The sequence below is a fragment of the Rana temporaria genome, chromosome 1 (genome assembly GCF_905171775.1).
Source record: "Rana temporaria chromosome 1, aRanTem1.1, whole genome shotgun sequence".
Classification (NCBI taxonomy): domain Eukaryota; kingdom Metazoa; phylum Chordata; class Amphibia; order Anura; family Ranidae; genus Rana; species Rana temporaria.
Genome location: NC_053489.1, coordinates 234,070,033 through 234,214,211, shown reverse-complemented (window position 1 = coordinate 234,214,211; position 144,179 = coordinate 234,070,033). Strand labels below are relative to the sequence as shown.

The following is a 144,179-nucleotide window of genomic DNA, read 5'->3' as shown; positions in this document are numbered from 1 at the left end:
CGCCATCGCAATTCACGGAGCTACTGCTCTGTGAATCGAGGGCAGCGCAAAATATTTGCGGGGGCGCAGGGCAAAATCGTTGCCCTGCTCCCCCGCAAATATCACGCAATTCTACTTGAATCTGGGCATTTGATCATAACCCCCTACTAGGCACAACTATTTGCAGATAGTTCAGCTAGATTAGTCCTATCTTTCAGAGCTCTGAAGAAGACTGCCTGGCTACTCCTGAACACTAGGTGGTCCATTGGATTCAAGTGGACTCTGCTTCACCTTTTTGATATTGTGTCAGAAAAGGGTCCCCTCTGCAGAGTCGCTACTGTGTCTCATGTACATAGTTTGCCTTGTATATCCAGTTAGCTAGAGACAGGGACCTGTCAGCTAGGATTGTAAATGTGTTGTATATACTAATATACAAAACTATTATATTTTCTATTTTTTTCTACTGATATTTATTTGCTGTGTAATTATAGTGTACATACCGTATACACTCCAGGTTATTTACACGTTATTTACCCCTAATATATAAAAATAACAAAGCCCTTTGGACTGGTTTAATGACTGCATGTGCCTGCTGAAAATGCATGTTGCCTGGCTGTGCAGACAAAGGGGAACCCAAATTCAGTGGCTCCCCTCACTTCCTGTTTTGCCTATGCAACAGGAAGTGAAGGGAAATCTCCCCAATGGGACAGAGATGGCAAAAAACAAAAAACAAACTGGGAGTTTAACTCTTCCTTACTCTATCTTAAATAGACAGAACATTTTGCCTTTAGTGACACATTAAGCCCTTGTGCGATTTTTGTCATGCAATCGCAAGAAAAGTTGCATCCCATTGCCAGCAATGGAACTGTTCAAATTGCCGTGACTCATTTGGCAGCGACTTTGAAAAGGTTCCTTACCACAGGATGGGGAGCCCCCCCCCTTCTTTAAGAGCCGCCGCGGGCTTGTTGCGCGCGGCGGCCTTCGGGCGCTCCCCGCGGATGCAGTTGGACGCTGGCGGTCCGCGGGGGGTACCTGAAGGGAGGTTAGCGATGGCTTTTATACATTATGTTCTGCTGTTGTGTAATTTATACATTGCGTGTACTGTGTGTACTATTGTGTTTATTTCTGTCGGCCCGCGCGGCCTTGTCCCTGTTGTACAAATAAACAATTTAAAAAAAAAAAAGGTTCCTGCACTCCTTTTTTTTTTTATTTCATTGCAACTTGCATAGATTTATGTTAAACCAAGTCGCAAGGAAATTGGAGGTGCAAATCGCACTGATCTGAGGCCTTGAAATCGTGCTGAAGTGGCGTGATTTCAAAGCCACACTGGTGTAAACCAGGGCTTATACAGTTTTAAATCCTGTATGACATGCATTAACCCATAGCAACTAGATATGTGACTGTTGTAAAGTACTGTAGAGTGTTATTTTTCCCCCAAAAAAACAGCATTTTTTCCATGGATGCAATGTGTCAATATAGAATTTTATGGTTTTTGTTGCATACATGCGTGCTGTAAGTTAGCAGTTGCAAAGGGTTTGATTAGGGAAATAAATGGGTTAATCAAACACTTTGAACAAAGGTGCTTCTTATTGGCTGGTTAGGGATTGGGATTTGTTGCACAGGTCTACTAGTTGGTTGGGTGTGGAGGCCCTGGGCTGTAGTAGTAGCAGCAGAAGCTACATGAGGTTAATAATATTCCTGAAGAGTTATTTTGTCAGGTTTGTAATTTGCTCAGCTGTAATGTCATAGATGGTTAAGTAGTTTGCTCTTATATACATGAAAATTAAAATGTGTTACAACTGTTGTAAAGAACATTTAGCATATATTTGTAACTGTTGGCTTTACATTGCCTTAGGCTGGGTTTAGTCTAAGTTTCTGTAACATGCTAGCTACAATGTTCTCTTTCATGTAGATGGTTAATTGTAGAAAGTAAGGATAATGGCATAGAACGCTAATGCTTAGAAAAATGTGTATGCACTTCTATCATTTGACTACAGATGAAAGCTAGTATACAAGTACATCAAACTGCAGACTTTCAAGTTTTGGTGTAACTTTTAGCCCTGTTCACATTGATGTGATTTGACATGTCAAATCACATGCCAAATAGGTGGCAGTGTCTGAATTGGTGCGATGCCGCACTGATTCCCAAAAGTAATTTCTGTTCTACTTTTTGCGATTGCAATTTCCATTAATATCTGTTCAGAAACTCACACAAATGTCCCCGATATTGAGACTGCCATGCGGGAATGCAATTGTGCGAGTTCAACTTCAGATTTCATTCCCACACTCAGTGTGAACCTAGGCTTAAAGGGCATTAAACAAGTTAACAATAAACACCAAGTCTGGTGCCTGAACAGGACATTTTTAAGACCTGGACAATACCATCCCCCCCCCTTTTTTTTTTTATTTTTTTTTTTTCCCTCTCTAGTTTGCCCAGAACCAGTGATGGCCCATCCTTAGGGGGTGCACGGGCGCTGCTAGTCACAATTTAAAAATTAATAAGAAACACAGGGGGAAAAAAAGTCCTTTTAAGGCCCCTTTCACACTGGGGCGGTGGGTGCATCAGCGGTAAAGCGCTGCTATTTTTAGTGACGCTTTACCATCAATTTCGTGGCGCTATTCGGCCACTAGTGGGGTGCTTTTTACCCCCCCTCCCCCCGCTAGTGGCTGAGAAAAGGGTTAAAACCACCACAAAGCGCCTCTGCAGCGGTAGTATAGCCGCAGTGCCTGTTAATTTCAATGGGCAGGAGCGGTATACACACCGCTCCAAAGATGCTGCTAGCAGTTCTTTTTTTTTACTGTCCTGCTCGTGCCCTGCTCCAGTGTGACAGCCCTTTGTCTTTCACACTGGAGAGACAGCAGCAGCTCTTTCAGGGCGTTATTATATCACCTGCAAAGTTTCTAAGTGTGTATGGGTGCTGGACACCGCTGTCTATGGGCAGCGTGACATCTATGCAATCACATGATTGCATGTGAGACGCTTCAGTTGCTTGCTTTTGGCGAGTCCTTGTGGTGCAGATCAATGTGCCCGAACGCTCCCACTCTACAATGCCTTCTGTCTGAATCTCGGCCAGGCGGGTAGGTTTTGTCTGGGGAAAAAAAAAGTTATTCTGTTTGCACAAATGAAATAATTTGATGGTGGCAAATAGAGCTTCACAATTCTGGCCAAAATGAGAATCGCGATTCTCAAAAAACGACACTTGCGAGACTGCGCAAAATATATATATAATTTTTTATTTAATTTTTTCTTGTTAATTTTTTCTTGTTAAGTTTAAATTTGATATAATTTTTTTTTTTTTTTTAAATTAACCATTTTGAAATGTAGCTCTGACTGTGGGTGGTGCAGCATGGTGACATAGGGAGGACTGTGATTACCCCCTCCACATGTCATGGGCTTTCTGTCTGGATATCGAGCAGTCAAGCAGTAAGTAGTAATATTCACATAATATATGCTCACATTTGTGTTGTAAATGCCCGGCATCGGATCAATGCTGATGCGCACTCACTGCAGTGTTTCCCGGGCGAGAAACATGGTACCGCCCAGGCATCCATCGGCGCATCACGCACTCTGCTGACGTCAGTTCTGATATCGGTGCCATTTGTGTTCCACGGTGGTTGCGCTGATTTGGTTAAATTAAGGTATGACTTTATTATATTTTTAATATATTAATTTAAATTACCAAGCATGACAATAACCCTACTATGTCTCCCAGTCCCTGTGTGTTGCTCCTGGCTGCACTGCATCACTGGGAACCCCTCCATAATGGTCCCAGCAGGTGTATATAGACCAGGGAACTCTGCACCGGGACGGTGGGGAAAAACAGCAAAAATGCATCAGTGTGAAAGCGGCCTAAATCTGGCTCTTTTTTTTTTTTTTTTTAATGAAACCTTTCTGTATAACAAAACCGCAATCCCTTTAAACCCTATGAGACTCTTCACACCACAGTGCTGTGGGTTCAGCGTGTTTTGAAAAGCCCTGCATTTTTGGTACGGTCTTTAAAACCACCCAAAGGAAAACATGGGTCTTGTTGATATTACTAGAAAAAGCATACAAAAAAAAAACACTAGTCGCCACTGATTGGAACTTATATAAAGTAAAAAATTATATATATGTATTTTTTTTTTCAGGCTGATGTAACTAAGCTAGCTAATGGATGTGAAGAGAAAAGGAAAAAAGCTATGGATAACGCAAATGCTTCTCCCTCTCCATCTCGTTGGTTTCGGGTTTTAAGAAGGTTAGTATCTGTGACTGGTAACTAAACACTTGGGCCTCGTTCACATGGGTGTACTGCAGCCTGCAAAGGCTGTGTTTACCCATATAAGGATATGTAGGTGCATGCCTGTTCAGCCAATCCTACTCAAGTGAATTGAGACACATTGGCTGCATGGACACGGTGTGCGTTCAGGGCCTTGCACCTACGTGTATGTCAAATTTAAAAGCAGTGCACCCCCAAGCAGAAAAACACTCCTAAGTGTGAATGGGGGGGGGCTTAGGACTAAGTCACATGAGCTTCAGCCTGTAAGGGCAGTGTGTACAGCAAGCTTCTGGTAGCTTTCATGAAGTCTCTAAAGCACCCTACAGTTCTTGTTTGGGAATGGTAACCACAGATCCTAATAGGATTGCTGACTGCCACTTTAACACTTTTCTGCCTGGCCCTTTAGCAGAATGATGGCTGGGCTCTACCCTTCTGCATGGACGTTGTATGACATCCTTGCGGCGCGATCTGTCACAGGCTGTGTCCATGGACACAGCCGATCACTGACCAGTGTCCCGTCTCTCTGCCGGTACCATGTGACCAATCACAGCAGGCAGGGGCAGACTGACAACTCATGGGGCCCCCGGGCAATAGATTATGGGGTGACACAGTATACATGCATACATTATAGACACACAATATACACACAGAATACACATACACACACACACTGAAAAAGTACTGGTGAGGTGGGGCAGCTATAATCTTGGGATTTAAAAAAACAAACAAACTGATTTTTACATCCCTGTTCCTGGTTTTACTGAGGCTGGCAACCCTGATGGGGGGGGGGGGGGGGCTAGTGGCATAGGGCCTTTGGGCAGTGCCTGAATGAATGGTCAGTCCGCCCCTGACAGCAGTTCACATGACTGTTGTACACAATGGATGGCTTCCTTTCATGCCATCCATTGTGTACAATTGTTGGCTGCAATTGGTCAGTGTGATCACATGGTACACACAGGGCCAATCAGACCATCTGTACCATGTGATTAGCTTTTGACTAATCACAACAAAACAAACTGAATGAATCGGTAAAATGCTTGCTTATAGCAATGTAATTCACTGCCATGAGCATTCCTAATTTGTAAAAAAGAAGAAATCTTGATCACTCGCCCAGAGTAGTACAATGTTGCAATGGTAGCTTTCTATTGGTCTGGTCAGCTTTGTTTAAAAAAATAAAATAAAAATTTGTACCATTGCATCAGTGTCCCTGATCATTGCCACACCAGGGATATGATGCACTGGTGACAGTATGTTAAAAAAAAAAAAAAAAAACCTTTTGTTTTTTATCAAAAAATTACAACTTCAAAACATGCCATGCCTCTTATTAAAATACCTTGGACATCTACTTTCTAAAAAGGATAATTTGGGGGTATTTGTATTGACCTGGCATTCTAGGCCCTCATTAAATGAGATGGTCCATCAGTACATCATGGCTGATCAATTTTCATATTTTATATATATATATATATAGCTCTATCTATATCTGTTTGTGGACTCTATGACTTTCCTATAGACTAATATACACTGATTTGGGTTATTTTCACTAAAGAAATATAGCATAATTAATTTTTGGCTTATATTTTATGAAGAATCAATCTGCAAAATGTTATAACCGAAACAAATAATTTTCTCTAGTCGTCTTCCAGGAAAGCCTCTTGAGACCTTGGGCTCCTCCCTCTGGGCCAGGAAACACACACCCATTTTCTTTAAAGCTGGTCCTCCAGGCCTCCCTCCTCAGTTATTTGTGTTTCCTGCCAGAAGGGAAGGAGCACACCTAAGGGACCTCATGAGACTCAGGACTGTCCTGAGTGAGCCTCTGGCTGGACTTTGTTTGTGGCCTGGGCACCCCTCTGTCCAGAGGGGAAGAGGAGGTAGCCAGCCCTATAGCTGTTGGCTGTTCAGAGGAGCAGGACTCCTGGTGACTGCAATTCCCCAGCCCGGTACCTGTCTCCCGCTCACAGGGCTGAGTGCATCCGAAGGGGCCATCTGCGGTGCAGCGTGGAGTGCTCAGGACATGTTACAGCGTTGAGAGACGCTAGCTGGCCACGCCGCTCCAACTTCCGTAACAGCGCTGAGGGGCGGGGACTTGCGTTCCAGCAGGCAGGAGGGGCGCTCGGACCGGAACAGCGTCATCATGGAGCGCCGTACGGACATAGTCCCGTCCATCCACGGCGCAGCAGGCATCCGGAGGGGTGCAAATCAAGCTCGGCGAGGCCGCGCAGCACCAGGGACCATGGAGGAAGCTGGGACAGCGATTGACTCCGGTTCAACCGGCTCCGGCATCTCCCAGGTAAGGGGGTGAGGGCAGGCCATGCCTTACACTGGGAGATCAGGACTCCCCTGCCTTTTGGGACCTTACTATTCCCTCCCTGGGTGGGGAACCTAAGGTGATGGGTCCAGGGCACTTCTTAGCTGACTTGGTACACAGAGGTGGAGTGGGTCAGGGGGTATTCTAATGGAGTCTTGTTTCTGATTGTTTGCTTTTAGGGGAAAAGCTCAGGATAAGACGCCAGTGCAAATACCCAAGAAGAAGTGTGCTGTTTGTGGGGCTAAGTTGGGCTCTAATGGAAGGAAGCCACTTTGCCCAGATTGTATCGCTGGTCTCGTCAAAGATGACTCTGCGGCGGAATGTCAAAAAGCCCTAGCATCTATTAAAAACGAGCTTGCATCTACCTTCCAATCATTTAGAGGCATGATGGACAGGGTACAGATGTCATCCCCCCTTTGCAGGGCAGCTAGTGCACCATCCTTATCTGAGCCCTCGGTGGTAGGGATAGAGCAGGAGGAGGAAGCAGGTTGGTCAGTGAGGGAAGGTCTCTCCAGATCCCAAACCTCTTCCCAGATGGACTCAGCATCCAGTTCAGAAATGGAGGAAGATTTCTCCAGGGGGTCAAGGTATAAGTTATCCCTCGATGATGTAGGCGACTTATTGAAAGCGATTTACGAGACATTGGAAATCCGCGAGGAGCCAGTCCAATTGTCCAAGCACGATCAAATGTATCAAGGGTGCAGTGCTCAAAAGGCCAGAGGATTTCCCGTGCACAAATCGCTGGTTGAAGCGATCCTGCTGGAGTGGGAACAACCCGTGAGGGGGCCCTTCTTTTCGGGTAGTCTCAAGAGGAGGTTTCCCTTTGAGGATGATGTTTCCCATCCATGGAACAAGGTTCCAAAATTAGACGCGCCTCTAGCCAAGGTGTCCAAGAAAACTGACCTGGCATTTGATGATCTGGCGTCACTAAAAGACCTCGTGGACAAGAGAGGCGAGGTACTGCTTAAAGAGCCTGGGATGCTTCGGCTATAGGGCTAAAACCAGCCCTCGCAGCCACTTGTGTGGCTAGAAATCTGGAGTGCTGGCTGGGGCAGTTGCAGTCTCACATCTCTGCTGGGACTTCAAGACAGCAGATTCTGAAGTCTTTTCCCTTACTGTTAAAAGCAGTCGGTTGTCCTGCAGGCGCCTCAGCAGAGTCAGTTAAGTTGGCGGTGAGGTGGGCTGCATTGGTTAATGCATCCAGAAGGGCTGTTTGGCTTAAGACATGGACTTGGATTCAGCATCCATGTTAAAGCTTTGCGGCCTACCCTTTTCGGGTGACCACCTGTTTGTGCCGGGCCTCCAGGAGGCACTAGAAAGGACCCAGGACAAAAAGAAATCCTTTCCAGAAAAGAAAAGAAAAAAACGAGAACAAACGTTTTTTTCGGGGTTTCAAGCAGAACCAAAATGAGAGAGATGCCCGCCCCAAAAAGCATTGGTCAGGCCAGAAAGGTCGCGGTAGAGGAGGTATTTTGTTCAATCCTCCTCGGACCACCCCCAAGCCACAGTGACGCCCTCGTCCCTGTGGGAGGAAGGCTGGGGGAATTCCTTCCACAGTGGAAAAGATCAACTTCAAGTCTGTTCGTTCAGGATATTATAAGGAACGGTCACAGATTGGAGTTCTCCCCCCCCCCCCCTGTTTCTGGTTACCCAGTTACCAAAAGACAGGGAAAAGGCGGAAGCCCTGGGTCTGTTACTAGGGGACTTATTAAACCAAAAAGTCCTGGCCCAAGTCCCCCAGGAGGAGGAAGGTCAGGGGGTGTATTCTCATGTATTTGTTGTGAAGAAACCCTCCGGGAAATTCAGGCTGATTCTGAACCTTCGCCCCCTCATAAGTACATAAGATACAAGAGGTTCAGGATGGAGTCAATCTTTTCTGTGACAAACCTCCTGTTCCCAGGCTGTTTTATGGCCACAGTGGACCTCAGGGACGCTTACCTGCATGTTCCCATACGTTTAGAATGCCAAAAATACCTGAGGCTAGCAGTACAGAGGTCCGAAGGTAATGCACTACCAGTTTTGAGCACTACCCTTCGGACTGTCCTCCTCTCCGAAGATCTTTACCAAGGTCCTGGCCCCCTTGAGGATCCAGGGCATTACAGTGATCCCCTACTTGGACGACCTCCTGTTCATTGCCTCCTCCAGTCCCCTCCTAGAGAAAGACCTGCAGGAGTCCCTGAGCTTCCTGCGGTCCCTAGTATGGTTAATCAACTAGGACAAGTCCCAGTTGTCTCCATCTCAAGAAGTCCTGTATCTAGGCTACAGAATCTCCTCAATGGAGATGAAGTCTTTCTTCCCAGGGAGAAGATTCAGAAAGTGGAACGAGCGGTAGCGCAACTTCAGACCAACCAGGTTGCTCTGGTCAGAAATGTGATGAGGGTGTTGGCCTGTTTTCCGGCAGTGCCATGGGCCAGGCTACATCAACGCCCTCTGCAAAAACTGATGCTGAGACATTGGGATGGCCAAAGAGAAAGTTTGGACCTTCCCATGCAGATTCTGGCCAGCACCAAAAGAACATTATGGTGGTGGCGATCCCTCCAAAACCTGGAAAAGGGTCTGTTGTGGGATTCTCCTTCGGCCCTAGTGGTAACCACAGATGCGAGCATACTAGGGTGGGGAGCCCACATGGATGGGAATTTGGCCCAAGGACTTTGGTCACCAGTAGAAGCTCAGAGATCCTCGAATCAGAGCGAGCTTTTGGCAGTCCTAAGGGCCATAGAAGCCTTCCAGTCTCTAATGGTGGGACAATACCTTCAGGTGAGGACAGACAATGCGACAACCGTCGCTTACTTAAACAAGCAGGGGGGCACAAGGAGCCCTGCCCTGCAAACCACAGCAGGCCAGATCCTGAGTTGGGCCGAGTCTAACCTAGCTTCTTTATCAGCGGTTCACCTGAAGGGCTCACTGAATACCCTAGCCGACTTTCTCAGTCGGCAGCCCATAAACCAAGACGAATGGAATGGACCTTTTTGCTTCAGAAGGGAACAAGAAGGCACCCAGATTCTTTTCTATCCACCGCAGGACCAAGCAGCGGGAATAGATGCCTTCGCCAACCAGTGGCATTGCAGTCTGGCGTATGCCTTTCCTCCGGTTAGGCTAATCGCCAAGGTCCTTAAGAGATTCTTCAGGGAGACCATGGACCTGATCATAATTACACCATTCTGACCCAAAAGGCCGTGGTTTGCCAGTCTGAAGAGGTTGGCCATCTGTGCGCCCTGGGCACTTCCGATCAGGGAAGATTTAATCTCCTTGGGTCCGATACTCCACCCACAGGTAGAAAGCTTGAAGCTGACGGCATGGTATCTGAGGAACAATTGCTGAAGGCTCACGGGTTCTCAGATAATGTTATCAGTACTCTTCTAGAATGCCGAAAGCCCGTAACTAGGACGATCTATACTAAAGTCTGGAAAAGATTCACTTCCTGGCTAGCAGAACAAGGGGTGGACGGTCGGGCATTCCAGTCGTGCTGGAATTTCTACAGGCAGGGGTTGACATGGGATTGTCTATCAGTACCCTTAAGGTGCAAACAGCAGCCCTGAGTATTTTTCTTGAGACCTCACTGCAGCAGAATCGGTTTGTAAGAAATTTCTTCAAAGACCTGGCAAGGTCCAAGCCTGTGAAGGTGAGAGCCTGCCCCTCCTGGGACTTATCTCTGGTGCTTGGAGCCCTTACCAAAAATCCTTTTGAACCCCTGGAGAAATCTTTACTGAGACACATAGTCCTAAAAAACGCTTTTCTAGTAGCAATCACATCAGCCATAAGGGTCAGCGATCTACAGGCACTATCGGTTCGAGAGCCTTTTTTAGTGATCCTGGAAGACAGAATCATCCTTAAAACGGATCCAAGTTTCCTGCCCAAGGTGGCCTCTGTGTTTCACAGGACCCAGGACATTGTCCTGCCAACTTTTCGTTCCTCCTCAGAAGGTCATGAAGAGGAATTATTTGCTTTATTTGATGTCAAAAGAAATCTTTTGTTCTATTTAGAAACTACTAAAGAGTTTAGGCGTTCAGACGCTCTTTTTTTGTTTAATTTTTCGGGTGCTCGTAAGGGCTATGCAGCGTCCAAGTCATCCATCGCTAGGCGGCTTAAAATGGAGATAGTTGAAGCTTATAAGTCAGGGGGTAAGGATCCGCCTTTGGTCAAAGCACACTCAACCCGGGCAGTCTCGGTATCCTGGGAGGAAAGAGCCGGAGCCTCCCCAGAGGAGATATGCAAAGCAGCAGCATGGTCTTCCTTTTCTACTTTTGCAAGACACTATCGTTTAGATCTACTGTCGGACAAAACAGGCCTTTGGTCGGAAGGTCCTCCAGACAGTAGTCCCACCCTAAACAAGTAAGTTCTTGCTTATCTCAAGAGGCTGTCCTGGAAGACTAGAGAAAACCCAGAGTTGGGCTTATCGGTAACTCTGTTTCTAGGAGTCTTCCAGAACAGCCAGAGTTTTTCCCACCCAGTGTCAATAGGTGAACTGGTATTGTAATGATGATCTAACCATGTGTTAGTATATTATGTCTTTCAGGTCCTTCTGGTAGTTCTTGAGTAAACTGAGGAGGGAGGCCTGGAGGACCAGCTTTAAAGAAAATGGGTGTGTGTTTCCTGGCCCAGAGGAAGGAGCCCAAGGTCTCAAGAGGCTGTCCTGGAAGACTCCTAGAAACCGAGTTACCGGTAAGCCTAACGCCGTTTTTTTTTTTTTTTTGCATGACTGAGCAATTGCCATTCAAATTGCAACAGCGCTGAAAATCGGCCTGGGCAGGAAGGTGTTGAAAGTGCCCAGTACTAAAGTGGTTAAGTTGATAAAATCCGCAGAGCTTACCCTTCTTTTAGATCTCTCTCTCTTCGACCCCCACCCCCTTAGATTTACAGCGACTGCAGAGTGGATTTGCCTTTAGTTAATCAGCCCCATAATGCGACTAGGCCCTGTTTCCCTTTTTTTTTTTTTTTTTTTTTTTTCCTTCCTGCATTCTATGCAGTAGGATAAAAATACCACCTGTATGCAGCTCCCCCTAAGTACATACCTGAGCCTGATCTCGATCCAGCAATGTGCACAAGAGAAGGCTTTTTTTGCTCCTCATTTGGCTCTGATACAGCAGCAGAAGCCATTGGCTGCCGCTTCTGTCAATCGGAGCCATGGGCGAGGGGTGGGGCCAAGCCCTGCTTTGCATGTCTCGGATGAGCACACGAGCGACTTGCTATGGGACCACTCAGTCGGGGGGGGGGGGGGGAGGAGGAGCCAGAGGCCCTGCACAGAGCAGGTAAGTATAACATGTTTATTTTAATTTAAAAAAAAATGAGCCTTTGATGTCACTTTATCATAACCAATAAACAAAGAATCGACATAATAAACAGGAGTGAAAATAATATGCCACCGAGACAAGCTGGTTGCTAACAGTTGTGGGGCTAATTATCTGGCGGGGCAGAGTTTTTTTCTACATGCACTTTGCTTAGTGAACAGCTTTTATTCTTTTAGTAAATCGGACTAAATGTATACATTATAGGACGGTATCTGGTGAAAGTCAAACAAGGAAATCCTCTACCTCCTCTTTATGTGAAGAAACTCTGAAAAAAACTAGAGAGGCATTTTCCTCCGGCAAAACCAAGACTTTCTCATTTAGAATTCAACAGCTACAAGCCATATTGCAAATGCTGGATCAACATGAAAAGGAGATTGTCACCGCACTGGAAAAAGATATGCATAAGGTCAGTTCACGATTCATAATGATACAGTATGATTTTTATTTACTGTACATTTGAACAGTTTAAAAAAATAAATAAATAAATAAACGGGGGGTGAGAAACTAAAGAAGCTGGATATCAATATATCCTATTTTTCTGCTAGAGAAAACTGTTCATATTACTCTTTAAATATCTGGATTTTTAAAAGCAACAAATGCACACTTTTTTTTTTTTTTTTTCCTTGATGCATTGAATGTATGGATTATTACAGGGACAGTTGCATGGCTGCTATGGGGCTTGGGGGAGGATCAGGATTCCTTCAGGGGCTTTTGAGGCAACCTAAACAAGGGAAAATGTATGTGTTTGTAATAACACAAATCCAGTATCATTAGGGATTGAGAAGTTGCTGTGGACACCAACCCTGTACCACCTGTGACATTTCCACTCAAGTGCTGCTGTTAAAACAGGACGAGACTTCATAATTGCTGTTGCTAGTTAAAGATCCCCTTCACGGACTGTCGTATGAAGAGTTTAAAGTGTTTGTGAGCCCTTGTTCACATTGATGCAGGATTGAAATCGTGCGAGTTCAGCTGAATTCGCACAATTTCATTCCCGCATGTCAGTCCGACGATTTCGGAGACATCTGTGCGGTTTCCTGCACAGATGTCTATTGAAATCGCCAAAAGTAGTACAGAAACTACTTTTGGAAATCAGTGCAGAGTCGCAACGATTCGGACAGTTCCATTGCGGGCAATGGCTGTCGCTTTGGCATGCGACTTGACATGCCAAATTTGCATCAATGTGGACCAGGGCTAAATCCCAAAGATAAAATCCTGCTTCCGTATGTTATACAGCACAGTGCTTGTGCTGTATAATTTGGACCGCTCTAACAGTAATACCTGCCTGGCTATAGCCTCCTCCCTGTAAACTGACCACGGTGTATCACGGCTGCTGAGCCCTGACACCGTGGTCAGTTTACATGCCCCCGTCATCCACAACCCTCTCCTGTCCCCCCCCCCCCCTTGTTGGCTCCGTGTCCACGTCACTCCCCACCTGCTGCTCAAATTATAGTTATTACGCCATCCTTTCTATGTATTACTGTAATGTGCCCTGTGTCTATGCCTTATAAAAATAATGCTGCTATATACCTGTTTCAGAGCGCTGATCGGCGGTCACATGATCCGCCTCCTCTCTTGCATGACGGCTGCAGCGGGCTGGGTCGGATCTCTCTTCCTCCCCTCCTGGCGGACATCAATAGGGGATTCTCAGCCCTGCCCACTGCAGCTGTCGGGCCAAGAGGAGAGAACTGGCAGATCACATGACTTCCGATCAGCGCTCTGAAACGGGTATATAGCTGCATTATTTTTATAAAGCATAGACACAGGGCACATTACATTAATGCATAGAGAGGTTTGTGTAATTTCAACCGTATTTAGTATGGTAAATTTATTACCCACATAGGTCTTCCTGTCCAGCACTGATCTTAAAGAGTAACTCCACTTCTGTTGAGGGGAAGGGGGTAATTCCCTTATGGGGTGATCCGTGTACATTGCAAGGATTTTAACAAACTTTGTTGCAGATCCCTACTTTTTTTTTTTGGAAGAAATGGCTGTTTGCTTTCTCTGTGCGAAGTGAGTGAAATTTTCATTATTGATCAGTAGGTGCATCTGCAGGGCTCCGCTGAAGAAAATGGCAGGGTCGAAATCCCTTTAGACATGATTAACCCTTTGGGAGTATCTTGCAAACTAAAAAGTTTGCTGCAGGGGATGTGAGGATACCCAAAATCTGATTTGTAACTCGGTGCAGACTTCTGGGCACAAGCAGAAAATGACAATTCTGGGGGGCGCTCTGTACACCACACAAGACTGCCTCCAGGTTGCCATATTGGATTGCATTTTACATAAAATTGCAGCGCTGCAGATTGTAAAGGAAAGTCAATTTTAATATATATTAAAACATGGCTTGTCGCAAAATAACAGATCTTTTGGATCTGTTAAGATCCTTCATCGCGTATGACAAACATTAAAGCTTAATTCCATGACATTGTATATCAAATCCCTCATAGACCGGAGATTGGCAACACCTGAATCATTTCAGCTTTAAACATAATATGGTCTAACATTAGCCCCATGACCTGTAGTTATGCCCTGGCAGCAGTACCAACATACCAGATTGAAATTTACTGACTCAACACCTGGCGGGAATTGGAACAGGGGAAGACCATGGAGGCTAATCCCCAGGACACTCCTGGCGATTCAGACACCAGCCAAGCACAGGTAGGCTGCAGGGCAGACCCTTTTTTTATGTGCTTTTCTTTGATGGTTGACAGGGCTGTAGGTAGGTGCTAGAATAGGATTTTTGCTAGGGAAACTGCCAGTGCAGGTACATTTAGGCAGGCCTATGCTTCAGGCTAGGCCTGCTTGTTTTGATCTGGGGGAAGGGAATGGTTAGTGTAGCAGTGGGTGTGACCACCTGTGCTCTGGAGCGCCTCCTCCTGCTTCCAGGGAGAATGATCTGGAAGAGGGGTAGGGCACAGGACTGGAGTGACAGGGAGCTCATGTGTGGAGCCCTGACCAATCCCCATTTGGAATTGGCAGGGGGCAGGCCTCCCATATAAGCTCAGTTCCCAGCCCACTGGGGAGGAGTTGATGGCCAGGAGACGTGGAGAATGAAGCATTCGGCAGCAGCAGGAGGCCATCCCCATCTGAGGGGGGGGGGGGGTGCCGATCGCAGAGGAGCATGGGAGAGCTGGGAGGGAGATGCATCCTTACGCGGTCATGGATGGAGTGTCCTAAACAGGGGCTGGAGAATCTGTCAGAACATGTGTCCAGTTAGTTATTCATGGACCCAGGGCAGGAAAAGGTCGGTGAGTGGATCACAATGGATTTCTGGATGAGCCATGCCAGGGGAGCTGGGTGCGAGGCCAGAGGAGAGACTGTGGGAAATGTGCCAAATTGATGCCGCCTCAGGGCGCAGGATTTGCAGTCTGGACTAGCTGGGAACGGTAGTCCACCAAGCTACATGTGCTACTAAATTAGAGAGGATGACGTGACAAGAAAGATAAGGATCTACAGTAAAGTTTGTGCAGGAGGAGAGAAGTCCTGGGAGCAACAGTCTGCAGGAGTTGCGCAGAGGAGAGAGTTTGCATGGAGATGTAGGGGAAGTGAATAGATATTACCTGTGCATCAGTACTTCAAAGCTCAACCAAATTTCAAGTTCTTTATTATGATGGCAAAGCAACATGTTCTATGGGCATCCCCTATCCCCCAACCAAGTTATATCGCCCAATAAACAAAAACAAAAAAAACGCAAATGACTGTTCATTGTCTCGGAGGTGATAGATGAAGGTCTGGCAGCAGGGTGATATGGTGAACCAAGCGCTACAGCAGGATAAATAGGGAGGATGAATATGCACCAAGGACAGAGATGGCAGGGGGTTTCAGCACTCTCACTATAAAGTTATACACTTTTTTTTTTTTTTTTTTTTTTTTTTTTTGATTGATCCTTCACTCGAGCAAGGCATTTGGTTTAGACTGTGAAATGCAAAATCTCATGTTTTTAACATTTACTAGTAGTTCTCTTCTTTTGAATTCACCATCCATGTTTTGTAGCCCAGGTTTGAAACTGTTTTATCAGAAATCACAACTGTACGAAATGAGGCCATATATGCTATAAAGAACTTAGAAAAATGGATGAAGCCAGAGCCGGTGCAAAAGAGTATGGTATGTGTTTTTTTTGGATGAGAAATTTAAAATCGTTCTGTAATTTGATTCAGGTGTGTAACTTTTTTTTTTCTTCTCCCAAACCAGACTTCCTTACTGGATAGCTGCTATATACAAAAGGAGCCAGTAGGCGTTGTCTTGATTATTGCTGGATGGAGTTTACCAGTGCAGCTTAGCCTTATACCTATGGTTGGTGCAGTGGCTGCAGGTAGATACAATGATGGAATGTGTAAATACTTTTTAGGCATTGGCCTTTCATGTAAAAAAAAAGATGAAATTGATTATCAAAATTGGTGACCCCATCCCCCGCATCAGCAATTCTGGGAAGGCAACCAAGACAGAGTTGCACAAGTTTCCAGCAGAATTGCCACTAGAGGAGACCATTTTCACCACAGATGGATACACTAAGGCCAGGTTCACACCTATGCAAATTGAGTGCGGCTTAAACCGCATCTAATTCGCAGGACATTTAAAAATACATTGTTTTCAATGAGGCTGGTTCACATATGTGCGATGCATCCGCACTGCGCATTGCCTCCAAACCGTGTGCGGTTTTTATGTCTTGCGGTGCGGCTCAGGTGCGAATTCAGTCCCATTATCTTCTATGGGTACGCAGCTGAATTCGCAGATGTGTTCATTTCTCTTCAGTATTTGTCTCATTCAGTTCAATACACTTCCCCCTCCCCCTCCCCTCTCCCAGGTCTCCAAATTCGCACCTGATCTGCAGCTAAAACGCAGTTGATCTGCAGAACACCTTATAGAGAAATTCGCAAAGGCAACGGAGCTCCAAAACGCAACGCACTAGTGTGATTCAGGCCTAAAAGTGGTTGTGGCAGCTTCTGAACACTGCAGGGCTACTTTAGAACAGCTGGCTGAGGAATTTGATTCAAGCTGTAATCTGTCTCATAACTCAAATCTGTCATGTAAATGCAAAAGGAGGCCCACATAGTATTTTACCAAGCCACATTTATTAAAATAAGAATGCACATACAGAATGCATGGTATCAAAGCTAGGTGTGCCACGTTTTGCATTTAAATCCCTTTTTTTGGGAGTGTATTGCCTCAGGAACTTGGAGAATCCTATTTCTGTGGGTCATGGTGTATTTTGCTACTGTAATCTCACTGTAAAATCAGAAAATCTGGTAAGGGGCTTTAACTGTTTGTGGTGGTGATATTTTCTACATGAGGAGAGAATACTGTGGAGGATTATAACATGGGCACTATTTATGCACTTTTAATTGCATATTTTTTTTTTTTTCCATTCATACACTTTTTATATGTTGACTTTTGCACTTTAAATGATGCACGCTTGATTTTAGTTCACATGAAATGGGTTTATCTTTTGTAGTTATTGTGTTTTGGACAGAGCACTTTAAAATGTTTGTAGTTGTACATCCTTGCCTGGATAGGTGGTGTGATGTGCCAGTCCTTTTTAATATAATTCATTTGTAAAGTAAGTGAATTGACTAACACTATTGAATCATATTATAAAAAAAAAAAAAAAATTATATATATATATATATATATATATATTAGCCTCTTTGGGGCAGTGTATACAGCTGTCCTAAACCGCCCCTGCCATTGAAATCAGCGGTGCTTCTTTGGCATTAAAAGCGTACCACTCTTGCCCACACAGCGCAGGTAAAACTAGTGACGATTTACAGTGGCCGTGCTACCAGTGTGAAAGGGGTCTTAATGTCTATTGCACCATAGCTCCCAACTGTCACATTTTTTTTTTTTTTTTTTTTTTTTTTTTTTATATATGTGTGTGTGTGTGTATATATGTGTGTGTATATATATGTATATATATGTATATATATGTATATATATATATATATATATATATATATATATATATATATATATATATATATATATATATATATATATATATATATATATATATATATATATATATATATATATATATATATATATATATATATATATATATATATATATATATATATATATATATATATATATATATATATATATATATATATATGTGTATATATGTATATATGTGTATATATGTATATATATGTATATATATATATATATATATATATATATATATATATATATATATATATATATATATATATATATATATAATTTTTTTTTTTTTTTTTTTTTTTTAATATCCTATGTAAAGTTTAAATTGTCCAGCTTTTTGACAGGATTACTTTAAAGCCTAGCTTCTAACAAGTCAGGTTTCCATTTTTCCTTCACGTCAGGTCCCTGTAAAAGCTGTACAAAAAGAGGGGTGTGGTTGTTCTGGAGACAGGAACATTGCAACCCCTGACAAAGGTTTTAACCTTTGCGCTGTCCAAAACGAAATAGGTTTTTGGTTGGGCTTTATGTAAAGTAGTACAACCTATATTTCAAATATAGATTAGCAAAATCGTGTCAGACTGCGGCTCAGCACTGTTATGTTTTAATAGTTTTGTGATCAAAAAGATTTGCTGGTAAATACCAAGCAGTAAAAAAAAAAAATGGACATGGGAAAGATTACAGCTGTGGAATAATTTTTTTTGAGGGGCTTCTCATTTCAATGTGTACCTAAAGTAGTTGCCGAATAACAAATTTCCAACATTTTTCTTTGTTTTGACAGGCAATTGTGTAATGATCAAACCTTCAGAAACTTGTTCTCATACGGCACACTTGCTGAACATGCTCCTTCCCAATTACATGGATAATGTGAGTGTGGAATTATATTGGTTATTGTATACAAAAATGGGTAAACTGCGCTAAAACCATCTAATAAATCAGCAGCAATTTAATATGTGCAACACAAACAATAATAAAAATAAGTTAAAATTTGAGCTAAATCTGTAAATTTTATATATGATTGGATTAATATGTGCAAATAACATGAAGTCTATAAATGTGTGTGTCATTATATTCTATTAAAGTGCAAAAGTGTCCACAGTAATGATGTGATGAAATGTAGCTTTTTGCTTCGGGCGTCCAGACGGATGGGCTCTTTGGTGTGTGTGTGTGTGTGTGTGTGTATGGCCGCCACACCAGACTTTAGGCAATTTGTTTTTATGCTGTGAGATTATGGATTTTTATACAATAAACCTCCAAAAAGGATTTTATGCTATACATGGCCTCTTGGTCTCTATTTATTTTGTGCCCCACTCCATACTTATCTGACGTGTGGCACCGGAAGTGCGACATAGACCCCAGATGGACGTTAAGCCACAGGCGTACATTTACACCCCCCCTCCCTGTAACAAGGGCTCAATAGGAGCTGGTAAGAGGTTCATACAGCTGACGGTGGATTCACATTGGTTTGGTGATGGAGGATGGATTATGACACCAATTGGACTATTTCATCACATCATTGCTTTGCATTCGCACTTTCAGATTAATTTGATTTTTATTTATGGGTTTTTGTTCACTTATCTGTGTGTGTGTGTGTGTATATATATGTATATATGTATATATATACACACACACACACACACACACACACACACACACACACACACACACACACACACACACACACACACGTTTTATGGACGTTTCACGTTATTTGCACATTTATCCAATCGTATGTAATTTTTATTTTCTTACTAATTTAGCACACTTGTTAGTTTTTTTTTATTTTTTTTTTATGGTTATTGTATATACTGATGTAGCACTACACCCCCCCCCCCCCCCCCAGGATCTGCTGGTAGTTTTGGTACTCTGCTCTTGCCCTGTGTGAAGCCTCAATCTCTTTGATACCACCAGTATACCTTTCTGTGAACCTCCACAGGCACACACTGTATTGACAGGTTAAGGTCCTAAAAGTATAATTGAATATATTGGCACTTGAACACTGTCGTCGATATAACTGACCTCTCAAGTCCTTTAGTAAAATGATTCAGACTCCAGCTTATGCTGTGACCCCCAAGAACATAAACGGTAGCTCTCCATGTTGAAAGAAATGCCACCAAGTGGCCGGCATGGAGTAATGCAGACCAAACTATGCCACTTGAGCTCTCAAACAAGCTAGGTTTAGGCCTGCAAGATCACTCTCGTTTTCGCTATGGTGCAGGAAAATCTCTGCAATGTGACCCAAATAGCGGAGAGGGGGGGAAAGGTATAACCCTCCCTTTATTCTATATCCAAAATGTTTTTTGTTTTTTTTGCCTTGCTCTACTTTAAGACTATTTTACAGTTACCGAAGGCAGCACAGCTATGGGCCAAGCTTTGTCTAGGGATTTTTTATTTTTTTTTGCATTTTGGTGGAAAAAAATGCATGTAAACGCATCTTAATGCTAGGCGCATTTTAGTGCTTGTTTTCTTTTGAATTTAATAGACAGAATAAATGTAATATTCTGGTCAATAAAATGAATAAATGCCCAAGCGCTTGATGCGCATAAATGCGTTTGCGTGTGCTGCCCACCTGCTGGGGGGGAAAAAATAGAACTAGAGGGTTTCAAAGCCCTTCAGTAGCTCCCACCTATCAGGAGATGAAGATGTAAGGGCATATGGAGAATGCCTGCCAATGGGTCACCCAGCCCCCACACCATTCTGCCCCTTTTATTCAGTGACCTTATAGGCTCTTCAGTGGCCCAAGTGGCAACCATAAAAAGCCCCTTACTAATTTCCGCTAATCTCCCCTCCTTACCAGCACCAAGCTGGTGGTTCTGTCAAGCCGAGACACAGGTTCTACCTTCAGTAGCAAAAATGTAATTGCCATTGCAGTATTTGCGTTGAGCCAATTGTTCCCGTGACTTTCTTGTTCAAATGTTTTATTGAAGAAGAAAAAAAAAGTATAGATGATACAAATACAAGATCACTAATGGACTAAAGACCAATAAGTTGTACAATGGTAGCCATATAAGGTGGCAGTTAACATCCAAAGAAGTCAAGAGTGAATGAACAACGGCATTGGAATACCGTAAAGTTACACAAGCAAAAAAGAGTACAAGAATGGAATATTCGGTCCATACATACATTTTTAAGGAGAAATGTACTAAGGATCAATAGAATACAATGTGGGGGGGAGGCTTCCGTCAAAGAAACAATGAGTAAATACTCAGTGTATTTAAAGCTTTGGGCTTTGAAGGGTTCAAAATGGGGTATGAGGAGGGGAGACCCATCAATCTAAGAATAGTGCAACAGTATGGATGAAAAGGTACAGTAGAGATGTCTATAGGTCATCGTGCATATGAGCAGCATCGGCACCAATTATCAAACGGCTACTGGAAAAAGAGGGAGTCAGGAAGAAGAGCAAAAAGGGGGGGGGGAGGATTGAGACACCCTTTCTCGGCCTGGAATGAGTTGCTAATCGCAGGAGAAATAAGGATTCGTCAAAGTTAGGTGGGAGATGATGGTTCACCAAAGGGGTCCAGGAGGCTTCAAAATTAGCTACTCTGTGTAATGTCAGCCTCTATTTTTGCTTGTGTGATCTTTGTGCTTGATTGTGAGGACATAGAATAGGGTTTTTTTCACGCCTTTGCCAAGACCTGTTTGGTTGCGGTTTGTATGTTCTAGTAAATCTTACTGCATTTTAAATACCATTGGTGTGCCCTAATGCCTTTCCCCATACAATGCTCTACCAGTGTATGGCAAACTTTATTTCGAATGTAAGCCCTAAAAGGCCACACAATGTAGATTCTCCTGTGGGTTGAGAACAGGTATATATGGCTTGTCTGGGATGCTGAGTTAGGACATTGGGGCTGGGGCCCACAAAGGATGCCATAATCCCAAGTGCATCTAGTCTTTCCTCCTCCCCTATGGCAATTTACTTTCTTCCCCTATGGTCCCTGTTATCCATGGAATAAAGTTTGAAAACACTTTACAGCATTCCTGTTAACTATTTTTCATATATTGTACAGCTGCATATCTGCAATCGGCTTGCCTGGTACCATGTTACTCCAGTACAAAGACTTATTGCAATTCTTTTTACAAAAATAAACATGTATAGATCTATAGTGGTTACCAGGTGGGTTGTGATTTCTTATTCAAATAAAATGGGCCTTCTGTACAGTATACGTAAGAACAGAAAGTTATTTCCCCACAGCCAACAATCTGATTTACGCTCCTATAGCAAGCCTGCAACTGATTGGTAGCTGAGGATTGCACCTCTCTACTTTTTAGTCAAAATGCGATGATCATCATGTCTTAAAATATGTTGATGTTGAATGTGCTATAACCTTTACTCATTTGCGGTATTTCAGAGCTGTTTCCAAGTGCTTTCTGCAGGACATGGGGATCTGCTGGAAATTCTAGAGAACAAGTTTGACCATATCTTCTTCATAGGTGTTGAACCACTTCTTCTTCTTTTTTTTTTTTTTTTTTTTTTTTTTACCCTTTATTACATTGTTGACTAAGGGCTTGCAGGAGAGTCAAACGCCCTCCATCCTGATACTACTTGATCATGACTGGTGCCAGGATGGTTTTTAGAGCTGAAATATACTATTTAGTTAGCATATTGACTCGCTAAGTATTAGTATCTTTAAAGTATAGATTTCATCTAGAAATGTTACTCTTTGAATCCTTGGCATTCTTTAAGATGATATAAGTGTTTTGCATTAGATCAGAGAATATGATCAATGGCTTTTTAAAGCATACATGATAAAACCCTGTCGTAGCCAAATAACAGCATGTACCTCAGAACAGACCCTATAGTTGACCCCTGATCCTCTGTGCAGAGATATATTAAAGAAGTAATGTCCCCTGTGTTCCAGGTGATCGTTTGACTGGCAGACAGGTGATGCAGGCAGCAGCCAAACACATTACACCTGTTTCTGTGATTCTTGGAGGAAAAAATCCCTGCTATGTGGACAAGTTATGTGATCTTACTTTGACTGCCCATAGGATTGCATGGGCTCGATTTATGAATGCTGGTCAGAATTCACTGGCTCCAGAATATGTTCTGTGTCATCCAGACTTAAGGGACCCTCTGATTCGGGAACTTGAATTGTGTGTCCATGAATTTTATGGCAAGAACCCACAAGAGTCTGAGCATTATGGGCGCATAGCAAGTGTTGAACACTACAAAGGAGTCAAAGATTTTTTGTCCTGTGGCAAAGTGGCATTTGGGGGTCAGACTGATGATCATGAACGCTTCATAGGTATGTAAAACAATTCTGACGCAACTCGTATGTATCTTTTTTGCATTGGTATTTGCATAAAACTTGAAATGCACAAAAATTGGGGTTAAGGGATATTTTCCTTGAGTAGGGATGGGCGACGATTTGGCCTGAGCATGAGTTCGGGCCGAACATTTGCCTGTTTGGTCTTTTGCCCCTGACGAACACCCTGCAATGCACTAAGAACTGCACAGTGCATTCTGAGCCCTGACTGGGCAAAGCTTTGCCCAATCGGGGTGCAGTGTAAGCTGGTTGTTCAAGAGCGGGGCCGGGAAGCGCCCCCCCCCCCCCCTTCGAGTCTGGTATGGTTTTTAAGGGGAACCTCACAATGTGAAGTCAGAAGTGGGTGATGTAGCCCCGCTCCCCAGAGCGGGTGTATGACGGTAGCATTATTATTTTTTTTCCCTGATTATTGGGCATCGTGTGATGTCAAACTGTTTTTCTTGTGGTTATTATTTTGAAACTCCCTATCCATTTACCAAAAAAATAGTATGATGTACCGATATCCATTCACATAGGGGGGCCCTTGTTAAAGGGGGGGCTTCCAGATTCCGATAAGCGCCCCCCGCAAACCTGACAACCATGTCCCATGGCTGTTGGGAAGGGGCCCTTGTCCCCATCAACATGGAGGACAAACAACTGCTCACCTCCCTTTTCCTGACCCGCTAGGCTGCATGGTCTAGTATATATTTTTTTTTTGGGGGGGGGGGGGGAGACCCTCCCATGCCTCACTGTATTTATAGATGTGGGATTTAAGGATGGGTCTTTTTAGATAAACGCTTGTTTTTAGCCCCTACAGTGCTGATAGACGTGAAAGAAACTGATGCCATTATGCAACAAGAAATTTTGGGGCCAGTGCTGCCAATCTTAACGGTGCAAACACTGGAAGAAGCTATACAGTTTGTGAACAGAAAAGACAGACCTTTAGCAGTTTATGTCTATTCTAATAGCCAAAAGGTAAGTGGGTGTTTGTTTGTTTCCCTTAACGAAAAGTTTAGCATAATTTCTTAAAAATGTAATCAAAGTGGTTTTTGATGACTTTCATTAGCTTCAAGCCAACCATGTCAGTCCCCAGATTAATGTTAAAAAAAAAAAAAAAACTTGCAATGGCATAATGTATAGAATGCATTGCATACTAGCACATTATGAAATGCTCACCTTGGAACAAAGCCTTCCAGCGATGTGAAGTCGTGGCTGAGGGGGCTGACATGTTCCCCCATCTGTATTCTGGGTTCATGAGCTTCGGCGCTGTGATTGGCCGGGGTCGCGATGATGTCGCTCCCACGCATGCTCACGTGAGCCCTCCGTTCTGGCACGAAGCAAGGTATGCCAGACCTTCAGCGCTTATGCGCAAGAGATGTCACTGGCTGCATGCAGGGCGAATATCTCCTAAATGGTGTATGTTTTAGGAGATATTCATTTTACCTACAGGTAAGCCTTATTATAGCAGGGTTTTCAACTGCTTCTGAGTGAGTGAGAAACTTATAGCGCAACACATGCGAACTGAATCGCCTCTAGGCGCTTGGTATCCTTTCCCTACTGTACTTTTGCCCTCAGAAAAGATGGGTTTTTTTTTTTCTTTTTCTGAAGGCCAGGTGATTCACCTCCAACAGGATGCTGGTTGGTAAAGCATTCCATAGAACTTTTCCTAGTCACTAACTGTATATTGCATAGCGAAATAAGCATTATAGCAGAAGGATTGCTGAACGTCAAGTTACACAGCTGCAAAGGGGTTTTGTAGTCGGATACAACTGTATCCAAAGAAATATGCCTCTACGATCCAAGTATGCCAAAACTTCTTCTTTCTATGATCTCTTCCCCCTCAACGCCTCTGCATCCCAAAATCCACACACCAAAACTGAAGGCATGCTAACCTCACTGAGCCCAGGTTCACATCTGCAGATGCAAAGAGAAAGGAAAAATTAATTAGCAGAGGTAGTCTCCCCTAAGGCCCCAAAATTGTATTGAATTTATTCGGATAAGCCCTAGCTTCCTAAATTTTAGCTTATACTTCGACATGGCTTCATCCATCAAACCTAGGAACATTTTGGTATTGGGAGGCAGCCTTGTACATTTTCGTTTTTAAGGATCCTAGCAATGTGCCTGTTTGTTGGTTGCCCTTTTTGTACCAATATTTAGCTTGCTTCTGAAATGATCAGTCTGTGTTTCTTGTTCTAAGGTCATTGCAGAAGTCCTGCAGAAGACATCTAGTGGAAGTTTCTGCTCAAATGACAACATGATTCAATGTCTGTACACAAGATTGCCATGCGGTGGGATAGGTTTGTATGTTAAGCACGGTTAAGACAAGATACTTGGTAGAACAGTATAGATTTTCTTCTGATGGAATAATGCATTGTTCTATAAAATGAGGGGTGGGAAGCATGGAGATTACACTTACAGTGCAACAATGAAATTTCAGTAAAAAAAGGTAAAATAAGAATTCTATTTATTCCTTTCGCCTGCTGACCTAATATATTTGTAGCTAGTTGGAATTTTTTTTTCAAAGGGCACAGTATTGGGCTGCATTCACAACTGAGCGTTTTTCAGCTCGTAAAATGCCAGAAAAACGCCCAACAAGAAATCTTTGTAAAATTTAGTGTTTACAAGTTCAACTGTTTTTTTTTTTTTTCTAGCAAAAAAATAAAATTACTTGGAACCCCCATGGTTGGAAGTGACTTTTTGCCGTTGCTTCTGCCCTGCAATGGTATGGAGATGGGTGGGCCATCGCCCCCCCCCCCAACCCCATACAACAGACGTGACAGGACCTGATCACCTCTGCCACTGCCGGCGGCTCCGGTAAGTGGGGGTGGGCCTCTCCCACTGCCGATGAGTGATCCTACGGTTACTCCGCTGCAGAGACCACTTTGATCTTAAAGCAGACTGCCCTCTGAAGAATAGGATACCGGGGCTATGGTAGATAGCTGCTACCACAACGATATCCCTCTTCAAAGTGCCGACGTATAAGTGGTTAAATAGCCCCTGTTCACATCTGAGCATTTTGTAGCCTTAAGCAAAACGCCTAAAGCCTTGAAGTACATGAGCTTCTTTTTGGGCAGATTACAGGTGTTTTTCTGCTTTCATTGGTGACCTTTTGACCTGTGCAAAATCGCAGTAACGCGCGACATTCTGCCTGAAAACAAAACTCTTAAGATGTCAATGCAGCCTTAACAAATATACAAATGCTGATTGCACAATGGAAACCTTTCAGAGCTGGAGACTTAAGAAAAATGACAGGCTTTTTAGAACATGTAGTATTTCACTGTGTTTGAATATTATTGCAGCAGTTTTTACAAAAAGTTTAGTTGCACTTTAAATGGCATATTTTTAAAGTATATCTAAACCCAAGAACAAAAAAACATAATCCATTGAATCTTGCTAGTCTGTATGTGCCTGCATTATTTTTCTGCAAGTACAAAAAAGCCTGTAGATCTTGCCAGTTATCCAGTGTCTTTACGACTTTGCACCAAACTGAAATCTCACTGTTCTCAGCCAGCCATCTTCTCTCTGTAAACTACAACATCTCCTGAAGCAATAGAGAGGAGAGGCTTTTCAAGTCTAAATCAGAAAAGCAATCTAGGGTGATAACACTGCTTCTTCATAGATGGTAAGTGTTGTCACCATGGGACAGGAAGTGTTAAGGTGCAGAATCACCAGGTGAAAAATAGGTGGGGGAGAAAGCTGTCTCTGCTAAAGGTACAGACCAACTTTGCCGCACTGAGGGGCCAATGGATGGGGCCACATATTGTAAAATCTTGGATTAGAACCTTCCCTCTGCCAGAACACTGAAGATGGGTCTTTCAGCATGAGGTTTGACCCAAAACATACCACCAAGGCAACAAAGTGGCCCAAGAAGAATCACATTAAAATCATTGAGTGGCCTCTATCCTATAGAAAATTTAGGGAGGGAGCTGAAACTTCAAGTTGCCATGCGATGGCCAAGAAACTTTAAAGCAGTAGTTCACCCTCCTTCACAGCATTAGACCATTACTTTCGGCATCGTAGCGCGAGCTACGGTATGCCGGTCTTAAATTTTTAATCCCCGTACTCACTGTGCTATCGATGATTGAAGATTCTGACTCCCGCAGGGAATGGGCGTGCCTATGGAGAGGGAGGATGATTGACGGCTGGCACGTCACGCTCCCCGAAGACAGCCGGAGTAGGTCTCGGCTATTCACGGCGCCTGCGCACAGGCTATGCGCAGGCGCCGTGAATAGCCAAGCCTATTTCGGCTATTTCCGGAGAAGCGTGACGTGCCAGGGCCGGCCGTCAATCACCTTCTCTCACCATAGGAACGCCCATTCCCCGGATTCTTCAATCATCGATAGCACAGTGAGTACGGGGATAAAAAATGTAAGACCGGCATACCGTAGCTCGCGCTACGATGCCGAATGTAATGGTCTAATAAAAAAAAACATTTTTTTTTTTTAACAGGGTGAACCCCCGCTTTAAGGATTTCAAAGATCTCTAAATGAGTGGACCAAAATCCCTCCTGAGATGTGTGCAAACCTGGTCACTAACCACAGTTTTACCTCTGTGCTTGCCAACAAGGGTTTCCCCATCAAGTACGAAGTACTTACTAAACAAACTACATTTTTATAAGATTTGTATAATTTTTTTATTTTTTCCAAGAATTTTGGGTCGATATGCTGTCTATCATTTAAAAATACACCTATGATAATTTATAGACCCTTAATTTCTTTGTAATTGGGCAAATTTCCAAAATCTGAAGGGGATCAAATAATTTCCCCATGGTATATTGGACTTGGTTTAGAGTAAGCCTGTTGCAGTGCATAGGAAAAAGCACAGATTCACGTTAACCAACCTCTCTGTAGATTTAGGGCTAACCTTAGATACATCTACTGCTTGTTTTCCTTTTCAGGCTTTGTGAATATTATATATTTTTTTTCAGGAAACGGAGTAGGAATCTACGGTGGCAAGTTCAGCTTTGATACCTTCTCTCACAGTCGTGCCTGCCTGCTGCGCAACACTGCGGTCGAGTGCGTTACTTATCTCCGATACCCTCCCTATGCTGAGAAACAGCTTCATCTCATGCAATGGGCCAGCTCACTTTCCAGAACGAACAGCTGGTGCAACATTTTGTAGAAACATTGCCAGTAAAGAATAAAATGAGCACCTTTCCACACACCTAGTTACTACATTCAGTGCCCTGTGCAGGCATGTGAATGTATGCATGATTTTTTTTTCTTTTTTTCATGTCCAGATGTCACATGCACATTTTTTCAGCAGTATTTAGGAAGACTCGTTTTAGGGACTCGGTGGGGCGGGGGGGAATGGGTATTATACATGGACAAAGTTCTTGGGGGAAATTGCAAATCTTAACAGAATGACAGAAATGTAAGGCACAGATATTTCTCTTTTTTTGGATTTGATCTTCTCACTTTCTCTTACTGTATGGCTTTACATGTACTGTCACTAGCATTTTTTTTAAAACCAAACATGTACTTGGCTTTTAAAAGGCGAGGACTGTTCTAGCACCTGAGATGCTTGCATAAAATATTTATATTTCTGTATGCGGTTCTAATATATATATATTTTTTCAATTAAAGTATTACGTTTTCATTAAACAGGTGTGCATGCATTTTATTATTCTTTCCTGATTTTGCATAGATAACATTTAGAGTTGGTTAAAAGCACATGGAGTACATTTTTTAAGAAAAATTACATTAGATGCAAATCGGGCTGCTAGTCGGGAAGTTCTATGCAGTTTTGTGTATTTGTGCCACCCACCCCAGCTTTTGAGTAGCAAACTGAGATTTATCACAGATGGGAGATTTTTACTTAAAATGAATGCACAAGTAAGAAATCCCATTCCAGCTGCCTGAGTTTTGTGGGTACTGAGGCTCTGCCTCTTTCCCTAAACCTGTACCTTCCTTGCCTAACCACACCAAGGCCTCAACATGCTTGATTCTAGACACCGTATACTTTCTAACTGCTCAGGGGCTGCTTTTCAGCTTGTCTGTTTATGCGCTAATGTCTGCAGAAAGGAGTCATGCTGTCCTCTGTTGCTAAAGTATCTTCTTTTGGAGTCCTCTTTTTACTGTTTTGGGTATACCTGGTCCTCTAATCTTTCAGTTGAGGTGCTTACTACAGTAATGCAGGACTTTATAGCCCATATGATTCAATTTTAATAGATTCTGGCCACAGAGGCCACAAGCACTCTCCCACATCCTCGGTACAGAATCTGCTACAATCAGCCAGAAAGACTGGTAGAGTTTCTGAAATCCTATGACTGAACCCTGAGGTGTTGCAGTCTATTGCTGTTATGCCCAAGGAGACCATTTTGGCTCTTACTGATGCAGTGTGTAATTCTCTGAAGCAACAGGAACCTTGGGTCATTATTATTTATTCAGGATTTATAACATGGGGGCAGACAGTACAGTTGCAATACAATTAAATACTGGAGGGATGAGAGGGCCCTGCTCGTTGGAGCTTACAATCAAGATCATTTTAAGACTTGTTGGATTTGTATCTGTTTTGGTGAGATTTTGTTAACAAATGGTCCGTTCCTTCTCTGGATTCAGCCATGCTTTGCCTTAACAGGATGACTGCCATACCAGTGGAGGATAATCCTGCCAACAAGGTCCCAAGCAAAAGAGCAGTTCAAAGACTTTTTCAAGAGCTCTATTCTAGATTGTGGGTCCAGCCCAGCGCATGATTTTCGCTGTAACTTTACTTTGTCAAACCACGTCTAAAAGGTTAAAGGAGAAGTCCAGCCTGAGCTTTTTAGGCTGGGCTTCTCCTAAGGGTCACAGGAGTGCAATTTGTTTTGCACTCTTGTGACCCGCTTTCAGTGGAGAGCGGTCTGTCACTGCCATCAGTCGGGGCAGCGCGTCATCACGACTTCTAAGTCGGGATCCGCCAGCTGCCCTAATGGCAGGCTCAGCGAGACGCTAAGGCAGCCTCTCCCGCCTCTCCATGGCTCAGTGCTCCCAATGAGCGTGGAGAAGCAGAGGAAGGACGCTGACAGTCAGCAGCTTTCCTCTCGGATCTGTGAGAACCAAGCCATCGGCAGTGTTCGGTGGCTCGGTGCAGAGAAGGCGGGGGACAGATGGAGCACTGGTCTGATGCCCCATCCATCGAGGTTAGTATGAATCAAAAATAAAAATTAAACCCATACATCTTTTAAAAATGTATATGATTTAATCATCATTCCTTGCCCCTTTTTAACATGGTGCACATGGCTGTAGTGTTACATTTCATCTGTGATGGTTTACTGGAAGCCTCGTTATAATCACAATAAAATAAACTAGGAGTATATAAACCTTTAGGTTGGAACTCACTACTTGACCATATATACATCTCCGTCTCACTGTATAGCTCTTGGTGCGGTAACTTGAAGCTAATGGCATAATTGAAACCAAAAAGTGGGAGCACCAGAGGGTACTAACCTAAAGAGTAGCTTCATATAAAGGACAAACTGCAGTGTATTAGATCTAGCCAACCCCCTAATGCCAAAGTCAGGCTTCAGATTAATACCAAATGCATTTGCATTATGTGCTGTATCAATTTCCTGGAATTATGTTGCAAAGATTATATAGCGACGACAAATATAGTTTTAATGCAATTAGGATGGTAGACACACAGTAGTCCTGAAGATGTATTGCATGGATACAAAATTAACGAATACAATTCAGGGTTTTGTGGATGGTATAGTAAGAGTAGACCTGATCAGCAGGAACCACCAGCTGGGGGCACATATCACCCTTTGTAAGGTTTCAAGTTTAAGCTAGTAACACTTGGGTATCTGCACAACTCTGGCAGTTTATCAGTTGTATCCACAGGCCATTGAAAATGACCACTTTGTCGGCTTATCATGCATTGGCAGCTAGCTATTAGTTTCTTTTATATAATCTTTATTTTTCAAAATAAGTTTTTGCAGAAGAAAAACAGACGTACATATAGTCGGCCAACATGGCCGGTAAATGAAATATAACAATCACATTGCATGGCAATACTGATCCTGTCTCGGGCATTCAAATAAAACACTGTGGCACACAATACCATTAGGGCATGCCCATACCTGGAAGCGCAACAGGGGGAATGGTAAGCATCATTTATAGTGCACATTATAAACCTATTCCACTAAGTCTAAGTAACACCCTCCACTTAGTCAAAAATGGACAAGACCGGCCTTCGAGAGTCAGACCCTCGTGCAATGTGGGAACAGGGAAAGGGGAACACAGAAAAGGATCTTACAGATCTTAAAGAAAGAGGTTGGGGGGGGGGGGGGGGGTGGGGTAGTACCTGGTACGTATGCATCGTAAAAAAAGACAAAACAAAAAGACATTGACACCGAGATGTCTCCATCATGGCTCTAACAATCCATTTCAGCCTCAGGACCAACGGGGGTCTTCCTCTCTCTAACACCGGGCCCCCCTACCAGAGGAAATCGCCCCCTGGGGGGGCCCAGGCAGCTCTTCAGGCCCCACATAATGTATCCACATCGCCCATATCAAGTAGAACTTATCATAGTTATCTTTGCACTGCGCCATCCACTTCTCAGCCTCCATGATTTTGTTCACCATAGACACCCACTCAGAGCGGGTCGGTATCCGAGGCGTCTTCCAGTGTACTGGAATCAGCCGTCTGGCCGCATTAAGCAGATGAGGCAGTGCAGACTTGCGATATTGGCTAACTGGAACAGTAGGGAAGTGGAGCAGGGACTCCAACGGAGAGTCTGGCAACTCCACATCTAAAATCAGCTTGATCTGAGCGTGGACTTCTTGCCAGAAGGGGCGCAGCCTGGGGCACTCCCACCAAATATGTAGGAAAGTGCCCCGTTGGCCACATCCCCGCCAGCACGCATCTGGAAGGGAAGGGTATATCTGGGTAAGTCTGGTCGGCACCCTATACCATCTGGTAAGCACCTTATAGCTATTTTCTTGCATCCTCGTGTCAACCGTGCTCGAGTGTGTGAGTCTATACATATGGTCCAGCTGGGGCTTAGTAAAGGTGTGTTGCAGGTCCCTCTCCCACTCCCGTATAAACCTTGGCTTCCCGTCCTCGCGCAGGGAATATATGAGGGCGTACAACACTGAAATGGCATGGGGGATAGCTTCCTGGGACATACAGAGACGTTCAAAGGGGGATGTCCGTGTGGGCGACCTGACCCCCTGGGGTAGGGTGGTGAAGAAATGACTGAGTTGCCGATAGCGCCACTCGTCCATTAGGAAGGGACCGTACTGCTCCCTCAGTGTAGCCAGGGACAGCAAGCCCTGATCTTGGACAAATCTCCCACACCTGGACTCCCCATCCGCCGTCCATGTCCGGAAAAAGGACGGGTGTTCCCCTGGAGTGAACCAGGGGAAGCCCCCCAGAGGTGCCAGCGGGGAGGTCGGCAAAGCAAGCCCCCCCCCGATTTATTCAGAGCTTCCCAGATCGCCAGGGCATGGACAGCAAAAGGAGAGACCAGCGCCGACAAACCCCTATGCTCCCCCGGTACCCACGGGGCGTGGGACAGATTGCGCCCCGCCAGGAACTTGTCTAAGGGCACCCACATTTTGTGTTGGACATTGTGATACCAGTCCAAGATGCGCTGTAGGGCTATCGCTTCGTAATATCTTCGCACCACCGGGACTCCCAACCCACCCGCGGACTTAGGACGTTGCAAAATGCGGAGAGCTAGCCGGGGGCATTTCCCGCTCCAGATGTACTGGATGAAAAGGCTGTTGAGGCTTGAGAAGAAGGCCCTGGGCAAGGCAATCGGAACCATCTGCAGGAAACTAGCTATTAGTTTCAATGGTGTACTAACCGCCCAAACCTACAGACGGATTTTCAGTAATCCAAGTGTGAAGGATGCTTCAGTTTAAATTCTCCCTGCTAAGTAATATTGTGTGTGGGTTAAGTGTAACAGGCTTTTGAAATGTTAATGACCCTTCCTCAGCCAGTACTATTTCAAAGGGTAATTGTGTTGTGTGAAGAAGCCCTGTGTTTACTGTTATTAGAAGGGGCTCATGGTAATTATTCTGATTGCTTCATTGTGGTAATTATCCCTTCTATGTGCGGGGCCAGGCCGTCTAGATAATGTATTCTGTACAACTAGTAATTACCTTCACTGATGTCATTATCTAAAGAAAATGTGTTTTCAGGAATGACTCCGAAAAGTCTGCCTATCATCTGTATGGAAGCCCCCCACTGTGTGTGAGAAGGGGGTGGAGATTTCATTGTTCCTTGATTGAGGATTTAGCTTGAAAACTGTATTTATAACAGCAGCAAGCTGCCATTAAAGTGTGTTGTTCCAGCAGTAAGCGTGACCCATGTGTGGCTTATTATGGCGATTCCAGGATGGAATGTTCTTTTATGGGGAGAAGGGAATCTTTGACGGGGATATCATTCTAATACCGTCACACCAAGTGTAAGTGGAGAAGATCAGCTCAGCAATCATGGAAAGCACTTGGCCTGTTCATAGCATTTGGAAGCACTGTGGCATATTGTAGAAAATTTAAGATTACTGCAATGATAGTCTGCAGCAATAGTCTTCACACCACATAGAAGCCTGGTAGCCCACTGGTTACATAGAACTGCCCAGAGGCTATCACCCATCCGGTGCTAGTTAATTCAGTCCAGAGCACGTTGCTTCATTCAAAGATCCTGTGTTGTCTGAGTTTTCCTTGAAGCCTCCCATCGAATGTAACGGTTTGTTCATATGTTTGGGGCACTTTGGCTAAAGTGCTGGACTGTGGAGCGCTTGTGTAGGAAACCTTTGATCTACTTAGCCTTTTGAGGTTCAAAATGTTTTGAACCAGCTATTAATAAAGGTCCCCAGGGTAAGAAGCCTGTTTATTTCTACTCCCCTCAACGTTTGGGGTTGAGACCTTCCAAACTTGGCTTCCTGTCCACAGACATATCCTTTCATTTTAGATCTGTAAAATCCTTTCTTTGCATGTAGATATGCCCCCACTGTCTGGAGGGAGGGGGTACTGGGATAACTTGCATTCCAGATGCCTGGGTACACAATATTTTTACTCCCAACTTGTTCAAGTACAGAGGGCATTTGCCCAATCTTGAACATCAAGACTTGGAAATTCTGGTTTATATTCACAAGATATTTAGAAAAGGTTCCTGTAACAGGATGGGGTGTGGGATTTTAGATGATGCAAAAATGGGTATATGTAACAAAAATATGGATAAGCCTGATCAAACCCCAAACAAATGGATCATACAAGCAAACAATTGATTAAATATAAAAGATTTATTACAAAAAATAGAAAATTAGAAAAGTTTAACATAAGTTAAAAATGTTCAGACATGAAATGGAAAAAGTACTAATAGTGCAGATGACTGCACGTAGTCTTCTTCAGACCCCACGTAGAGAGGTTCAACTAGTTTCGCCGGTAAGGCTTCGTCAGGAACCCGTGGAGGGTGATAGTCTATAATAATTAGATAACATATTACAATATAGTTGAGAGAATGAGTCAAAGTAGAATAGCATGAATCTATTACAAGATAAAATAATAATAATAAATATACAATCAGAGTAAGTATGCTATATTGTATACATAAAGGTTATGGTGGCCACATTGGGCTGCAATATATTGAGCATTGAAAACCATATGATGATTGTGGACTATGGAGCCGCTCCTACCTGATAGTAGTGGGATGAGGTCACAAAGAACAGCGATCGCAACAGAACCATAAACCGGATGCAAGCGCCCTCTATTGGTGGAAGGTGTCCCTATTAAAACAGGGATAGACCTGAGAGACAACGCAAGCCCATGAATAAACCTAATGGGAGGAAAGGAAGATAGACAATACCCATTGACACAGAGAGATAAAATACATAGATTTATCAATTAAATGTGTAGCGACAAAGTGCGCAAGAGATTGCTACATAAGCAGATAACACATATGGTTAGACAATAGCAAGTAACTTACTGCCAGAGTCTACTGAGTAATTCAGAAGCGGGGTAGATAAAAGTATAGGTGTCGGGTAGATGGATGTTATAATTGAGCCGTGGTTCCAAGACAGTATGTTGAATGGCCGATCAAATAAACAGAGACCCTTACTACATAGCAGAAAGGAGCCTAAAAAAAGGGGGGGTTTAATTAATTAAATCAATTAATTCAGAATAGGTAAATAATGAGTAAATGAATAAAGGTGAAAGCTGCCAAGAGTCTATGAAAGGAATATATATATAAATAAAAATTTGCTTAGTAGTATATCTTAAGGTTGAAGTATGATAGTATATTGAAACTTCAACAAGGTGCATGATATGCCACAAAGTAGCACTGCACTTGTATGAAGCGAAAAGAATATATAGAAAAGATTTTTGTTACACAAGTTATAAGAGAAAATTTATTAAATTGAATCAGGAATACCTAGTCAGTGTGGCCACATCATTTGCTTAAAGGCAAAAAAGCAAAAAGGGACCACAGCGCCAAGTGTATTAGAGGCTTCTCAAGTTTCAATAGGACAAGTGAATCTGGAGATTTAAGGAATACAAGTTACAAAGAGGAAATAATTAGAATATTGCAGAGAAAAGTCACTGCAAAAATTCACCAGGAAAATAAAGAGTGATTGGCCAAATAACGGCACCACCATGTTAGCACGGGTCCGCTCTGCGACCCACGCCATTGGCTACAGTGTGTTGGTCATTCATCTGACCGTGCCCACTGCTGTTCCCTGTTCGGCGCCGCCTCTCTGGGCGTTACAGGCTGCGTCTGTGCGATTGAGATGGGCGGCGCTAGCAGGGTGAATCCCAAGTAACGTCAGCCGCCCAATCCTGCCCACACTGATTAGGTGGACGGCCCACACACAGGTGGTGCCGTTACAGCCTAATAGAGGATACTACATAGGCAGCTCACACAGCTATCAGCTTCAGTGTGAGCTCGCTGTGTATGTGAAGACAGCATCTATATTGATCCATGTGTTCCCAGTCCTGCAAGGTATGCATTTGGCCAATCACTCTTTATTTTCCTGGTGAATTTTTGCAGTGACTTTTCTCTGCAATATTCTAATTATTTCCTCTTTGTAACTTGTATTCCTTAAATCTCCAGATTCACTTGTCCTATTGAAACTTGAGAAGCCTCTAATACACTTGGCGCTGTGGTCCCTTTTTGCTTTTTTGCCTTTAAGCAAATGATGTGGCCACACTGACTAGGTATTCCTGATTCAATTTAATACATTTTCTCTTATAACTTGTGTAACAAAAATCTTTTCTATATATTCTTTTCGCTTCATACAAGTGCAGTGCTACTTTGTGGCATATCATGCACCTTGTTGTTGAAGTTTCAATATACTATCATACTTCAACCTTAAGATATACTACTAAGCGAATTTTTATTTATATATATATTCCTTTCATAGACTCTTGGCAGCTTTCACCTTTATTCATTTACTCATTATTTACCTATTCTGAATTAATTGATTTAATTAATTAAACCCCCCCTTTTTTTAGGCTCCTTTCTGCTATGTAGTAAGGGTCTCTGTTTATTTGATCGGCCATTCAACATACCGTCTTGGAACCACGGCTCAATTATAACATCCATCTACCCGACACCTATACTTTTATCTACCCCGCTTCTGAATTACTCAGTAGACTCTGGCAGTAAGTTACTTGCTATTGTCTAACCATATGTGTTATTTGCTTATGTAGCAATCTCCTGCGCACTTTGTCGCTACACATTTAATTGATAAATCTATGTATTTTATCTCTCTGTGTCAATGGGTATTGTCTATCTTCCTTTCCTCCCATTAGGTTTATTCATGGGCTTGCGTTGTCTCTCAGGTCTATCCCTGTTTTAATAGGGACACCTTCCACCAATAGAGGGCGCTTGCATACGGTTTATGGTTCTGTTGCGATCGCTGTTCTTTGTGACCTCATCCCACTACTATCAGGTAGGAGCGGCTCCATAGTCCACAATCATCATATGGTTTTCAATGCTCAATATATTGCAGCCCAATGTGGCCACCATAACCTTTATGTATACAATATAGCATACTTACTCTGATTGTATATTTATTATTATTATTTTATCTTGTAATAGATTCATGCTATTCTACTTTGACTCATTCTCTCAACTATATTGTAATATGTTATCTAATTATTATAGACTATCACCCTCCACGGGTTCCTGACGAAGCCTTACCGGCGAAACTAGTTGAACCTCTACGTGGGGTCTGAAGAAGACTACGTGCAGTCATCTGCACTATTAGTACTTTTTCCATTTCATGTCTGAACATTTTTAACTTATGTTAAACTTTTCTAATTTTCTATTTTTTGTAATAAATCTTTTATATTTAATCAATTGTTTGCTTGTATGATCCATTTGTTTGGGGTTTGATCAGGCTTATCCATATTTTTGTTACATATACCCATTTTTGCATCATCTAAAATCCCACACCCCATCCTGTTACAGGAACCTTTTCTAAATCGCATCTCAAGTGGGATTATGATGCATATGGCTTTCTATTTTTAATTAATGTGTGCTCTATAATTCATTCTATATTCACAAGATATTTGTCATCACCTCCCCCTCAGTTTCTGGCTTCTGTGGACATTAAATATACCTTGTTTCGGGTTCTCATCTTTCATTATTTTGGGCAATGCCAATGAAGTGACATAAGCCAACCATCCAGGAGGAGCCAGAGGTCTCACTGCAGTAAGCTAATTTGAGGATTCTGTCCTGAGCAGAAATGCATGTTCCAACTTTTTAATCTAATTCCAGGCTTAAACAGTTGGCAGGCAGGTGGAGAATTTCAGAACTTGGCAGGTTTGTATCTAGAAGCAGGGATCTTCTGGTGAAAGCAGTGGATGCTCTGTGAGATCATTACACCTTGATCTATGCATTTCTTCCCCTGAAATCTTTATCTGCTCTGCAGGATTTATTTGAAGGAAATTCCAGTAAAGCCTCGTACACACGATAGGTTAACCAGAGGACAACGGTCTGAAGGACTGTTGTCCTAGGTTAACCTATGAAGTTGACTGATGGTCCGTCGTGCCTACACACCATCAGTTAAAAAAACGATCGTGTCAGAACGCGGTGACGTAAAACACAACGAAGTGCTGAAAAAAACGAGGCTCAATGCTTCCAAGCATGCGTCGACTTGATTCTGAGCATGCGTGGATTTTTAACCGATGGTTGTGCATACTAACGATCGGTTTTGACCTATCTGTTACCAATCCATCGGTTAAATTTTAAAGCAAGTTGTCTTTTTTTTTAACCGAAGGTTAAATAACCTATGGGGCCCACACACTATCGGTTTTGACCGATGAAACGGTCCTTCAGATCGTTGTCCTCTGGTTAACCTATCGTGTGTACGAGGCCTTATGCTCAAGATTGGACAAGGCGGATTTGGCACGCCAACCTGGTATGACTTCTAGCAGATATGTCGAGGGTCCTGCCAAGGAACCGATTTCATCCCCTGCTCTTCAGTCGCTGGCTTTAGCGCCATGGTTGTTTTTAAGCCTAGGTTCAAGGGACAGGGGCAGCTTTCCCGAGACCTATGATGCTCATGCTGTATTTTTTCTGTACCGACTGCATCAAAAAGACCTTAACTGAGGTGATGGGGAAAAATACAACGCATCAACAACACGCTTGCACATTCTAAATCCCGTACTTTGACCTCTCTAATTCTGAAATATTATGTTGTCCTTTTATGGTTCTGGATAATGCAGAATTAGTCATGGAGTACGCAACTTCTGTGCTTTCTATATTTGCAAAACTCAAAACATATCTTTAAAAACTTGCTTGCAGAAATTTTGATGTGAACTGGCCCTTACTGTTCTAACCAGGAAGCAGGAGGAAGTGGCTGCAAAGAAGCTAAAGGAGAATACCAACAGTACTGATGCCAAAAAATAACAAAATGCTTACAGTACCCAGTGCTGCAAACTAAATGTAATCCACTTACTGTAGGGTTTACGTCTACTTTAAAATTTCCCTTTTTATATTTGTTTTAAAATGTGTTTACAGCTGGAATACTGCCTAGGAAACCCTGAACAATGTAATTACCTGTTAAATGTAAAGGACAATGCAGCACACTATTTTAATTCTGAACTATGTATGCTACTACTTTTGACCAAGCATTTATAATTGCAATTTCTTAGTATTTAATCTTTCATTAAACGTATACAGAATAGTAAATAAATATACAAACAAAAATATACAGAACATGAAGAAAGGAAGACTTGGACACTTAATAAGAATATGGAACCTGTTAGGTACATCACTGTGTGCCCAAGCTAACAATACTACTGAAGTGCAGGCATTAGATACCTTTGATACTGAGCTCATGGATCCCAAGGGCACTGTAAACTGATTGCTTTGACCTCAACCCAACTTGGAGCCAAGGCTTCTTCTCACCATTCTATAACCCAATGATGAAGCTTAGGGGCCGATAGGGATTGTGTTATTTCAGCCGATAAGGCTTAGCCTCACTTCAGACAGTATTTGAGGCCCTTTTCTACAGAGCACAACCAGGTTCTATGGACTTTCATGATACAGAAATACAAGTATTAACCATGCAAATGTCTGCCCCTCAAGGTGCCTACACTTTGGAAGTATTGTTAGACTGGACACACTGATGTCCATTGATATTGAGCACTAAGTGCATGGCTGTTTGAAAAGTGTGATGAAACAGTATGGCTCTGGACATACTCCTATGATTCATTTGTGTTGCACCAAAATTAAGATAATCGGCAGAAACCAGACTGGATTCCAGTCATTTACAAGTACACCTATACAAAATTAAGTGATAGTACATAGCAGGCATCATTTTGGTATCTGCAAAATTATCACAAACCTTTTCCAAGTTGGGAGGGCTGGTCTGCAGTCCAGCAGCACTTATTCATCTCTGCACTGTTTAGGGCACACTATTCAGCATCACTTTTAGTTTAGAATTTTACTCTCATGCAGATTTAATATATCAATGAATATCAAACTTCCTTAGTTCTAAAGATGTTAAAGTGTAAGTAAACCCATTAATTTATCAGTTTAAAAAATAAAAATGTAATTCCTGACACATGCCAGAAATGTAAATGTCGCATTGGTTGTGCTCTCAACTAAACTGTCAAACCATCCAATGGCTGGTGTCATAACTGATCACATGTGCAGCACCATGGCAGTTGAAGATTAAACAGAAGCCAAGATGGCAGCTTCCTTGGCTGAAAATGATAGGAGGGTTTACTTCCACTTTAAAGTTCATCTTATTTTGATAGCTGGGCCCATAACTCATCAAAAATTGCTTTTTCTCTGCAGGAAATATGCAAACCACCAGGGAGAACAAAACCCATAGAAAACGTTGAGTTGTCATGGCTCCATTCTTGTATATTTTGTCTCAGGTCTTCCTTCAGCTTTGGCTGCATATCTTGCCAATGTGAAGAGATAATCACTCAATCTGCAAGTAAAAATGCATCAGATTATTATCTAAAGTGTAGCAGTTATCAGACAGATTAAGGCCCCTTTTTTTACACTGGTATGACACGACAGTCGTACTGCTGTGGATCCGACTTTGCCCTGCGACTTGAAGTCCGACATGCATCCGACCTCACTGAACAAAGATCCAACTTTGATCCCTGACAATACCAGGCACTGTGTCTGGTATGAATCTTTAGGGGGAACTCCATGGCAAAAATAATGAAAAAAAAAAAACAGCATGGGTTCCCCCTCCAAGAGCATACCAGGCCCTTTGGTCTGGTATGAATTTTAACCACTTCAGCCCCGGAAAGAATTTGCCTCCTTCCTGATTAGGCCATTTTTTGCGATACGGCACTGCATCGCTTTAACTAACAATTGCCCGGTCATGCGATGTTGTACCCAAATTAAATGCATGTCCTTTTTTCCCCAACAAATAGAGCTTTATTTTGGTGGTATCTGATCACCTCTCTGGTTTTTATTTTTTCCGCTATAAACAAACAAAAAAAAGCGTCAATTTTGAAAAAAAAAAAAAAAAAACACAATATTTTGTGCGTTTTGCTATAATAAATATCACCAAAATTTAAAAAAAATTGAGAAAATGTCATCAGTTTAGGCCGATGTGTATTCTTCTACATATTTTTGGAAAAAAAAATGGTGCAGTTGGTCATTCATTTATCACTGACAGGTCCCCTGTACTGAGCGATGAAGCTACAGACATTAAAAACATCAGATTCCCCAATGCTAAAAGAACAAGACATTTGGTATCTACCACTAGTATGAATGACAATCCAGCAGGACTTGTTTCCTTAACCACTTGCCGACCGTCGCACGCCTATGTATGTCGACAGAATGGAACAGGCAGGCAGATTTGAATCTGCGGCCGGGGTTAACTCTCAAGTGCGGCCGCGGGTCTCAGGAAGTCAATGTTCCCAGGAGTCCCGCGATTGAGGTCGGCAAAAACAGAACGGGGGAATGGCTTTGTAAACAAGGCATTCCCCTATTCTGCCTAGTGACACTGTCACCGATGACCGTTCCCGTAATCAGGAACGGTCATCAGTGACATGTGATGTGTAGCCACGCCCTCTAACAGTAATGGTATCACTTCCCAGGGAACACTTAACCCCTGCAGTGCCACCTAGTGATTAACCCCTTCACTGCCAGTGTCATTTTTACAGTAATCAGTGCATTTTTATAGCACTGATCGCTGTAAAAATGACAACGGTCCCAAAATGGTGTCAAAAGTGTCCGATGTGTCCGCCATAATGTCACAGTCCCGACAAAAAAAAACGCTGATCGCCGCCATAACTAGTAAAAAAAAATTATTAATAAAATGCCATAAAACATTCCCCTATTTTGTAGAAGCTATAACTTTTGTGCAAACCAATCGATAAGCGCTTATTGCGATTTTTTTTACCAAAAATATGTTCAAGAATACGTATCGGCCTAAACTGAGAAAAAAAAAAATTATATATTTTTTGGGGATATTTATTATAGCAAAAAGTAAAAAATATTGTTTTTTTTTCAAAATTGTCGCTCTTTTTTTTTTTCGTTCATAGCACAAAAAATAAAAGATCAAATACCACAAAAAGAAAGCTCTATGTGTGGGAAAAAAAAGTCGTCAATTTTGTTTGGGAGCCACGTCGCACGGCCGCGCAATTGTCAGTTAAAGCGATGCAGTGTCGAATCGCAAAAAATGGCCCGGTCTTTAACCACCAAAATGGTCCGGGGCTTAAGCGGTTAATATACACTAATCATTATGGACACATGAGATCCCTCTGATGGGAGCTATAGAGTTTGAATTACTTTACCTGTTTAAGTATTTTCCAATGTTTGGATCGGCCTCTTCTTTTTGCAGCAATTTGAATGTGCTGAAAAAAAATGACAGTGTTTTTACTGTTATTGCAAGAAAGACAAATTATTAGTATTACAAAGTATTATTGTAACAATTCAAATTGTGGTGAAAGAAACAAGGGGTCTGCCATCGCTGACCTTTCCTTCTGAAAATGTTAACTGTGTGGCTGCAATGCTAATCTAATGGCTTCCGTACTTGGAACTGGTATGCACATAAGGTATTATGGGCCAGATTCAGAAAGAATTATGTTGCGCAGCGGCGGCGTAACGTATCCCATTTACGTTACACCGCCGCAGGTTTACAGCGCAAGTGCCTGATTCACAAAGCACTTACCTGTAAACTTGCGGCGGTGTAACGTAAATCCGCTTGGCGCAAGCCCGCCTAATTCAAATGGGGTGGGCACCATTTAAATTAGGCGCGTTCCCGTGCTGAGCCCATGCTCCGTCCGTCAAATTACCCGACGTGCATTGCGCTAAATGACGTCGCAAGGACGTCATTGGTTTGACGTTAACGTAAATGGCGTCCAGCGCCATTCACGGACGACTTACGCAAACGACGTTAAATTTAAAATTTCGACGCGGGAACGACGGCCATACTTAACATTGCTTAGACCACCTAGGAGGCAGCCTTAACTTTACGACGCGTATCGCTACGGAAACAACGTAAATTTAGATCGACGGGCATCGCGGACGTTCGTGAATCACCGTAACTAGTCATTTGCATATTCTACGCCAACCGCAATGGCCTCGCCACCTAGCGGCCGGCCTAGAATTGCAGCCTAAGATCCGACGGTGTACCACAAGTTACACCTGTCGGATCTTAGGGCTATCTATGCGTAACTGATTCTATGAATCAGTCGCATAGATACGACAATCGCATCTCAGAGATACGACGGCGTATCAGGAGATATACGCCGTTGTATCTCTTCTCTGAATCTGGCCCTATGACTTCACTAGGAACTAACTTGCTGCATGCTTGTTCAAGGTCAGTGGTGCTAAAAGTAGTGAAGGCAGGGATAGCCAGACAACAACATTTCTGTCATTTTCTCAGAAAAGGTTCAGGAGGTGGGAGGAACTTACATTCTCTCAGCTCTTCGGCATACAGCTCTGGCCACATGCAAGGATGCACTAGCTTTACCTCCTGACTGTAGGAAAAAAGGGAAAAAAAATTTAATACAGGTAGACATGTGAACAGTTCTGTTTATTCATTTAACCCTTTGTCTATTAAGGTACATTATAAACATTCTGCTATTCAAGGGACTAAAACAAACTCACGACTTCTGCTGCACCCACGAGCTTGGTATTGCTTATTTTAAGCCAGCGATCATGTAAACGTTTTTTCATGTGAAAGTGCTCTGGGAGGCTTTTACTTTATATTACAAAGAAGGTGCTGGTGCCCATGGTGGCTCGCAAGCTCTCCCATTACTCCAGAAAGCCTGAGCTGCTGTGAAATGCCTCAGCATGCTGTGTAGGAAGAGCTTGGGGAACATCCATTCCCCAATCTCCTCTGTGATAAATGAACTCGACAGCAATAAGCATTCAGTCACCTCCGGGTTCAAAGCGGTCATTGATTAGCTGTAGTGGAGGGCATAGGTGAAATTGAGAATCAAATAGGAGGGAAAAAAACAGGAAAACACCCCTGTCAAATTCAAATGTGCTTGTGTTCTGTAAACAGCAATTGTGCCACACATATGGGGTATCACTGTGAATATCAGAGTGAAAGCAATGTTTCATAATTCATTAATAACTCCAAACTGATAATATGTAAAAGGCTTTTAACTACCTACCGCCCACCTTATACTAAAATGATAGCAGGCAGGATCCCCTCTCATTCTGGGACAGACAGCGCGGCAAGAACGCGGCGTGACCCTGATCTGGGTAAAGAGCCAATGACTCGGCTCTTTAATCATTTGATGGGCTGTGTCCAATCACATGGAAGTGGCCTTTTTTCGTCTCTCCTCGCTTCACACTCTGTCAGTGTGAGGCGAGGAGAGCCAATCAGAGGCATTAGATTAGTTGGCCGATTATTATTTCGATTAATCGAATAATCGGTTAATAACCTTAAAATAAATATTTTGCCGTGATTTGCATTTTATTTATTTTTTTGCCCAATTTGTTGTTGGGCAGATTAGAAAACACAAATTGCCACAAAAATGTTTTTCGCACAGTTTTGCGTTAAAAAAAAAAAAAAAAAAAAAAAGTCCTTCCCTTTTCCAAATACACAGCAGCTGAAAAAATCATGGATGTGAATGAACGTATTGGGGTAGATTCAGATAGAATCGTCTATCTGTGCGCCCGGCGTAACGTATCTCAGATACGTTACGCCGACGTAATTTAGGGCGCAAGTTCTGTCTTCAGAAAGAACTTGTGCCCTTAGTTACGGCGGCGTAACGTATCTGTGTCGGCGTAAGCCCGTCTAATTCAAATGTGGATGATGTGGGCGTGTTTTATGCATATTACTGTGACCCCGCGTATTTGATATGCGCCGTTCGTGAAAAAATCCCAGTGCGCATGCTCGAAATTCCGCCGGAAATCGTCATTGCTTTCGACGTGAACGTAAATTACGTCCAGCCCTATTCGTGAACGACTTACGCAAACTACGTAAAAGTTTCAAAACTCGACGCGGGAACGACGGCCATACTTAACATAGGATACGCCTCATATAGCAGGGGTAACTATACGCCGGAAAAAGCCTAACGTAAAAAAATGCGCAGGCCAGACGTACGTTTCTGAATCGGCGTATTTAGCTCAGTTGCATATTCCTCGCGTAAATCTATGGAAGCGCCACCTAGCGGCCAGCGTAAATATGCAGCCTAAGATACGACGGTGTAAAACACTTACGCCGGTCGGATCTTAGGAAAATCTATGCGCAACTGATTCTATGAATCAGGCGCATAGATACGACCGGCCGGACTCAGAGATACGACGGCGTGTCTGGAGATACGCCGTCGTATCTTCTATCTGAATCTACCCCATTGTGTTTCTGCAAAAAGCACAGTGGTGTGACCCAGGCCTGAGATGTTTAGTAACATAATGGGGGTTAATTGGTACAAAAATAGCAAATAATTGCTACTGTAAGGGGTTCATTTTTTTACTGTGGGACAGTGAAAGTAATATTTACAGTAGAGATTTGCTCTTTGTACTATAAAGGGCAATTTTTATTTTACTTTTTTAACCCCATTATGTTACTGGCCGATTAATCGATTATGAAAATGGTAATCGATCGATTTCATAATCGATTAGTTGTTTCGGCCCTATTAAATACCACCAAAAGAAAGCTCTATTTGTGGGAAGAAAATGATACAATTATCATATGAGTACAGTGTTGCATGACCGCGCAATTGTCATTCAAAGTGCGACAGCGCTGAAAGCTGAAAATTGTCCTGGGCAGGAAAGGGGTGAAAGTGCCATGTATTAAAGCGGTTAAAGTGTCGCATATAGACAATTTTGCATTCCAGAGTTTTTGCCATTCTATGGGCACGTGCAATTTTAAGGTTTGCTATCGTTTGGATGCAACCCCAATTTTTTATTCTACCAATGAATGGTTATATTGTGTTTATGTGTACCAAAATTTGTTTTTGTGTATTTTTTATGCATTTTGATGAACAGTTGCGCAAATATCATGCAACATAAAAATTGAGCTGCTACAATTTTAAATTTTATGGGGCCTCTGCTTTCAAGAAATAAATATTTTCAGGGGCTTGGAGTAATTTTCTAGCAAAAAATAAAAAAAATGCACCACTATAAAAGTGGGTAAAGACCTTTATAGAGTCTTTTGGGAACGTTTAAGGAATTTGTGTCAAGTCAGAAATAAATTGCCAGTGTATATATGAGCACTGGAAAAGGATACACAATGTGGTAGTTATACCCACATGAGTTCATGCTTTATTACTGGGCTTATTAAAGTGATCATAATAGTTTTTTTTCCCCCTAAAAATAACAAACAGGTTTACCTGCTCTATGCAATGGAATTGCATAGAGCAGCCCTGAACCTACTTTTCTCAGTTTCCCCGCTTCTGGCTCTTCCTCTCGGTGAGTGCCCCCATAGACAACCAATTTCTATGGGGGCACTTGTGTGAGCTCGCCCCCGAGCTTGACTGTTAGATAGACACAGACAGCAGGACTCAACCCCGTCCCAGGCTGTGATTGACAGCAGCGGGAATCAATAGTTCCTGCTGCCTCAGCAAAGCCTGCAAGACCTGGAAGGGGAGAGATGAGATGCAAACAGACACAGCGCTGCATTGAATGACAGCTCAGGTAGGTAAGAAGGGTCAGGGGACACTGATGCCTAAGCATTTTTTACCGTAATGCATTAAAGCGGAGTTCCAGCCTTTTTTAATGTTTATTAAAAGTCGGAAGCTACAAAAAGCATAGCTGCTGGCTTTTAATAAACATACACTTACCTGCTCCACTGTCCAGCGACATGCTGCACGGAGCTCCGCTCTCCCCCCCCCCTTTCCGCCTCCATTCTAACTGTGGGCACCCGGCTGTGACAGCTTTCGGCTTCCCTGCCAGGCACTCACTGCGCATGCGCGAGCGGTGCTGTGCTACCCGAGTGGACAGGCGATCACCTGGGACCTGTCACGTGTCCCAGATGATCGTCTACAGGTGAACCCTTTTGGAATGATATGGATTTCTGCACAAATGGTCATAAAATCTGATCTTCATCTAAGTCACAACAATAGACAATCACAGTCTGCTTAAACCAGGACTAGACTAATGACATCTCCAAGAGCTAATTGGAGTGAGGTGTCAGCCAACTGAAGTCCAATCAATAAGATGAAATTGGAGGTGCTGGTTACATCTGCCCTGCCCTTAAAAAAAAAAAAAAAAAAAAACACACACCAGTTCTGGGTTTGCTTTTCACAAGAAGCATTGCCTGATGTGAAGGATGCCTCGCACAAAAGAGCTCTTAGAAGACCTATGATTAAGAATTGTTGACTTGCATAAAGCTGGAACGGGTTTTAAAAGCATCTCCAAAAGCCTTGCTGTTCATCAGTCCACGGTAAGACAAATTGTCTATGAATGGAGAAAGTTCAGCACTGCTGCTACTCTCCCTAGGAGTGGTCGTCCTGTAAAGAGCACACCGCAGACTGCTCAATGAGGTGAAGAAGAATCCTAGAGTGTCAGCTAAAGACTTACAAAAGTCTCTGGCATATGCTAACATCCTTGTTAGCGAATCTACTGTTATGACGATAATAATAATAATTTAATATTTACCAACAAAAATATGAAAAGTCCATTAGGCCTCAAATTTGAGGTGAGACATTAAAATGGAAGCTTTTCAGAAACGAAAAAAAAAAAAAAAAAAACACACCTTAGCCATGTTTGCCAAGCATCCAAGACACTAACAATTGAATTAGCTATCTCTAACTTTTACAAGCTTGGGTGAAAATTTGGACACAGACATGCATCTATCTATGAGATGGACATATCATATGAATCAAGTCAGAAATATCTGAAAAATACACATGATATTAAAGAATATATGTTGACATGAAATAAATGAAAAGTAATGTTTAGATTATCAATGACATCTTAGGACCGAGGGAAATATATGACCATCGCATCCGTTAAGTTAGAACTTTGTTAGAAGAAAGAATTATATGAGAAATATGAGTTTAAATAGAAGTGTTTTAAAGAAGCTAACCAACATTATGAAAGATATCAAATTGTGATTATAAAAATGAGAATTAACCTGTAACACATGTTCATCAAACACATATCAAAAAAAAAAAAATTGGTATGGGTACAGGAAAAGTTGAAACTAATTTCTAAAATTGAAATGGCAGATCATGTCAGAAAAAGTTTGTCTAATGAGACTGATCTACAAGCATACATTAACCACTTGCCCACCGGGTTAATTCTGGCACTTCTCTCCTTCATGTGAAAATCACAATTTTTTTGCTAGAAAATTAATCAGAACCCCCAAACATTATATATTTTTTTTTAGCAGACATCCTAGGGAATAAAATGGCAGTCATTGCAATACTTTTTGTCACACCGTATTTGCGCAGCGGTCTTACAAGCGCACTTTTTTTGGATAAAAATCACTTTTTTGAATTAAAAAATAAACAACAATACATTTTGCCCAATTTTTTGATATATTGTGAAAGATAATGTTACGCCGAGTAAAATGATACCCAACATGTCACGCTTAAAAACTGCGCCCGCTCGTGGCATGGCGTCAAACTTTTACCCTTAAAAATCTCGATAGGCGACGTTTAAAAAATTCTACAGGTTGCATTTTTTGAGTTGCAGAGTAGGTCTAGGGCTAGAATTATTGCTCTCACTCTAACGATCGCGGCGATACCGTTTTCATATGCGGGCGCTACTCGCGTATGCTTCTGCGCGCGAGCTCGTCGGGACGGGGCGCTTTAAAAAAATTTTTTTTGGTTTTCTTATTTATTTTTATTTAGTTTTATAATTTTTTACACTGAAAAAAAAAAAAAAAAAATTGATCACTTTTATTCCTATTACAAGGAATGTAAACATCCCTTGTAATAGAAAAAAGCATGACAGGTCCTCTTAAATATGAGATCTGGGGTCAAAAAGACCTCAGATCTCATAATTAGACTTAAATGCAAAAAAAAAAATGTTTCTTTAAGAGGCTGGGCAGGACTGACGTTTTGACGTCACTTTCGCCCAGCAGAGCTATGAGGACAGGTGAAGGAGATTTCTCCTTCAGTCCCGTCCCCGCTCAGCTGCCGGACACATCCGATCCCCTCCGCCGCTACCGACGGCTCCGGTAAGCGGCGGAGGGCGCGGGAGAGCGGCGGGAGGGTCCCCTCTCCCGCCGATCTTTCACTTCCACCCTGCCTGCGGGCCATTTATAACTGGTCCGCGGGCCGCAAATGGCCCGCGGGCCGGTACTTTGAGACCACTGCTTTATCCTGATGTATCTTTATACAGAGTTTGAACGTCAAAATACCCAACAGGAGACTGATGTCTTAGAATCCCAGCCACATTTAACAGAAAAGGAATGTGAGCTCACTAAAAATAGAGACAATGACAAGGCAGATCGTTATCACGAGTCTATAATGACAGTGCAAAATGAAATGGAACAGTTGCAAAAGAACACTAGAATAATTCAGGAAAAAGGGAGCTGCGGTGGCTCAACGCGATTGGCACTGCGCTGACAAGCCATTCACCTCTGCAGCTAGGGGTTCGGATCCCGGTCTCGGCTACATATGAATTGAGTTTGGTGGTCTCAGCCCGGCTCCCGGTGGGTGTGCTATGCAAAGGTAAGCTTGCGCTTAGTACGCCCACCCCCCTCCCACAAAAACCACCACATCTACACGTACTCTAAATTGGGTTAACATGCACGCACTTTGACCACACGGTCTCTAAATAGAGAGGCGAAGGACTAACGGGGCTGGTTGAGCGGGGTAGATCCTCTCACTCCCTTATAGGGAGTCCCTCTGCCCCGTTGGGCTTCAAAGCGGAGCAGGTAGGGCGGGCTGTGTGGGAGGACCCCCTCACACACCTGCCATTGCCACCCGGGGCATGGAGAAAGGTGGCAGATTGCCTCTGGGGGAGGCCTGCCTACTCCCAACTCCTGCAGTCCGGCTCCTCTCTCGAGTACACGCACAAAATACACTTAAAAAAATAAATAAAAATGCAATAAAAAAAAAAAAAAAAAAAAAAGAATTCAGGACAAATGTCACAAATTAAATGAAGATTGGGAACAATTACTAGAAGAGATGGAGAGTTTTCTGCAGTAAAATGTGTCTCCTGGCAAAAGTTGCCGAGTAATGAGCAGTGAAAATGTAAAAGAAGAAACAAATCAGCTTAAAGCGGGGGTTCACCCAAAAATATTTTTTTAACATTACATTCAGCCGAGTTGTCCTAATGACAATCGGCTGTTTTATTGTTTTTTTCCCCGTACATACCGTATTTCACCGCCGCTTCCGGGTATGTCTTCTGCTGGACTGGGCGTTCCTATCCGATTGACAGGCTTCCGACCGTCACATACAGCGCATAACGAGTTGCCGAAAGAAGCCGAACGTCGGTGCGGCTCTATACGGCGCCTGCGCACCGACGTTCGGCTTCTTTCGGCAACTCGTGACGCGTAGTATGCAACGGTCGGAAGCCTGTCAATCAGATAGGAACGCCAAGTCCCGCAGAAGACATACCTGGAAGCGGCGGTGAAAATATGGGAAGGAACGGGAAAAAAAAAAAAAAAACAAACAGCCGATTGTCATTAGGACAACTCGGCTGAATGTAATGTTAAATTTTTTTGGGTGAACTTCCACTTTAAGTCAGAACAGGAATTCCTAATTAAGCAATCAGAAGAATTAAAAGAGCAAGTGAAGTTTGTTATTTAACGTGACACAAAATAATAATAATAATAATAATAGGTCGACTGCTAAACATCATTGAAGATGAACAATTGACTATAAAGGCATAATTACAAGTGAAAAATCACAAGTGAATAATACAACATAGAAAATATTCATATATTGGTGAAAATAAATAATGGTGCAAGAAAAAAAGTTCCAACAGAGGTGTTTAGTCCATATGCTCCTAGGTATCTTAAAGACAGCTTCTTTGAAAAAAAATGAATTCCACAGAGAAAGTCTTCAGATAAAAGATAATAAAAGGCTGGCACTACCTTCACCAAAGGCACACCCGAGTGACAAATCAATCCCCTTACCAGATGCAATGACCACAACGGTGGTCGGGCTGAACCCGGGTATGTTTAGAGTCACCCAAATGACTATAGATAGCACACTGGAACTCCTTCAAACCAAATCCTATCTATAGTCATTTGGGTGACTCTAAACATACCCGGGTTCAGCTCGACCACCGTTGTGGTCATTGCATTGATTTGTCACTCGGGTGTGCCTTTGGTGAAGGTGGTGCCAGCCTTTTATTATCTTTTATCTGAAGACTTTCACTGTGGAATTCATTTTTTTTTCAAAGAAGCTGTCTTTAAGATTATAGTCAATTGTTCATCTTCAATGATGTTTAGCAGTTGACCTTTATTATTATTATTATTTTGTGTCACGTTAAATAATAATTTTTCTTTTTAAAAAAAAAATTCACATAATTTTGTGTCACATCAGGATTTTCATTTATTAGGATTTGCGCTGTACTTCCTTTTTTTCTATTTTTCTTAATATATGTATCTGTTTTTTCGGTACCAGCAGCATTTTCACAGGTTTATTTTGGTTTAGCGCAGTGTTTTTTTATTTTTTACGTTTTTTAAGTGAAGTTTGTGCCTCAGGGTAATGCTCATATGCCCAACCCTGAAAGTATAGAATCCATTTTCCCTCCCTTGTGTCAGGTGACTTGTTAGTGTTATAAGGTCTCATGTGTAAATGGGGAGCAGGTGCGTTAAATTTGGTGTTATCACTCTCTCATACGGGTCACTGGAAGTTCAACATGGCACCTCATGGCAAAGAACACCCTTGAGGACCTGAAAAAAAGAATTGTTGCTCTACATAAAGATGGCCTAGGCCAGGGGTGGGCAAACTTTTTGACTCGAGGGCCGCAATGGTTTCATATATTGGACCCGGGGGCCGGACCAAGAGTCGATGGACGGTGTGTATGTGTGAATTAATATACATTAAATTTAAAATTTGTAACATTAAATGTTTAGATTAATTTAAGGTAGAAAAGCATAAAAAAATGTATTTTACAGGCGGGGTACCTGGATGGCAGGGGGACCTGTATGGCAGGGCACTTGTATGGCGGGGTTATAGCGCACACATGGTAGTATAATACCACTACTGCTAGTATATTTCAGTGCCTGTACAGAACATACATCCTTTTTGTACTCAGTGGAAGGAAAGATTTGGCCAAATCCTTTTTTGGAGAGGTCACTATGCTGGGTATAAAATATTAGCTCCCTGCCCATAGAAAATGAATGTACTAAGAACTGGCTCTTAAGCAGGGGGAGTCAGCTTTAGGTCTTCAACTTCCAGCTATACGAGTATAAAATAACACTGTATTGTAATTTGGTTTCATTAAAAAAAACTTACGGGAAGAATGAAGTTGGTCAAGGGGGGAAGTTGTGCAGAGTATTTATCAATCCACTGCTCAAGCTCCTGGGCAGGATCGGCACTAAATGATGTTCGTACTATGGAAACAAAAGAAATGAATGTGAAGCTATATTATAATAAATGCCAATATAAATAAATGGCACGCAAAACATACACATTTATCCAGCTACATAAATTACAACAGTGCAATATAGAGAAAAGACACACAAAATAAAGTGTTAAAGCGATAGTAAACTCAGATAATTTTACCCCAAATAATAAATATGGAATTGCCTGTTGGTGTTTAGAAGCTATGCACTGCATACAGAAGGCAAGTGGAACGTTCTTACTTGAAAGAAGAAACTTTCTGAAAGCTCCTTGTATGCAGCCGCTGCCATTATAACTCTTGTCTTCCGCATCTAAACAGCATTTTATTTTCACCGTCTCTGTGGCCATAATCCCACGCATGCGCATTAGTTCCCAAAGCCAAGCCTTGTTTTCGTTCCGGTTTTACCATGGCAACCGTGTCTAGCGAATAGGGAGCCGATCCTGCTGCTGCATTACTCCATAATCGAGGCTTAGCCTCAAAATGGGGAAGGAGTATCAGCATCAGCTTTAGTGAATAAACCCCAATGCTCCTATTGCCTATTCTCTGCCTCTACATTACACATAATGCCACAAAACTAAAGCCACACTTGATATAGGTGAAATTCCTATATAAAAATTAACAGATTAAAAGGAGAACTATGGCCATACATCTCCTGTTTGTAACAGGATTGTACTTGGTTCTGCAATCCTGTGACCAAGATTCAGTCGGCTGTCGTCACAGAGTCGGTCCAGGCTCTACAGGGATCCTGACAATGATGTAGGGATCTGCCCAGATGCCTAACCAGCAGCTGGCTCAGCCTCTCGGTGCACTGCTGAGAGCCTGAGCCAGCTGCTCCTGCCTACTCTCCTTTCCACTACTTCAGTGAGCGCTGGAGGGGCAGAGCACAGAGCGGTGACTGACAGTGCTCCGAATAGACCCAAGAACTGAGCGACTAGCAAACTTTAATAACTCAGTTCTTGGTGTAAAGCTAGTTGGGGACAGCTACAGCATCAAATCAATTCAACAACTACATAGGTGAGTATGAATGTTTATTTTTTTTGTTAATCATGCACTTCTCTATTAGGTTAAAAAGTGAATTCCTAAAATGAAGCATACCAACATTACCTTTGTGGCTTTCCCTGGCAGAGGACAAAGGCGTTGCAATGTTTGAGCCAACATCCTGCAGCATGCACTGGATCTGTGGGGATATTTTTCATACATCACGTATGCACACATTTATGTACAACTGTAAACAACTGTAAACAAGCTTGCATTCATTCTCTATCTCTATTCTCTATCAAAAAATGGTACGGGATATAAACAAATACTGTTTGAAAATAGTCTAGTAAAAATCCTTACTTGTGCTAAAACTTGATTAAAGGATAAGCATGTTTCAAGACAAAAAGCACTTGCTGTGTTTGCCCCTATGTACAGTCTTAAAGTAACCGACCCTCTGCCTCCGGTGTTTATTAACATCCTGACAAAGCATGCACATTACAACTACATAGATTTCTATGGAGCTGTCTCCTGCTGCTTCCAAATACACAGGTCATAACAGGATTTGGAAAAAGAATTTGTAATTCTTTTCAACCTGTATTCTGACCCGGGCACCCCTGCCAGAAAGGATGGCCAGGTCCCAGGCCTCCTTGCAGCTAAAGGAAAACACCACTGGGAGATAGATGTAATTTAAGAAAAAAAAAACATTTATAAAGACTGGCACAGACAGATTTTGAGAAAGTTTCTTTCACGTATTCTAAATCTGGCAAAGAATGAACCGAATTCACATACATATTTAGAACATGTACTTGAGTTTGGCTCATGCTGCGCCACTTTTAGAATGCACATAAGACACATTCACAAAATCTTTTTCTCTCTGTATGCAAAAGAAATAGTGTCTTAAAGAGAAGGTAAACCCAAAGAAAAAAAAAAAAAAAAAATGAAAAAAAAAAAAACCTGCACATCGAAAAACCTCACATTGAAGGCCCACAGCCATCCTTGTCGCCCGGGGCTTGCTTCCGGGTATCGCGGCTCCGGCGCTATGATTGGCCGGAGCCGCGATGACGTCAATCCCATGCATTCACGCGGGAGCCGTCGGTTATGGCAAGAAGACTGAAGCAACGGCACATAGGTGCAATTGCTTCGGTTTGCCCTAGTGCGCATGTGCTGATGAGTTCGGCACATACAGACACAGGGGGATATCTTCTAAACCGTGCAGGTTTAGGAGATATACAGGGTAGCTACGGGTAAGCCTTAATATAGGCTTACCTGTAGCATAAAGTTGCTAAAAAGGGTTTACAACCACTTTAATTAGCTTCACTTTTACATTTGGCGCATTCAGGCGATACAATGAAAAAGTGGGGCATTTTAGAACTACCTGAATTTAGTGCACAAATTGCTGTCAGAGCCAAAAGTGTCACAAATGCTTCTTGAAGTTGGCACAATACATTAACAAGAGGGATTAATGCAAGAAAAAGTGGTGCAGCAGCTTTACTAAATGCCCCCCCTTTGGGTTTATACTGGAACCTGAGGCCTCTCTCACATGGGCAATCACGGGACAGTAAAAACAGGTCATTCAACCAAATGCAGGACAAAAGGAGATTAACTGCAGGTCAAATACACTTGTCAGCGAACTGTGAATGATGTCAGAAGCATCTCAAACTGATTTAAAATGCAAACAGAATTCATCCAAAAGCAAGCTGCCCATTGACAAATGCCCTTATATTGAATCTGGACTGTAGTTTAAGGACTGAATTGTTTCAAAACATGAATGCATGCACATATTAGAGACTAGTAAAAAACCCATATCCTACATATTAGAACCCATATCCTACATATCAGAGACTAGTATAAAGGAGAGTCGGGGGAAGCGGGTGGCATAAGGGGAAGGAGCCACAGGGTTCCACGCACGGGTCAAACGTGGGTTCTATCAAATTTCTTTGGGCAGTTCCTTCCAAAATATGTTAGTTTATATAGCGGAAGAGCTGTATTCACTAAGGCTTGTTTAGTTGGCGGCTGGATCGGATTCCATTGTAGGAGAACTGTCTTCCTAGTATAGAACGATGCGTAAAAAACAAACAATTTTTTCCTCTGAAGGGCTTCTAGGGAATCACAAATGCCCAGGAGGGGGGGGGGGGGGGGTTATACGGAACATTTACTTCCCCTATAGAATTAATATCGGCCAGAACAGCCTTCCAAAATTCCACCACTCTGGGACAGGACCAAACCATATGGAAGAAATCATCATTGTCTGAGTCACATCTAGGGCAACTGGCCGTACGTCAGGGTAAATTCTCGCCAAGTATGGCAGGGAGTAGTAGGCACGATGTAAAAATTTCAGCTGGATGAATCTGTCCCGTCCCGAGATAGTCAGGGGTAGATAGTGTTGGATACCCTCTTGCCAGTCATCATCTGCTAAGTCAAGGATATCTCGTTGCCAAAGCGCGAACAGCTGAGAAACCTTCAAGACCAGCAAGCATATTATATAGGGTAGGAAGTGTTCTCTCGCCATCCGGAGATCGGAGCACACTCCACTTCAGACATCTTCAAAGTCACCAGGGAGGGGAATTGAGAGCGGAAAGCATGGCGCAGTTGGAGATATCTGAAGAACATCTGATTTGGGAGGCCCCGATCCCGTTTGAGGGCATCAAAAGGTAATAAACTGTCCCTGGGTCACTATGTCCCCCAACGTCGTGATCTCATGCAGGGCCCAAAGGATCGGGTCTGGGATGGAGCGAAAATGAGGTAGGCGAGGATTGCCCCAGAGCGGGGTATCCGGAGACCAGACATTGGGCTTTCCAAGTTTCTTAGCAACAGTATCCCACACCTGAAGAGTCGAACACACAGGGAGAGTCCCCCGCGAGTTGGACCGGGGGCCCCTAAGCACCAGATTCCGCAGCTCAGAGTATGAACCAAGCAGCGCCGCCTCCAGTGTAGACGCGGGATTAGCCGGCTCCTCAGAAAGCCACCATTTGACAGTGACTAGGACCGTCGCCCAGTAGTATTTTATAAAACAGGGAAGGGCCAGGCCCCCCAGCATGACCGGCAGTTGTAGGGTCGCCCTCGCTATTCTAGGATTCTTCCCATTCCAAACAAAGGAGGCGGTGATACCATCCACTTTCTTAAAGAAACGGTCGGGCAGAGGTCCTGGGGTCTGTCTAAAGAGGTAAGTAAACTTAGGCAATACTGACATTTTAATAAGATTAACTCGGCCCACCGGGATTAGGGCAGGACCCTTTTTATGGTGTGTTCACACCCATGCGATCCGATTCCTGTACCATTTGACAGTTCCCACTGTGATCTGAGAAACGATCTGGGGGTGTCATTAACTTTTCAATGACACCCGCAGCGGTTCGCAGAGGGCAGTGTAAACTGCCTGCTAGTGAGATGCGATGTGGCAACCCGCACTTAAATAGCGCTGGTTCCTGCATCGCACAAGTGTGAACCGAGCCTTAAAGTTGAGGACAACTGCTGAAGCACCATTTTTTAACCACTTCCCGACCGCCGCATGTATTAGTACGTCCACAGAATGGCACGTACAGGCAAATGGGCGTACAGGTACATCCTTGCCTTTTCGCGGGTCGGGGGTCCGATCGGGACCCCCCCGCTACATGCGGCGGTCGGATTCCCGCGGGGAGTGATTCGGGACGACGGCGCGGCTATTCGTTTATAGCCGCTCCGTCGCGATCGCTCCCCGGAGCTGAAGAACGGGGAGAGCCGTATGTAAACACAGCTTCCCCGTGCTTCACTGTGGCGGCTGCATCGATCGAGTGATCCCTTTTATAGGGAGACTCGATCGATGACGTCAGTCCTACAGCCACACCCCCCTACAGTTGTAAACACACACTAGATGAACCCCAACTCCTACAGCGCCCCCTGTGGTTAACTCCCAAACTGCAACTGTCATTTTCACAATAAACAATGCAATTTAAATGCATTTTTTGCTGTGAAAATGACAATGGTTCCAAAAATGTGTCAAAATTGTCCGAAGTGTCCGCCATAATGTCGCAGTCACGAAAAAAAAAATCGCTGATCGCCGCCATTAGTAGTAAAAAAAATAATAAAACTATCCCCTATTTTGTAAACGCTATAAATTTTGCGCAAACCAATCTAAACGCTTATTGCGATTTTTTTACCAAAAATAGGTAGAAGAATACATATCGGCCTAAACTGAGGAAAATGTTTTTTTATATATGTTTTTGGGGGATATTTATTACAGCAAAAAGTAAAAAATATTGCATTTTTTTAAAAATTGTCGCTCTATTTTTGTTTATAGCGCAAAAAATAAAAACCGCAGAGGTGATCAAATACCACCAAAAGAAAGCTCTATTTGTGGGGAAAAAAGGACGCCAATTTTTTTTGGAAGTCACGTCGCATGACCGCGCAATTGTCTGTTAAAGCGACGCAGTGCCGAATTGTAAAAACGCCTTTGGGCATTTAGCAGCATATTGGTCCGGGGCTTAAGTGGTTAAACTGTACATGGTAGACGTTTACGCTACTATTCAATTTCAAAAGCACTGTGTACCATAAATAACTGCCTTTTTGGTGACAACAGTTGACTATGCTTGTGCAATTTGTGTTGAAATGTCTCCTTCAGAAGCCAATATGGTAGCCGGTATTATGGGAATAGTGCAGGGCAATTAGGAGTCAAGGACATGGCAGGATCAGCAGCTATTATTTTAATGAAAGCTGCAGATTTATAATAATTAAATAGCTTATGAAATTACATTAAAACGTTAACTCTTATGTGAGGTTTAATGATTAGGTTTATATATAAGTTAGGTGGCAAACAGATCTCCATATACAGTTAAAACGGGGCTTGACAAATTTGCTTGGAATCTAGGAGCCAGGAACGCGCCTTGTCCCGTGGAGCTTGCGTGCTGAAGTAACATTATCTTTCACAATATAAAAAAATAAATTGGGCTAGCTTTACTGTTGTCTTATTTTTTAACAAAAAAAAGTATATTTTTTCCCAAAATAGTGCGCTTGTAAGACCACTGTGCAAATACGGTGTGACAAAAAGTATTGCAACAAACGCCATTTTATTCTGTAGGGTGTTAGAATAATAAAAAATATATAAATTATATATATATATATATATATATATATATATATATATATATATATATATATATATATATATATATATATATATATATATATATATATATATATATATATATATATATATATATATATATATATATATATATATATATATATATATATAATGTTTGGGGGTTCTAAGTAAAGGGAAGGAGATGGGCAGGCAGTGAAAGCAGGCAGGGGAAGCTCCATTAGTATTGCTGGTTGTCTTGTCATACCAACGGCCACCACAAGAGGGCGCCAGATTCCAGAAGGAAGCATAGGATTGCAGAAGGCTGCAAAGCCACGGCCTCAATTACCGGCTGGCGTGGCCCAACGCGGCCGCGCCGGGGGGGAGGTGTGGTTAGCACGGAGACAGGATACCCCAGCTGTGCCGCGCCAGGTCGCTAATTCTCGTCTCAAATGCGACCTGTCGCTCGGGGTTTGCCGAGCCCTGAGTTAAAATATGAACTTAAAAACCCTTACAGTTAATTACAATGGATAATGCGGAAAAAAAAAGAAAGAAATCAATTTGTATGAGAGTACAAACACAACAATGAGTCCTTACCTTCTCAAGTTCAGACACAAACTGGAGATTAGCATCCAGACAGAATTCTCTGGCCAGTCTGGAAAGCAGATAAAACTAATTAGAACAGAATGAGCACCACAACCTCTGCCACCTGAAGCCTCTACAGAGAAATATTATTAAAGTATTCCGTATTCTTGAGCTTATATAAATTATATTGAATGAATTGTTTAGGTTTATCCTCATCCTATATAGGTAAAGCTAATGTTCACATCTAAGCGTAGCTATGATTTGCTTGTGTATAGCACAACTACAGACTAAATTCACAAAATTGTTTATCCCCACTTGCATAAAAATGTTTCTGGCAATTTGTGCCTTATCAGTGCAAGGTTTGGAACACATTATATAACGTTTAACTTATGTAGCTTTTATTGAGGTGGGCTAAAAGAAAATGAAAAGCCCTTACATCTCACACAATAGACAAACACAATACAGTACACATGGGCTGGATTCAGGTAGATCTGCAAATTTTTACGGCGGCGCAGCGTATCTTATTTACGCTACGCCGCCGTAAGTCAGAGAGGCAAGTGCTGTATTAACAAAGCACTTGCCTCCTAAGTTACGGCGGCGTAGCGTAAATGGGGCCGGCGTAAGCGTGCCTAATTCAAATGAGGATGAGGGGGCATGTTTTATGTTAATTATTGGTGACCCGACGTGGTTGACGTTTTCCCGAACGGCGCATGCGCCGTCCGTGGAATTTCCCACTGTGCATTGCTCCAAAGTACGCCGCAAGGACGTCATTGGTTTCGACGTGAACGTAAATTACGTCCAGCCCCATTCACGGACGAGTTACGCAAACGACATACATTTTTCAAATTTCGATGCGGGAACGACGGCCATACTTAACATTGGCTACGCCACCTAGGGGGCAGCTTTATCTTTACGCGGCGTATCTCTTACGGAAATGGCGTATCTTTACTGCGACGGGCAAACGTACGTTCGTGAATCAGCGTATCTAGTCATTTACATATTCTACGCCGAAATCAACGGAAGCGCCACCTAGCGGCCAGCGGAAAAATTGCACCCTAAGATACAACGGTGCAGGCCGTCGTATCTTAGCTAGGTTTAAGTGTATCTCAGTTTGAGCATACACTTAAACTTACGACGGGCTTAGATTCCGAGTTACGTTGGCGCATCTACTGATACGCCGGCGTAACTCTTTATGAATCCAGCCCTATATCTTCATTAAAGTCGATATTTAACTTTCCACGATTTCACTCCTACCCCCTCCTCTATTACAGCTGCAAATTTATTTATTTGTTTTTACATTTTTTGGGAACCCTTTCATGCTTTTGAGGATTCTTTCCTAGGCAAGAATGAGGTTCTAAGATGCATGCAGCCTCCCGGGACACCACGTCATGTGTCCCAGGAGGCCTCAGGGTACTCTACCTGGCAACAGCATAGAATCCAGGCCTATAGCATTTTTAGAATAACGGCAGCATGCACAGCCTCTATTTTTCTCTCATGACAGTTTCACTTTATACTGTAAAAATTTCAATTTGTTTTTATTTATTTTTTACATACATGTAAACAAAACAAGGATACAAGTTGGCACAACTTACCCAATAGCTGAGCTCAGTTCATCAGTAGCTCCCAGTGCTTCAAACACCAAGTCATCCTTAGGTCTTCTTTCTCCTGTGTAAGTGCTAGAGAAACCTAGAGAAGAATACAGAATATTATACAATCTGTGCCTTCATTGTTCCTGTCCTATGTCATTGATAGCAGTACCTTTATCTCCAGTTTTTGTGTAAATTCTTGGGAACTTCTTTGCTGCAGCTTCTGTTTGGGAGCTGTCACACAGAAAAAAAATGGTATGAATGTTAAACTACTAGTTTCCCCTCTAAGTAAACCATACACACCGCAAGGATAATGCTTCAATGCCCCCTTCAGCAGCACACAATCACCTTTCCCTTTTCTCCTGCTTGGCCCAGCTGACAAAAGCAAAGAAGCCCAAGCTGCTCTAAATAGAGCTTACCCGGAGCTGAGGAACCCCCCCCCCCCCACCTTCATTTACCAGGCTATCACAGAAGAAGCAATAGGGAATTGCATGCCCTCCATACCCAGAATCATTCTGGGGAATTAAGAACACGTGTCTGAGACAAACTTTTTCAACTGGAGTGCAGGATTTTTTCTTATTTATTTTACTTTTTACACTGTTCTTAAAAAAAAAAAAAAAAAATTGTGTCACTTTTATTCCTATTACAAGGAATGTAAACATCCCTTGTAATAAAAAAAAAAAGAAGCATGACAGGACCTCTTAAATATGAGATTTGGGGGTCAAAAATACCTCAGATCTTATAGAAAAAGAGAAAGGGTTGGGACTTTAAATGAGATGCGTGTTGATGCAAACAATATGCGTTCTTTATTTATTTATTTATTTATACATATTGTTTGCATCAACACACATCTTATTCAAAGTCCCAACCCTTTCTCTTTTTCTATTATCAGGGATGGAGGCATGTGTCATCCACATGCCTCAATCAAAGTCCCAAACCCAGTTCCATTTTTACCTCAGATCTTATATTTACACTAAATCAAATAAAAAAAAAAAATGTAGTTTAAAAAAAATAAGAAATAAAAAAAATGTCCCTTTAAAGGATTGGGCGGAAGTGACTTTTGACATCACTTCCACCCTGCAATGGTATGGAGCTGTTTGGGGGCCATCTTCCCCTCACTCAGCTCCATGCCAAGCAGGGGAGAGGAACCGATCGCCGGCGGCTCCGGTATGCAACGGAGGGCACCGGAGCGTGGGGCCCCCTCTCCCGCCACAGATCTTGCAGCGAATCCGCCACTGAAACCACTTTTATCTGAAAACAGACAGCCCACTGAAGAAGTGAATACCGGGGTTATGGCTGCTAGCTGCTGCCATAACACCGGCATTCCACTTCAAAGAGCTGCAGTATAATGACTGTGGACGGTCCGGAAGTGGTTAAACGCTTAGCGGCCATGCCACGCACATCTACTGCTGCAGCTCTGTGCCAGATCACATACCTAAGTATGTGATCCGACACTTTTGGGTCAGTGGCAACCCGCTCCCGCTGTGATTGGACACAATCTCCGCTGGGACTCACCGATCGTTCGGGAAAGAAGCATCATTCTGTCAGTATCAAAGCAGGAACACAGATCTCTGCCTTCCCATAGTACAAGCAACTCCCCCACAGTTAGTAAGCACATTTAACCCTTTGATCGCCCCTGATGTTAACCCCTTTCCAGACAGTGTCATAAGTACAGTGACAGTATATAGTTTTAGCACTGATCACTATATTGGTGTCACTGGTTCCCAAAAAAGTGTCACTTATGCCGCGTACACACGATCGGTTTGTCTGATGAAAACATCTGATGGACCGTTTTCATCAGACTAACCGATCGTGTGTGGGCCCCATCGGTTTTTTAACCATCGGTTAAAAAAAATAGGAACTTGTTTTAAAATTATCTGATGGTTAACTAACCGATAGAAAAGAAAACGATCGTCTGTAGGCACGTCCATCGGTTAAAAATCCATACATGCTCAGACTAAATTAGGGGACGGGAGCGCTCGTTCTGGTAAAACTAGCGTTCGTTATGGAGATAGCACATTCATCACGCTGTAACAGACAGAAAAGCGCAAATCGTCCTTTACTAACACAAAATCAGCTAAAGCAGACCCAAGGGTGGCGCCATTGGATTTGAACTTCCCCTTTATAGTGCCATCGTATGTGGTTTACGTGACCGCGTTCTGACACGATAGTTTTTTTAACCAATGGTGTATAGGCACGACTGATCAGTCAGCTTCATCGGATAACTGATGGAAAAATCCATCAGACCGTTTTCATCGGATGGACCGATCGTGTGTACAGGGCATTAGGCTGCTTTCACATTGGGCAGCGGAGGTGCGGTGACGGTATAGCCGCGCTATTTTTTGCGTCGCTATACCGTCGTATTTACCGCGATATGTGAAAGGGGCCTAAGTGTCAGATTTGTCTGCTGCAATGATGGTAAAGTGCCGCTAAAAATAGCAGCGTTTTATCGCCGACGCCCGGGCACTGTGAGTGTGAAAGCACTCTTAGGAGCAGTGTATACACCGGACAGCGCCGCCAAAGCTTTGTGGACACTTTAAACCCTTTATTTGGCCACTAGCAGGGGTTAAAAGCACCCTGCTAGCGCCCGAAAAATGCCGGTAAAGTGCCGCTAGTTTTACTGGCATTTTTCGGGCACTGGCAGTGTGAAAGGGCTCTTAATACACAAAGCTAAAACATCAAGGTAAAGATATTTCATATTTTTTTTTTAAAGTGACAGTTATTTTCAGCCAAGTCCAAGATTTGAAATGACAGACACTGGGCTAAAAATAGACACTATAAAGCAGAATAAACCCATGGATTTAAACAGGAACTAAACTCATAAGTTTTATTGTTACGAAAAAAACGTTACATTCCTGGAATGCTGGGATTGCTTAAGAGCCGGTTCACACTGGGGCGACTCGTCAGGCGCCTGACAAGTCGCGTCCCATTGTAGTCAATAGAACCATTCTAATAGGAGCGACGCAAGTCGCTCCGACTTAGAAAAAGGTTCTTGTACGACTTTGGGGGCGACTTGCATTGACTTCTATACAGAAGTCATTTTGCTAGTCGCATCTGAAGTCGTCTTCAGGTCGCCTTGCCGAGTCGCCCCCAAAGTCGTGCCGCCCCAGTGTGAACAGGCTCTAACTGTCACATTTGCTTGTCTCCTCCGACAAACTGTCAAACCATCAAATGGCTGCTGTCATAACTGACATGTGCAGCACTATGGCAGTTGCAGATCATACAAGAGGGTACGATGTCATCTTCCTTGGCTGAAAATGATAGGAGAGTTTAGTTCCGCTTAAAGCGGTTCTCCACCCTAAAGTGAAGTCCCGCTGATCGGAACCCGCCCCCCCTCCGGTGTCACATTTGACACCTTTCAGGGGGGAGGGGGGTGCAGATACCTGTCTAAAGACAGGTATTTGCACCCACTTCCGGCCCGGCATTCACGGGCAAAAGACGGGCATTGCGTCACATCCCGTTGCCCCCCCCCCCCGTTGTGTGCTGGGAACACTTGGCTCCCAGCACACAGCGGGAGCCAATCGGCGGGTGCGGCGCGACTCGCGCATGCGCCGTAGGGAACCGGGCAGTGAAGCCGCAGCGCTTCACTTCCTGGTTCCCTCAGCGTGGATGGAGGGGGGAGCAGCAGGGTGACGAGCGATCGCTCGTGCTCTGCTGCGGACGGCGCTGGACTCCAGGACAGGTAAGTGTCCTTATATTAAAAGTCAGCAGCTGCAGTATTTGTAGCTGCTGGCTTTTAATATTTTTTTTGGGGTGGAACATCCGCTTTAAATGGTTTTCCAAAACAGTTACAATCAATGCATGCTGGCAATAACTGCCATAATCGCTTGGATTCGCAACCAAACTGTCAAATTATCAAATCACTGGTGTCATTACTAATCATATGTACAGAAACATGGCAAGTGCAGATCAAACAGAGGCTAAGATGGAACTTTACCTATAACAACTTGACAAAAAAGAATGTTCTTTAGCAAGGAACGTACACTCCACATTAATAATGATGCAATCAACATCAGTGTGTGCTGTAAGTTGCCTCCAGCATTGCTCCTGTTTCTTCTTGCTGGAGGATGCCATTTTGCTGAAGTCCAGAGCCCCTGAACAGCAGCAAATCATAAAATGGAACTAAACCCATTGATCTAAAATTTAAAAAAACAGTTCCATTCCTGGAATGCCGGAAATTGCTAACCGACGCATTTACTTGTGTCCAAAACCAAACTGTCAAACCAATAAATGACTGGTGTCATAATAACTTATCACATGTGCAGCACCATGGCAGTTGCAGATCAAACAGAAGCAGCTTCATTGGAAGTAAAGGATAGAAGGGTTTAATTCTGCTTTAAGGCCGTCAGCAAATCGGCCTCTATAAACTTGGCAGTGCAACTGAGCACGTGCAGAGCAGGATGAGAGTGTATTACTGGATTTTCAACTAAAGTTCCACTTAAAGATGGAAGCTTCCGGAAAGAGGAACTTCACTAAAAGGGAAGTTCAACTTGTTTGCATCATCCCTCCCTCTGCCTCTTTAACAATTGGCACTTTTTTTTGGGGGGGGGGGGGGTGGTACCTGGTTTTGACTGGTACCTACTCCAAGTCAGATCACTGTGGCAATCCAAGCAGAAGTTTACCCCCCCTTCCCCCGCAGCCTTCAAGGCCACTTCACAGGTACCAGAAGACTATAGGGTCGTTCCCAAAGCGCAGCTTGCGCATGCATAGTGGGAAACCAACTGTGAAGTCGCAAGGCTTCACTGCCGGTTTCCCTTAGTTAAGATGCCGGCGCCTGGACCCAAAGCCAAGTGAAGAATTTGCTTGGGTGACAACAGTGCTGGATCCCTTTACAGGTAAGTGTTTTCCATATTAACCGCTTGGGATCCGCGCTATGGACGAAAGACGTCCACAGCGCGGCTCTCAAGTGCCGAGTGGACGTCTTTAGACGTCCTATTGTTGTCATTCCCTATGCGCGCTGCTGCGGGGAAACAACGTGCCCGGCGCATCGCTCGGGAGCCGCCAGACACCGGCGATCGTCGGTGACACAGCAGGACGTGGAGCTCTGTGTGTAAACACAGAGCTCCACGTGCTGTCAGGGAGAGAGGAGACCGATCTGTGTCCCTTTACATAGGGACACAGCATCGGTCACCTCCCCCAGTCAGTCCCCTCCCCCCACACAGTAAGAACACACCCAGGGAATACATTTAACCCCTTCCTCACCCCCTAGTGTTAACCCCTTCACTGCCAGTCACATTTATACAGTAATTAGTGCATTTTTATAGCACTGATCGCTGTATAAATGTGAATGGTCCCAAAATTGTGTCAAAAGTGTCCGATACGTCCGCCGCAATATCGCAGGCCTGACAAAAAAAATAATAATCGCAAATTGCAGCCATTACTAGTAAAAAAAAAAAAAAAATAAACATAAATCTATCCCCAATTTTGTAGGCGCTATAACTTTTGCGCAAACCAATCAATATACGCTTATTGTGATTTTTTTTAACAAAAATATTTAGAAGAATACGTATCGGCCTAAACCGAGGGAAACATTTTTTTTATTTTTTTTAAATTGGGATATTATTATAACAAAAAGTAAAAAATAGTGTTTTTTTTTCCTAAATTTTCAGTTTTTTTATGTTTATAGCGCAAAAAATAAAAAATCGCAGAGGTGATCAAATACCACCAAAAGAAAGCTGTATTTGTGGGGAAAAAATGATAAAAATATAATTTGGGTACAGTGTTGTATGACCGCGCAATTGTCATTCAAAATGCGTCAGCGCTGAAAATTGGTCTGGGCACGAAGGGGGTTTAAGTGCCCAGTAATGAAGTGGATAAAAGTCAGCAGCTACAGTATTTGTAATTTTTGGGGGGGGGGGGGAGACTGGAGCTCCTCTTTAACAACAAAGGATAGGAGGGTTTAGTTGCACTTTATAGTAAAACTATTCACCACTCCCCTCTAAATGATGCAATGTCTGAAAACCCTTCTTCCAGGTCCGAGATCTTTGGCCATCTTGGTTGGGCATGACAGGGTCATGTACCTCTCACTCACAGTTCATTGATCCTGGCATGTGCTGCAATTGTACACTGGTTTGCACATGTGCAGCTTAGTGTACATTGTCACCTTGAAGGTAATCAGGTAAGAGTTCTTTATTGCAGAAGAGACTTACCTCATTGTATGTTTTTTTAATTTAGACTTAAAGCCCCATTCTGTTAATTAGACAAAACCTACCCTTGCAGTGGAGCCCACCCTGCACTGCACTGTAAGGGTTAAATGCTCATTATGTCTGGGGGGGCAGGAATAGGGCTTTAACCTTGCATTGTACATAGAGGAGGCAGGAGTGCAACTGCAGGTGGGTGCACCTTAATCGCTTAAGACCCGGACCATTATGCAGGTAAAGGACAAGGCCCCTTTTGCGATTCAGCACTGCGTCGCTTTAACTGACAATTGCACGGTCGTGCGACGTGGCTTCCAAACAAAATTGGCGTCCTTTTTTCCCCACAAATAGAGCTTTATTTTGGTGGTATTTGATCACCTCTGCGGTTTTTATTTTTTGCGCTATAAACAAAAATAGAGCGGCAATTTAGAAAAAAAAAAACAATATTTTTTACTTTTTGCTATAATAAATATCCCCCAAAAATATATAAAAAAACATTTTTCCTCAGTTTAGGCCGATACGTATTCTTCTACATATTTTTGGTAAAAAAAAAAATCGCAGCGTTTATCGATTGGTTTGCGCAAAATTTATAGTTTACAAAATAGGGGATAGTTTTATGGCATTTTTCTTAACAATTTTCTTTTTACTACTAATGGCGGCGAGCAGCGATTTTTTTCATGACTGCGACATTATGGCGGACACATCGGACACATTTTTGGGACCATTGTCATTTTCACAGCGAAACGTGCTATAAAAATGCACTGATTACTGTAAAAATGACAGTAAAGGGGTTAACCACTAGGGGGCGCTAAAGGGGTTAAGTGTGTCCTATTGGGTGATTCTTACAGTAGGGGGGCGTGGCTGGACGTGTGACGTCGCTGATCGTCGTTCCCTATGACAGGAAACAGACGATCAGCGACAAGCCACAGAGAAGAACGGGGAAGGGTTGTTTACACTTACCTCTCCCCGTTCTTCAGCTCCTGTGACCGATCGCGGGACATCAGCGGCGATCGGGTCCGGTCACGGCTTGTGCCCAGCCGTGCCATTCTGTCGCCGTATATCGGCGTGCAGCAGTCCTTAAGTGGTTAAAGGGTTACTAAACCCACAACAGTAAAATCAGTGTGTATATGCAGTAAAGCATGCTTGTTATACTCATTGTGGAACCTAAGGGGTTAATCCTCTGCATTGTGTAAAAATGCGTTTTTTATGGTATTTAATAACATAAAATTATAACATGGCAGTGACACTGAACATGAGGCAGGGGTCTCAAACTGGCTTCCCTGCAGCTGTTGTGAAACTACAAGTCCCATCATGCCTCTGCCTGTGGGATTCATGCTTGCAACTGCCAGCCCTGCAATGCCTGATGGGACTTGTAGTTTCGCAACAGCTGGAGAGCTGCCAGTTTGAGACCCCTGTATAGAGCTGGCCATGCTGTGAAAGGAGCATTCCCTGTGTCCCTTCCCAGCACTGTAGCCTATATTCATCAGTTTCTCACCTGCCCTCAGCCGCACTGTCGCTATACAGGCGCCTGCTCTGCCCCAATCCGCGCACAGCTCTCCATAATAACAACCTGGCTACGGTCGCCGCCATGACTACATCACGCCCACCGCTCGCCTCATACTCTACACTGCAGCTGATTGGACCGCCTGCTCTGGCTAGGTCACACAACCTACACTTATTGGGCACTGTCCCGTGCGACGCGGCCTGTTGTGTGGAAGTCTTCTCTGGTTGGGAGAACAGGTGAGGCGGGGTCTCTGCTGATTGGAGGAAGGATAGGAAGTGCAGCTGCTGAAACTGATTGGTTAGAAGTGGATGGGCTGTACTGTTGTTGATTGGTGTAGGGATGTGTACAGTGTGGAGTTCATTGATCGCATTGAAAGTGAGGTGACAGCTGTGTCTCCTGATAGAACGTGTGTCACCTGTCTGCAGTCCATGTATGTATAACAGAACCTTTATCTTTGTTCTAGTGCTCAGCAATGCATGATATATATGTTTTATATTTAGTGGGCCAGAAATGTTACAATCAGCTTTATATGTTCTGATAGCAAGACCAGTGATTTCCAACTGTCTGATGGTTTGGCTCCAGTTAATACTAAGTAATATTCGGACCTGCCTTATCTATCCAGTTAATTTGCATCCAATCAGGCAGGTCTTGGAGCACAGTTGTCAGTAGATCTAATGGAGATTGTACAATCAGATTGTACTGTGTGTGGATCTCTAGATTGTACTGATGTGTAGTATTGCACCTGATGTAAATAGATTTAGCCCCGCCGGTTCGCACTGATGTGATGCGGGACACGCTGAGTTTTCAGTATCGCATAGCAGTTGTAGTGCTCATGTGATCTTCTGCGGGGGTCAATTAACCGCTTACAGCAGAGCACCACCCAAAAGTGGAAGCTCTGCTTGTTCGCACCCTCCACTGACACATTTTGACACCTGTCAAATCAGGTAACCACTATTTTTAGCGCAATAGCGCCTGCAAACTGCCCCAGTGTGAAAGGGGTCTTGGTGAAGATGCCGGCTCCTGCTCCCGGAGCTGATTTATGGATTGGTTAGGGGTGCCGACATCGCAGGATAACTGGACAGGCATAATAATAAAATATATATAAAATGGCGGTTGTTGCAATTCTTTATGTCAGTGGGGTAGATTCAGGTACGAATTGCGCATTTCTTACGGAGGCGCAGCGTACCGTTTTAACACTGCGCCTCCGTAAATTACCTGCGCTACGCTTGATTCACGGAGCAGTAGCTCCGTAATTTGCGTGTGCGCTCCTGAAAACTGCCCGGCGTAAGCGCGCGTAATTTAAATGATCCCATAGGGGGCGTGGATCATTTAAATTAGGCGCGTTCCCGCGCCCAACGTAGTGCGCATGCTCCGTCGGGAAGCTTTCCCGACGTGCATTGCGGCAAATGACGTCGCAAGGACGTCATTTGCTTTAACGTGAACGTAAATGGCGTCCAGCGCCATTCACGATTCACTTACGCAAACAACGTAATTTTTCAAAAACTGCTACGCGGGAACGGTATACGTAGCATTGGCATTGTAGCATTGGCTGCCCCTGCTAATAGCAGGGGCAGCCTTACGCAGAAACTGACGAACGCAAATGACGTAAACTGCGTACGAAGGGCGCGCGTACGGTTGTGAATCGGCGTTAGTATGCAATTTGCATACTCTACGCTGACCACTACGGGAACGCCACCTAGCGGCCATCGTAAGAATGCAGCCTACGATACGACGGCATAAGAGCCTTATGCCAGTCATATCTTAGGCTGCAGTCGGCGTATCGAGCTTCCTGAATCAGGAGCAGTCGATACGCCGGCGCAACTAAGCAATTGCGCTGCGTAACTATGGTTACGCAGACGCAATTGCTTGTTGAATCTAGGCCAGTGTTTTTTTTTAAACACAATTTGTTCTTGGAAAACATATACTTTAATGAATTAAAAATAAATAAACAAAACATAATATATTGGATTCATGCATTATGGCTGCACTTAAAGCGGGAGTTCACCCATTTCTAAAAAAAAATTTTTTCTTCCCCTAGATTCCTGCTCGTTCGGTCTAGGGGAATCGGCTATTTGTATTAAAATATGATCAGTACTTACCCGTTTTCGAGCTGCATCTTCTTCCGTCGCTTCCGGGTATGGGTCTTCGGGAGCGGGCGTTCCTTCTTGATTGACATTCTTCCGAGAGGCTTCCGACGGTCGCATCCATCGCGTCACTCGTAGCCGAAAGAAGCCGAACGTCGGTGCGGCTCTATACTGCGCCTGCGCACCGACGTTCGGCTTCTTTCGGAAAATCGTGACGCGATGGATGCGACCGTCGGAAGCCTCTCGGAAGACTGTCACTCAAGAAGGAACGCCCATTCCCGAAGCCCATACCCGGAAGCGACGGAAGAAGATGCAGCTCGAAAACGGGTAAGTACTGCACATATTTTAATACAAATAGCCGATTCCCCTAGAGAAAACGAGCAGGAAGCTAAGGGGAAAAAGTGCCCTCTAAGGGTGAACCCCCGCTTTAAGTAAGAAGCCAGGATTTCTGGTGAGTGAGACATTCGGCTATTTTGGGAGGACACTTTAAGAATCAGTTTATAAACTTTACATTGAATCTTTTAGTGCTGCATTTTTCTATACAAAACACAATATATACCCCTATTATTTTGTATAATGTGAAAGATGATGTTATGCCGACTAAATAGATACCTAAAATGTAATGCTTTAAAATTGCACATGCTCGTTGAGTGGCGCCGAACTACGGTACTTTAAAAATCGCCATAAACATTTTTTTTTTTTGTCACTTTTATGGACATAGCAAGGAATGTAAACATCCCTCGCAATAACAATACAGCATGATAGGTCCTCCTTATGAAGAAATCCTTAAAGCGGCGCTCCGGTCAAAAAAAAAAAAAAAAAAAATTAAAAGTCAGCAGCTACTAACATTGTAGCTGCTGACTTTTAATAAGGACACTTACCCGTCCTAGTCGCCAGCGATGTCGGCCCCCGCCGAGGACGATCCTCGATCCTGGCAGCTCCAGGCGTAGCCATCCATAGTAAGGGAAACATGCAGTGAAGCCGTTGCGGCTTCACTGTCCATTTCTTACTGCGCATGCGCAAGCAGCGCGGCGCTTTGTGAATGGGCCGGCTGCTTTCTGGGATACACACAGTTCCCAGAATGCAGCGCGCCCCATTCACAAGAAGAAACAGAGTGTAGGAGGAGGAAGAGAATCGACCGCGGTGGATGAAGAGGCAGATTCGGCACTTCCGCATAGCAACAGCTATTTAGGGTAAGTAAAAAAAATGTTTTTTTTTTTCATTTTATTTTTTTGGGGATTTTTGCTGGAAAGATTTTTTCCAGGGTGGAACTCTGCTTTAAAATACTCCAAATCTCTCCTTTAACCCTTTAAAAGCAAAAGATCAAAAAAAAAAAATGTTTTTTTAAGCTTTTGCTTTAAGAACAAAAAAAAAACGTGTACATAGTCCGGGAACTGGAAGTAATGTCATGACGTTGCTCCAGTCCTCCAAGGGCATATAGTTGAGTGGTGGGCATCTTGCCATCGCTTATCATTATGGGGAGACCCTGCTGTAGCAAGATGCTCAGTGATCGGTAACGCAAGCCTGCAAAGCGGCGGGAGAGAGGGGGCACTTCTCCTGCCACTTCTAAGAGTGATCCCGCTACTGGGATCACTTTTATTTGAAAGCTGGTGTTCTATTGAATAGTGCCCCATGTCGAAAAATGCCTCCGATGGGTCTGCCAGTGTGTGGTACGGAATGTGACTCCAGCTGATATGTTGATCAGCTGGCAGGACCTGAACATAGCGAATGCGCAGATCGTACGTGGCATTATCCGATTCTATGCAAACAGCAGGGGGAGAACGTAAGTGTCAGATTATGCCCCGTCGTTGTGGGGCGTGTTTTGTGTGTGTTGCAGGGCGTCTTCAGTGTGTTGAACGGGGGTTTTGCCTGTGTCTAAGGTTGTATTGTAAAACCCACAAAACCCGCCGTTCAACACACCGAAGACGCCATGCAACACACACAAAATACGCCCGCAGCGGCGGGGCATAATCTGACAATTGGCTTTCCCACCTGCCTGCCCACGTTCTGGGGAGGAGAGATCTCACTGCTTGGGAACAAAGATTAACTTAATTATCCCTCTAATATTAGAGCTTACTTTTGGGAGGGGGGGGTTACTAATAAAATATTTATTTCAGCTGAGTTTAGCTTTAAGTTTTCAGATTGTTCTTTGACTAAGAATACCTTCTTTTGGCAGAACTACGTAGCAATGGACAAAGAATTATTCATATCTGCGCCTGGAAAAGTAATATTACATGGTGAACATGCTGTGGTCCATGGGAAGGTAGTGTATATGATGTTTACTAGTATTACTTCTTATCATGTTATGTGTTGCATGTGTAGGCTTCTAGTTTTTTTATTAGGTGTTAGGTCATACTCGGGTCCAAACATTTTCTTTTATTTTTAAAGTGGACAAGGGTTAGAACTTGTCTCTTTGTTTATTGTTGCTGTTACGGGACCTTCAGGATCCCTGCCAGGACTTCCAGAATTCCCTGGATGAATTACACTGGACATGTCCTCTGTCCAAAAGGGTATTTTAAATTAGATGTCCGGCCAAAACCTAACTAAGCTTAAACCTACCCCCATTCTAAGCCCTATGCTAACTCTCCTGTGTATACTTACCTGATCTAATGGCGCTCAGGTCCAGTCATGTGATCTCCCCAGCAACTGGCTTCTCTGGAGAGAAGAGAGCTGCAACAATGGCTGCAGAGCTTGGCTGGTGATGTCACACATAGACTTACTATGGGACATCCGTTGTCGGCTGTCCCATTTCTACACCTAAGGTGGCTCTGGCACCCAATCACATGACCAAACGGGAGCGCCCTTAAATAGGGGAAGTATACAGATATTTCCTTTACAGGGTAGTTCGCATAATGCCCCGTACACACGATCTGACCTTTGTCCGACCAAAATCACATCGGAGTTCCCACGGAACATGTTCTCTATTTATACTCCGATGGAATTCATCGGAATTTCCGATGGGGCATACACACGGTCAGAATTTCCGATGGAAAAAGTCCATCTGACTTTTTCCATCGTAAATTCCGATCGCGTGTATGGGACTTTAGGCTTAGAATGGGGGTGGGAGCAGATTTAAGCTTAGTTAGATTTTGCCAAAAGAGCTAATATACTTCCTGAATGCCTTGCTTATTGCTCAAATAGATTGTCTTGACTGCTGCCTGTCCACGACCTCTGCCCCAACCTAACTACGCTCTTGCCTACCCATAGCCTCTGCCCAGGCTTGACTACTCTGTTGACTGCCACCTGCCCAAGACCTCAGCCTCGACCTGACTACTCTGACTGCCACCTGCCCACGACTTCTGCCTTGGACCCGATTACTTTCTTGACTGCTGCCTGCTCACAACCTCTGCCTAGACCTGACTTTCCTGCTACCTGCCCACGACATCTGCTCGGATCTGACTGTTCTATTACTCTCCCCATGTTTATAGTACTTGAGTAGAGATGCTTTGACTAGTAATGTCCTAATTCAATAAAGAGTGCCAATTTCTAAATTAAATTGTCACAGCCTGGGTAGTTTGAAGTCAACATCTGATGTTGCAGACTTTTAGTAGTTTTGTAGTTACTGTAGCTTCACATATATATTTACATATATAATTAGTGTCTCAGCAATACTACGAGGGGCGTTCAAGTCAAACCGGGACATTTGAGTTCATATAATAAAATAACTAATTTCAAGCAGTGGAAACTGCATTTATTTTTCAACATACTCCACATTTAATAAGTTCCCCAGCGTTTAATGCCTGGGATGCTTCGGCATAAAAAGATTTGTCAGTACGTCTGGACTGGCTAATGATGTGCGCCGCCTGTCCGTAATAGGACACACTTACCACTCACTACTGCGTGTAGTACCGCCATGCTAGCATCCCTTTTTATACCTCTAAAATTAAATATCCCAGTTTAACTTGAACACCCCTCATATTCTCGTTGTGTAGATATTCACATAGGTAGGCCCCTGCTGGGATTTGAGGACAGGTTAATCAAACTTTACTATGGGGCTAATGTGTCATACAGCAGTATCGCCTAATCATGGTTCTACTGCTACTTTACCACCTTCCCGCCTGACCTAGAATGACAGGCAGGCGGTGGCTTTACCGTTTTAACGGGACCTATGGCGTCCTTTACATTGCGCAGCTCGTGCCTGGTGATCAATGGTGAGCTGTGTCCTTTGGGCACAGCACATTGCCGATCAGGGTAAAAAAACGATGACGTAGGCTCTTTACCATGTGATCTGCTGTGTCTAATCACAGCCAATCACATGTAAACAAATGCCAGTTACCAGTTATCGCCACTTCCTTTCTTCAGTGCTGTGAATGTCTGAGGAAAGGAAAGCCGATAACCGGCATTCCAGTTGCAGGGGACATTTACACTGATGATCAAAATCATAAATAATTATATCGTGGGCCAGATGGTCCTCGGCAGTCTCTATGACCTTTTGGAGTAAACACTGCCGTTGCCCTGGCTAGGAAGCTGAGATCGTGTTTTATTTTTATTTTTGGCTTTCCAGCCTAGAGGAGAGATCTAGGGACTTATAGACTGGGGAATGCATTAAGGTTAAATAAATGTTCTGCCTTTAGAAGCACTTTAAAGTCAACCTGTGTTTTTGCTCTTGAAAGGAAAAGCAACAGATTTGATTTATTGCTGTCTCCACAAGTGTACATATTTTCACTTTACTACTCTGCCTATTCATTCATTAGTGGAAGCAAACTGTCATTGCTCCTATGTGGCGTCACTGGCAGTTTATGATTAGTTTCTCAGGTTTCCTGCACTGTTGCATGAAGGGGGGATGGGGTCCATAACTCTGTGTAAGCTCCAAATTGCAACTGGAAGCTTTCACAGGGCTTCTGTTTCTTGCTTCATGGCATGGTAAGAGAACAGATAAAAAATGAACTTGCTGCAAAGGCTGGCATCAAAAGCACAAAACCACTGTATGGGGTGGGTAGTGTTCCAGGTAGGGTTAGTGTGTGGGGCTTGGGGGTAGTCCATTGGTCTCTGCTGGGAGATCTCCACCAACTACCAGCATTGATCCCCCATAATTGACAGCTAAAGTTTTGCAATTGCAGAAAGTCTTTTTAATATGCAAAATCAAATTAAGTTAATCCGAGACCCACGTTATGTTATTTGCAACTTAGTACAGGCTGTTTACAGGGTAAATTGGCTGAGGCATTTGAAAACTTAGTTATTATTACTTTTATTTTTTTAACTATAGTTCAATTACTCCTTGAACTATTTGTCATATGCTCTGTTACTTAAAGGATCACTAAAGGAATTTTTTTTTTTAGCTAAATAGCTTCCTTTACCTTACTGCAGTACTGGTTTCATGTCCTTATTGTTCGTTTTTGCTTTGAAGTTGCTGTAATTCTGCTCTGATCTCCACACTTCCTGGTTGTCTGTTTCCTTATAACCACAGTACTGGGAGCTTTTCATGGTGGTCTAAGTTGTCATTACTGTGTGTCTAAAACTTAACAGAACCAATCAGATTCATTTTAAAAACAAAACACTGCCCTGGATTTGTTTGTTTTTGTTCTGTGTGTCTCTCTAGTTCACAGGAACATGAAACCAGTTTAAAAGTGAAACTAACCTGCAGGCACATTATATGATTGTTTTTTATCTATTTGTAATCATTTTTAAAAGGAATCAGTTAACTTTTATGTCTCTATACCCTATAAACAGTCATTTCAGCAAAAAAAAAAATGTTTTCCTTTAGTGACCCTTTAATGTCAGGTTTTTTTTTTTTTCTTTTTTTTTTTAGATGGCTTTGGCAGTGGGATTAAATTTAAGAACGTTTATTCAAGTCAAACCTCACAGGGACAGTACTGTGTTAATAAACTTGCCAAATATTGGAACTAAGCTTACATGGGATGTCAGTGAACTTCAGCCTCTACTAACCAGATTCCAAGGTGAGTTTGGTTATACATAGTAACAATGTTTGTTTGCAACCACATGAAAATTGACTGACTATTTCAAGGATTCTCTGTTTTTATATTTTCATGGGTGTGGTATAATGGGTTAAAAATCCATGTTTGGGGATCTGCTGATTCAGCTTGCCTCACTGCAAGATATGCTGACCTTACAGGTTTATATAGATGTCAGGGGGCCTGTGTTGGCCTATTAAAAGTGATGGGACCAGATCCTAGAACTAGTTCCCCAGCAGTAACCAGTCAAAGTGGGTGTTCAAGGCCTCTTGTAGACATGAAATCATTGCCTGATATGACCATTTTAAGTCAAATCAGACTACCGTCATGTCTGTGGGTACCTTTTTAGTGCTTAGTTGGCTGGAGCTGTTCTTCAAAGCCCATGTCATAGAGGTGGTTTTTCTGTCCTAGTTGGAGAATGTTTTCGCAGTGTATTTTTCAGTTAGTCAGCAGTTTATTTTGCTTTGAATTGTATAAGCTATATTCATGTGCAAGAGCAAGCAAAGCCTGCACACGTAATACCTGCACGTCCTCACCGTACACACAATATAATAGAAATGCCCCATTATATAGGGGTATTAACATTCTATTCCGCTACATCTCCCTCTGTATCCCTGTTATCTCCCCATCATTCCAGACTATGTACAGTGGAGATATTAGTCAGATGCTCCAGGGGGTTCAAAAGAGATATTGCTGCAGCAATTTACATCTTTTCAGGTCATGAACTAAAATAAAACGGAAGATGATGTCCAAAAAGGTTCCTAACTCTCTTTGAACTGGCTGACGGATCGGTGTTAAGCCTTATACACACGATCAGACTTCCATCGGACAAATTGTGGAATTTTGTGTGAAGGGAGTTGGCCGTGAACTTGTTTTGCATACAAACGGCAGAACTATTTCAGCCAACATTCACGAAACAATGTGTTTTTTCTGCTCTTTACCGCCACCCTTTGGTCAACTTCTGCAAACGTCTTTTGGTTAGCATTGGTTCGGAGCATGCGTGTTTGTACTTTGGATTTTAGTCCGATGGATTTGTGTACACACGATCAGATAATCCAACAGAACACATTTATTGTCGGACAATTTGAGAGCATGACCATCCAACAGTTGTTGTCAGAAATTCCAACAACAATTGTCCGATGGAGCATACAGAGGGTCGGATTATCCGACAAAACACGTCGATAGGACAATTGTTGTCGGAATATCCGATCGTGTGTACGGGCCTTTAGAATGTTGACCTGCTGTGCACACAGCATTGTAAAATAAGCCGTTTGCTGTAAAAGTTACTCAACAATAAGTAGTGATTGTTCTTGTATGTATTTATTTACAGCATGGTGGCTTAGGCTGGGTTCACACATTAGCGGTGCGAATTGAAGCTCTGTTTTCACAGCTAATTGACAAAATTGTTGTTCAGCGTTTTTTAGGTCAGTTTTTGATCAAGTCAGGATTGGGCAACCCATGAATAAGTCACGTGTCCAGTGACGATACGCGTGGGGGAGGAGCCTAAGTGACGCGATTGATGGGAGAATTGTCCCAGTGAGGAGATCGCAAGCACTGAGCGGCGTTTGACTCTACAGCTGAGCTTTTTGACTAACCAGTGTATCGTGAGTGCAATCGCCGTATTGCCTGTATTATTTATCTCCTTAAATGTTATTTGCACCATGTGGTTTTCTTTCTCTCCTTTTATGAGCGGTTTCGCTGAAGGAAAAGGAAATTGAAGAGGTGAAGTTTATCTGTATTGTCTGCTATAGGATCCCTCATCACAGGATTTGATTTGTTTTCTCCCTTATCACAGTGACTGTGCAGTGTGTTTTTCTTCCAAGGAAGTTGTTGTTATGCTGATCCTTCACGGGACTGTTATAATACTTGGCACTTATATTCATTTATTTTGCTTAATTGCATGTCATATGTCATATTGCACTTTGATGCCTAATATTAGGGGATCTCTTATGCACTATTGTATATTATTATAAGTTAATATCAGCGCAGCACCCATTTTTCACACAGGATTGTATCCTGTTCACAACTGAATGACATGTGCGATTCAGAAGCGTTCCCATAATAGTCAATGGGCCTGAATTTGCGCCTGAGCCGGACCGCACAAATGGAGAGCATGACTCTCCATAATGGGGACACAGATGGGAATAAAAACCTGACAAGTGTTCTAATCCCACTCCACTCTATCCAAAGCCAAAATAAAGTTTTGCCTTTAGTTCTACTTTAACCACTTCCCACCCGGTCAATAGACAATTGACTTCCGGGAAGTGGTTCTGTTATCCTGACTGGACGTCACGCGATCAGCCGTGTCCAATCACAATGTCAACAGGAGGAGCCGTTGATCGGCTCTTCCTCACTCGCGTCTGACAGACGCGAGTAGAGGAGAGCTGATCGGCGGCTCTCCTGACAGGGTGGACCACACTGGACCACCAGGGAAGCCGCCAGGACCACCAGGGAAGCCACAAGCATGTGGATGGCCAGGTACATCCCACATGGCCATCCACATATGCAAATTGATGCCAAATATGTGCCAATCAGTGCCCACAAATGGGCACTGATTGGCACCATTGTGAATGACCTTAAAGCTGTGATGCCCAGCAATGCAATCCATCAGTGCCACCCATAAGTTCCCATCAGTGCTGCCTATTGGTGCCCATCAGTGCCACCTATGAGTGCTTATCAGTGCCACCTTATCAGTGCAGCCGCCATATCAATGCCCCTCATTGAAGTAGAAAACGTACTTATTTACAAAAACAATAACAAAAAAAGTAACCTTTTTTTTTTTTTTTAAACATTTTCTGTCTTTTTTTTTTTTGCGCAAAAAATATAAACCGCAGAGGTGATCAAATACCACCAAAAGAAAGCTCTATTTGTGGGAACAAAATGATAACAAATTTGTTTGGGTACAGAGTAGCATGACCGCGCAATTGTCATTCAAATTGCGACGGCGCTGAAAGCTGAAAATTGGCTTGAGCAGGAAGGTGTATAAGTGCCTGGTATTGAAGTGGTTAATAGAACAATCTGAAGTTGGAAGCTGGTTACTAGGCACAGCTGCACCAGAACCTATGTGCTCCAGTTTTAGTATGGAGTGTGCTTCCTGTAATAAAAACCCAACAGAGGTTCTAACGTTTTCTACTCTATTCCTACTCTAAATTAAGTTTGGTGGGGACTTGGCTTTTGTTTGTACACAACCCGTGAGCTAAATTCATGCCGCATTTATTTATTTTTTCATTTTATTTTCTGTAGGTGACCCTGGACACGAGCCTGTGAGCCCCAGTTCAGAACAGCTGGATTTATTGAAGACGTGTGCAGGCTTTCCTGAAGGATCTAAAGACACTGAAAGACTTGCTGCCCTGGCTTTTCTCTACCTCTACCTTTCCATCTGTGGGCGGTGAGTGACACTTCATATAAATATTTAAACTAGGTCTAATGAATTCTCATGAACAACCACTGAAGAGTAGTGTTTTATGTGTCAATTCCCTGTCACATATTTCTCACATTTCTCCTACGCCTTCCAGGACGGCACACCAGAGAGATAAGGGCTCCTCCCACAGGAAACACAATCAATTGACAAGTTTGTTATAAGTTCCCACCCACCCCCTTGCTCCTCAGTATTTTGATTGTGTTTCTCCCGAACACAGCGGCACGTTTGTTGTTTTATATTACCTGGAGACGGTGAGGTCGAAGGGTACCCCTGTTGAGGCAGGTTCAGGGAGGCCGGGGAGAGCTGAACTAACCTGTTGGCTTCGGTCGCTCACAGGTCGCCACAAAGATATGCATGGGCGCTCTGAGCTGTGGTGAAAAAGCCATCGTCCCTCTGCAAAAAAGCCGCCACGATACTGCTCTCTCCTTCCTGGGGGGGTTGCCACTAAGGAGCATTGCGCTCCAAGCCTCTCTCTGAGAGAAACGGGAACCGCGCCACCGGAGCGTGGGCGTTTCCTTACAGGGCAACCCGGAAGTGACGCTTCGGCGTGGAGAGCAGCGTGGAGCGGTGGGGTCGGCGGCGGATAAACCCTAACACAGGTACCGGCAAGCCAAGGACCCAGCCAACCTCCTCATGGAACAGGAGGAGAGGAAGGCAAATGTGACTGCAGGCAGATCCAGGTCGGGGTGTGGTGAGTACTAATCCCCCTTGGAAAGGGAGGAGGAAAGGGAGTGAGAGCTCCTGGCTTTCAGGGGTCTGGGATCCCGGAGCCAGCCAGAACAGGCTGGAGTTTACCTCTCAACACCCTTTCCCCTCCCCAGTACAAACCTGCAGTCCTAGGGGAGGACAGAGTAAAGTGTATATCTCTTGTCTTTAATCTCCCCAGCGGAGCCCAGGAGACCCAAATAAACAATCTCCTGCCGCTACAGGGCAAAGCTCCTCTAAAAATAAATGTGTGGGTACTGTAAGGATAAATTCCCACCCAAAGCCCTTTTGCTAAGAATCTTTTAAAAACTTTCCGTGTAGCCACCAGGCAGCCAGTAACTTAAGGTCTGACATAGAGGAGCTTATCCCTAGAGAGGACAGGAAGGCCTTGTCTGAATGGGATCTAGTGCCCTTCCCCCCACTTTCACAGTCATTCCCTCTAGTCCAGTAAAGGAAACTAAGGAAGACAGGGAGGTTAAGGGGGAGCTGAGCAGAATAGGACGCCCCATTCACCCTAGTGGATCTGGGGGGACTTCTGCAGGGAAAAATCGGCCTCTGAGGACCTTATAGAAGTCCCTAGAATAATCTCATATAAAGGCCTGAGCAAGGCTCAATCCAGGGTGGTGGGTTTTTATCCACTCCATTAATCCCTAAAGGATTAGAGCCAACTGCCATGAACCTGACAGCTTACAATGGTGCTGTTAGAGGTTTTTAGCCCAGCAAAAACCTACCTCCTAAACTCTTAAAGGGGGGTGGACAGGCACTCATAGGGGACATCTTAAATGTATATAAATGTATATATATTACCCTTGAGGAGGTTGTTTATTAGTGGCAACATCTTCCCAAGTTCCAACAGGTGTCTGATTGCCTATCATCTCCTCCTTACACTGCTACTATATCTATCAGTGTATAAGAGTTAATCAATAAACCTCTGGTGGCTTAGGCAACAAAACCACCAGGGCTGTATGAGAAGCAGAAAATGTGAGCCTGAAACCCTTAATTAAGAGTTTTTTCTCTGCAAACCTCTGTGTTAAGGCTATGAAAATTAGCCTGTATTTAGTATGAAGCCCTACAGGTGTCTGATTGCCTCCAGCCTAAGATTGTGATCACCTCTGCATTAGAGATCTAATTGATCGCTGGGTCTGTGCTCGTTAAGACCTTAAAGGCCTGGACTCGCTCCCACCTGTGTGTATGGATCAGCTACAACTACTCAGACTTATGCATGGTAAAATAGCAGCTACCACTATTGTGGTATGATCACACACCTCAGACTTCCATTATTGGAACTACCATATTCCTCCACTGAGGGAAGCATTAGTATCTGGAGTTCAGGCTCTGCCTAGGATAGATTGTTGGCCTGACCGCATCAGAAATGCTATCCTATGGCTCACTAGAAATGCATAATGTTGATTATGTAATGGCACACAGTTGCTTACCAAAACGCATAACATTGATATGTTGGTAACACTTCTATTATATAACCATACACCATTGCTATTCAGAAATGCTCAACATAGTTTACTGATAGTAATATTTCTGTGGGTTATGCGACTTTACAAGGTTGCTAGTCAGAAACGCACAACATTGGAAGTTTATCTTGTGTCTTTTCTGTTATATAAATATCCTATGGTTCATCAGAAATGCATAATATTGCCTATGTAATGTTACACTACTGCTTATCAGAAACACATGTCTTTGAGTGACTGATAGCGACATTTCTGCTGGTTATATGACTGTACAATTTTGCTAATCAAGAAAACGCACAATATTGTAGTGGATATTTATGTAGGTTAAGTGACCGTACACGGTGGCTATTCAGATATGCACTGAATTAAGCTTTCAGTTGCTAGTGACATTTCTGTTGATTAGATGACCCTACAAGGTTGCATTAAGTAACACATTAAGTGGTCAGCAACATTCTGTTGGTCATATAACTGTACAAGTTTCTAATCAAAAAATGCATAACATTGTATTGCTGGGAATGACACTTCTGTGGGTTCAGTAACCGTATACTGTTGCTATTCAGAAACGCACAGCATTGGGCGTCTGGCTAGTGACTTTTCTGTTGAGTGGCCGACAACATTCTGTGGTATAGCTGTGCAGGTTCTCTAATCAAAAAATACACAGCATTACTGGCAGAAACGCACAGCATTGAGTTTTTATTAAGTGACATTTCTGCCGGGTATATGACGGGGTTATCTTGTTAAACAGAAATGCACAATGTTATTGTTGGTAACGTTTCTGTCTTAGGTCCCATACCCTATTAATGATTTGAAGTGTGTTGGTGCCACTCTCTGGTCATGACTGCAGGTGGTCTAGCACCAGCAATACACAGTTGGGGGACACATATGTCTTTTTGTGTGGTCATACTGGCTATGCCACTGCTTTTTCGTGACCATCGAAAATACGCAAGAGGTGTTAGTAATTTTTCTGTTGGTTATAGGACCGTACTGCGGTCGGTATCAGGAATACACAACACTGAAGCTGTCCTTGTCTTCCTGTTTTTGAACTTATTACCTTAGTTTGCTGTACATCAGAAAAACACAGCATTGGAAGGTGCCCGTATCTTCTGTGTTTAATTACTCAGAAAAACGCCATAATTGCTATTGTCCTTTCAGTTGGATGAAGGACCCTAACCCATTAAGCATCAGAAGCTCACATTGGAGCCTCTGTCCCTTCCCTTTGCTTAGGTTACATGGTATCTTATTACATATTAGAAATACACAACATTCTAAGTTTGATTTGTGTCTTCTTTGTCCTACAGGTGACTGTATATCAGAAAATATAACAGTGAAAGCTGGGTGTGTCTTCCTGTTTTAATGTTCCATATTAAACCTAAGCTGGCTACCCTTCAGAAATTTAAGATTTATGACCTGTAGATCTGTGATATTAATTATATATCTGTCATTTTATTTCAGACCTTATTTTCCATACACATGGAAGGAACAGGATTTCTGATGGCAAAAGATTCAGTCCTTTACATCTAGGCATGCCAGAGACATGCCCTAGACCGGAACCCAGTAGGGTTATAGGACACTAGAAGAAGGTCATAAAAATCACCTATCAGGGTTATAAAAAAGAGGGGTTACGCTGTTAGAAATTGGTTGCTTGAGGATACAACATCAGAGCTTATCTGACTAGTTCACCCAATCCGATAAATTTACAGCTCGGTATGTATCCTTCAGGTCACCCCATTGGACGAACTGGATGTGACTAACCAATATTAGTTTCTTACTCCTACTATAGAACTAACCCTATGGTAGGGATCTGCTTAACTTGGCACTCTCTGGTGCCTGGAGTAGATTATGCACTCAGACGCCGTGTATTTACAAAATATTGTATTTTGTTGGCGTGCGGCACTCACGTAATTTGCCCTGAGAGTGTAGGGCGAATTGTGCCTGCGGGTTGTGCACAGGGGTGCTGTGGAGAGTTGCTTCCCCTGGTACCTTTTGTTTTATATGCCAAAAAAAGGCAGTGGTTACTCGCAGTTCTTACCAGGCTCCTTCATGCATAGTTTAACGCATCTGCCAGCAGGACTATAAGGAGCTGGGGGATATAGAACAGATTCACATCTGACATGTCAGCATTCAGATGGGAAGAGAACCAGAAGTTGGAAATGACCAGGGGGTGATTGGACTTACTTGCCAACAGGCTTGCATAGCAGCCGTTTTTGACCTGTCTAGCAGTGTGCGTTGGAGACAGGGGGTTGGTCGGCACAAGTGGGCGGGCGCAGGAGTGAGCCACGCCAAGACATCCTGTGGACCTGACACTGACCAGTAGGTGTCCTCTCTATAGAGGCACATGCATTCTGATGAATGGGGGGGGGGCAGGTGAACTGAAGGGGAACCACCCCTCCTTGAAGGTGCAGGAACACACCAAATGCCCTACTTGGGTACATACCTGCCCAGTCATTTGAGTCCAGGGAATAAGCTTTCCATAATCTAGTATCCTTGAGTGGGTTGATTTCCTTGTTTCACCATGACTATGGCGGACAAAAAGGGGACCCACAAGGATTGTCCGTCAGGAGACCCTTTTTTTCTAAACCATTCTCCTGAATAGACCACTGGCTTGTAACCAGATGTTTTTTCTTGGTCGATCAGAGTAGTTCCTTGTGCCACAGAACAAATCTCTGATTAAACTTTTTGATGGTCCTATGCAGCAATTGCAGACATTATTGACCACGATGGCTAGAATATTGGCACAGCCAATCCTTCTATCTTAAATAATTCACAGGCTCTCAGATTTTTCTTTGAGAGCACATGCCACCTAGGTCCTGCATCCGAAATGGAGACAGGGACATAGGTGGAGCGGACCTGCAGGTCAATTACATGATCCAGCTAGGATACCTTCATCACACACTAGGTAGTGTAGGTGGTGAAACAAAGTCAGACTCTGACATTTAGCAGAAAGACCTTGCAGGCAAGGGTCCCACCCTAAAGTAGGCCTGAGTTCTTTTATATCCTCTCTGGTGTGCCGTCCTGGAAGGCGTAGGAGAAAACCTACGTTAGATCTACCGGTAACGGTATTTCTACGAGCCTTCCAGGACGGCAGGCCTACTACCCACCCTATGTAAAGAAAGGTAAGCTATATGCTAAATGGTAAGTACCGATGGGGTGCCCCTTGTGAACCAGTTCAAGATTACTTTATTAAATACTGAGGAGCAAGGGGGTGGGTGGGAACTTATAACAAACTTGTCAATTGATTGTGTTTCCTGTGGGAGGAGCCCTTATCTCTCTGGTGTGCCGTCCTGGAAGGCTCGTAGAAATACCGTTACCGGTAGATCTAACGTAGGTTTTCTTGAAAATTTGGGCTGTGTACCAAGATATCTAAAGTTATCAGCGTGATGAGGCACGCCTACAGCCATTGTTTCTGAAGAATTGTTTAGTTCAAAAGATTCTCTGCTCAGAAGTAAAGGGGAACGTCAAACGGCACCCCTTCTTTCTTATAGTAAATGGGCCACAGCTGAAAATAAGGTCACACACTGGCAGATAATGTCCTTCAAGACATACACTATATTGCCAAAAGTATTGAGACACCTGCCTTTACACACACATGACCTTTAATGGCATCCCAGTCGTAGGGTTTAATATTGAGTTGGCCCACCCTTTGCAGCTATAACAGCTTCAACTCTTCTGGGAAGGCTGTCCACAAGGTTTAGGGGCGTGTCAATGGGAATGTTTGACCCTTCTTCCACAAGCGCATTTGCGAGGTCAGGCACTGATATTGGACGAGAAGGCCTGGCTTGCAGTCTCTGCTCGAATTCATCCCAAAGGTGTTCTATTGTGCAGGCCAGTCAAGTTCCTCCACCCCAAACCCGGCTCATTTTATGTCTTTATGGACCTTGCTTTGTACACTGGTGCACAGTCATGTTGGAACAGGAAGGGGCCACCCCTAAACTGTTCCCACAAAGTTGGAAGCATTAAATTGTCCAGAATGTCTTTATGTTGACGCCTTAACCGTTCCCTTCACTGGAACCAAGGGGCCAAGCCCAACCCCTAAAAAACAACCCCACACCATAGTCCCCCCTCCACCAAATGATTTGGACCAGCACACAAAGCAAGGACCATAAAGGCTCCTAAAGTTTTGCCCATAGTTCAACTTTAAGGGAGGAATTTGAATCTCCCTTTTAACTTCTTTATTTTACTATTGCTAGCCTTGGCATGTAATACAGAACCTATAATAACCCAACAATTTTTAATTCCCTTTGAAAAACTTCTGAAGAGTCCAGATAGTACCAAGTTTAAGAGAGATAGAGATAGAGAGATAGAGATAGAGAGATAGAGATAGAGAGATAGAGATAGAGATAGAGATAGATGCAAACTGAATCGCCTCTGGGCGCTGTACTATTCTTCAATTACTGCTATCTCCAGATCTGGATACCAAAAGGTGCAACTCAAGTGGTCCTTGCCTGCTCTTCAACTCACTGACCTGGATTGGTTGACATTTAAAAGACGCCTATAAATGCTCAGTGATATTTCTCTAGGGACAAAGTACCGTAATACATCTGTTATTGCTTCATCATAGTCATTTTACATCTTCTATATTGTATAAAGTGGGCCTGCGCCAATTTTGAGTTTTACATGTGTTTTCTTATAACAAATGTAAACCTTGTTTTATCTTTAGTCTGTGATCTAAGTGCTTATCCCATAAAGTATCAGAGTCCTCAATGCTGCCTTTAAATTTGAGACACTAGATACCTCCAAACAGCACTAAGAGATGGTTGAGAATTGGTAAACTGTACAACTGAATGCTTTCTAAACTTGTATAATTGTTCTAGAGATATCAAGGGGTTGAATATCGTGGTTTGGTCCCAGCTACCTCCAGGAGCCGGTTTGGGGTCTAGCGCTGCCTATTCTGTTTGTCTGGCTGCTGCCTTGCTAACTGTCTCTGGAAGGATTTCATGCCCAGTTCATGAAGGCACAGAAGATGGCAGGTATGAAGTTTGCTTTTTTCCAGTATGGTTTTAACCGGTTAACGCCCGCCCACTGTATATATACGTCCTGTTTTTAAAGATGGATATCTCGGTAACGGCAGCAGCTACTGCCACAACCGAGATATCCATCTCTTCAGTGGGCGGGCCTGTAAACGATAACGGTGGTCTCCGCAGCGGATTCGCGGTCCCAGCCGCTCTCCCGCGCCCTCCGCCGCTTACCGGAGCCGTCTGTAGTGGTGGAGGCGATCGGGTGCTGCTGCCTGTTGTGTGAGGATGCGAGTGAGGGCAAGATGGCCCCCACCAGTCCTCATAGCATTGCTGGGCGGAAGTGACGTCAAAACGTCAGTCCCGCCAGCGTCTTAAAGAGACATTTTTTTTGTTGCCATTTTTTTAACCAGTTCCCGACCCCCGCATGTACATATACGTCCACAATATGGCACGTACAGGCACATGGGCGTACATGTACGTCCTTGCCTATTAGCGGGTGGGGGGTCCGATCGGGACCCCCCCCCGCTACATGCGGAGGTCGGGTCCGCTCGGGGAGCGATCCGGGACCACGGCGCGGCTATTTGTTTATAGCCGCTCCGTCGCGATCGCTCCCCGGAGCTGAAGAACGGGGAGAGCCGTGTGTAAACACGGCTTCCCCGTGCTTCACTATGGCGGCGCATCGATCGCGTCATTCCCTTTATAGGGAAGACACGATCAATGACGTCATTCCTACAGCCACACCCCCCTACAGTTGTAAACACATACTAGGTGCACCCTAACTCCTACAGCGCCACCTGTGGTTAACTCCCAAACTGCAACTGTCATTTTCGCAATAAAGAATGCAATTTAAATGCATTTTTTGCTGTGAAAATGACAATGGTCCCAAAAATGTGTCAAAATTGTCCGAAGTGTCCGCCATAATGTCGCAGTCACGAAAAAAATTGCTGATCGCCGCCATTAGTAGTAAAAAAAAAAAATTAATAAAAATGCAATAAAACTATCCCCTATTTTGTAAACGCTATAAATTTTGCGCAAACCAATCGATAAACGCTTATTGCGATTTTTTTTTTTTACTAAAAATAGGTAGAAGAATACGTATCGGCCTAAACTGAGGAAAAAAAATGTTTTTATATATGTTTTTGGGGGATATTTATTACAGCAAAAAGTAAAAAATATTGCATTTTTTTCAAAATTGTCGCTCTATTTTTGTTTATAGCGCAAAAACTAAAAACCGCAGATGTGATCAAATACCACCAAAAGAAAGCTCTATTTGTGGGGGGAAAAAGGACGCCAATTTTGTTTGGGAGCCACGTCGCACGACCGCGCAATTGTCTGTTAAAGCGACGCAGTCCCGAACTGTAAAAACACCTTGGGTCTTTAGGCTGCATATTGGTCCGGGGCTTAACTGGTTAAATGACAAAATTTCCATATTTTTTTTTTTTTTTTGCATTTAAGTCTAAATATGAGATCTGAGGTCTTTTTGACCCCAGATCTCATATTTAAGAGGACCTGTCATGCTTTTTTCTATTACAAGGGATGTTTACATTCCTTGTAATAGGAATAAAAGTGATACATTTTTTATTTCAGTGTAAAAAAATATAAAATCAATAAAAATAAATAAGAAAACAAAATATATTTTTTTTAAAGCGCCCCGTCGAGCTCGCGCGCAGAAGTGAATGCATAGGGGAGTAGCGCCCGCATATGAAAAACGGTGTTCAAACCACACAAGTGAGGTATCGCCGCGATCATTAGAGCGAGAGCAATAATTCTATCCCTAGAACTACTCTGTAGCTCAAAAAATGCAACGAATAACATTTTTTAAACTTCGCCTATCGAGATTTTTAAGGGTAAAAGTTTGACGCCATGCCACGAGCGGGCGCAATTTTTAAACGTGACATGTTGGGTATCATTTTACTCGGCGTAACATTATCTTTCACAATATATAAAAAAATTGGGCCAAATTTATTGTCTTATTTTTTAATTAAAAAAAGTGAATTTTTTCCCAAAAAAGTGCGCTTGTAAGACTGCTGCGCAAATACGGTGTGACAAAAAGTATTGCGATGACCGTCATTTTATTCTTTAGGGTGTTAGAAAAAAAAATAATAATGTTTGGGGGTTTTAAGCAATTTTCTAGCAAAAAAAACTGTTTTAGTCTTGTAAACGCTGAATCTGAAAAACAGGCTCGGGGCTTAAGTGGTTAATTGGGACATTTTATGCATGGTGTAGTCCACACTACTGACTACATTTAAAGGGGTTGTAAAGGTTCATGTTTTTTCACCTTAATCCATCCTATGCTTTAAGGTGAAAAAACATCTGACAGTTACTGCCCCCCAACCACCCCCCCCCCCCCCCCCCCCGTTTTACTTACCTGAGCCCGTTCACCTGCTGCGCTGGCCCCCGACGTCCTCTTATCCGCTCTGTTTGGCCGTTGATTGGCTAGAGGGAATGGATTGATAGCGGCGCAGCCATTGGCTCGCGCTGCTGTCAATCACATCCAATGACATGGCACGCCGGGGGGTGGGGCCAAGTGATACAGTGAGCGGCTATAGCCGCCGGCTGTATCGCGGGAGCGCGCCTGCAAGAACTAACCACCATGGGAGAGAGCTAGCATGAAGGGAGTTAGTTCTTGCGGGGAGGAGCCGAGATAGCCGCCGAGGGACCCCAGAAGACGTGGATCGGGTCCACTCTGTGCAAAACAAACTGCACAGTAGAGGTAAGTATGACATGTTTGTTATTTAAAAAAATTATCCTTTACAACCCCTTTTTAAGTGTGACTTCCAATATTGATGTATAACATAGAATTCGGCTTATTGACATTATTCGCTTCACACATGATCATTTTTTTATATATTATGTATAAATATACATACTGTGATATTCTTTGTGTGTGTGTGTGTGTGTTTTTAACCTTGGTAAGCAAAATACTAAAACCATATTTTTTGATAGGTGGACAGAAACTGAATTAAAGCTCATTAATAGTTGGGCATTTCAGGGAGAAAAGGTCATCCACGGGAATCCATCTGGTGTGGACAATGCTGTAGCAACACTGGGTAAGTAGTAATGACCAGAGGTCCAAGCAGTAGGGTGTCATACATAGTCTAAGCTGATACATGTGCTGTTCTTGTTTGTGCTTACTGTGTGTCACTGACTATAGGTTCACCACTATTTGTTTAAACCTCTCTAGTGACTGTATGCTTTAGTACAGGGATCCTCAAACTACGGCCCTCCAGCTGTTGTAGAACTACACATCCCATGAGGCATTGTAACACACTGACATTCACAGACATGACTAGGCATGATGGAAATTGTAGTTCCTGAACAACTGGAGGGCCGTAGTTTGAAGACCCCTGCTTTAGTATATCTGTAAGTGATCAGAAACACACAGTTTACAGTAGGTCCATAAATATTTCAGTGCATTGGGAATTTCAGTCTGTATGTGTGTGGCTAGCACCCTTATTGGCAACTCAAGGGTCCTGTACACAATTCCCACCTGAAACACTGTCTGCATGAAGTTTTCATGTTCTCCTTATGTCTGTATGGATATCTGGGTGTTCCTGTTTTTTTTTTTTTTTTGTTCACACAATCCAAAGGCGTACCAACATGCCAATTGGCATCCACCCTGTTTTGGGTTTCCACTAGAGGTGTGCCGAATGGAATTTTTTTTTTCTAAAAATGCAGGATACACTTGGTCGAAAACCGAAAGCCAACATGGCAGTTTTTTTTTTTTTTTTATAGATTTATATATATAAGTGTATTTTATTTGACTTTTTAATTAATATCAATTTAAATGAATATGAACTTATTATCGGCCATTATTGCCACTTTTTAGCGCAAGAAAAGCTCAAGGAAAATGTATCCCTCTACATTCTATGGCCCAGATCCACAAAGAAATTACGCCGGCGTATCTATTGATACGCCGTGTAATTTCTAAGATGCCCCATCGTATCTTTGTTTTGTATCCACAAAACAAGATACGAATGTGGGCTCGATCCGACTGGCATACGTCTTAGTACGCCGTTGGATCTTAGGTGCATATTTACGCTGGCCGCTTGGTGGCGATTCCGTCCATTTCCGTGTTGAGTATGCAAATTAGCTAGATACGCCAATCCACAAACGTATGTCCGCCCGGCGCTTTTTTTTACGTCGTTTACATAAGGCTTTTTTCGGCGTAACGTTACCCCTGCTCTATGTGGCGTACGCAATGTTAAGTATGGACGTCGGGCCAGCGTAGAATTTTCCGTTGTGTACGTCGTTGGCGTAAAACGTTCGCGAATAGGGCTTTGCGTAAATTACGTTCACGTTGTCTAGGCATTGAGCAGGCGTAATTTAATTTGAAAATCCAACGTGATACTGAGCATGCGCGCGCATGCGCCGTACAAAAAAAGCGTCATTTACGTGGGGTCAAGCTTGTTTTACATAAAACACGCCCCCCTGTTCATCATTTGAATTCCGCGCCCTTACGCCGGGGGATTTACGCTACGCCACCGTAACTTTAGAGGCAAGTGCTTTGTGAATACAGCACTTGCCTCTCAAAGTAGCGGCGGCGTAGCGTAACTACGATACGCTACGCCTGCATAAAAATACGCCGCCCTACGTGGATCTGGCCCCATGTATGTCTGCACACTGGTCTGTTGGGCTTCCATTGTGATGTTAAAAATCCTACTTGCTGCATTTCTGGTCGGTTAAAAAAAAATTCACAAAAAAACGCACCTCCCAGTTGAAATGCATTGAAACCGCAGCAAGAACGCATCATTAACGCACCCGTGTTACGTGTTTTTTTTTTTTTTTGAGTCGCATGACCCATGAAACACACCATAAGCACAGTAAAATCGCGGAAAAATCTATATGAATTTGCTGTAAATTCACTGCAAAATTGTATGCGTTTTCTGTGCCATTATCGGCACCTTATTCTCTTATTGGCTGAATGCTGATAATGCCATTTTCGATGTTTCGGTGCCGTAAATTTTTGGTGCATCTCTAGTTTACACATGTTTAGCTCTGGTCAGGACAATAGATTGTGAAATTTATTGGACTAGGACTAATATGAAATATGCAGATTACATCTCCTCTTGTTCTCTGAATTATTCATTGGCTGATATATTTTTGTTCTGTTGGACTGTGCTTTTTGCTTGATGCAGCTTTAATAATGTAACTTGACTCGCTTCCCTTTTAGGTGGTGCTTTACAGTATCAAGCTGGACAAATAACCCCAATGAAGAGGTATATATTTTTTTTTATTCTGACCTTTTTCATTGTTATTATTTTTGTATACTTTTTCATTTAGTTAGTGTTGTCATAGAGAACACTGAATGCAACAGATGGGTGAAAAAAAACAACAAGTTAATACAATGCAGAATTAACCTGAGCAGGGTAACTAGTACTAATATACATGAGTACACTAATTCATATATTAAAGAAGCTACAATGGGCCTTTCTGTTTCTGGAAATCCAATTATAGCTATAATAAATAGTATAATGGCAAACATAGATCCTGACCCTGTCTCCTAGGAACATTGGATGAAGAGGTATTACCGGATGTTTTTGCTCCAATTAACTGTTTACTCTTTCTTTCACCTAAGAGAAAATTGTGTCAAAATGGCTACCCCCCACACTCGCCAACTCAAGCGAAGAGATTACAGCAGGTTAACAAACTTCCTAGAGAAAAGCTCATCTTTTTAAAATAAAGGTTGTCCCAGTAAATTTAGTAAACGGTGGGGGTGTAAGCCATATTCGTTGCTTGGAAGCACACAAGTTTAATTTGTTTTTTGCCGATTATTGATACCAATGGTGACCTTGGGTGCAGGGAGTACTGTACGAATGTATACTGCCTGATCACTGTGCTGGTCTATTATGGGATGAACATTGTTATATCTGCATACAATAAGTACTGTACATACTTGCCATCCATCTTCAACTGGTACTGTCATGTGAGAACACAAGGTCTTACAAATGTTTGCATTTGTTTTGTTCATTTTTATTTAATTTACACTTACCGAATGTGTAAAACTAAAAAAAGATACACGCAGTCCCCGAGTTACGAATGACACCTACTTACGAACGAACCTCAATGCCGGCCTCTTGCGCTCCACTCTGGTCCTGGATACCTCCGAGCAGCTGTCTTGCAGCACCGGACACATCCAACACGGCAGTACTTCTTGTACTGCATTGCCAGAAGAGCCCCAGATAACATAACTGCATGCCCAGAAGTGCCCGGAAGATCCCACATCCCTGCACAGGTTGAAGTTGCACTTAAAAATGCAGTGTTCCGACTTGCACACAAATTCCATATAACAACAAACCTACAGTCCCTATTGTGTTTGTAACCCGGGGACCGCCTGTACATTTATTAATATTTGCAATCAACGTTCAACAACCTCTGAAATGCAGAAAAAAATGAATCGTTATTCTTTGAGCTGCAGCAACTTTTCTTGTTTATTAAAATGGCAAGATTTTCTGATAAAGCTCTTTATCGTGAAACATGTTGGAGGTGACAACTGCTGTCTTTTAAATAAACAAGAAATTCTGCACCCTCATAATACATTTTTTTTTTTTTTATCTGACAATTAGCCTGGAGTACGAATCAAACTGGCACACAGGGTTATTGCAAGGGAGCTAGTGGTGAGGCACCCAATTTAAGCACTATGCATATTTTTATTTTCTTTTTATGTTTTTTACAAGCTAGACTAAAAAAAATTGAAACCTAAAACAATAGTTTTACAAAAAAGAATAAAGCAACTTTAAAAAAAAAAAAAAAAAAACTTGACTTATAAGAGGTGTTTTTTTTTTTTAACAAGAGAAACTTATGCCTCGTTTCCACTGAGCGGATCGGTTCGGTTCGGTACGGTTCGGTACGCTATTTTGGGTGTTTCCATTATGAAAGCGTGCCATAAAAGCGAACCGTACCGGACCATTCTGGGTCCTGCTTCAGATGTGGGGCCATAGAAATGGAACGGTTCCATTAGGGCGGACCTACAAATACATCTCACTGATTGGTGGACGCACTAGGCATTTTTCCTAAATCCTGTATGGTCCCGACGTTCCGATTTGCAGTGGAAACACTCACGAGAATAGACCGGTCCATTCTAAACTGTTCCAAACATACTGACCCGAACCGTTCCGTTCAGTGGAAACAAGGCATAATAAGAGTTTTTATATATGTGTCTGAATTTATCTTTATAATGGACCTGGTAATTAAAAAAAAAAAAAAAGGGAATTGGCCACTTCCATAAAGTGCTGGCACCTACCGTAGACTTATTTGAGAATACATTTAGAAGTCTATTAGAGTGCCGTTAGAGCCCCCAAGCCCATGGCATCCTCACCTGAAAGCTGTGACATTTCCTGTGTAAAAAAAAATTGGCTTGATCCTTCATGTTGGTCCATTACTTTAATGGCAGGTTCTTGTGGCCAAAAGCAGGGTTAAATTGTACAAGGGGAAGGCCAAATTGACACTAATCGGAAGTGGGCAAGGTTAATTTTTTTTTTCTGTTTACACTTTTACAAAACTATTACATAGTGTGCTGGTGTTTTTTTTTTTTTTAACAAAATGCTAAAAAAGTTTATGTTTTTGTTTGGTTATGTGCGCTTGGTCCAGACCAAATTTCATTAACTCTGCACTTCTTATTCTAAGGAAACTAGGCAAAATTTGACTTTTTTTTGCGCAGGCTGATAGGCATGTGAAATATATGTTTTAAAACACTCCCTAGAAGACCAAAACACATACCAAACTTTAGGTATTCTGGTTTGTTTGTATTTTGACCAAAATATCTAAGGGCCCTTTCACACGGGCGGACGAACGGTCTGTTTTTTACAAGTCCGTTTCCATCTGGCGGAACGGATTGGATGAATACGGACACACGGTCTGTATTCATCCGATTCCCCATAGGGGAGATCGGAGAAAAGACAGGGCGGTCTCTGCACAGTGTGCGGGGACCGCCCTGTCCGCCGGCAGCTCAGCGGACACACACAGGGCGGATCAATACGGATCCGCTCCGTGTGAAAGAGCCCTAAGTTTGTCCTCCTATAGAGAAATTTAAATTTTCAAACTACTGTAAGTTTCATCAAGATTTGTTTGTCAATACTGTAAGCCCACAGCAATCAATAGGGTCATATTAAAATCTATCTATTGTAGAAGTTAATTTTACTCCTGGATTTTCTATTAGCGAAACATTCTTTCTGTTTTCCAGCAGGTTGCTGAAATGTTACAGTGGACCCAGTATAATTTATTGTGGCCTCTTTCCAGGGTACCATTGCTACAGATTTTGCTTACCAACACAAGAGTACCACGCAGCACAAAGATCCTGGTGTCAGGAGTGAAAGATAAGCTACTCAAGGTTTGGCTTTCCCCTTTGAAAGTATATATTTTAACCTTTCATACCAAACGTGTACCTGTTTAATTTCAGGTTTGGGAAAAATCATGTTCTTTTCAAAGGCTATATGATTACGCTGTATCCAGATTTAGACTATATGACAGAATAGGAGCTGTTTAGACCATTGTTGTTGCCATGACAGTGGATTGTGTTCTATGAGGCCGGCATCGTACACCCGACTCCATACCCTTTGAAGTCACGTGATCAGTGACACAACGCGACAGGTAGGAGCCGGGCTACTACGTTTTTAATTTATATTTGAATACTACACCACGGAGCCCCTTTTTTTTTATTGCATGTAAACTTCATGTGATGAGGAGGAAGAGCTTGGAAAATAATTTATCATATTTATTCATTATTTGCAATGTATTGAAGATATACTATTACTATTATTTGCACCGGATTGTCCTTAGTATTGTTCGCGGAATATTGCACAGTATTTTTTGTGAAGTATTTATTCCATTTATATTTGTTGTTCACTTATTAAATTAGGTTGTTATTTATTTATTAGAATTCATCACTTATTTGAGTAAGCGGCACATATTTTTTTTTTATTTTTTATGTTGGCATCACTGGGTGCTGTTACATTTCCCGCTTACTGTTAGTATTACCGCAGAAGGGGTTAACACTGCAGAATGGAGCACTGATATCATCTTCCGGGTGGAATATGGCATGCACTCTACTTTCTCCTATCATTCAGCATCGAGGAATCACTTTTCCGCTGCTGGTCCTAATGTCCTACTAATATACAAATAAATCCTATAGTTTAAAATCCACAGATTGTTAAAACGTTCCAGTAGTGATAACGTGCTCTGTGCTACTCCAAACAACATCAAATAATGTGCTCTGCGATGGAATTTCTCCAAACAGACCTGTAGTGCCCCCCGGTACGCAACGCACTCAGTGGATGGGTTTGACCCGTTATGTTATCAAGGGAGTCCATAAGCACTTAATATGAACTTTTATTTATCTTCCATTCAGCTTGTCATGGTCTTCCCTCATATGTTTCATAATTGTGCATCAAGTATGACCATAAAGGAGAGGGAGGAGAACCTCCTATAGTGTAAAACTGCTTTATTATGTGAGAAAAACAAAGTATTGCACTCGCATAAAAGATCTCACAAACTGCCTATTAGAAATCGGGAAGCGCTGCTTCCAAAATTTCCTGATTTTAAGGATGTCACCTGCATCTTCAGTTAAAGAAGCCAAGGCCTCAGTGTGGCAAGACTTGCTTCTTGACAGATGGCTGGTTACTCCTAAGTCTTCCACTGAGTCCTCCCAAATCCTGGACTTTTAAAATTCCCCAAACCCTCAGATAAATCCTCTGATATTAGGGGGCCACCTACTTTACAAAGTAGGAGGACATCTGTTAGCCTTTGTGAATGCTGGATGGTTTATGGGGCCTACACACTAAGTTATTTTCTCAGTCTCCTCCTGTCATTGCCCAAGTCTTTGTGGACTTCCCAAACTGAAAGGGGGCATCAATTTTCATCTTAAGGCCCTTAAATATCTTCATTTGGTCCATGAATTTCTTTATGAATCCACTAGGTTTTTTCATAGTCTTCGTTCATCAAGGAGGCTTTCTGATAACTGTAGATATCAAGGGCGCATGATTCCATGTCCCCAGTTTTCAGTGCATCAGCAACTCTTTTGCTTTCTGTGGGTCCGCTTTACTTACAGTATGTGCTGACACCTATCTTTTGCACCTCGGGTGTTCACCAAGATGCTGGCCCCTTTACCTTACTGCTATTTCAACGTACTACTCCCAACATACACGTTCCTATGGATATGGCTGTGCATATAAGTGGGTGCTGAAGTGACCACCAGCTGGAACCTTGAATACTCAGAGCGAGAGAATGTCACCAGCACACCGTGGATCTCCAGAATAGGTCCAAAGCTTTATTCAGCGATCACAGCAAATGGCAACGTTTCAGAGCCTCGCAGGACCCCTTCATCAGGCATGTCATCAGGGGTCAAATGCCTGAAGAAGAGGCCCTACGAGCCTCCAAAACGTTGCTATTTGCTGTAATGATGTGATCGATGAATAAAGCTTTGGACCCATTCTGGAGATCCATGGGGTGTTGGTGATATTCTCTTGCCCTACCTTACAGCTATGTTTTCCATTGGGAAATCTGTCTCTCCTTGTTTTTTTATTTTATTTATTTTTTTGCCATTACTGAGTGTCCCTGAAAGGTGGAACCTGCATCTCGTCCCACCATTTCTCGGTGGCTCAGACAGCCTGTCGTTAAAGATTATGGTCTTAATGAATAGGTTTCATTATTCCTGTCAAGGCACACTCCTACTAGATCTGTGAGAACTTCTGTTCAACATTAAGCAAAAAAAAACTGTTAAGCCCTGGACACACGATCAGTTTGTCCGCTGAAAACTGACCGATGGACGGTTTTCATCGGACAAACCGAGTGTGTGGGTCCCATCGGTATTATTTCCATCGGTGTAAAAAAAATAGAAAATGTTTTAAATTTTTTCCTATGGATAAAAAACCGATAGAAAAATCTGATCGTCTGTATGGAATTCCATTGGTCAAAAATCCACGCATGCTCAGAATCAAGTCAACGCATGCTTGGAAGCATTGAACTTCATTTTTTTCGGCTCGTCGTAGTGTTGTACGTCAGTGTTTGGACACGATTGGATTTTTGACTGATGGTGTGTAGGCAAGACTAATGAAAGTCGGCTTCATCGGATATCTGAAGAAAAAATCTATCGGATTAGATTCCATCAGATATCCGATTGTGTGTACAGGGCTTAAGTCTTCTATTCACGTGTTTTACCAGATGAATGTTTTGGCCTCATCTTTAACCACTTCCATACAGGGCACGTATACACCTTTCCGCCCAGACCAACTTTTAGCTTTCAGCACTGTTGCACTTTGAATGACAATTGCGCGGTCATACAACACTGTACCCAAACTAAATTTTTATCATTTTGTACCCACAAATCGAGCTTTCTTTTGGTGGTATTTGATCACCTCTGGGATATTTATTTTCTGCAATTTTTTTTTTAAAAATGACCGAAAATTTAGAATTTTTTTTTTTTTGTTTCTGTTATAAAACATTGTAAATAAGTACGTTTTCTCCTTCACTGATGGGCACTGATGAGGCGGCACTGATGGGCACCGATGAGGTGGCACTGATGTGTTGGCATTGATGGGTACTAATATGCGGCACTGATAGGCGGTACGGATAGGTGGCACGGATGGGCTTGGATAGGTGGCACGGATGGGCATGGATAGGTGGCACAGATGGGCACAGATAGGCGGCAAAGATGGGCACAGATAGGCGGTATGGATGGGCACTGATAGGCGGCATGGATGGGCACTGATAGGCGGCATGGATGGGCACTGATAGGCGGCATGGATGGGCACTGATAGGTGGCATGGATGGGCACTTTTGTATGTGTTGTACTAATGGATGCCAATCAGTGCCAAACAATGCCTGCCAATCAGTGATGCCCATTGTGGGCACTGATTGGCATCCATTGCGGCACTGATTGGCATCCATTTTTTGTGTCCCCCTCATCCCTGGTGGTCTAGGGTGGCATCTTTTTTTTTTTTATTATTATTTTTTTTTTATATCCCTTTTTTTTATCCCTATGGCCATCCCTGGTGGTCCAGTGGGCATCCCTGGTGGTCCAGTGGGCATCCTCGGGGGGGGGTGGGGCTGTGCTGATAATCGATCAGCACAAACCCCCCCCCCCCTGTCACAGGAGAAGCCGATCGGCTCTCCTCTACTCGCGTCTGACAGACGCGAGTGAGGAAAAGCCGATTACCGGCTTTTCCTATTTACATCGTGATCAGCCGTGATTGGACACGGCTGATCACGTGGTAAAGAGTCTCCGTGAGAGACTCTTTACCTTGATCAGTGTTGACACCCTGTCAGACTGACACCCTGCAACAACGATCGCCGCGATGCACGCCCCCGGGGGCGCGCATCGGCTCAGAATCCTGAGGCCGTCATATGACGTCCAGTCAGGATTCTACAACCACTTTGCCGCCGTCAATATGTCATTGGCGGGCGGCAAGTGTTTAAAGTAGTTGTAAACCTCAGGTATGTAATATGAACAAAGCATATCCCTCTATAGTTTGTGCTTGTCTCAATCCAGAGCACCAAGTGTTCTTTCTGCCTGCTGCCTCATTTCTTCTGCTATTCTGCTGTAAGCATGAGTCACTTCTGAAAAGTTTTCCTGACACCAAGGGAAAAATGGTGACAGGGAAGGGAGCTCCAGCTGATTGACAGCCTCAACTCTGTTCCTGTGTTCTCAGTTCCCTCCAATCGGCTCTCAGAGCTCTCCTCACTGATGTAACTTCAGCTATCTGCCCCCTGCTTTCCAGAGCCGAGCGATCCTGTGTAAATTATGCACTTTGACTAGAGGTAGAGGAAAGTAAGCTGAAGATAAACAAGTAGAACTTTAGTTAGGAGGATTTGTTTCATCTGTGTATCACCTGAGGCCAGTCACATCACTCGGTATATGTGAGGGTTTACATCCACTATAAGCTGCAGGCTACCCCTAGTTTTGTTCTTTTACGGGCCTGTTGGTCATTTGTTGCTGTTGCCCACTCATTTAGTTGGACTGCTTTTGGCCTCAAAATAGGTGAGAGAAAAATAGACTTTTGTAGTTAGCATAAATGTCCATTTCTTGAAGTCCATCGAGTGACACAGGTTGCACTTGTGTTTATGATCATGCTCTTGGTGCTACTTTACCACAAAACCAAGGCATGATGCTAGGTGTAGGGAGGGGGGGGGGGGGGTTGACAATTTCAAATTCTCCTGTAGATGGCGGTGTAACCTAAAACTCAGAATTTTTGTGTCCCTTAATGTACTCCAATAAGTAGATTTTACAGGAAGTACAAAAATCCTATTGTATCCCTTCTTTTTTTTTTTGGTTACTTTTACTCTAATAAAATTGTCAATCATTAGTAAGTTCTATGGTACTCACATTGTGCAATTTGTTTTTCTTGCAGTATCCAGGCATTATAGAACCAGTCCTGTCATCAATACATGCAATTTCTCAGGAGTGCCAGCACATACTAGAAGCTTCAACTTCAGGATTGTCTATGGACCAGTATTCTGTGCTAGAGGTAATCTAGCTGAGGGCATAGCAATGTGTTGTTTGTTATATTTAGCACAAATTGGTAAAGTTTCTGTAGCACAAAGTTAAAGCAGCCCATATAAATGTTTATTACTAAAGAAAACAAGGTTCATTTTTACTAAAGGTAAATATACTGCGCACTTGCTCTAGATCTGAGGGGAAGCTCTGAATTGAGGGGACGCTCTGCTGATTTCTATCATCCATTCATTTGCAAGCAGAAATGCTGTTTTTTTATATATTCCGTGCATGTGATTGGGTATTCTTTAAAAAGTGAAACTTTACCTCATTTACTAAGCTCTGGAGCAAGTGCACTTGCAGTGCACTTGCCTTTAGTAAACCAACCCCCAATGTATTCTGTAGAGTGACTCAAATGTATGTTGTTGTATTTGAGATCATGTTAAAGCAAAGTTACACCCTTTCCTGGTAGCCTATATATTTGGCTATTGTGTGTGTGTGTGTGTGTGTGTGTGTGTGTGTGTTTGTTTGTTTGTTTTTTAGTTACCTTTTTTCTTATTTAAAATTCTCTCCACGTCCGGCCCTAGTCCCGACGATGTACATCATATCTTGACTCCTGGGATTGATGACATTGATATCACAGGAGTCAAGATATGTTGGGCATTTTCTGCTGCCATTGTGTTATTTCTGCAATCCACAGTGCACCACGCTGTATCCTGCCTGTGCAGGCGCGAGATCAGGAGGTGCATGCTGGGTAGTCAGCTGCACCAAATCCCAGAAACAAGTACAAGCAGGCTTAATATGCCCACATTAGCAATGGGCGCTGTCTGCATACCAGGGACGCTGTGAGTACCGTATTTTCCGGCGTATAAGACGACTCGGCGTATAAGACGACCCCCTAATTTTCCAGGAAAATTTTTGATTTTGGGATATACTCACTGTATAAGACTACCCCCTTCCTTCTAGTCTTTCTGGAAGCTGAGGGGTAGCCAGAACCGCTGACAGAAACAGGCTTTTTCAAATCTCACTGTGCCATTACATTACTCACTGTGCCATTACATTACATGCCCAGACTGTGCCATTACATTACATGCCCAGACTGTGCCATTACATGCCCCCACATTGCCATTGTGCCATTACATGCCCCCATATTGCCACTGTGCCATTACATGCCTGAACTTGTTGCCCCCCCCCCCCCCCAGTGCAATAACACTCACTTTTTTTTTTTTCCAGCGGTGACAGTCCCCCATGCTGCGAGCGTGAATGATTTCAAAGCCGCGCCTTCACTTCAGAGTGTTCTGTGATAGGCGGCACACAAATCTTCCCAGCAGCGCCTCTGTTCTGTTTCCGCCTATCACGGACGTCTTCTCATCTCGTCCGAGGATGAGAAGGCATCTGTGATAGGAGGAACACAGAACAGAGGCGCTGCTGGGAAGATTTTTGTTCCTCCTATCACAGAACACTCTGAAGAGAAGGCGCGGCTTTGAAATCATTCACGCTCGCGCTCGCCGTATGGAGACTGTCACCGCTGGGGGAAAAAAAGTGAGTACTGAGACCGTACCCGGCGTATAAGACGACCCCCGACTTTGGATGCATGTTTTTGCATCCAGAAAGTCGTCTTATACGCCGGAAAATACGGTAAACAAAGATTTATAAGCCACATCAATGATCACCCTGATAACAGTTTACACTTTCACTTGTACTTGCATAAAATCATGGGGGGGCTTTTTTATTAATTTTACAAGGAGACTGGATCACCACTTTAATAATGAAGACTGAGGGGGGTTATTTACTGAAGGCAAATCCAAGTGCACTTGCAGTGCAAAGTGGAAGTCCAGTCGCTGTAGATCTTAAGGGGGCATACAAGGAAAATAAACAGCATTTTAGCTTGCACATGATTGGATGATAAAATAAGCAGAGCCTCCCCTTATTTCAGATCTTCCCCTAAGGTCCTGTAAACACAATCAGTCCAAACTGATGAAAACGGACTGAAGTTCAGTTTCATCGGTTAATAGATAAAGCTGACTGATGGTCTGATGTGCCTACACACCATCAGTTCAAAAACCGATTGAGTCCAACGCGGTGACGTAAAACACAACGACGTGCAGAGAAAAATGAAGTTCAATGCTTCCAAGCATGCGTCAACTTGATTCTGAGCATGCCCGGGTTTGGAACCGATGCTTTTGCGTACTAACCATCGGTTTTGACCTATCGGTCAGGCGTCCATCGGTCCAATTTTAAAGCAAGTTCTCTGTTTTTGGACCGAAGGACAACAGACCGATGGGGCGTACACACGGTCGGTTTGGACCGATGAAACTGAACTTTAGTCAGTTTTCATCAGTTTGGACTGATCGTGTGTACAGGGCCTAAGATCTACAATGACTGCACTTACAAGTGCACTTTTAGGTGCACTTGTAGTGCAGAGTGGATTTGCCTTTAGTAAATCAACCCCTGAATCCTGTGCATTATTGTTTGTTTTCTATATCATTTTTTATACAGTACATTGATTACAAAAATAATGAATCTTGAGGATTTCAGGAGATGCAGTATTACAAAATGTTGCTTCTCATTGATTGTACCCAAATTTTCTATTCCTTTTTAGCCCTGGTTCACACTGGTGCGATTTGACATGTCAAATTGGCGGCATTTGCCAGCAATGGCACTGTCCTAATCGGTATGACGCTGCATCTGCGGCGCTGCACCAATTTCAAAAAGTAGTTCCTGTACTACTTTTTGCGATTTCGGGCCGCGATTTACATTGACATCTGTGCAGAAACCCGCAAAGATGTCTCTGTAATCGCGGCCAAAATCAGGACTGCTTCGCTTTTCCACAGCCCAGTGTGAACCTGGGCTAAATGTGTAAAGAAATAGGCATAATGTAGTGTCTGTACATAAATGGTCAAATCCTGTTGCCTCAGGAAAACGGTCTATTTTGATCATAAGGTTTGTGCCTACAATGAGTGGGCCATATTCTTGTACTTTATAGGCGGGCGGCGTGTAAGCCATTTACACTACGCCGCCCCAACCTACAGGAGCAAGTGCTGTATTCCCCAAACACTTGCTCCGTAGTTTGGGGCGGCGTAGTGTAATTGGCACGGCGTATCCCCGCGTAAATCCAAGGGGGCGGCTTGTATTTAAATTAAGCGCGCCCCCGATTCGATGAACTGCGCATGCGCCGGGCTTAAAATAGCCCAGTGCGCATGCTCCAGTTCTCGGCGTAAAACGTCAATGACGCAGACGTGTGCGTCATTGATGTAAAGTCGTATTCAAGAACGACTTAGGGAAACTTAACATGGCGTACGTGGGACTGGCGTAAGGTTACCCCTCATATAACAGGGGTAACCTTACACTTACGCAAACGACGTTAGCGACGGTTACGCGACACAAATTTGTTCGGGAATCAGTGTATCAGGCTCATCTGCATAAACAAATGAGTCCTGAACGTAAACGCCACCTAGCGGCCGGCTGGGTAATTACATTTAAGATCCGACAGTGTAAGTGACTTACACATGGCGGATCTTAAGTGTATCTATGCGAAAATGATTCTAAGAATCACTCGCATAGATACGCGGGCCAAAAAAGAGAGATACGACGGAGTATCCTGAGATACTCCGCCGTAACTATACTCAGAATATGGCCCAGTATTTCTAATGCTGGAAACACTCCTTTGCACAGATTTGGGTGCATGTGTACTGGACTCGCATTGTACGAGCTTGCACAAAAGAAGAGGCGAGTCCCAGCATCACTGCAATGAGAAGAGGTTTCCCTGTCTGACATTTTTAAAATACATCTGCCAACCCTCAAAATGCTTAAATTTTCCATGTGGATGATAGATTGGACATAGTAGATATGAGAAGCCACTGTACTTGGTGACGACTTGCCTGAAATAGAAATTGTGCTGCCAGCAGAAACCAGTCCGCTTCTTCATCTGTCTAGTGCTGGCTAGAAAATAGTATGACAACACTAGACAATTCCTCATTTAAGTTATATTTTAATAAATCAAGCTCGGCGTAATCTACTAACTGGTCAAATGATTTTCCATAATATATAATAATAAATATGAAAAATATTTGTTTGCATGAGAATAGAAAAATATCATTGCATGTGATTTGTGCATTAGTCGTGTAATATTGTATTGCTGTTCCAGGAACTGATTGACATCAATCAACATCACCTAAATGTGATTGGTGTTGGGCATCCTTCATTGGACAGGCTCTGTCAGGTGACTGTTTTGCATGGTCTGCACAGTAAACTGACAGGTGCTGGAGGAGGTGGCTGCGCAATAACTTTACTGCGACCTGGTAAGTATTACACTCATTTGTCATGTCATGACTGTTGTGAGAGGAACCTGAAAACGCATTCCCTGTGGATTTTAGCTTTCCTGGCAGTCGAGAATAAAAGATGAAGGAATGTTTTCTTCTGTCATGTGACTGATATCTCCTTACTACAACAGAGAGTATGCAATTGTCCTTTCTGTATAGAAGATATTTGTAATTGTGAATAAAGGAATTTTTGTGCCCCCTCTTCACACTTTTTTTTTTTTTTTTTTCTTGTAAGATTTTTTCAACTCCTCAAAACTGTTCAGTGTACATTGTTTTAGACAATTGTTTTTATTGTGGTTCCCATGTCGTGTTTGCAACCAATAGCATGTGAACAGGCGATTATGGTTGAAAGGAAAGCAAAGCCAAAATCATATTGCTGAGAGTGGCAATATTGCTGCAATGATGTACTGTAAATGACACTTATCTTCTGAACAAAAAAAGTCAGCACTTCACATGTAGCTTCAGGTAAAACTTCAGCTCTTTTTTTGAGGCCGAAGCTTAAACCTTGAGGCCCCGTACACACGACAGAGTTTCTCGGCAGAATTCGGCGAGAAACTCGGTCAGAGCCGGATTCTGCTGAGAAACTCTGTCGTGTGTACACTTTCGGCCCGATGGAGCCGCTGAGGAACTCGTTGAGAAAATAGAGAACATGTTCTCTATTTTCTCGTTGTTCTATGGGAGCTCTCGGCCCGCCGAGCTCCTCGGCGGCTTCAGGGCTGAACTGGCCGAGGAACTCGATGTGTTTGGCACGTCGAGTTCCTCGGCCGTGTGTACGGGGCCTTAGTCTTTGCCCTTATGGGGGGATTGCTATCTTTTGGTGCCGCTGTATTCATTGCAAGACGAGGTCTGTTTCTTCTGCACTGATCGCATCACTGTTATTATCGAATTAAGAGGTTACATTATTGGGGGGGGGGAGGATGGGGCTGCAAGGGCCCATTTTAGGAGTTAGAATGAGAGTTAATTGTTAGGGATCTAATGCCGCGTACACACGATCATTTTTCGGCATGAAAAAACGTTGTTTTAAAAAAATTTCATTTAAAATGATCGTGTGTGGGTTTCACATCATTTTTCGGGTTCTGAAAAACGAAAAAAAAAAAATTTCCGAACATGCTGCATTTTTTAACGACGTTTTAAACTATGTCGTTTTTCGGGTTGTAAAAAATGGTCGTGTGTGGGCTAAAACGACGTTTAAAACATGCGCATGCTCAGAAGCAAGTTATGAGACAGGAGCGCTCGTTCTGGTAAAACTACCGTTTGTAATGGAGTAAGCACATTCATCACGCTGTAACAGACATAAAAGCGCAAATCGTCTTTTACTAACACGGAATTGGCTAAAGCAGCCCCAAGGGTGGCGTCATCTGCATGGAACTTCCCCTTTATAGTGCCGTCGTACGTGTTGTACATCACCGCGCTTTGCTAGAGCATTTTTTAAAAACGATGGTGTGTGGGCAACGTCGTATTAATGATGAAGTTGGAAAAACTTTGTTTTTTCTACATGCCGAAAAATTATCGTGCGTACGCGGCATTAGGGTTAAGGGCTAGTTAGGGCTTGGCTGTTTGGGAAGCTTAGGAGTTAAGGGTTTATTTTATGTGTTGTGTTGAGTTAACTGTTAAGGTCATAATATGAGTTAAGATTTAGTTAGGGGTAATGTGTTGGAGATGGTTAGGATTTAAAGTGGTTGTAAAGTCAGAACATTTTTTACCTTAATACATTCCCTGCATTAAGGTTAAAAAATGTTCCAGTATTTGTATTGTCACCTCACCCCCACTTCTTCTTACTATAGTAAGTATAGTGGGGGTGATGCTGGTTTCTCTCTCTCTCTCTCTCTCTCTCTCTCTCTCTCTCTCTCTCTCTCTCTCTCTCTCTCTCTCTCTCTCTCTCTCTCTCTCTCTCTCTCTCTCTCTCTCTCTCTCTCTCTCTCTCTCTCTCTCTCTCTCTCTCTCTCTCTCTCTCTCTCTCTCTCTCTCTCTCTCTCTCTCTCTCTCTCTCTCTCTCTCTCTCTCGAGGCAGCAGCAAGAGACATTTGCTCCTGCTGCTCTCAATCAAATCCTGTGAGGAGGAAGTTGGGGCGGTGCCAAGTCGCACTGTGTGTGTGTGTCTATGGACGCACACGGCAAAACCCTGGAGCAAGCTGAAGTGGCTTGCTATGATGGCGAATACAGAAGAGGGAAAGCTATGAGTGCCGGTGGGGGGCCTCACAAGAGGTTTGTGGCCCCTGTGTGCAATACCATTTCACAGATTAAGTGTAAATCAGTTGATTTTCCTTTAAAAAAAAAAAAATCAAACCTCTTTAGGGTCTCAATTGAGGGGTTGGGTTAAGTGTTGGGATTAAACGTTAGGGTCTGCTATTGTATAAGGGACACTTGAGGAAAATCAAGTATTACCACTTGGCACCTCATATGTTTGAGATCACTGCCAGACTAACAATGAATTGGGCAGGTTAGAAAACCTAAATGGGTAAAACACTTTGCTCTTCAAATAAATAAAAAGGCCTGGATGAACTATAGCTGTTGTGCTCTAGATAAGATACCCTTTGTGTCCTCCTTAGGGGCAACTCGCCAGATTTGATTTACATTTCAATTTATGAAAGGTCACATAGTACTTTTCTCCAATTAGGGATAAACTAAACTCCTTTCCCTACTTTGTCCTTTTTGGAATCGCCTCTATCAGCTGGCCCCTACCTGACATCCCTCGACTGAAAAATCGAAGGAGCCATGTGCAAAATTGTCAACTGAACCGTGCCTGTATCCAATCAGAGGCAGGCATTATTTGGGTACTTTTACAGGCTGTTACAATACAGTAGACGACAGAGTTATGCCTCTTTACTGTGAAGCATAGAGGAATCCTGTGAGATTTTTTTCTGATCACCCTGCAGTGGGTATGGCCAGCTTTAGCAATTCCATAGGTTACAAAATGTGTCCCATCACAATATTTATGGTAGACAAAAAAAAGTCATACTTATTTGCTATGCCTTCTCTTTAAAACATGTTAAAGAAATGTACCTTTCTTTGACAGGGCTCATATACTGTTAAAGGCAGATACATTCACGCGTTCTTGTATACCTGTATATGCTATGTTTATTTGTCAATTTGAGGCTGACTTAAAGGAGAAGTATGGCCTAAGTTTTTTTTTTTTTTTTTTTTTTTGGCTATACTTTTCCTATGGATCACGGGAATACATTTAAATGTTCACTCCTGTGAGCTGTTTTCAGCAGTCAGAGTGCTAAAGCCCACTGTTGGCTTATGTCACAGAGGCGATCCAGGCTCAGGAAAGATACTGAACATATGGTCCACCCAGAACCAGCACCTGGCTCAGCCTCTCAGGAATTTGCTGAGAGCCTGTGCCAGCCGCTCCTGCCCTCTCCACCGCCCAGTGCTTCAGTGAGCGCTGGAGGGGAGAGCAGATAGCCAGCGACTGATAGTCCCGGCTCTATTCTCAGAGTGGAGGGGGAGAACTGAGCGGTGTTTGATCGCTCTGTTCTCACTGCAAAGGCGGCAGGGTAAAAATGCAGCATCGGATCAATGCTATAAATTTTTTTTTTTTTTTTTTTTCAAAACTTCTCTTTTAAAGGAAAATTGAGACACCAATGATGCTTAACCAACAATAATATTCTGGATGCAAATGAAATTCCCCATATAGACTGTTTTAATTTGATTCAGCAGGAGCTGGGAGAAATTTAATTTGAACCACGGATGGCACTGCAAGAAGCACCTGGCTTGCAAAAATGTAATTAATAATAGACTGAGCCATGTGGAAAACTATTGGCCTAACAGCGACTGCATGATATAATGAGGCCTTTGTTTGGTTCTTGAATTCCTGCTTTTGGAGGTTAAGAGTTTGCACACAGCAGTGAAGTCCAAATATCATTGGTCGTTTACTCTCCTAACGTCCTAGGCTGCCCATAGACTTTAAAGCAGGGGATCTCCAAACTTTTTAAACAAAGGGCCAGTTTATTATCCTTCAGACTTTAGGGGGGCCGGACAGTGGGCAGCAGGAGTAGACGTTTTCCTGGCATCAGGGGGAGTAAACATCACCACGCTTTGGTATTAGGGGGGAGGAACAGTGCCGCATCGTTAGTATCATTGGAAGGAATAGTACTCCATTGTTGGTGTCAGCAGGAGAAATGGTGGCAGAATAGTGTCTCCTATCAGTGAGAGGAAGAGTGCCCCAAGAGCCGGATAAAGATACGCAAGGGACACAGTTTGGAGACCACTACTTTAGAGGGTGGTCAGATGTGGTGGCATGATCTAGTAATCTTCAAGGCAGGAAATGTTGCAAGTGTTGCAGAGATCTCCATAAACTTGTTAGCAAATGTATGCCTATAGAGGGGAAACAGGAGACAAAAAATAGTAAAGCAGAGAGACACTGCTCATAGAATTTCAAATTTCACAGGTCAGCCAGCAGTTATCTTATGTCTGAGGGATGGAACTCCAGCCAAAACTTTTTTTTTTTTTTTAGTTTTGGGTAGGAGTAGTGAATTGAATCACATTTCTTTGAATGGACCGCGTGGTTTTACAATGCAGAACAGTATAGCTAGTGGTTGGGTCACATTCAACTGAAGTTCTGTAATATTTGCAGTTTATCCAAGCAGCTTCCTCAGTTCTGATGAGTCAGGAACATGCGCCAGCATTTATAGCCACAGAGGTAACTCAGTCATATTTTCCTAATCGCATTGGAATGTATCAAGTCAGATGTTGATTGTCCAAGAACACACATGTTTCAATGGAGTGCATGCCCACTGATCCCCTGATGAGATGCAGTGCTGTGGATTTTGCAGCTGTCGTTTTTTTTTTTCCGGGATAGCATTAACAGACCACTGATTAGATGACCAGCAGTCGGACATCTCTATCAAATCCAAGGATCTTTAATTCGTTAAGGTGTGCATTAAACAATAAAAATGTTCCCTTTTGATTCGGAAATTATAGACATATACCAAGTAAGGGCAGTACCAGGAATGGTTGCTAGGTGGCAGTATTTCCCAGATTATAATAAACTGCGAAGTCTAGATTGGCTAATTCTCTGTGTGTGCTGATTAATCATAAATTGTGTCTCTATCTCTATCAATAAATTGTTACACAAGCACATAAAAGTAGTAAAAAGCAAATGAACATGTATATGGGAAGTTGCTTGTAGCAGAAATATACTGTAAAATCTAACTCCTAATGGCAGTTCTATTCTTCTTTAGATGTAGACCGAAGTGTGGTGGAAGCGGCCAAGCAGCAGCTCACGGACTGTGGATATCAGTGCTGGGAGACCAGTATCGGAGCCCCAGGTGTTTCTTTGCATCCTTCTTTGTCATTGCCACAAGATATTATAAGAGCTTTCAGAAATGTATAACCTATATTTAGCCCTTGGATATTACATTGTGGAGCACCATCATGGACTTGCGTATCTCATGAAGATTGTATTGCAACTGCTTGCCTTACTGACACACAGAAAAGATGCAAAGCTTTAATAATGGGGTATTACCTGTTACCAGCTATCGGTCATCACACCAACCAGAGATGCCGCTGTGTGAAATCAAATTGTTGGTTTGGAGAAATGTATTTTTAGTTTTAAAAGAAAAAAAAAAAAACACATAAAATGAAATTATTATATTTCTTGTGTTTCCTATTGCTTACAGAACACCAACCGCAGTTTTTATGAGCTGATAAAACACTATGGGAGCAATTTACTATCGGCAAATAGACTATGCACTTTGAAATTACAGTTACTCCAGAGCTAAGTAAATGAGATGAAGCTTCACAAAGTATACCCAATCGCATGCAAGGGAAAAAAAAACGGCATTTTTGGTTACATGATAGAAGTCAGTGAGTTTCACCTCATTTACTAAGCTCTGGAGCAACTGCACTGGCAGTCTGTTTGCCTTTAACCTCTAAATGTGTGTAGTCACATAGGGCCAGATCCACGTACCCTGGCACATCTTTCCGTCCGGCGTAGCGTATCTGATACACTACCCCGCCGTAACTTACAGCGTATTTTCTGTATCCTGAAAGAATTTGCGCCGTAAGTTACGGTGGCGTAGTGTAACTTTGGCGGCGTAAGGGCGCGCAATTCAAATGGATGTGATGAGGGCGTGTTTTATGTAAATACGTCTTGACCCGACGTAAATTACGTTTTTTTTAACGGCGCATGCGCCGTCCGTTGGGGTATCCCAGTGCGCATGCTCGAAATTAACCCGCAACAAGCCAATGCTTACGACGTGAACGTCATTCTACACAAAGCCCTATTCGCGAACGACTTATGCAAACGACGTTCAAAATTCGACGCGGGAACGACGGCCATACTTAACATAGGATACGCCTCATATAGCAGGGGTAACTATACGCCGAAAAAAGCCGAAACAACGTAAAAAAATGAGCCGGCCGGACGTACGTTCGTGGATCGCCGTATCTAGCTAATTTGCATTAGCAAAATCGATGGAAACGCCACCTAGCGGCCAGCGTAAATATGCACCTTAGATCCGACGGCGTACTAAGACGTACGCCAGTCAGATCTAGCACAGCTTCAGGCGTATCTTGTTTTGTGGATACAAAACAAAGATATGCCGGAGCAAACTAGAAGTTACGCGGCGTATCAATAGATCTGCCAGCGTAACTTCTTTGTGGATCTGCCCCATAATCGGCATCTTGGACTAGTCGTCGGCAAACCCTGATATGATAAAAGCGGACCTGTGGCACCAAATAGAAAATGTTAACATTTTAAGTTAACCACTTGAAGACCCCTTCACGCCGATATACGTTGGCAGAAGGACACGGCTGGGCACAGGCACGTACAAGTACGTCGCCTTTTAAGAGCACGCTCGCGACCTAGTCCTGAGTCCTAGACCCACGGACCCGATCGCCGCTGGTGTCCCGCGATCGGGTCACAGGAGCTGAAGAACGGGGAGAGGTGAGTGTAAACACACCTTCACAGTTCTTCTCTGTGGCTTGTCACTAATTGTCTGTTCCCTGTCATAGGGAACGACGGTCAGTGACGTCACATGTCCGGCCACGTCCCCCTACAGTAAAAAAAACACAATAGGACACACTTAACCCCTTAGCGGCCCCTAGTGGTTAACCCCTTCACTGCCATTTTCACAGTAATCAGTGCATTTATATAGCACATTACGCTGTGAAAATGGCAATGGTCCCAAAAATGTGTCAAAAGTGTGCGATGTATCTGCCATAATGTCGCAGTCACGAATTTTTTTTAATTTTCATTTTAAAGTGGATATAAACCCTCATATATACCCAATAAAGTGAACAGCCTCAGATGATACACAGGGATGAAACAAATCTCCCTATATAAGTTTTACATTTATATCTGCTGTCTTCAGCTTGCTATATTCTTTAGAATGTGAACACCGGCTTAGATTTTTCTCTTCCTGTTCAGCACTGGGTGTGAATTCTTGGCATACACTGTATGACAGCTTATTGGAGGAAAGGCCCCCCCCCTTTCCACATAGGCAGAAGAAGGAAGGAATGCGCAGAGCTGTGCTGTGAATAGATCAGCTCTCTGCTTATCTATTTACCATGGTTTCCTATGAAACACGTTCTGTAGTGCAAATCTGCAAAAAGCACTAAAAATGCATAGATGTGAATCCAGTCTTATAGCACTTACCCCGACACAAATTTCAGTCTGGTTTTATATCGGTTGTCAGAGAACTTGTCAGAAGTTAACAGAAGAACGGAGCAGCAGAAAGACACATTACTTCGTGCTTTGGAGAGAGATAAGAAAACACTGCAGATATATGTGCCTAGGTCAAAATTCATGAATCAGGCTTACATCCACTTTTAAAGTATATGTAAGCCTTAAACATTTTTTGCTGAAGAACGGTTTATTTTTATAGAATTTTTTTTTTCCTCCTCTCCTCATACAAAGTTACCCTATTTTTTTTTAAATCATTGTTAAAATCTCACTGCTGATGAATCCCTGCAGCTTCTTTGCAACTAGTCCCATGTGCTCCAGAGACAGCTGCATGGCATTTCACAGGGTTGATTGTCTGATGGTGACATCACTGGACTATGCCTGCATAATGTGTGTTGGCGCACAATTGCGAGACGGGTCAGTGTCACCAGGTGTTGTTTTAAAAGCCCCTGACTTGAAAATAATAAATTACTTTTGAAATGACATTAACATTGCAAAGCTTTCATGGGATTTTTAGTTGTTGGGTTTATACAGCGGATAAAATTACTATTGGACACGTCACCATTATTGCTAATTCCAGGTATGGTTTCTCTATACAGGAGGCGTCTTGAAACTGTCATACCAACAAAGGATTTTGTACCAAGTATTAAATAAATTTCAGCTAGCGTGTTCAATACTTTTTCCCTGTGTCATTCCATTGTATTACACATAACTTCATTTATGAAAGTATTTGTTTTGGTTTGTTTTTATGTATGGATTGCATGGGTTTGTTACCGACAAGTGGTGAAAATGTCATGTCGATAGCACTTTTAGAAATCTATTTATGTAGAAAAATGGTGACGTGTTCAACACTTATTTTACCTGATCTTTGTACTTTAAGAATTGTTACATGTATTTGATGCTTTTGTTCCAAAATCCATTGTTGCACGCTATGTATTTAGTCTGGTGTCATACTGTACATGCCTGCTAAACTTGTTCCCTTTAATTGGCAGTGTCCCTTCCTCAGCTTTTCAATACCCATGAGAAGATGAGAAGATGGGGGTTATTTTATTAAAGGCAAATCCACTTTGCACTACAAGTGCAAAGTACACTTGGAAGTGCAGTCGCTGTAGATCCGAGGGGGGACATGCAAGGAAAATAAAAAACAGCATTTTAGCTTGCACATGATTGGATCGTAAAATCAGCAGAGCTTCCCCTCATTTCAGATCTACCCCTCAGATTTACAGCGACTGCACTTCTAAGTGCACTTTTAGTGCAATTTCAAGTGCACTTTGCATTTGTAGTGCAAAGTGGATTTGTCTTTTTTGTAAATAACCCCCAATGTCTGCATTACAACAAATAGGCTTACATATACTATACCCACATGTGCAAGACTACTCTGCAGACATGGTCACTGGGCAGTAACAGCGTTTGGAAAGATGACACTAACTCCACTTTAAGGAAATTGATCTTTCCTAACAGACAGAAGGTGCTGTGACGATCTTTAAGTTGGGAATAACATTGTTCTTTAACCACTTAAGACCCGGACCTTTAGGCAGCTAAAGGACCTGGCCAGTTTTTGCGATTCGGCACTGCGTCGCTTGAACTGACTTGGCTCTCAAACAAAATTGGCGTCCTTTTTTTCCCAGAAATAGAGCTTTCTTTTGGTGGTATTTGATCAGCTCTGCAACTTTTATTTTTTGCGCTATAAACAAAAATAAAGCGTAAACTTTGAAAAAAATTCAATATTTTTTACTTTTTGCTATAATAAATATCCCCCAAAAATAATTAAAAAAAAATTTCCCTCAGTTTAGGCCGATACGTATTCTTCTACCTATTCTTGGTAAAAAAAAATCGCAATAAGTGTTTATCGATTGGTTTGCGCAAAATTTATAGCGTTTACAAAATCGGGGATAGATTTATTGCATTTTTTTTTTTTTTTTTACTACTAATGGCGGCGATCAGCGATTTCTTTCATGACTGCGACATTATGGCGGACAGTTCGGACACATTTTTGGGACCATTGTCATTTTCACAGCAAAAAAATGCATTAAAAATGCATGGTTTACTGTGAAAATGACAATTGCAGTTTGGGACTTAACCACAAGGGGGCGCTGAAGAGGTTAAGTGTGACCTCATTTGTGTTTCTAACTAGGGGGGTGTGGCTGTAGGTGTGACGTCATTGATTGTGTTTCCCTATAAAAGGGAACACACGATCGATGACGGCGCCACAGTGAAGAACAGGGAAGCCGTGTTTACACACAGCTCTCCCGTTCTTCAACTCCGGGGACCGATCGCGGGACTCCAGCGGTGATCGGGTCTGCGGGTCCCACGGTCACAGAGCTTCGGACCGTGCCATTCTGCCGACGTATATGTGCAGGAGGCGGTCCTTAAGCGGTTAAAGTTAAGCCATTTCTGTGAGAAATATGGGGTTTGCCATAATTGACCATCTGAAAATGCTATTTCCTGTTATTATGCTGGTTCATTTGCTTCAATACTTCAGTTACTGGCATAGAACAAGCATGCAAAGAAAATAATAGAAAATATAAAAAGAATATAAAAGTCAACAATTAGAATACTTGTTGGTGACCCATTGGAGTGCATTTATAAAAAAAAATTGCAGAGCTGTTTGTCTTGTGAAACTTGTACATTCATGCTGTATGAATGGGGGCAGATTGAATATTATTATGCTGCGTACACCCGACCGTTTTTAATGTCATGTTTTCTCGACGTGATGTCAAGCCTGCCTTGCATACACACGATCGTGAAAAAAAAAATGCTCGAGCAAAGCGCGGTGACAATGTACAACGGCACTATAAAGGGGAAGTTCCATTCGGATGGCGCCACCCTTTGGTCTGATTATGCAAATTTCCCTTCTCATAACTTGCTTCTGAGCATGCACGTTTTTTCCCCCCGTCGTTAAAGCCTACACACGACCATTTTTCACGACGAGAAAACCGTTGAGGAAAAAAATAGAGCAGGTTCTAAATTTTTAATGCCCATTTTTCTCGTCCAGAAAAATGCTCTGGAGCATACACACGAGAAAACGTTGTGTGTATGTGGCATTGGACTATTTCTCCAGATCAGATGTTTTTCATTCATAAGAATGGCGTAAATCATAAAAATAATGCTTTATGGCCTACTAGATGGAGCTTGGTGATCATAGGAATTAAGGCCCGGATTCACAAAGACTTACGCCGACGTATCTACTGATACGCCGTCGTAAGTCCAAATGAGCGCCGTCGTATCTATGCGCTGATGCTTTAAATGAGAAATGCCTGAATTTTGCCAAGATACGACCGACGTAAGTCTCCTACGCCGTTGTATCTTGAGTGCATATTTACACTGGCCGCAAGGGGCGCTTCCGTTGATTTACGCGTCGAATATGTAAATGACCTAGATACGCCGAACGTACTTGCGCCCGTCGCAGTAAGCTACGCCGTTTATGTAAGGCGTACGTCCGGCGTAAAGATAAACCACCAAATAGCTGGTCTAAGTCATGTAGGGTATGGACGTCGGAACTGCCGTCGGATTTTACGTTGTTTGCGTAAGTCGTACGTGAATGGGGCTGGGCGTAGGTTGCGTTCATGTCGTACGCATTGAGCCGTCGTTTCTTAGGGAGTATATGCGACGTGATTCTGAGCATGCGCAGTTCGTACGGCCATGCATTTACATGGGGTCACGACTCATTTTAATACAACACGCCCACTACCTTCCTTCCTAATTTGAATTAGGCGGGCTTACGCCGGCCCATTTACGCAACACCGACGTAACTTAGGGAGCAAGTGCTTTGTGAATACTGGCCTTGCCTCTCTATTTTACGTTGGCGTAGCGCATATGAGCTGCGCTACGCCCGCTTAAACATACGCCGATCTACCTGAATCTGGCTATAAGTATTTATTTCCTATGATCATCAGCTCCATCTAATGGCCATAATACTGCATAGAGCAGTATTTTCCTGATTTACTTGGCAACATTTGACCTAGAGAGAAAATAGCCCCTAGTTGGCACAGAATGAAGGTTCCCCTAATTTATTGCTTTTATGAACTTTATATAATGCGCCACTTTACAGATAATGCTTTAATTCAGTGCAGAATATATTTATTACAGATACTTGTATAGCTTTTACACATACATGGCACATTCAGTCCCTGCCCTCAAGGAGCTTGTAAGGTCCTAAACTCGCATTCATACATAACATACCAGGACCAATTAACTTACCAGTATGTCTTTGGAGTGTGGGAGGAAACTCACTCGGGCACAGGGAGAACATGCAAACTCCAAGGTAGGGCCATGGTTGGGATTTGAACCAATGATCCTCATGCTGCTAGGCGGAAGTGCTAACCACTTAGCCACTGTGATACATTTCAAATTGCAGCTTATGAGTCTTTTATATATGGTGGCTTCATTAGTTTTCTTTTCTCAGGCCAGGTATATTTGCTGCAACTACAGAGACATTCTTGTTGATCCTGTCAAAAGACAGAAAGTGTTACTAACAGGATCACCAGGAGAAAATAAAAGGGCAAACATCCATAAGAAAGGAATCTAATGCAGCCATTGCATTTAGGGCTGATAAGCAAAAATATATAACATTTATGTGTTTTGGATATGCTTTAATTGATCTGTGCATCTTTCTATTTCACACATGATGATCATGTATGCCTATATCACATGTGTAGTGTTTAGAGCAGTATTTAACCCAAAACCAAACCAAAACTGTAATATATTGCACCTTGCCAATCAGATGCAATGGCTGCATCCATTCCCCCCCCCCCCCTTCTATTTTTATATGGTAATCTGGCCAGTAACACACCTCCTGTATTAGATCATAATATACTAGTGTAACTCTTATCTTACAATATATTACTCTGTGTATATAATGTATAATTCATACTAATCAATCAGCAAATGCCATAGAATTAGTAAAAGAAAATCATACATAATATATAAAGTGTAAAATCCATCTTCATACACTTTCTATAATATTTTATTTATGATTTTTTTTATTATTACTAATTCTATGGTATTTTGATTGATTAGTATGAATTGTACATTATATGCACCGAGCTATTTATTGTAAAAGCGCTATACTAGTATAATAATAATAATATTTTTTGCATTTGCACAGATTGGTGTATGCTTTTTGGTGTCAGCTGCTGTCTACTATTTATCTGCCTACTTGGGCAGAATTTTTATATATTATATATTTATTTCTTTTTGGTAAAAGGGGTTATTAATATAGTTTTTTTGATTAGTGCAAGAAGTGGTTCACTTTGATACCTCCTGTATCAGGGTCCTCAACTTTGGATGAAGGTGCACAAGGGCATCTTTGGACAGCCGCATTGTTAATCTGGGGGAAGGGGAGTGTTAACTGTACTAGCAGATTTTAGATACACTAACAAATTGAAGCCGACCTCCAGCTAATACTTTATAAGCCCTATCAACATTTTTATTTTTTTTCCCTTTGGTGATAGAAACATAAATAAAAGCTCATCATTGTAAGTATCCCTGTCAGTAGTAAATAGTTTTTCTCAACCCTCTGACTGATTACTGGCCAGATCACCGGCTGAAAGGTCTAAAAAATGCAGCTGTCAAGAATTGGTAATCTGCAATATAATAAATGTGTGTTCTGGGTTTAACACTGCTTTAACCCCTTTGTAACCATGGCCATTTCTAAAATTTTCACACGTTAAAAATTAGCAATTTTGTGCTAGAAAATTACTTGGAACCCCCAAACAGTAATTTTACACACAAGGGCCCTGTAGAATAAAATTGTGGCAATTGCAATTTTTTTTTCTGTTGCACAATATTGGCAAAGCTGTTTTTATCAACTACATATTTTCAGTGAAAATACACTAAAATGCATTTTGGGGCAAACGCAATATAATGCCAAGCCTCAAAATTGAGCATACCTGTAAAATGGCAAATAAACTAATTTAAATCCATTGATTCAATACTCCACGCTATGGGTCTGTTAACAGTTGCTGCTGCCCCCACCGTGCTTCTCTCCTATAAATAGAATACAACCAAGGTAAGTAGAGATAATATGGTATGTATGGCGCTTGAAATACTACAACACAACAATTCCCCTATACAAGGAAGTAAATAAATTCCCTTAAGTGACTCCATACCCATGGAACTGTACTACAATGTACCTTAGTTGTATCCTTAAGTAAGTAAAATGCATAAATCAATAACACAATACAATGTACCTCAGTTGTATCCTTAAGTAAGTAAAATGCATAAATTAATAACACAATATTTCAACTATAACAATTACTGTGCATAACTAAATTAAAACAAGAATTCTATGCAAAAGTCTGTGACACAAGTCTCTGTGTGAAGTACATATATCCAATAACCTGTGTTGAGATTCAGTGTTCATAAAGTGCTCTTTAAAAAGTGTCTTGTGCCCAGAGATAGATTATCCAGTATCTTCCCTTATAGTGATCGATGTGATTCCTTTGTGAACACCACACTCACCAGATCTCCATGACACCCCATAAATGGGTCTTTAGCGTTTTAAGAGTATATCTTCCCTCCAGCAGCTTTTTCCAGATTCGCTCCCCAAGACCACTTCTTTATAAATCTTCTTTCAGTTTGTATATGCAGTGTCTTGAAAAAGTATTTATACCCCTTGACGTTTTCCACGTTTTGTCATGTTACAACCAAAAACGTAAAGGTATTTTATATGATAGAGTGGCACATAATTGTGAAGTGGAAGGAAAATGATAAATGGTTTTCCATTTTTTTTTTACAAATAAATATGTGAAAAGTGTGGCGTGCATTTGTATTCAGCCCCCTTTATTCTGATACCACTAACTAAAATCTAGTGGAACCAATTGCCTTCAGAAGTCACCTAATTAGTAAATAGAGTCCACCTGTGTTTAATTTATTCTCAGTTTAAATACAGCTATTCCATGAAGCCCTCAAAGGTTTGTTGTTGAGAAGTTTAAAGCAGGGTTAGGTTATAAAAAATCCCAATCTTTGAACATCTCACAGAGCACTGTGTTCAATCTATCATCCGAAAATGGAAAGAATATGGCACAACTGCAAACCTACCAAGACATGGCCGTCCGCCAAAACTAACAGGCCGGGCAAGGAGAGCATTTATTGGGGAAGCACCCAAGAGACCCATGGTAACTCTGGAGGAGCGGCAGCAATCCACTTCTCAGGTGTGAGAATCTGTTCACAGGACAACTATTCGTGCACTCCACAAATCTGGCCTTTGTGGAAGAGTGGCAAGAAGAAAGCCATTGTTGAACGAAAGCCATAAGAAGTCCCATTTGAAGTTTGTGAGGAGCCATGGGCGGGACACACATCAAACATGTGGAAGAAGGTGCTAAAAGAAAAACACTATGTGCGGTGGAAAACTAACACTGCACATCACCCTGAACCCACCATCTTCACCATGAAACATGGTGGTGGCAGCATCATGTTGTGGGGATGATTTTCATCAGTAGGGACAGGGAAGCTGGTCAGAGTTGATGGGAAGATGGATGGAGCCAAATACAGGGCAATCTTATGCCGCGTACAGACGGTCGTTTTTTGTGATAGAAAAAAACGACGTTTTATATGATGAAAAAAAACGAAATTTTTCAAACTTCATTTTCAAAAACGATGGAGGATACACACCATCGTTTTTTCCAAAAGCTCTAGCAAAGCGCGGTTACGTTCACCACGTACGACGGCACTCTGTTCCATTCAAACTCGCGTCCTAACTTGCTTCTGAGCATGTGCGGGTTTAAAAACGTTGTTTAAAATGTTGTTTTAGCCTACACACGGTCAATTTTTATGACACAAAAAACGACACAAAAAATTGAAGCATGCTTTAATTTTTTTTTGGTCGTTTTTCACAAGACATAAAACGAAGTTTTCCCCACACACGGTCATTTTAATTGACGTTTTTAAAAATGTCGGGGTTTTTTTTTCATCACATAAAGGGATGGTGTGTACGCGGCATTAGAAGTAAACCTGCTAGAGTCTGCAAAAGGCTTAAGACTGGGGCGGAGGTTCACTTTCCAGCAGGACAACAACCCTAAACATACAGCCAGCGCTGCAATGGAATGGTTTAGATCAAAGCATATTCGTGTGTTAGAATGGCCCAGTCAAAGTCCAGACCTAAATCCAATTGAGAATCTGTGGCAAGACTTGAAAATTGCTTTTCACAGATGCTCTCCATCCAATCTGACAGAGCTTGAGTTATTTTGCAAAGAAGAATGAACAAAATTGTCACTCTCTAGATGTGCAGAGCTGGTAGAGACATACCCAAAAAAACTTGCAGCTGTAATTGCAGTGAAAGGTGGTTCTACAAAGAATAGACTTCAGGGCTGAATAAAAATGCACCCAACACTTTTCATATATTTATTTGAAAAACATTGATAATTTTTCTTCCACTTCACAATTATGTGCCACTTTGTGTTGGTTTATCACATAAAATCCCAATAAAATTATTTTTTATGTTTTGTTTGTAACATGACAAAATGTGGAAAGTTTCAAAGGGTATGAATACTTGTTTAAGGCACTGTATAAAAAGAGGAGGCAGCCTCTGGTAGTGTAATTCTGCATTTATTGGCAATTTAAAAAACAATTACTAACAGTGTTTGTATATACACAAGCTACAGCTCATGTAAACCACTTTCTGGAACCACTTTCTCTCCACAGACCGGAAGTATGAAAGCGGAAGTGGTGTAGTAAGCCACGCCTAGTTTAGTCACACTGACGTCACCAGGAATGACCATAGTGGAGAGCAGGTGGCTCCAGGAAGTGGTTTACATGCGCTGTAGCTTTTGTATATACAAGCAATGTACTCTGACTCTGGAGGATCCCATTACTTTAGGAATTTGTATTGGCTTTTTAACAAATGAAGACGGGCAAAAGGCCTGGACATGATGGCATTACAGTGCAATATTATAAAAATGTTGACGATATTCTAGCTTCATGCTTCCTTTGGTTTTCAACTCTCTCACGGATACAAGCCATTTTTTTGAGGCTTGTATAACAGTGATACCCAAGTGGAAAGATTCCATGCAATTAGTTAACTACGGATTAATTTCATTGCTAAACGTCGACGTCAAGCCAATAGACTTGTTCCTCTTCTCCCTTCCTGCATATCACTGGATCAAGCAGGGTTTGTCCCGGGGGAAGGCTCCGTGATAATACAATAAAAGCCCTAATTTTCACCATTGGCTATTGATGTGCCAACGCAAGGCCTTTTCTCTCTCTTGACACTGAAAAGGCATTTAACAGAGTTGCCTGGGATTTTTTGCATGCAAATTTGGAAGCTCTGGGTTTGGGGTGTAATATGTGTGCAAGGATACTCGTACCTATTTGCTTGCACCCAGGGGGGGGGCCCCCGGGCAATAGGAGATTATGGGGCACCTGGGCAATTGGAGATTATGGGGCACCTGGGCAATTGGAGATCATGGGGCCCCTGGGCAATTGGAGATCATGGGGCCCCTGGGCAATTGGAGATTATGGGGCCCCCAGGCAATTGGAGATTACGGGGCCCCCGGACAATAGATTATGGGGTCACACAGTATACACACACACAGTATTCATACACACAGACACACAATATACACACACACAGAATACACAAACACACACTGAAAAGGTACTGGAGAGGCGGGGCAGCTATAATCTTGGGATTTTAAAAAAAAAACACTGATTTTTTACATACTGTCCCTGGTTTTAGTGAGACTGGCACCCTCACGGGGCCCCCTAGTGGCCCGAATGGTCAGTCCGCCCCTGCTTGCACCGATTTTCAATAGTACAAGACAAGGGTGTCCCCTCTCTGCACTAATTTATGTTCTTACCCTGGAACCATACTTCGTGCCTGAGAGCCAACATAAAAGTAAAAGGAGTTACAGTGCATGAAAAGGAATATAAAATTACTGCTTTTGCTACTCTTTCTCACCGAATCTCATATTATCATTCCAAATTTAATAAAGGAATTTGAGGCTTTTAGGTGCCTGTCCAACCTTAAAAATCAATTACACTAAATCACACACACTGAACATTTCTTTATCACCCGATGTGGTTGACTTTTGTAAACATTCCCTTCACGTGGAAAACTGACGCTATACCTTACTTTGGTATTCAATTACCGGTTAGGCTGTCTGACCAATACACTAAAAATTATCCCCCTTCCCGCCAAACAATACACACTGATCTTAAGATTTGGAACAGATCCTGTCTCTCCTGGTTCAGCAGGTCCAACATCTTAGGCCTCGTACACACGACCGGACATGTCCGCTGAAACTGGTCCGCGGACCAGTGTCAGCGGACAGATCCGATCAAGTGTACAGGCATGCGGACAGATTTCCAGCGGACAAATGTTTCTTAGCATGTACACCTAACCAGCGGACAGATATCTCCCGCATGCGTCGAATGGATTCGACGCATGCGTGGAAGTATTTTACTTCCTGGTTTGGTGACGTGGCGACGTCACCGCGCTGTCTGTCCGCTGGGATTTCGGTTTAATGGTGTGTACAGCCATCAGACCGAAATCTCCGAGCGGACATGTCCGATGAAAACGGTCCGCGGACCATTTTCATCGGACATGTCCGATGGTGTGTACGAGGCCTTAAAGTTGAAAGAATTCTGTATATTATGCAGGCAATATGGATTAATTTGACTGCCTTCTACCTTCTTTATATCTTTGCGCAGACTTTTTAACACTTTTATTTGGCGAAATAAAACCCCCAGGGTTAATTTTACCTATTTGACACTGCCATCTCAGGTGCAGGAAGGATTGGTATTTAAATGCACCTTGTAAGGATTGGGTTTCTCTGCAATGCTTTCTCTTCACCCCCATGCCCTAAATACCACCCCCCTTGGCTTACCTCTCATACAGCTTTCATGGATCTTAATACCCATCCACTCATTGGAGCTACAGTCCAAACGGTGTGCTCACGCACCTCAAAGCCTCCTTCTTGAGAGATCAAAGGCCGCACCCTATGATAGTTGCTACACACTAATAAAAATACAAAACTAGCTAATTTCATGACCCGCTGGATATACCACTTAGTTCGCTCCCTATGGGGATTTACCTCCAAATCAGACACTTTCTAAATCAGCTTGCCTCCAGACAGGTGTATAGCAGAAATCCATCACCTTTTGAAACTCTGTGCCTTTTGACCCGCAATGACTTCTTATATCTACCACCTATACGCTAATGACCATTCATATTCTTTCAAACTTAGGAACTTTCTGAAAAAAGTGAAAAGAACTGGGGCTGCATTTTTCAGAGGAGGATTGGGAACATATACATACATTACTATACATAAGGCCCGGCTCACACTACTGCGTCTTCAAAATTTTACCGTGAATCTGTCGTGATTAGCGGCCGCGATTTCAGGGAATGCCAGTCCATAGAGCTGAATTTGCATTGTACACGGATCAAACTCGCACAGGACCCTTTTTAACGCAGCTTAGATTCGCAACGCTTTGATGTGAACGGCACTCGTAAAAAACTGTTAGTAAAATAACTTGCGAATTTGAGCAATCGCAACGGATCAAATTCGCAAAAAGAATTTGCAGCAGTGTGAAACGGGCCTAAATGTAAATATTCAAGAAAATGGAAACAAACTCTGTATCCCTGCATATGAAATTACTTTTGGCACTGCTCAGTATAAGAGGGTACTTTCCTCCATATCTGGTGGCAATGTCCCATGCCTCAACTGTATTGGCAGTTCATACATCCTGGAGGTAACCACTTTCAAGGTAGATTTTTCTCCTGCTCAGTATGTATTGCATCATACCTCCCTTTTCTGACAGAAGTTACCTGAAAACATTGACAATGCACATGGTTAATGCTGCTGGAATGTGTAATCCAGTACACTGGAAAAAGTCGGTGCCATCTAAAAAAAAATGGTTCGGTAAGTTGGACGAAATATCAGAGGTGGAAGTATTGATTTACTCTTCCAAGGACAGACTCACCGAATTCCTTAAAACCTGGGCTTGCTGGAGCCATTTAAAGGAGTTGTAAAGGCAGAAGTTTTTTTTTATCTTAATGCATTCTATGCATTGACATTAAAAACCTTCTGTGTGTATAGCAGCCTCCCCAGCACCCCCCCCAATTACCTACTTGAGCTCCTTCTCTCTCCAGCGATGTCTATGATCCCCTCAGCCATCCAGTACACTCCTCCTAATTGGCTGAGAGAGCAGCGGCTCTATTGGCTCCCACAGCTGTCAATTAAAGCCTGTGAGCCAATCAAGGGGGAGAGAGGTGGGGCCAGGTCGGGACTCCGTGTCTGAATGGATACACGGAGCTCTGACTCTTGGGTGACCCTTGTAGCAAGCTGCTAGCTGAGGGGCACTCAAAGGAGGGAGGGACTAGCAGCAAAGAGGGACCAGAGAAGAGGAGGATATGGGCTGCTCTGTGCAAAACCAACTGCACAGAGGAGGTACCGTAAGTATAACATGTTTGTTATTTACAAAAAAACGAGCCTTTACAATCACTTTAAAGTTGAAACCAGCCTACTCCAATATCATGTTTTGTTGAAAAAGCGGATAGTAGCTATCACTAGTACTCATTATCCTTCTTTTTTAGGTACCTCTTGAAAGAAGAGTGATTCAATATAGGGGTTGCCAACAGGCAGGCACTCATCCTACTTCCTCTTTCTCTCTTTCCACACTTATGGCCTTTTCCCTTTCCCCTCTAAAACCCCTCCTCCCCTTTTTTTCCTTTATTTAAATATTTCTTGCATTTTTCCACCAAGATGGTTTATCTTAAAGGGGTTGTAAAGGTAAAAAAATGTTTCCCCAAATAGCTTCCTTTACCTTAGTGCAGTCCTCCCTCACTTACCTCATCCTTCAATTTTGCTTTTAAATGTCCTTATTTCTTCTGAGAAATGCTCACTTCCTGTTCTCCTGTCTGTAACTACACACAGTAATGCAAGGCTTTCTTCCTGGTGTGGAGAAAGCCTCTTGAAGTGGGAGGGGGCGAGCAGGAGTGTCAGGATGCCCACTGAGGCCGCGTACACACGGTCGGTCCAAACCAATGAAAACGGCCTGAAGTCCAGTTTCATGGGTCCAAACCGACCGTGTGTACGGCCCATCGGTCTGTTGTCCGACGGACAAAAATTAGAGAACTTGCTTTAAAATCGAACCGATGGATGGCTGACCATAGGCCAAAACCGATGGTTAGTACACAAAAGCATCGGTTCAAAACCCGCGCATGCTCAGAATCAAGTCAACGCATGCTTGGAAGCATTGAACTTCATTTTTCAGCACGTTGTGTGTTTTACGTCACCGCGTTCTGACCCGATCGGTTTTTGAACTGATGGTGTGTACGCACATCAGACCATCGGTCTGCTTCAGCGGTGAACCGATGAAAACGGTCCATCAGACCATTCTCATCGGATGGATCGACCATGTTTACGCGGCCTAACACACAGCTCCTTTCTCTATCTGCAAAGTAGAGAGTGTCCTGACACTCCTGCTCGCCCCCTCCCCCCTCAAGAGGCTCTCTTCACACCAGGGAGAAAGCCACGCATTACTGTGTGGAGTTACAGACAGAACAGGAAGTGGGGGTTTCTCAGAAGAAATAAGGACATTTAAAAGCAAAATCGAAGGATAAGGTAAGTGAAGGACAGCACTAAGGTAAAGGAAGCTATTTAAGGAAATATTTTTTTTTACCTTTACAACCCCTTACTGTAAACTGTTGTTTGCAAAACTCTATTAGACTACTTTTCTTCACCTCTGTTACCATGGCTGTAACCATTATAATGTAATGTAAATTGCTCTTGAAAATGATTCAGTAAATACTATTATGGAACAATTTTTTTTTTTTTTAACTATTAATGACTAGTAGTAAAATATAAATAAAAACACAGGAAAAATAATAACTGACAGGGAAGAAGGGATTAAATAGAGCTGATTAGGTTTAAGTAAGGGGCTAATGGACATTTTTTTATTTATTTTTTTACCTTGCCTGATTGCTTTAACTGACATCATCTACAAATTGAAGTTCATCCCTACTTCAGACAGTAACTAAAGATACAATGTAACAGGTCAAACACAAGATGATTTTTTATTTTTAAACAGCAGCAGCTGCTAGACCTGCGGTATGTATAATGAATAAAACTGAATAGGCAGAACGCAGATCAATTCTGCATATTTCGACCAGTGAACTCCATAAAAACTCCTACTTTTAAGCTAACCCTGCACTTCATCACATCCATAAAATTTTGACTGCAGATTTGGTAAACCAGATGTGACAGTGATATTTCTCAGATCAGAAGTACATTTTAAAGGGTTAAACCCTGAGCAGGCTGCAGAGTGACATGAGTGTTCATATGAAAAATCCATGTAAGTTTTTATAGCTGCTAATTTAATGGTCTTCAATGCCAGGAACACAAAAGGCTTGCCCAGGACCATGCCAACAGGAAATGTTTTGTGGAGGTAAGTAAAGACTTATTCATGCTTTGCCCCTTTGAGTTCTGTAATCCAGTGTCTCTATTTTTGAATTTAGTTGTTTTAATCCTTTATTTTCACAGTAGTATAAATATACAAAGTTGCTATTTGATAGAAGTGCATGACTGTAATGATGTAACCCATACAAATAAAAATGTGCCCAATACAAAAACAACTGGGAATAGAGAAAGGGAGGAGGGATAGCGGGTGATGGCATATAGCATTCTTTGTCAGCACTTCTGAGAAACAAGATACTGCATTTGTTGCAAGGGTTTCCCAAGTCTGTTTTGAATGTTTGTTTGCTGTTGGTCATCTTTAAAGGACAATTCCACATAATAATAATAATATTTAGAAAAAAGCAAAAATTAGCATTTACTAGTTTGCTTTGTATTTCAGACTGCAAAGCATTGTAACTGTGATCAGACTATTCCTACAGGGGTATAGACGTTTAGCTGCAGAGCTGCAGTAACTATCAAAAGAACACAAGTGTACATTAAAAGCTACAGTCCCTATACTGCAGAGGCGGCTCTTTAATTAGGCAAATTAGGCGTTCACCTAAGGCCTCGCACTCACAGGGGCCTCGCGGCCGCCTAATTTGCCTCTGCTCAATCACTGTGTGCTAGATCCCTGCATCTTTCTGTAGCCATTTTTGTTTGAATTTTTTTACCCATTATGGGCATAAGTGGGGCCCCCATGTCTAAGTATTGGTTAAGTCCTCACAAAGCCTAGAGCCGCCTCTGCTATGCTGTAATCACAGATGGGGCTTGTAGTTTTTCATTCACAGATTCCTGTGAATGAATTATGTGGCTGTGCATACAGATCTCAGCATAGCAGTTCTGATTTCAAATCTGACGGAAGATTGGAAGTGGAGAGAAGAATCCCTGGATTTTGTAAGTGAGTGGGTGTGAAGGATAAGAGGAGGGGGGTGGCGGTTTAATAGCGGGGTGCACACTAACCATGTTTCATCTTACACCCTAAACATGGGTGTAACGTGAAGCTATGCTCAGAAAGGTGGGGTTAGCATTTAAAATGGATCTATAGACAGTAATATTTACCTTTGCTCAAACAGTCCTTTGCTGTCAACCTCTCCTCAGCTTTTTCTGGGCGCCGGTCTTTGGCTGTCCTAATGGACCAGCATGAGTGACAATCACTCCCACACATGCGTGGGAGTCATTTATTCCACCACACTCACCAAAGTTACATAGTTAGTTAGGATGAAAAGAGACACAAGTCCATCTAGTTCAACCAAAAAGACACAAGTCCATTTATTTCAACCAGAAATGTAAACTGACCTGCACATGCAAATGTAGCGCCTGGCTATTTTCAGAGCCGGTGCTATTGTAAATTTAGGGGGAGTTCAGAGAGGTAGTTGGCTCTGAACCTGTTTATTTGGTTAAATTTAGGGCCTCTGCTCTAGCTTTGGCTGTACTGTTTGTGCATACTGTAGTTGTCTGGGGAGTGAGTCCCGCCCCAGGCCGACAGGTGGCAGCAGTGGGGTCAAGTGCAGTTAGATATCTCTTCCCGGCAGCCAATCAGGAGGGTTGATCGCCTCGCTGTGCATGCTGGGAAGAGGTATTTAAACGGCAGACGCCATTGGTTCGGGGTCACTGTATTCCCGCCTTGAGCTAGGCAGTCGTCCCACCACCCCCGTGTGAAGCTATGTGAAGTAGAACCGGGTGCTGAATCCAGTCAAGAAGGATTTTGGACTGCAATTGTCTCCAATCTTAAGGAGGGTCTGTGGCAGAGACTTAATCCTATTCATCCGAGTGACACTCTGGCTGCCAGGCTGGTGAGAGAGGCCTGTCCAGATGCACTATACCCACTCTGGCTAGAGTGGCGAAGTAAAGTTGTCGTTGGAAGCAGGACTGTTTCCTCTATCCAGCTACACCTGAATTTGCGGTCTTCTATTTTGCTATCACTTCACCTTCCTACTGTTTATCATTTTTACCAGCAGCTCCTTCGGGGTAGTGCTACACAAAGCTCTGTGTGCATTCAGCAGAGGATTACGCACGGCATGTCTCTCCTGCAATAAAGAGCCTGTCCATCCCAAAATTGTTTTGTTTGCCTTTGGTTCTGCTTTAAAGCTGAACTCTGAACCAGCAGCTGAACACAACTGAAAAACATATATGGAAACTGGTTTTACTTGGCAGAGCATGTATAGTTCTGTGGCATCTGTTTTCTGATCCAGACACCACAGCCTGATGCTTGACCTCCACTGCAGCAGCAACACATCTTGGTCGAGAACAGGTAGAATGGTAGACTGGGCAATAAAAGTCAACCACACTAGTATTGTCATTCATCTGCTCATTCCGTGCTCTCTTGTATGCTAGTTCACAGCCAGCACTTGTGCACAGGGGCTTTTAAGAAGCTGAGGCTAAGGCTGCATTCACACCTAGGCGTAGGCGATTTGTGGCTTTTTTTACCGCGATTTGCCGCGACAAATTGCAACATTTTTTACCACGATTTGCCGCGACAAAACGCAGCGTTTTAACCGCGGTTTTGTATAGGTCATTGTCGGGTATGGGGAACGCCGAAGCCGCCCGATATGCCGCGACAAAAAAGGGTCCGGGGCTTGTTTGAGCTTCAGGCGTTCAGTGTTTCGGCGTTCGGTGTGGAGATGTGAACCATCTCCATAGAGAATCATGTTATTTCTCCCCTCCAGCGTATTGTAGCGTCGCGCTTCAGGCGTTTTGTCACCTAGGTGTGAATGCAGCCTAAGACTTAGATTTGTTTAATACTACTTAGGTGTGTTTATCTAAATGTAATGCTTTTTAAAAATCTAAATAAAAAAAATAACTACATTAATTGTTGATTGCTTGGAGTTGAGTTTAAAGCATTTGTTAACCCATTTTTATGTACGTTGTTTTAAAAAACGAGCATTGTAAATACCGATTTTGAGCTGTCTTCAGGTCGGACACATGACTCATGGCCGCTTTAAAGCTCTGATGGGTGGCTTTTGCGGGAAGATCTCCCTCTGAAGTCAGCCAGGGAGATCACATGGCCACTCGTCTCCTCCAGCAGAAGCCCTGTCTCGTAGCTGTAAAGCGGCCATGTGACCGGCCTGAAGACAGCTCGAAATCGGTATTAACAATGCTCATTTTTTTTAAACAACTTTCATAGTGTGCTATGCCAGCCGCTAATAGAGGGGCTGGCATTGGCAATTTTACATTTTTTTTTTCAATAACAGCGCCGGGGGGGGGGGGGGGGTCGTAGACAGGCACAGAGAGGTAGCTGACTGGCAGGAAGGAGGGGGTGAGGGGGAGAGAGGAGAGCAGAGGGGACAGCAGCGTATGATGCAGGGATGTACTCTGACCACAGTGGCCAGGGCTCAGCAGCCCTGATTTTTCGTGGTCGGCGCAGAGAGGGGGATACAGGAAGTGTCAGGTCCAGGCAGGTTTCGTTTAGAGGGGGGCAGATTACACAGCACAAGCACTGTGTTGCGTAATCTGCTTTAAGGGATCAGAATCTGTATGTTTTGGGGGTTAAAGCTTTAAGATTACTGTATGTCTTTGTAGGGAAACCAGTGAAACCTAGCTTGGTTGATATGTTTTTGAGTCTCGTTGGCTATCATTTAAGAGAGGCAATAGTGGCCTTTTTTTCAAAGATATGGTATCTGAGATCCGGCAGGGGTGATTATTTTTATTGATTTGCCTTCTGTGAGATAAAATGTAGTAAGCAGACAGCAGCTTCCCCTGTGTATGCACAATTATGACCGTAATTTATGTTATTGGTTTAGCTGCCTTGAGCCAAAAGCTTTGTGGGAATTTGGGACATAACTGGTAGCTGTAAAAGAGTGACTTTTTATTCTCTCCACAGTGGTAGGAAAGTAGGAGAGTTGAGTGAGAAAATCATTTTTTCATAGGTGTAGGGTACCATTATTCAAGTATCCTATATCCTATTTCTTGGTAATTGCTACTAATAGATGATTTAAAGGGTGTAAGCAATATTATTTTATTGGTCTTTTGTCTTGTTTTTAAATAAAAATACATAGTTTCTCCAAACCAAATAAAATAAATGGAATTGTAATTTTTTTTGTACCTGACATAAGTTAATTAAAATTAAAATAGTATACCATTGTTTTGAAGGTCATTTTTAACCTCTTTAAAAAAAAAAAAAAAGAGAATGAAAATGAATGTAAAAATGTGAAAACAATAATTACAGTTAAATGTAAATTCTAGGCAAATACAAATTTTTGCAGCACTATAATCTTTAATGCATAATTTTATCTGGTATCAGCCTCTTGCAGTTTCTGAACAGCAGAGCTGGAGTGTCAGAATAAGAAGAAGGAGACAATCAGATGAGGGGCTGAAAACAAGCATGCTGATAGGAAGAGAAACAGAGTGAGGCCCCGTACACACGTCCGAGGAACTCGACGTGCCAAACACATTGAGTTCCTCGTCGAGTTCAGTGTTAAAGCCGCCGAGGGTCTCGGCGGGCCGACTTTCCTCATTGAACAACGAGGAAATAGAGAACATGTTCTCTATTTGGCCCGACGAGTTCCTCGTCTGCTTCTTGGCTGAAAAGTGTACACACGACCGAGTTTGTCGGCAGAATTCAGCTCAGATCGAGTTTCTGGCTGAATTCTGCCGAGAAACTCGGTCGTGTGCACGGGGCCTGAAGGGAAGAGCATTGCTGCACTGCTTTTCCTTTAACTGCCCAGGAACAGGCTAGAGCAGGTACAGAATGACTTGGGCACAGAGAAAAAGTTGAATGATGACCATCAGAGGACAACTAGTGGCAGAAAAAATTGCTGTGGGGGGAAAATCTCCGGATTGAAGGTGATTATTGCAACTAAAGCTGGTTTTGTTATTTCATCTTTTAACAGGCTATTCATTTTTTATCAAATTTTTGGCTGAATTTCTGCTTCAAAGGGGAGCTACAACTAAACCTTTTATCTTAATCGTACAGTACAGGACGCAGGACTTAGCACTGATGAAAATGTGTAATGGGCGACCGTAGAGCATACTCATTATAACTCTGCCCACTCCGTGTCACTCAAGTTTTTTGCTTGTGTCCTTAGGTGATGGATCTCTTCTCCTCTTGAGAAGTATTTTATTTTTAAACCATTAAAAAAAAAATTCTGCAAAGCTTCTGCCAAGATCTGACTGCTTATTGCCCTATCTATCTAGCAGTTTCTGGATCGGTTACACTGGATGTGTACCTTGGGGACCGTAATTGCAGGCCACTGTGTGGAACCTACTTGTATCGGTTTGCTTTGGGTATTGGATCCTGTGCTAGGCTCTCACCTTGGCATGAAGTGCAACATGTGTAGTTACTGTAGCTCCATGGTTCTACACAGGTCCAGGGCTGTGGTTCATTTCTATAGAATGCATTAAGATAAAAAAAAAACTTCTGACTTTACAACTACTTTAATGTTGGATGAGAAGGCCTGGCTCGCAGTCTCCACTCTAATTCATCTCAAAGGTGTTCTATCGGGTTAAGATCAGGACTTTGTGCAGGCCAGTCAAGTTCCTCCAACCCAAAATCGACCTGTCATTGGCTACAGCAGATAAAATTGAAGGTTCTGGAGTGGCCATCTCAGTCTCCTGACCTCAATATCATTGAGCCACTCTGGGGAGATCTCAAACGTGCCGTTCATACAAGACAGCCCAAGAATTTACAGGAACTGGAGGCTTTTTGCCAAGAGGAATGGGCTTTACCATCTGAGAAGATAAAGAGCCTCATCCACAAATACCACAAAAGACTTCAAGCTGTCATTGATGTTAAAGGGGGCAATACATGGTATTAAGAACTGGGGTATGTAAATTTGTGATCAGGGTCATTTGGGTAGTTTCTGTTGTAATTATGATTTAAAGAGTAAACACAGTTGATTGATAATGAATGGCTTCAGCCAAACACTAACCATGAGTGAAAGAATTGTTTGTGATATACATATGAGCACAACTGTATATACAGTGTATAGTATAGCTGGTTAGGCAATACCTAAGAGCCGGTTCACACTGGGGCGACTTGGGATCCGACTTGAAGTCGCCTCAAGTCGTCCCAAGTTGCGCTGTCGAGAAAAACAATGCAAGTGAATGGGAGCGGTGTTAATACACACGACTGGAGTCACTCCGACTTCAAAAGAAGTTCCTGTACTACTTCAATCCGACTTGTAGGCGATTTGTACCCATTGATTTCAATGGACGTCGCCTCCAAGTCTGATCCAAGTCTGATCACTGTCTTAACTGAAGCGACTTTCCAGGAAGATAACATACATTTCTCAGGCAAACCTCTCCCTCCCCTAGAGCTGATTGTTGTTTGATTGGCCACTGGAAAGTCTCCTATCCTGGAGACGACTTCAAGTCGTGTTGTAAATCGCCCAAGATCGCCCTGTGGTTCATGCTCAAGTCGTGTCGGAGTCGCCTCTGAAAGTCGTGCTGGAAGTCGTGTCGCCCTAGTGTGAACCGACTCTAAAGATGCTATTCATAAAATAAACTAAAAACTGTTGCACTTTATTATGAAGAGCCATTCCCAAAGTGCACAGCACTATAAGAATGTTTCTTTTGGAAATATCACTTCAATAACCTGAAATCATATTGATGTCTATGGATTACTACACACTTTGCATATCATCACTGCAGTTTCCTCTGCCGTAATGCATAAGAAGTGAAGGACTCAGTGTTCACAAGTGTCAAACGTATGACACAGAAACAAATAAATTAGTTGCAAGGAGTCCAATTAAAAATGTAGTATTTATAAAGATGAGGCGCTCGCATCATTAGCTATTTACAGAAACTTCTGCTTCTGTTTGGACGCGACAAATATCTCAAAATAAAAAATAAATGGCATAACTATCAGTTATCTTTATTTTTGCTCTGACATCTAATGTTGCTCTGTGGGCACCAATGCAGCCTTTCCCTATGCACAGATGGTAGATTTTCTTTTGCTATGGCCGTCAGCACTTGTTAATTTCCGCTCTGATGAATTGATTCTAAAGAGGCAGTGACATTATGTGAGATAAGATAGACAGCGGCAGGGCCAAGGCTGGGGGAAAAATGTCAGAGGAACCAGATAAATGGGGAGAGAAATGACGGAGAAAGACAATATGACAATTAGAAAGGAAGAAAGTGACTGGAATGGAACTAAGGCTTGTTTTCAGGAAGCCACAAAGGTACAATCCAATACAGTCAAAAAAGCACGCTCTGCTTTACAGTTTAACAGCCTAATTGTCTGCATCAAATTAATTCAGCTTTCTCTGTCTCATGGGGCTATGCAAATTGTTTATATGTCTTCCTTCCTTTATGGTAAACATTTATTTCAAATTCAGTCTTGTTAAAAAAAACAAAAAACTACTTTTTAACTTATTTGCCTGTCTGATAGAGTCTTCAATGTGAGAGATATATACCACTGGTATTTAAATATCCTCCCTGTGGGAGGTATGTAACAGCTCAAAATGTTCTTGGAAGAAAAGACGTTTTACTCCAACAATGCAGTGCAGTAAAGGAAGTTTTTAAATTTCATAAGCAGACTAGATTAATGCGTTTTTGTGGTCCCTAAGCCAGAAATAACTTTCGGGGACCATATTTTTTTCTTATATTGTATATTTTATGCGCATGTATTACTTCCCTAGCATCAAGTATTTTTTGGTGCTTGTTTTTCCCCTGTATCTTCCTTGTGTAGTGATCTGATGCCCTCTACTGTCTGTAAGTGGCTGTGCTGCTTGATGTTCACAGAGTTTTTTATGTACATCACTTCCTGTCCATGTGTGTCTGGGTTGAAAATCCCAGTGGGAGGAAGTAAATAGAGGGAGTCCACATGTCCTGCTATTGAGAAGCTGCTACTAACTCAGGCCACAACCAGGGATTATTAGTCAAGTGATCCTGTGTTTAGTAGCCTGATATTGTTGCCCATAGCTTCTGGGTGTATATATTTAAAGACTGGTGACAGAAGTATATTGTTCACCTTGTTGTTATCTCACATTCACTATACCAGATAGTTTGCTTTGTCACACAGTGTGTGCGTAAGTAGTAGTCACCTTTCTGTTTATTGCAGTAGTGTACCTGTTTATTGCAATAGAGTTTATATGCAGCTCTTGTAAGTCTAGTTAATCATGTCCCTTCTGGTCTGGGATTCTAAAGCTAGTTTTGGCTTAGGGCTCAATAACCAGCATAAGCTAAAGCCTGGTTAGGCATTTGATGGCCCATCTGGTAGTAAGAGGTCCAGTTGTATGACAGATCAGATGCTATTAGGCACTAAGGCCCCATACACACGAGAGGATCCATCCGCTGAAAAATCTCAGCGGATCGGTTTCAGCGGATAGATCCCCTGGTGTGTACGTTCCAGCGGATATTTATCCGCGGATATTTCCGATTTCCAGCAGATAAAAATTTGTAGACATGCTATCTGCTGGAATCGGCTCCAGCGGATCGATCCGGTGGTCTGTACAGACTCACCGGATCGATCCGTCCGAACCCATTCCTCGCATGCATCGTAATGATTCGACGCATGCGTGGATATCCTTATATGACAGCGTCGCGCACGTCGCCGCGTCATCATCGCGGCGACGGCACGACACGTCACCGCGATGGGAATTCGGCGCGGATTTTGATCCGATGGTGTGTACACTCCATCGGATCAAAATCCTCAGAGGATTTATCCGTGGATACGGTCCGGCGGACCGTATCCGCGGATCAATCCTATCGTGTGTACCAGGCCTAAGAGTAAACTATGAGTTCCAGTGCCACACCATGGTTTCTGCTGGTGGAAAGTTTCATTCCAGACTGGTTGGACAACAGCTTGATGGTCTCCTCCTTATTGCAGATCTTGGACTCCAAGACAAATGCTGTATTATGATCATCCTCAGGGGCCCCTGCAACTGGACTTTACTGCAATATTCATCTAGAAGTATCTTTATTAATACCTATATATACTATATATACCTTGGCATATGTGCACAATTCCACCAGGACTCCGATTGGACCCCTTGTTGGTAATACCTGTTTGTACATTGGATGTAGGTATTATTATTATTTTTTTTCCTATACAAAGATTGTATTATTTCCATACTGGCGTGCATCTATATTCCTTTGGTTAATGTTATATGCTGGTCGCAGTAGTTCTTCTGCTCCCAATTACTTTGATTAGATTACTGGTATAGAAGTACAACCAAAGCTCATTTTAGTGCAGTTCTGTGACCCGTTTTCAGCAGACAGTGGACTAAAGCCCGTTGTCCGCTGACGTCACAGACCCTGGTCCTGGACCAACACCAGGCTCAGCCTCTCAGCGAGCTGATGACCGCTCCAGCCCCCTCTAAGCATGGGGAGAGAGGCAAAGCAGAGAGCCGGTGACTGATAGTCACCGGCTCTCTGCTCAGGGACCTGTGAGAACCGAGCAACTGGCGGTGTTGGATCGCTTGGTTTTTAGAGTTAGAGCCGGTGGGGGACAGATGCTGCATCCACCGAGGGAAGTATAATTCTTAAAAAAAATGAATTCACATACTTCTCCTTTTATTTCCCAAGAAAGGAATCCCCTCCGTTCACAGAGACCCTGTCCTGGGTGGAAGCACTGCCAATTTTATTATCAAATCCAGTCTTCAATTAGCAAAGGTTCTGGTTCTCTTATTTACCTTTAGGTTTAGTGTAATATCCTGTTTTTTTTTTTTTTTTTTTTAACTTGAGTAGTCTGCTGAGTTGCTTATCACTACATGGGGTCACTGTTCTGATTAAGGTGTGCTCAGTAGCTTTTCATTGACTATCACACAATAAACCATCACATATATAATACTAACAATATACCGTAGATATAATATATTAAGCAGTAACGTAAGTTTAAAGCTGGGTTTGTGCTGGGTGTAGGCTAGGCTCACCTTTCCTCAATGTCACCAGTCACCACAGTGTTTTTGTCATTTTTTTCAGCCTTCTTTAGGGGTATATTTATAAAGCAGAGAATAAGACATTCATCTTTACTGCGAGTGTATATTATATTGTATGTATAGCACTGCCTATATATCAAATAAAATATTAGTGAAAAACTTTTCCGTGTGATTGTGATCAATCTATTGATACATTTGACACACACTTGAAGTCGTCTTCAGGACAGGAGACATTCCAGTGGCCAATCAAACAGCAATCAGCTCTAGGGGAGGGAGAGGTTTGCCTGAGAAATGTATGTTATCTTCCTGGAAAGTCGCTTCAGTTAAGACAGTGATCAGACTTGGAGGCGACTTCCATTGAAATCAATGGGTACAAATCGCCTACAAGTCGGATTGAAGTAGTACAGGAACTTCTTCTGAAGTCGGAGCGACTTGAGTAGTGTGTATTAACACCGCTCCCATTCACTTCCATTGTTTTTCTCTACAGCGCGACTTGGGACGACTTGAGGCGACCTCAAGTCGGATCCCAAGTCGCCCCAGTGTGAACCGACTCTTACTAACTGACAACTATTTTTTACTGGTCTTATACACACAAGCCTTTTTGACTAACTTGTTAAAAACAACTCCAACTGGTAAATGAGGTGTCTTTCCGTGGAGGAACTTTCGTTTTTTTGAAGCACTTTTTTTCAATTAGTGATTGAATCGCCTGTAGTGAATGTTTGTTGAATATCACATTCACTGCGTGAAAAAATACACTCCTTTTGGCTGGAATGTTTTAGCACATTCCCACTGCGGCACAAATACTTAGCAAGTGTGTGAAAGCTCCTGGGTCCAATTAGATCCTCTCCCAAAGTAGTTAGAACATGTACTAACATGGTTAAATGTGTGCTTGGAGAACACTGATGGCTATAGTGTTAATGATGAGTATTTCTACACACTCATTAAAGCTGTCAAACCTAAAGACTGAGGAGAGACCTGTTGCCAACCATTTACCATACAGGGGTGCACTATTCAAAATAGCGGTTAGGTGGTCAAAAAAATCTAAATCTTTGATTAATATTCTTATATGGCAAGATTATAAATCCTCTTGTAGTAATTGATTGAATCTTGACTAGCTCAACTATGTAGATTGTTTAATTAAACTGGAGTCCCTTTGCTCATCCTGCTGCTAAACGTTCTGTGCATCTGTAAATGGACAACTTTTAAAACCTGAAAAGAACTGAAATATGGTAGTGAAATAAAACAAAAAATCATGAAAAAATTATAAATATGCCTAGAAGGTAGTTAAGAATAAACAATCTTTTGGGGAGGTTAGACATGTGGGTGGACTGTTGGCTTAATAATCCTTTATAATAAGTAATAATTAGTAGTAAAAATTGTTGTAGGCCAACAAGCAAGTTGTAGCAATAACTAGGAGGTAATAGGAGAAATGTAGGGGAGGTTAAGATTAGCTGCAAAGGAGGTGGTACTGGTGGGTATTGTACTGTACTTTACTATGCTGCAGTTACCTTTTTAGGAGACTCCATTAAGGTAAAATATATTTTTACACAACAGTTGGCATTTGCGCTGAACCCACATTTGTTTGACTCAATAAGGGATAAATCACTATTCTAAAGAATAGTTTAGCTATGTGTAAAAAAATGTAGTTTCAGCTGTTCAGATCTGTAAATAACAAGCTTTTTTCCCCCTGGTTGCAAAGAGATAGATGACACTTTGTGGAAAGGAGCAAACAGCTCCACTCACCATAAAAAAGCTAAATATTAAAATACAAAATGTCATATTTACATGGGTAAAAAAACATATTTATGATGTTTTAAAAAACTTTGTCCTTACCATACTGAAGAGAAAAGAAAGGTGAAAAGGAAATGCACACACAAGCTTATCATACAAGAAATACCAAATAGGATAAAAGGAAAACTAAAAATAACAGGAAAATAATAGAAGAAAATAGAAACAAATGTTTTTTAATGCAAAAGACTAAAAAATGCCTAATTTACAGGTGCGTAACACAGCCTGAAAAAATATACCAATCATTAAAGCAAGGAACAAAAGTACCTGTGTAATGATCATTAAATAGATCTGTTTTTTTTTATTTCTTTTAGCCAGATTAAGGTAGATCGGCACATCTTTGTTCCGGCGTAGCGCAGCTCATATGCGCTACGCCAACGTAACCTAGAGAGGCAAGTACAGTATTCACAAAGCACTTGCTCCGAACGTTGCGCCGGCGTAACGTAAATTTTAAGGCGTAAGCTGGCGTAAGTGTAAGTGGGTGTGACCTTATTCTAATGATGGCCTGAGCGTGGATCAGTGGCTTACGCCCGGCGTAACGTCTGATGCAAAAGTACATCCTGCTCCCCCCCCCCCACCCCTGAGCAAGGTACTTTTGCGGTGCGATGGCTGCTGTAGATTCTGAGAAGGACAGGAGGAAGAAGAATTTCTCGCCAGAGGAGAAGGCAGTCCCCATCTCTGCCATAGAGAAGTTTGACATCTTCCTCCATGGTGCCCAGAGTTGCGATACCAGCCGGGCCAGGAAACAGGTCATCCTGGAGACCATAGCCAGTGATGTCAGTGCCCTTGGCAATGAGTCCCGGACCACCAAGGACATTAATAACAAAATTAATGACCTGAGGTGCCATGTTCGGGAGAAGGTGGCCACCATCAAGAAGCACCAGAGGGGCACGGGGGGCGGACCACCATGTGCGGTGAGCTTGGCTCCGGAGGAGGAGGTGATTGCCCGGTGTCTGGAGAGGGAGCAGTTGGAGGGCCTGGAGGGCTTTGATTCCCTTGATCAGGCCTTGAAGACAGGTAAGTGCTTTTTATCCCCTATCCGGTGTGTAGCATGTGAGGGGGTGGAAGGGAACGTGTGACAATTGTGTGGGTCCACCAACATGTGAATGCTTTGTGTCATCCACAGATGTGCAGGAGGGAGCAGGGCCATCTGCTGCCGGTGGCCATCCCATGCCATCTTCCCCGGAACATCCTCAGCCTGACCCCCTAGGAAGCCAAGATCCAGCGGTGGAGGGGAGTGCCCACACCTCTCCTCTCGAGGTGGTTGAGGAGGAGACGGTGAACCTTGCCCAGGTTTGCCTCTATATAGAAGAGGCCTCTGTTTTGTCTGGGCCCTCTCACACCTCCCCCCTATCAGGGGAAGCCCCTCTGGCTCAGCCCCCAGCAGGGGAAGCCCCTCAAGGGCCTCACCATACAGCCGGTCCCAAACATCTTCTGCCCCCCTGGAAGGGGACACGGAAGACCAGGGGTGTTCCTGATTCCGTGCAGGAACAAATTGCAAGGGACCAGGCCCTGGCAGACCCGGCATATGTGGGAAATAGCCGGGAACCTGCACAGGGTGGCTGACAGCCTGGCCTCCTCGGCACAGATTACAGATGCAGTGCAGGATGTCAGCGGCAATTATGCAGCAGTGGTCACCTGCCTGGGGGAGCTGCAGGCCACCACAGCAAACCTTGTGTCAGAGGTTCCGACCCTGACTGTGGCGGTCCAGGCCAACACGGCTGCCATCCAGGAGGAGGGGAGGCAGAGGCAGCACAACATCACCCGCCAGCTGAGGATGCAGGCCCAGACCAATCGGTTCCTCAGCCGCATTGCCGTGGCCTTGGAGGGCAGGCAAGCCATCACCTGCCAGGAGTGACAGACCTGGGGATGAGCCACCCCAGATGCCCCACCCCCCCACCCGAGGCTCCCCCCAGGCAGCTGAGGAGCCAGAGAGGTGGCACCAGGGGCAGCCCACGTCAGGGTAAATGAGTACCGTATTTTTTTGGGTTTTGCTCACAGTATGAGCTTCTTTATGTTTTTTATGTGCTCAGGACATGAGTTTTATTTTTTATTTTTATGTGCTCAGGATATGAGTGTTTTTTTTTTTATGTGCTCAGGATATGAGTTTTTTTATTTTATTTATGCTCAGGTCATGAGCCTTTTATTTTATTTATGACTGCACACGCTCAGTAGTGCAGGCTACAGTGTGACTGGTGTGTAAATGTGGGGGTGACATACCTGCCAGTAAGGTGTGTCACCCTGGGTCGCCGGGGAGAAGTTATCCCCACGACCGTGTGAATGTGGTATGAATGGACAGCGACACCATTGGGGCCTTGGCGCGGCGTTGCTGCTCCCAAGTCCTGCATGGTGGACTTAGGCTAATCCAATGTGATGTGGATGTGGTGTGTGTGAGCTAGGGACCACAGTGGTGTGCATGCGTGCATTCTCCTTGTGCCATGATGAATCTCCTGACTGCTCTTCCCTTAGCAGACGGGGTAGCCTCGGTTAGGGGGGGACTGTGTGGTTCGGGGGTCAGGTCATCACATATGTCAATCTCCAGGCCCTTTCTAATGGCGTAGTTGTGCAGCATGCAACATGCACCGATGATCTGGCACACAAAGTTTGGGGAATACAACAGGGTCCCCCCAGACTTATCCAGGCATCGTAAACGGGACTTCAGGAGGCCAAATGTGTGTTCCACCACTGCATCGGGTACGTATGTGTGCAGCATTGTAGTTTATCTCTCCTCTGATTTGGGGATTCTGTAATGGAGTCAGGAGATGGGGCCCAAGTGCATATGCAGAGTCACCTTGAAGGGAAAAGACAGGAGGATGTTAGTCGTGCCCCTCGTGATGTCTGCATCATTGGGTCGGACAGTCATGCCCGACTCCCATGTCACTCACCAACCAGCCAGCTGTTCCCGTACACGTTCTGTTCGAATTCTGTTGGGATGTTGCTTTGACGGTATATGTAGCTGGGTGTTTGGCACGGACGTGCCATATGAGGCAGTGGGCATCGGCTATCACCTGTACATTGATGGAATGCCAATGCTTACCATTACGGTATATGTGCTCTGTGGCACGGGGGGGGGGGGGGTCGTAGTGCCACATGTGTGCAATCAATGGCCCCCATGGTGCGTGGGAATCCTGCAATTCTGAAGAAATCCTGCATTGCCTTCTGCCGCAGATGCTCATGGGTGGGTCTAATGATGTGGTGGGACATGCATCTGAGGATTGCGGGGACAACCTGGTGCACACATCTGCTCATGGAGGATTGTGACATCCAAGCCACGACTCCACTTGTACGCTGAAAAGATCCACTGGCGAGGAAATGCAGTGTTGCCAGTACCTTGACCAGTGGCTCCACTGCATGTGAGCGATGTGTCTTGCTGGTGATGTCATCATGCAGGGTTGTGGCTAATTCCAGGATGGCAGCAGGGCTGAATCTGAAGATGCGATACACCTCTGAATCACCCATGCCAAAGACGTTCATGCGCGTGCGGTATATCCTCTCCCGTGCCCTCCTACACGCTGGTGGACACATTAGTAGTGCTAGGACCACGGCTGTCCCTGGCATGTTGGCAGACAGATGTGTTGTCCTGCAAGTGGGGTTGCTCAACTCGTCCGTAACGGTGCTGCTGTCGCTGCTCTCCAGCTGACCTGTGCACATCTGGTGCAGAGATAAACCAGCTTTTTGATGGAATAACTTTAGGCCGGACGTACAACTTACGCTCACCACGCGTAGCCTGCGTCGGGCGCACATACATTCGTAAATCGCCATATCTCCCTCATTTGCATATTTGAATAGGAAATCAATGGGAGCGCCAGATGCGTCCAGCGTAAATATGCGCCCACGATACGCCGGTGTAAGAAAGTTACGTCGGTCAGAGGAAGCCTATTTTCAGGCGTATCTAGTTCTGTGGGTATGGCGCATAGATACGACGGCGCATATTTACACTTACGCGGCGTATCTGTAGATACGTCGGCGTAAGGCTTTCTGAATCTGGCTATTTATGTCTTAATGTCCTGTTCTTTTTTCAATGGTATATGTGTATACGCATGTCCTCTGATGCAATTTTTTGGATTTTGTGTTACAGATCTGAATGCAGGGCATTTTTACCCTCCTGTGTGAATGCCTCCATTAAAAACAATGCAGCGGCATTCAGAGCTCTAAAAGAAAGACAGTTGTAAATGTGTTTTCCTGACAGACTCCATGACAGTCTACATGTGGGTTTAATCCCACCTCTTCTACTACCCTATAGGGCTCCACTCCCATAAATCTTTGCCTTGAGCCAGTGGTCGTGTTCTTTTTTTATCCTCCCCCGAAGGACCTGGTTGATGGTCTTCCTAAGGGCCAGTTCATACCAGACACAGTTCCGTACAGTTTCCTGTGCATTTTTTCTGCACTAAAAATGCATGCACAGTGTTTTCCATGTATTTCAATGGCTCTAGTTGGCTATAGTTCACACCATGCAGTCAGTTTCCAGTGCAAAAAACTGACCGGAAACTGACTGCATGGTGTGAACCAGAGCCAACTAGAGCCATTGGAATACATAGAAAACACTGTGCATGCATTTTGTGCAAAAAAAAGCACACGGAACTGCGTCTGGTGAGAACTGGCCCTAAAAAAAAAAGCCGAAGATTTTTCAGGACCGGCCGAGCTTCGACCCTGGATAAGAGGAGTTGGAATTCCCAAAAAGCCCTAGCTGCTAGCAGGGTATGGAGTGGGCATATGGAAAAGGCACTGGAATATGCTACAGGCTTAGACACTGGCAGGCAAGCAGCACATTGGCCAGTCAGCCTAGCTACCTAGTGGGTAGCCCTATTGCCCTACAAGTCCGGCTTGGGCACCTTACCTCGGCCCGGTGACGATCGTGGCAGGAGCGGTGAGTTTGTTCCATTTTGATGGCAGCAGTTTTTGTGTCACTGTTTTGTCTCTGGTTTGTTTTTTTCCTTGTGTTTCCACACATGTCTGCTGGGTGCAGCGTAGTTGGCAGGCATGGCGACTGGTTACCTCTGCGTTCCAGCTGACATTTACTTCTTGGTTTTGTTCTGTGGTCGTTCTGTGCATGCGCCAGTCCGGCATGGGAACGAGGCTTTGCGCATGCGCGTTGTCGTAAAAATGACGGTGATCGTGCATAAGCACTAGCGCAGCAGCTGTCGCGACAGTGACGTCACAGGGGTGCCCATTTTTAACAAGGAAAAAGCCTGCAAGCTTTGGGAATGCGTGCAGGCCTATGGCAGCGACTTCCTCCAGCCCCTGTTTGTTTGTGTCAGGCAAGGGGCTTCAAGGGGACAGGTGGTGTAGCCTGTAGAGGTGCTTCTGTGCTGACTTGATTGCCTTCTTTTCCAGCCCTGGTGGAATCCTCCTTATGTGACCTCTGTTACACCAAAGCAACAGTCGAAAGAGGTGGTATGGACCAGAAACTAAAGTCTCTGGTTGAAAGGGTCGTTAAGGAAAGTCTGAGAGAGATGGAGGTCAGCTAGTCCCACAAACCTCCTACAGAGCCTCCACACACACCAGTGAGGGAAACTCAGATTCAGGACACACGTGAGTCCTCTGTGCCAAGTCACATATCTGCTGTTCATTCGGATAGTGACTCAGAGGGGGAAGATTCCTGCACTGGATTTGACTTTGCCCTGCTGTCTCCTTCAACGGGAAAACCTATGCAACTGTCACTCCATCCTTCCCATCACGTGGGTCACAATAACGACAGATGCCAGCAACAGAGGTTGAGGCGCTCATTGTCTAGCGGAGGTGGCTCAGGGCTCCTGGGATTTTCCTTCTGGAGAAACAGTGTCGAACATCCTAGAGTTACAGGCAGCGCTCCAGGGTCTTCTGGCATTTTCACCATCTGACAACTCAGATTAGACAACACAGCGACAGTGGCCTACATAAAAAGACAAGAGGGTACCCAAAGCCTGTCCCAGCTACAAGAGGTGGAACCAATTATGACCTGGGCACAGAAGAACCTTAACGGAACATAACGGCAACATATGTACCTGGGATCTAGAATGTCCAGGCAAACTTCCTCTCTCAAGTCTGCTTAGACTAGTGGTCTCTCCACAAGGAGG

At 43.1% G+C, this 144,179-nt stretch overlaps 3 protein-coding genes across 6 annotated transcripts; 2 read left to right on the top strand and 1 right to left on the bottom strand.

The window, feature by feature from the left end:
• The first annotated feature begins 1,587 nt into the window (after nt 1–1,587).
• Nucleotides 1,588–28,243, top strand: LOC120938081 (aldehyde dehydrogenase family 3 member B1-like). Of its 2 annotated transcripts, XM_040351774.1 has the most exons (11): nt 1,588–1,697; nt 4,108–4,214; nt 12,036–12,237; nt 15,825–15,935; nt 16,023–16,143; nt 18,553–18,638; nt 22,121–22,202; nt 22,631–23,017; nt 23,826–23,992; nt 25,215–25,314; nt 27,945–28,243. In XM_040351774.1, the coding sequence occupies exons 2-11, from the start codon at nt 4,159–4,161 to the stop codon at nt 28,136–28,138; spliced, it is 1,506 nt and encodes a 501-aa protein (XP_040207708.1). In that variant the 5' UTR covers nt 1,588–1,697; nt 4,108–4,158; the 3' UTR covers nt 28,139–28,243. The 2 variants fall into 2 exon arrangements, with proteins under 2 accessions (XP_040207708.1, XP_040207719.1); XM_040351785.1 differs by lacking the exons at nt 1,588–1,697; nt 4,108–4,214 and having other exon boundaries at nt 12,094–12,237; nt 15,830–15,935.
• An 11,876-nt stretch (nt 28,244–40,119) lies between these two features.
• MMAB (metabolism of cobalamin associated B) lies at nt 40,120–68,336 on the bottom strand. Its single transcript, XM_040351761.1, has 9 exons — nt 68,192–68,336; nt 60,732–60,793; nt 60,566–60,659; nt 58,986–59,043; nt 53,462–53,534; nt 52,249–52,346; nt 43,343–43,407; nt 42,220–42,279; nt 40,120–40,391 (listed from the first exon to the last, which is right to left on the bottom strand). The coding sequence occupies exons 1-9, from the start codon at nt 68,284–68,286 to the stop codon at nt 40,304–40,306; spliced, it is 693 nt and encodes a 230-aa protein (XP_040207695.1). The 5' UTR covers nt 68,287–68,336; the 3' UTR covers nt 40,120–40,303.
• MVK (mevalonate kinase) lies at nt 66,898–110,263 on the top strand. Of its 3 annotated transcripts, none has more exons than XM_040351731.1 (11): nt 66,898–66,933; nt 72,461–72,547; nt 76,034–76,181; nt 79,440–79,584; nt 86,600–86,755; nt 89,690–89,793; nt 91,917–91,962; nt 94,982–95,072; nt 100,087–100,203; nt 104,317–104,470; nt 109,678–110,263. In XM_040351731.1, the coding sequence occupies exons 1-11, from the start codon at nt 66,928–66,930 to the stop codon at nt 109,827–109,829; spliced, it is 1,206 nt and encodes a 401-aa protein (XP_040207665.1). In that variant the 5' UTR covers nt 66,898–66,927; the 3' UTR covers nt 109,830–110,263. The 3 variants fall into 3 exon arrangements, with proteins under 3 accessions (XP_040207665.1, XP_040207682.1, XP_040207674.1); XM_040351748.1 differs by lacking the exon at nt 66,898–66,933 and adding an exon at nt 68,359–68,436; XM_040351740.1 differs by lacking the exon at nt 66,898–66,933 and adding an exon at nt 68,503–68,630.
• Nucleotides 110,264–144,179: the final 33,916 nt, after the last annotated feature.

Excerpts from the sequence above, each read along its gene's own strand:
- LOC120938081 (XM_040351774.1), top strand. The coding sequence starts at position 4,159 with ATGGATAACGCAAATGCTTCTCCCTCTCCATCTCGTTGGTTTCGGGTT. Across the intron at positions 4,215-12,035 it reads TGGTTTCGGGTTTTAAGAAG|GACGGTATCTGGTGAAAGTC; the intron begins GTTAGTATCTGT and ends TATACATTATAG. Across the intron at positions 12,238-15,824 it reads TGGAAAAAGATATGCATAAG|CCCAGGTTTGAAACTGTTTT; the intron begins GTCAGTTCACGA and ends CATGTTTTGTAG.
- MMAB (XM_040351761.1), bottom strand. The coding sequence starts at position 68,286 with ATGGCGGCGACCGTAGCCAGGTTGTTATTATGGAGAGCTGTGCGCGGA. Across the intron at positions 53,535-58,985 it reads TTGTGTCTGAACTTGAGAAG|ATCCAGTGCATGCTGCAGGA; the intron begins GTAAGGACTCAT and ends ATATCCCCACAG. Across the intron at positions 42,280-43,342 it reads TGCCGAAGAGCTGAGAGAAT|CACATTCAAATTGCTGCAAA; the intron begins GTAAGTTCCTCC and ends ATTTTTTTTCAG.
- MVK (XM_040351731.1), top strand. Across the intron at positions 86,756-89,689 it reads GAAGGCACAGAAGATGGCAG|GTGGACAGAAACTGAATTAA; the intron begins GTATGAAGTTTG and ends ATTTTTTGATAG. Across the intron at positions 104,471-109,677 it reads AATAACTTTACTGCGACCTG|ATGTAGACCGAAGTGTGGTG; the intron begins GTAAGTATTACA and ends ATTCTTCTTTAG.